Source organism: Lissotriton helveticus, chromosome 1_1, assembly GCF_964261635.1.
Source record: "Lissotriton helveticus chromosome 1_1, aLisHel1.1, whole genome shotgun sequence".
Taxonomy (NCBI): Eukaryota; Metazoa; Chordata; class Amphibia; order Caudata; family Salamandridae; genus Lissotriton; species Lissotriton helveticus.
The window spans coordinates 1,015,268,113-1,015,412,291 of NC_136057.1; positions in this window are offsets into that span (position 1 = coordinate 1,015,268,113).

Consider the following 144,179-nt stretch of genomic DNA (forward strand, 5'->3'; position numbering starts at 1 on the left):
ACCATCACAACACCATCCCTGAGGTATGAACTGAATCAAACTGAACTCGTTGCAGTACTCTCTCGTTTCATCATCTCTAGAGCCCTCAGACTCCTGTACTGATTATCCTGCATCGCAGCTAATCTCCTCTCCTGCTCTCTCATGGATCTTTGCAACCTATTTGATCTATACCATTGGTACAGCCGCACCAATCCCCACAAAGTGATTATACAAATCACTATTATGATGATAGGTTTCAGTATGTACCAAATGAAACCCTTTCCTAGGTTGGCAAACCAACCTCCAACTTTACCCATTCCATGACCTACTTTTTCCCACACATTTACCTGTGTCAAATCCTCAATCTCATGATGAATTTCAGTGATGTTCCGTATATACTTTTCTAGAGGTTTTGAATCGTCTGGAATGTAAGTACAACATTCCTGAACCTTCAAAGCCTTACAGACTCCTCCCTCTTTGGCTAACAGAACGTCTAGAGCAAGTCGGTTCTGAAGAACCATTGCCCTTATCGATTGCATCTCTCCCTCCACCAGCATTAATGATCTAGCAGTACTGGCGGACAACCTATCTACAACTGTTGCCAATCTTCTAAACTTGACATCATTCAGTACTATCCCTAAAAGAGGAAACATAGCACCAAATACGTCTCCAACTACCTCCTCATTGCTTACATCCCTTCTTTCTCTAGCTTGAGTTCCTCCCTCTATAATTTCTAGATCCTTAGCATGGTATATTTAGGGGAAGACAATTTTTAAATAACATGATCCATACCAATTATCCGGTAGTTTCACGTATGCATTTCTTCCACAAACAAAATATAGATTCGGGATCACCTGCATTCCCTTCAAGAAATCCTTGGTATAATATTCTAATTGGAAAGCATGTTCACAATTTACTTCTCCCACAAACACATTCTCATAATAGGTATTACCCCTATATATACACAGTTTCTCTTTTTGCTCTCGATCTAAAGCTATTGGACCATTACTACCCTTTCTTTTGTGTAACCTTTCTTCCTCGGTCCAATCTGTTTTCCATTGGCCTGAAGCTTTTAAGATCTTCTGTCTCCTATACCGATCATCCACTTGTCCTATAAACCTTTTCTCAATTTCTGACACTTTACAAGTCAAATTATTTCTTCGGGCATGTGAAGTATCCAACGTTTTCCAAGGAATGAAACATTTCTTTAATCTATCTTCACTCTTATAATAATCCCACTTGTACATGTGCTTATAGTTTGGAACTTCTGGTAAAACAGCATCAAAATTTGAAAAATAATACTCAAAACCATCACGTTCATAAAATATACTAAGCAACAAACTACATGTGATTCCATAAGTCAATGGAAGATGATGATATCTAATACCTTCGTCTACAGAGGCTGGCAATTGCATGCACACATAGCAATCTTTTGCCTCCATGGCATCAATATATTCATAAAGCAATTTAGCATATGCATTTGATTTGAAATTTCCCTGTGATTTATCCACATGCAACCTACGAGTCTCTGCTGCTAGTAAAGCTTTATCTTTCTCTGTATTGTCCCCCCTTTGACCAGCAGTCGTAGGTTTCTGCATCGATACAATTTTTGCTTCCTTTGTTGCCTTCTCTTCATTTTCATGTCCCACTACATATGATATAGTAACTACTAAAACTATAAGAAAAATTACTCCCACTAAAGTGTGCCTACTATGCTTGTTTGAATAACTTTTATTCGATTATCAATTGTATAATCATAAAAAGTACATAGAAAAGTTTTCAACACACGCATAAATTTGAAGAAAAAACATGGTTAAAAAGAGATACTTGAAAGAAAGTTACAATTTAAAATGTTTGTGATTAGTTTAACAATTTTCGGCGTAGTGCAATGGTCGCTTTGAGGAAAGTCACTATGAATTTAGCTTCGTGTGGTGTGTTCAAGGACTGCAGAAAAAGAAATGCAGAGTAGCACTGTCTATGACCACTGGATCGAAGGAGTGGAATGATCCAAGTTTTACATGGAGATTTATAGTATTTACAGAACAGAGTGACGTGGATCGTTGTCTGTAAAGAAGTTCCGTCGCATGGACAATTCGTCAGCTTGCGGGACCAGTTTTGAGTTTCCGGAAAAGAAACTAAACGAAAAAACGTATTAAAACGAAATCTTGTTAATAAGAATTTCTCGTGGTTTGACAAATAGTAGGACAAGTATGGTTGGATGCCTTTAACAGATTGTATTGCACAGATTTGTTCATTTGAAGATTTTATAATCTCAGCTTGGTTTCGGAGCTCTCTCAGGTGTGCCAAGCACATTGTTTTTAGGTGTTTCCTGGAGATAACTTTCGATCGTTACAGGGTCTTCAAAATAGGACTTACAACCAAGATCATTAAAAAAGTTCCATACATAAGTCAGCCATGGGATCTTGTGCCAGTTACACAAAGCTAGACAGTCTGTGATAAGGGAGCGGGTTAAGTGACACTCAGGTTTGGTCCATATGCGTTGCCATAGTAAGATGGGTTGAGAGCGAATAGTGTCAGTGATATATTCCATGCCGAGCTCACAATGCGAAGCAAGGACCGGGGAGCTTTGCGGGAGGGCTAAAACATATTTGATGAAGCCATTCTCTGTTACTTGTAGGTGGTCTGTATGTCCGTAACCCCATACGCCTGCACCATAAGTAGCCACACTGTGGCACTTGGCGTAGTATATTTTCAAAAGTTCAGGTGGCGCGGGTTTCCCCATTTTCCTTGAAAAGGAGATCAGGGCCGATGTTGCGCGACGAAAATGAAGGTTTCTGGCGGCGATGGCTTGACGCCAATTTAACGCGTCATCCACCAGAATTCCTAGATAGGGATAAACTGAGGTTTTTTCCAGCTTCATGTTGTCCACCATTATCGGTCTATGGTTTTTAACCCTGGGGCCAATGTGCATTGTAAAGGTTTTCTTTATATTAATTTTGAGGCCAAGTGTGTCCATAAAGCTGCCGTATTTGTTAATTTGGTTCTGGAGTTGGTTCAGAGTACGGGCTAGAATGACTGAATCGTCGGCGTATAGCAGTGTGGGTATCGGGCGATGGTTTATCTGGGGTAGATCCTGGCTCCCCTCCAGCATGGCCTGCTCTAGTCCATTGGTATAAAGGTTGAACAGGAAGGGAGCCAGTACACACCCCTGCCTTACTCCCCTTGTTATTGGAAATGAGCGAGACAGCTCACCGTTCGTACCAAATCTTACTCGCCCTGAGGCATTTGAATAGAGTTCACGTAAGAAAACTAGTATTGGGGGGTCCACTCCAAGGTCACTGAGTATTTCCCAGAGTTTTGCATGTTGGACGCAGTCAAATGCCGCACTGAGGTCGACATAGACGAGGAAGATGTTACCTCCTTTGGCGCCGACATATTTCCCGGTCAAGAGGGCGAGGTTGAGGGCCTGTTCCACAGTCCCAAGCCCCTTCTGGAAACCGTATTGCAGGTCAGTGATGATGTTGTTTTCCTGGGCCCAAGATTGTAAACGGTCCAGGAGCACACGACCTGCAATTTTGCCCATGGAATCCAGAAGGGAGATTGGCCTGTAACAGGCTGGGTCGTTGCGGTCGCCTTTTTTGAAGATGGGTAAAAGGGTTGATGTCGACCATGACTGAAAGAGCCCTACCGAGGTTACTGCTGCCATAACCTGGGTGATTATCGGTGACCAAAGTTCTATATTGTGGAGGAAGATGTCCATTGGAACTCCATCGGGGCCCGGAGCCTTGCCTGGTTTCGATGCATTGATTGCTCTGATGACTTCGCTAAGATGGAAATGAGTGATTATCGGGTAGGTGTTGTTCTTTGATTTGTGGACTTCACTTGCTTCTGGACCGATATCTGCTGCAAGTTCGGTAGATGGACCGAAAATTTTAGAAAAGTGCGTAACCCAGTCTTCTTCGGTTACTGCCACGTCTAGGTGTTGAGCTTCATTACTGTCAGCCAAAAAAGGAGATCTTATAACTTGCCAGAATAGGACACTATCCTTCCTTTGGCTGCTATCATGCAGTTGTGTCCATAAATCTTGTTTGATTTGTTTTTTTCGTTCCCTTCGGGCTAAGTTATATAGCTTTCTTAAATTAGAAATTTCCACAAGGTCTCTTATAGGTCTATGTAGGGCTTCTTTTAGGTTTGAAAGAGCCTTCCGACAGGCTACATCGAACCATCTCGTAGTAGAGGACTTTTTGTTCTTTTGCTTGACAAAGAGTTCATTGCTAATTGTTTCTTGGATATTGATGCATTTTGTCTTGCGGTTTGGGTTGCCGGCCTCCATGATCTCAAGACAGTGTAGTTCTGATTTTCTTTCACAACTCAAAGTCTCTTTTCTTTGCTTATTCAGCCTTTCCGAACCACACCTGGAAGCTGATAATCCCTTCTGCAAGATCAGTCTTTGAGTTCTATAGCAACAGACAACCCTAGCCCTTCTCCGTCCACTAAATGAGAAGTCCCTAAATTTCTTCTTCTTCCACTTGGCGCTAGGTTATCTTTCAATCTGCTTATTTACAAAGTCTTTAGCAATCTGGAATCATACGTGTTCCAGCGGCTCTAATCACGTATTCTAATATTTCTAAACGAAGAATGATCTCCTCGAGTGTTGGCATCGTTGAACAAAAAGTCGGAAATTCTATTCTGTTTAAAACCAGTTCTCTTATCCTGCTCAGATAAGGAGGATTGGGGATAGTGAGTGTCAGCAACCCTTCGACCTCCACTCCTGGTACCAACAACACTACTTCCAATGTTATGATTGGGTCAGTACTGGTCACTGTCACTTCCCTCACCCTCCCGGATCTCCGTGCACTGGACATCTGCTGCTAGGTAGGTCCACTCAGGAGTAGCGTATCTTCTGCAGGGCACTCGCACCCTCCTCGATCTTCTCGGACCTTCCTGTTCCTGTCTTTGTGCACCTTCAACCAAATCTGAGTCTTCAGATATAGGAGCAAGAGTTCTCTCTGGAGTTGGCTTCAAGCTCGGCCTCTTCTTTCTTTCAGGCCAACTAGCTTCTCCACGCCTTGTTCTCCTATTTCTTGTCCTCACACTCGGTTCTTGATCACTTTTGTCTTGATCCGCGTCTGAGCCGTATTCACAGCAACTTTCTCCTTCGGTGGCAACTTCAGTTTCACTGCCGTCCTGTCTTTCTTCTGCTGAATCTGTAGCACTCCCAACTTCTTTCGACACCCCCACAGCTTGACTGATCCCCTCTAGTGGTTTGCCGTCCACAGCTGGATTTTCATCTGTGAGAGGAGCCGTTTCTTCTAAGGGTGCCGGAACTCTTCGAGTATGGGAAGCATGAATCCAGTTTGGCAGCCCTCCACACTTTACAGCAGTATTCGTTGTCAGAATTATTTGGTAGGGCCCCTTCCAGCGCACGTCTAGGCAGTTCTTCCGGACGTTTTTTTTCACCAGCACCCAATCCCCAGGGCACAAGTCGTGACACAGGTCTCTTGAAGATGGAACTTCAGCAGCCTGCACCTGAAGAGAGACAGAATGAATGACATCAGAAAGTCCCTTGCAGTAATCCAGGATCAGGTCATCTGTAATATTCAACAAAGCTGTAGTTGGAACAGACGGAAGTCTCTTTGCCCTCCCCATTAAAACCTCATGTGGAGAGAGACCTGTCCTCCTGTCTGGTGTGCTACGCATACTCATGAGTACCAAGGGCAGAGCATCAGGCCAGCTTAAGGACGTTGATGAACATACTTTGGCTATTCGGGACTTTAGAGTTCCGTTTATCTGCTCCACGATACCTGAAGCCTCTGGTCGATAGCTACAGTGCAACTTCTGATCAATGTTTAATGCAGAGCAAAGCATCTTCACAACTTCACTGTTGAAATGAGTTCCTCTGTCTGATTCCAAAGAGGTCGGCACCCCAAAGCGCGGGATCAAGTCTCTAAGCAACAACTTTGCTACTGTGAGTGTGTTGAACCTGCGTGTAGGGTATGCTTCGACCCATCTGGAAAATATGCATACAACCACCAGAACATACCTGAGGCGGTTGATTTTTGGCATCTCAATGAAATCTAATTGCATTCGGTTGAAAGGCCCCCCAGACCTCCCAATGTGACTCATTGTAACTGGTGTTCTTTTCCCTACGTTCAATTGCTGACATGTGACACATCTCTGACACACTGCTTCTGCTGCAATCCTAAACTTTGGGTTATACCAAGTCTGCCTAAATAACCTCAGCATGGCATCTCTTCCTAAGTGTACTGGACCATGTATCTGTCGTGCCATTGGACTCACTAACTCATCAGGTAATACTGCCCTTCCATCTGCTGAAACCCACAAATCCATTTCACTTTTCACACAACCTGCTGTTTCCCATGCCTTTTTCTCAGAATCAGGTGCGTTCTCTTGCATGTCTTTTAAATCCTCCCAAGTATCAACTGTTTCTAGCATCATGTTTAACTCTGTCTTTTCCTGAGTTCCACCTACTTCCACTTCCGTGAAAGAATATCCTTGCTCCGCGCAATATCGAGCAACTTCGTCTGCATATCTATTACCTTGCGACACAAAATCTGTATTTTTGGTGTGGGCTACACATTTAACAACCGCAATTGCTGCTGGACCTTGTAATGCTTCTAACAACAGTCGCACAAATTCCCCATTTCGAATAGGCGAACCAGAGGAGGTCATGTAACCTCTCTGAGACCACAATTGCCCAAAATCATGAACTACACCGAAACCATATTGGCTATCGGTATAAATGGTGACTCTAATTTTGCTACCTGCTAAACAGGCACGTGTCAATGCAATGATTTCTGCTACCTGAGCGGAGTGTACTCCTTCCAGGCAAGCGGCTTCCACAATTCCAGTAATGGTGCAAACAGCATAAGCTGCTCTCAACCGACCAGTATCGTCTCTTAAACATGAGCCATCAACAAAGAAAATTTCATCAGGGTCAGTCAACGGCTCATCCACAATATCTGGTCTTGGCTTGGTGCATAGTTCAGACACATCAAGGCAATCGTGATCTTCACATTCTTCGCCTTCTATATCATTAGGAAGTGGCATCAATGTAGCAGGATTCAAAACAGAGCATCTCTTAAGGGTCACGTTCTCCGCAGCAAGAATAACTTGCTCGTAGCGCGTGAGCCTATTATTGGTTAAGTGCTGTGTCTTGGTACTGGTCATTAACAGTTCTACAGAATGAGGTACATACACCACTAATTGGTGTCCCATTACTATATTTTCACACCTTTCAATGCTGACACCTGTTGCAGCAACGGATTTGAGACATCCGGGCAACGCTGCGGCTACCGGATCTAAAGTAGCCGAAAATTATGCAACTGGTCTACGGGCATTTCCATGAGTTTGTACTAAAACTGACAAAGCACAACCCTCTCTTTCGCAGCAGTAAAGTGAAAATGGTTTTTCGTAATCAGGCATCCCCAAAGCTGGAGCACGGCACAAGTCCTCTCTCAGCTGTAGGAACGACATCAAACAATCCTTGTCCCATGGTACCGGATCACTCACCTCCTTGTGCGTCAGTTTTTGTAAGGGTTTTGCCTTCAGGGAAAAGTTAGCTATCCACTGTCGGCAATAACCGACCATTCCTAGGAACATCCTGACTTCTCTCTGTGTCGTAGGCGAGTTCATCTTCGTTATCGCCTCTATCCTATCTGGTGACACCTTGCGCTTTCCTTTTTCTATCCGGTGACCCAAGTACTGTACTTCTGTCAGACAGTACTGCAATTTGCTCGGAGATACCTTATGCCCATTTTCAGCTAAATGGTTCAGCAAGGCGATGGTATCTATCTTACAAGCTTCTTCCGTTCCTGACGCAACAAGTAGGTCGTCTATGTACTGGACCAGAACCGAGTTCTGTGGCAGTACTAGACTTTCAAGATTTTTCTTCAATAGCTGGTTGAAAATTGATGGGCTTTCTGTATACCCCTGTGGGATACGACACCATGTTAGGACACGATTTTCCAGCTTAAAAGCGAAAAGAAACTGGCTCTCCTCATCTAATGGAATTGAGAAGAAAGCCTGACAAAGATCTATCACTGTGAACCACTCAGCTTGGAATGGTATCTGAAACAATATCACTGATGGATTCGGTACCACTGGACAACATGAAACAACTATGTTATTAATCCTTCGAAGATCTTGTACTATTCTAAATTTCCCACTAGGTTTCGGCAAACCCATAATCGGGGAGTTGCATGGACTACCCACGATTTCCTTCAGTATTCCCTGTTGAATCATAGAGTCGATTACGGGTTTTATTCCTGCAATCGTCTCCGGGGTCAATTTGTATTGAGGCGTTCTTGGATATTCAACATTTGGTTTTACCATGATCTTCACTGGTTCTACTCCTTTGATCAATCCTATCTCTTCTCCAGTATAATCCCATACCTCTGATGACACTGTATCTCGTAAGTCCCAAGGAAGCTCCTCCACAGTCAGGGTAGGATACAGTTCTACGCATACTCTCGAATTTGCAACTTTAAAGGTAGTATCATCGTCTGTAGTCTGTACCTCCACTCCCTGAGGTGTGCAGTTCAGTTTGCACAATAAGTCTCTTCCTAACAGACACACAGGACTAGAATCACATACTACAAACTGATGTTCATCGGTGTAGTTTCCTATTCTCACTGGCACTGGTTCCGTCAAAGGGTTAGTCATTCTCCTATTTGCGACTCCTACCACTTGAATCGTTTCCCCCGACATTGGTAGATCTGGAGCCACTGCCGATCTCAAAGTTGATCGAGTAGCTCCGGTATCTACTAAGAATGTTGTAGGACACCCTGCCACTTCAGCCTCAACAAACGGTCCTCTTTGATCCACCTCTAGAACTGCCCCGAGGGTACAGTCCTCCTCTCTACTTACACGTCGTCCCGTCAATGGATCAACGTAGTAACACTCTTCTTCGTCTATAAAAAGAGGCATTTGTCTATAGGTCTTTCCCCCTGTCGTAATCTTTGGTGCCTGCGGGAACTGAGCTCGTGGAGCCGAAGTCCCCCCTTTGGCCACCTTACTCTTTGGCACTGTCACCCCTTGAACTGGAACTTCTTGAACTTCCTCCTCCCCTACTTCTAGTTCTCCGTTTTCAGGGTTATAGGGACACTCGCGTTTCCAATGTCCCACCTGGTGACACTGGTGACACCTTGTCGTTTTTTTTCAACGTAGCAACGTCTATTCTAGGTCTCGGGTTTTCCTCGTTGTCCTTATTCTGACTATTTGGTTTCCGTACCATCTTCCCTGTTCCCTGTTGCTGCTGTCCACCCTTTCCAGCCGACTGCATCTGCACCATCATCAGTTTCTCCTGTAGTTTCTTTGCTTTGGAATCTATTTCATCACTGCAATACCTTGCGTATCTCAAAATTTCATCCAATGGTTTGTTTTGCCAACAAATTAAATGTTGCTGAATCATCAAACAAATATCAGGCCTCAACCCCAAAACGAACTTCGATACAAACTGTCCTATATCTTTGGGATCCATTACATCTAATCCACTGTATTGTTTGAACGTTTTCAGCAATCGCTCATAAAACTCATGAACTGTCTCCTTGGGTTCCTGTCTTGTTCGGTCTATTTTTACCCAATCTATATCTTGTGGTGGCACTTTCTCCTTCAGCCATGTCATCACCTTTTCATATTTTAACATTACTCTTTCTGACGGTCCATTTGTACGAGCATCCCTTTCTGGTTCTGCAGTTGGCCATTCGACACTAACCTTGCATGCTATCCACAAGTCTCCTGGGACCACAATGTCGAATAAGGTGTTCAAATCAATCCACAATACTTTTGAAATCTTGACAAACCTCTCTACCTGCTTGTACCACTCTACGGGACTTTCCCTTAATTTCGGAAATGGGGTGGTAAATGCAGCCAAATATCCCCTACTCCAGGGCACGTGTACATAACTCCCATTCGCTATTTCTCGCAAAGGGAATGCCTCCATCTGCAGTAGCCTTCCCTCCGGAGACATCACATTCGCGCTCCGCCTAACAGTTCCCTTTTTGGACCACCTCTCTTCCCATTTGTCCAGATCTCGCCATGCTCTTATTCCTGTGATCAGTTCCCTTATGTGTGTTTTTAACCCAGTCGTCCTCCTCTCTTCTAAGTCCTGATCTGAATAATGCAACCTATGGTTACCCATCAATGCCTTGGTTCTGGACAAATCTACCATATACTTGTCTGGTAGTTCAGACAGTTTCTCATGAGTTGCTCTTGCCTTTCGAGTAATATCCTTTGCTATAAACAGCAGCTCATCTTGTTCGTACATGTCAATCCTTTCTAAAGGCAACGCACCATCTATTATCTCGTCCAGGTCAGATTTTAAGCTGGTCACATCGAGTCTTTTGGCTTTTATCACAGCTTTCAGTATGCTATCTCTAGAGAGTCCATTTACAACTCTTCCATCACAGCTCTGAGTCCTACGTCTGGGCTCAGGCGTGTTATGGGGAGTCCTCCCATGCTCCCATATCTCCAGGTCCCATGCAGTTCCATCCTCTCTGGGTGTATAGTGAAACACTTCTCTATCTCCCTTAGTCCAACATTTCCCGTTCTGCCTGGTTTCTCTAGGTGCATGGTAAGACATTCCATAATTCCCCATGCCTTCGCAATTTGCCTGTGATTTCTGATCACTCGACGCATGGCAAGATCCTTCGCGGTTCCCCATGTTCCCACGATTCCAGTGCTGTACGTTATCATCAGGTGCGTGGAGAGTGCACTTAAACCTATCCCTGTACTCTTGTGTCCTTTGGTCTCCCTCACTTTGAATGAGACGAGACGTCTCTCCACACTCCGTACTTCTACCTTTTCGCTCCTGCCCATTTCCACCGTCAATATGACGTGTAACTCCTCTACTCTCCTGACTTTTACCGTCCCACTCCTGACTGCTTTCGCTAGCCCCGCAGTGAGGTAATGTCCCGTTGCCTCGACTTCCCCATTCAGCTTCTGCTCTTGACCTGTTGCTCGGTGCTTCTGTGGACCTATCCCATTCCTTCAAGTCAGCCCTCAACTCTTTATAGGATTTCGGCCGTGGTCCCCTCAGGTCCATCGGTCCTCTCTGACCCCCCTGTTCTGTTAAGGGATCCACTGCTGAATCCAATGGGGTGCTCCACGTTATTGATCCTGGCAATTGCCTCCAGGCATTTGTCGTGTTATTCCTTCTTTCCATCTCAACTCTTTCTCTGTCTAGCCGTACCTGTTCTTCCTCGCTCCCTTTCTCTGGGTGATAAACCGACACTATAGGACCTATGGTAACGGGTACTTGAAGAGCATCTGGCAATCCATAGGACTCAACCCTCTCTGTCGCTGGCATCTTCTGCACCACAACCCTTCCGACTACTCTCTGTACAGGACTATGTTGAGGTGTCTCCTCACCCTTGGTAGGTACCCAATTCGTTATAGGGAGTGACCTATTCCCTTCTATGTCAACCCTATCTTCCCTTGGGAACTCAGTACCTTCTATCTCCCTATTGTCCGGAGGCGGTCTATCTATCAACAACCTATTTATTAGGCCATCCTCCGACTCGCTCTCGTCATCCTCTTCTATGGGTCTCTTTTCTCCTGTAACCTCTCTCACTGGGTACAACTTATCCACTTCAATCGTCTGTACCCTCCATTTCTTGGCTTCCTCATCCCATTTAGCATCTTGCACTGCCCTTACTGATCGCCTTACCCTTTCTTGGCGCCTGTTCTGATTCCTGTCGTGCGCCGCCCTAATCCACGCATTAAGGGCCTCAAACTGTGTTGGTCTAGGCAAAGGTCTCAATGAGGACATAACTGCTTTCAGCTGATGCAACACTTCTAGTCTAAATGTTCCGTATTTCGGAAAAGTCAGTTCCTCATTCCCTTCTGTAATCTTACTCCAAGTATCAAGCCACAGTATAGTATGCAACCCAACATTTGTTGCCATATAGTGAGCTGGTGTACCCTCTGGCGGTGCCTCTTCCCCGTAATAAGATTCTCTTCTCTTTCTCTTAAAGATCGCTCTCAAACATTTAAAACACTTCATGTTCAAAATCTACAAAATTTCTATTTTCTCCGCGTTCGTTTACTTCCTGATGACAATCCACCAATCCCAGCGCGGTTCTCGCTAACCGGCCTATCACAGCGCGGCTTCACACCAACCGGCCTATCACAGCGCGGCTCTCGCTGACGTCACACCAACCGGCCTATCACAGCGCGGCTCTCGCTGACGTCACTCGTCTCCCCTTCGCAGCAGTTCCCCTCCTTTCTCAGCTCGTCTCCCGGTCATGCATGCGTCCCATTCATACTCTGAAAAATTATTACTTCCGACCAAGCGATCACTTTCCTTGACTGTACGCCCACAGTCTAACTGTAATTGTCACCTTAACTGACGAAATGTCTTTCCGTGTACGTCCAGACAATCGCCTTAACTGATAGGTTACTTACACACGGTAACTTTCGACCTGCGTCCGTTACCCACACACTCACTCTTGCGTTCCCCCTATCTCGGTCCTGCGGGCGATCAATGGTACCTCATGACCCCCTTTACTCCGGTCGACAACTACTCTGGATGTTCGATACACCCGAACCACTTAGGCTCTTCTCCGAACTTAAGATTTTCACCCAGGTTGCGCGCGCTCACAACCCTCTCACATTCACACTACAGTCCTTCAACTCCGCATGACATTACAATACAGATACAACACAAAACACCGCAATCTGTCAACGCATGACCCTTGTTATACTCACTCTCGTCCGACCCTGCTGCTTTTCTCTCGCACCGTCAGCACCTTCTTCGGCAGGCGATTCTTCCGCTGCTCATCTCTCGATCTCTAGGGACCTTGGGGTAATCTTAACCTAGTCTAGATCACCTTCCTCTAGAAGGTAACCATCCGTCTCTGCTACCAACTGTTACGGCGGGATTTCTGATCTATTGCTATAGGTCTAGATCCCAACTCAGGTCGACTAACCGTTGATACCTGTCATAGAGTAAAAGGCAATCCACTACTAGGTCAATCGGTTAAGGACTTACACCACTCTAAAGAACCACTTACTACAAATAAGTTTTAAAAGTTTATTATAAAGCCAAAGTTAACTGGAGATACAAACATCTCAAAATAAGGTTCAAAAGATATACTGGTATCAATACAAACATACATTTTCGAAATGCTCTTAGTCGGCAAAAGAATATCACCAAAACCAATTCAAAAATCATCAGAGTTGCAAGAATAGACACAAGCTGTAACTTGTGAGTCATTTACAGAAAGGAAGAAAATCCAGATTAGACTGTCCCTACACTAGACTAAGTGACATCCCTACTTAGTAAAATCTTAACCTAAAAAGGTGTCAGCCGTGGTGACTTCCAAAGAAGATCACTCACTTCCCTTAGTCTTCGTTGTGAATCGGTGTCTCGCAGTTACCCTATCTGCCTACCCATCCGCTCTCTTAGGTTCCTCAGACCATCTGCCCTAACTCCACCCAGGGGTGCTGTCCCTAATACAAAAATCACATTTACAATAGAAACGCCCTTTAGAGACGCCCCTCACGTGGTGTCGGTTCTGGCATTTTCCATGCTGATACTCCTCTGGGCCCATCGTTAGCGTTGACCTTGCTTCTCAGGCTCTTCTCCGGCAGGACGGTACCCCCCAGGAAATTCCTGAAGCCTCCTCCAGGCCTGTGCCTGACTCCCTGAACAAAACTCTATTCATCACTCTCTTGATTGGAACCTCCTCGCACCTGCAAACAGACACTTGTACAGTGGGCCCCAAATTCCGGCCTCCACCGTATCTTCTAAGTCGTAAACCTTCGAGCAGGCTCTGCAATTTATGCTTAACATGACATTCCTCTAACACATGCAGATCAAAAGAAATGACCTTCTCTATTCAGGCCTATTAGAATTACATGAAACAGGCCTGTGCACTCTGTAAACCTTTAATTTCTTAGTCTAACAGTATTCTAACTTATTACACACAATGGTTATATGAAACACTTCTATAAAACATATATTTCAGTTCTATGATCAATAATACTTTGAACTACAACAACATTAAAAACCATATCATGTGAGAGTGTAACAGCACCTTTCATTCTCTGTGAACTGCCATGTGGCCTACACATTTCTACGTTTAGCAGTATTACATTCTCCTCTACATCAGCCACATAACATGGGATTTCAACATCATTCTAACATCTCTACTCACTTCTACATTAGCTTTTCACACTGATATATGCATTCTATTTTAATTAAACACTCTTATGTATTTTCACTCTATAAATTCGACACTCTTATGTAATCTTTACTAAACTGATGCAACGTGCTTGTAAATATGGTGCACTTCTATTTTTTCTCAATTTGCGCTCTCTCACCTGTATGAGTGCAGGGTGAGTAGTGTGCCTGTATGAGAGCAGGGTTGTTAATGTGCCTATTGTGCAGGGTGAGCAGTGTGCCTGTATGAGTGCAGGGTGAGCAGTGTGCCTGTATGAGTGCAGGGTGAGCAGTGTGCCTGTATGAATGCAGAGTGAGTAATGTGTCTTTATGAGTGCAGAGTGAGTGAGGATGCCGTATGAGTGCAGGGTGAGCTGTGTGCCTGTCTGAGTGCAGGGTGAGTAATGTGCCTATATGTGTGCAGAGTGGGTGGGACGCTGAATGAGTGCAGGGTGAGAAGTGCGTCTGTATGAGTGCAGGGTGAGTAATGTGCCTATATGTGTGCAGAGTGAGGAGAGACACTGTATGAGTTCAGGGTGAGCTGTGTGCCTGTCTGAGTGCAGGGTGAGTAATGTGCCTATATGTGTGCAGAGTGGGTGGGACGCTGAATGAGTGCAGGGTGAGCAGTGCGTCTGTATGAGTGCAGGGTGAGTAATGTGCCTATATGTGTGCAGAGTGAGGAGAGACACTGTATGAGTTCAGGGTGAGCTGTGTGCCTGTCTGAGTGCAGGGTGAGTAATGTGCCTATATGTGTGCAGAGTGGGTGGGACGCTGAATGAGTGCAGGGTGAGCAGTGTGTCTGTATGAGTGCAGGGTGAGTAATGTGCCTATATGTGTGCAGAGTGAGGAGAGACACTGTATGAGTTCAAGGTGAGCAGTGTACCTTTATGAGTGCAGGGTGAGCAGTGTGTCTGTATGAGTGCAGGGTGAGTAATGTGCCTATATGTGTGCAGAGTGAGGAGAGACACTGTATGAGTTCAGGGTGAGCAGTGTACCTTTATGAGTGCAGGGTGAGCAGTGTGCCTGTATGAGTGCAGGGTGAGTAGTGTGCCTGTATGAGTGCAGGGTGAGTAGTGTGTCTGTACGAGAGCAGGGTTGTTAATGTGCCTATTGTGAAGGGTGAGCAGTGTGCCTGTATGAGTGCAGGGTGAGCAGTGTGCCTGTATGAGTGCAGGCTGAGTAATGTGCCTATTGTGCAGAGTGAGCCGGATGCTGCATGAGTGCAGGGTGAGCAGTGTCCCTGTATGAGTGCAGAGTGAGTAATGCGCCTTTATGAGTGCAGAGTGAGTGAGGATGCCATATGAGTGCAGAGTGAGCTGTGTGCCTGTCTGAGTGCAGGGTGAGTAATGTGCCTATATGTGTGCAGAGTGGGTGGGACGCTGAATGAGTGCAGGGTGAGAAGTGTGTCTGTATGAGTGCAGGGTGAGTAATGTGCCTATATGAGTGCAGAGTGAGGAGAGACACTGTATGAGTTCAGGGTGAGCAGTGTACCTTAATGAGTGCAGGGTGAGCAGTGTACCTGCATGAGTGCTGGGTGAGCGGTTTGCCTGTATGAGTGCAGGGTGAGTAATGTGCCTATATGTGTGCAGAGTGAGCGGGACGCTGAATAAGTGCAGGGTGAGCAGTGTGTCTGTATGAGTGCAGGATGAGTACTGTGCCTTTCTGAGTGCAGGCTGGGTTGTGTCTTTATGTGTGCAGAGTGAGTGGGAATGCTGCATGAGTGCTGGGTGAGCAGTGTGCCTCCATGAGTGCAGGGTGGGCAGTGTGTCTGTATGAGTGCAGGGTGAGCAGTGTGCCTGTATGAGTGCAGGGTGAGCAGTGTGCCTATATGAGTGCAGGGTGAGCAGTGTGCCTGTATGAGTGCAGGGTGAGCAGTGTGCCTGTATGAGTGCAGGGTGAGCAGTGTGCCTGTATGGGAAACACCCATTACTTCGATGTAAATACATCGCGGTGCTATCGCGCCGCGACTTTTACATCGCATTGTCGTTGGCATCGCAGCCTTTTAGTGCGCATGCTACAACGGCGCCATGGCATTAACATCGCATGCAATTACAATGCATGCGATGTTAACATGCCATTACAACGCAAGAAAATGCGACTTATATAAAAACAGAACTTTTAAGGATGCAAACGGAAACGGGCTAACATTTATGTTGCAAGTACAATAATTAACAACTATACAAAACGGAAACAGTAACAAACGGGCTAATAAATATTACATATACAAAACGGAAAAGGGGTGACACAAAACGGAAAAGGGGTGACACAAAACCTTTCAATTACAATAATTTACAATTATACTAAACGGAAACAGTAACAATACATAGACAAACGGGCTAATAAATATTATATATACAAAACGGAAAAGGGGTGACACAAAACTTTTAAAAAAAGGAGAACAGAAGCAAATGGCCTTTTACTAAAAATGGGCTAACGTATATCTTCGAATGACTGCGTCGGATGACAGCGAGAGGATGTGGCCTGACGGATAGCTCTGCCGACTTTGGTGTTGTCAACTACGGTTCGAGCCTCCTATCAACTCCCCAAAAGTAAAAGTGCAGCGCTACATTACATTTTTATTACTGGATGCATGGATGGGTGTATGGGTGGATGGATGCATGTATAGGCGGATGGATGGCTGTATGGATGGATGCATGGATGGGTGTATGGGTGGATGGATGCATGGATAGGTGCTGGATGGTTGCGGAAAAGCCACACAGCGCTACATATGTTATAATGGCGCAGATGTCAGATTTAATGAATGGGTGGCGGATGGCAGGGTGGATGGATGCATGAATGAAGGCTGGGTGGAAGGATGTGTGTGTGGTGAGTGGGTGGGTGGATGGATGAATGGATGGCGGATGGATGAATGGATGGCAGATGGGTGGGTGATTGAATGGATGGCTGTATGGATGGATGCATGGATGAAGGCTGGGTGGAAGGATGTGTGTGCTATCCGTCTGGCGACATCCTCTTCATTGTACATGGTGTTCCCCGGGTTTACAGAGCTTAATTGGTAAAGAACTGCACCAGCAGTATCTGGTGTTAGAAAGTGCAAACGTAGTGCAGGCCTGCACTCCTCACTAGCCACCTTTTTCACTGAAAACTGTGGATTTAAATTTGCTCAACTGCAGTGCAGGGAGGTTATCAGTCACTGTCCAGGGTTCACCTGCTGGATCTAGAGCAGCGAAGCGGAGGTAGGTGTGAAGAGTTACTCATTTTGTATGAACTAAAGTAATACATTGGATGTTTTGAAGTGGTGGAAGGAAGATTAGGCAGCTCGGTTAATATGCTATGCAGAAGGGGCCCTTAGAGGTGGCGTTAGTCACGTCAAGCTGCGAACAGCATCAGCAAAGTAGTGATTTCAGGTGCCTTGCTGTCTACGATCATCGATGGAGTTAGCAATAGCCTGTTACATCGGGAGTGAGGCCATGTTGGGGAGAGGGGATATCCTGCTATACATTATATGGCACATCTTTGCTTTAAACATACTTGAGTGCCGTTCTCAGCTTGGGCCTAACTGACATCACACTTGTAGAACCAACGTAACCCGCTCAGGAACAGCACAACCCCCTACCCCAAACCGGGCTTCATATTCACTGCGTTATTAACAGAAACACATACATAATAAATTTAAAGGCCTGCCTCGGAAAGGCAACTTCTCACCCTTGTCTGGCCATGGTGTAAAGGCTGTAATTACGGGAATATCGGAGCAATTACTTCGGGTGACTTACTTTTAATGGCGGAGGTCGGTGCGCAGGAACGTTGCTCCCACGTCTGGCCAGCTGGACTAGAGACGGCGAAATGGATGGAGGGGGGGGGGGGGGGGGGCGACACCTTTTATACACCCCCCACCCCATTTACTGTTAAAAAGATTAAAATGTAAGATTTATAAAAACACAGGCTTTCATTGTAAGCCATTTAGAAAATGAATACACACCCCCCCCCCAAAAAGAAATAAAAATAGAAGATTTTGTGTTGGGGGAAGGGGGGGGGGGTGGGGGGTCAGGGGTAGGGGCGGGTTCAGGCGGCAAATAACAAAAACCGCGTTGTTTTCCACTGCGACATAATGTTCTGCGGGGTGATGTTCGGGCCAATAGGAATGAATGTAATCGCGTTGCCAAGGTCAGCGATGTGTTGACTCACGATGTAATGGTCGGGCCGATGTGATAGCCGCGATGTAAATGCACGCGATGAGTGTTGCCGCGATGTAGCGTCATACATCCGCCTGTATGAGTGCAGGGTGAGCAGTGTGCCTGTAGGAGTGCAGCGTGAGCAGTGTGCCTATATGAGTGCAGGGTGAGCAGTGTGCCTGTGTGAGTGCAGGGTGAGCAGTGTGCCTGTAGGAGTGCAGAGTGAGCGGAGACACTGTATGAGTGCAGGGTGAGCAGTGTGCCTGCATGAGTGCATGGTGAGTAATATGCCTATATGTGTGCAGAGTGAGGAGAGACACTGTATGAGTGCAGGGTGAGCAGTGTTCCTTCATGAGAGCAGGGTGAGCGGTTTGCCTGTGTGAGTGCTGGGTGAGTGGTGTACCAGTATGAGTGCAGGGTGAGCAGTGTTCCTGTATGAGTGCAGGGTGAGCAGTGTTCCTGTATGAGTGCTGGGTGAGCGGTGTACCAGTATGAGTGCTGGGTGAGTGGTGTACCAGTATGAGTGCTGGGTGAGTGGTGTACCAGTATGAGTGCTGGGTGAGTGGTGTACCAGTATGAGTGCTGGGTGAGTGGTGTACCAGTATGAGTGCTGGGTGAGTGGTGTACCAGTATGAGTGCTGGGTGAGTGGTGTACCAGTATGAGTGCTGGGTGAGTGGTGTACCAGTATGAGTGCTGGGTGAGTGGTGTACCAGTATGAGTGCTGGGTGAGTGGTGTACCAGTATGAGTGCTGGGTGAGTGGTGTACCAGTATGAGTGCTGGGTGAGTGGTGTACCAGTATGAGTGCTGGGTGAGTGGTGTACCAGTATGAGTGCTGGGTGAGTGGTGTACCAGTATGAGTGCTGGGTGAGTGGTGTACCAGTATGAGTGCTGGGTGAGTGGTGTACCAGTATGAGTGCTGGGTGAGCAGTCTACCTGTATGAGTGCTGGGTGAGTAATCAGAGTCCACTGGGTGTGTGTGGACACTGTATGAGTGCAGGATGAAAGGGTTGTTTGTGTGAGTGCTGGTGAGAAATATGCATGCGTGAGTGTAGGGTGAGCAAAGCGATGTGCATATGTAACTCTAGGGTGAGAGGGGTGACATGTCTGTGAGTATAGGATGAGTAATGTGTCTGTGTGAGAGCTGGGAGAGTGGCAAACTGTGAGTCTATTTACTGAAAGATATATTGAAAAACGTATTTTACAACCCTTATTTCTCAAATTCTCTAGCGAGGGATGATCCCCATGCATCCAAAAACTATATTTGATTCTATAAAATGCACTGCTACTTGGGACTCCAGATTACAAGTCATAAGACATAAACAGCAGGTATGGTACCACGCTGTGCAAGAGATAATTCAGGAAGTTTGATCTCCTAGTTCAGCAGGTAGTCCAGTTCAGGACAGCTCTTTTTATTTATTTTCCACAGATCCGAAATTATTTGTCTTCAAAAACTGCTGCAGTATTGGTGGACACAACCTGTCATCTTATATGAAAGTACTTGGCGTGATACACTTTCCACGCATACAAAGGATCTAATCCTAGCCAAACAAGATCTGGTTCACATCCCCTTTTCCAGCAGTGTGCCATTTCCAAATCCTGAGAGGTCTGGTTTGGGTCTTTGCTGGTCTCAGGCTCCATATTCGTCCTCTCAGTTCTGACATGGTGGGAGCTATTGCTACCCATGAAAGTTCGCGTTTTCCTATTTCATGGTGTATTACTGAGCTCAGCTTGCTGGGAGTGAGATGAAGGCCTCTCATCGGGCTGGTGTCTAGGTGGGCAAGCCCCTGAAAGCTTCAGCCAGGCTCGAGACACATGCTCTACCTCAGCGCGAGGTCCTCTTAGACCCTCAAGTCCAAAATGAGCCGAGTTGTCATGTGGCTTCTGCCTGCCACCCAGGGGCCTCATTTATGAGGCCCTGCGTCACTTTTAGGCCGCCGGTGCGTCACTTTTTGTGACGCACCAGCAGCGTAATTAATGTGCCTTGTTGCACCATATTTACAAAGTGACGCATCTAGGTAGATGCGTCACTTTGTAAACCCCTGGGCCACATTATAACTGCGCCAGGTATAATGTATGCAAGGGGGGCGTATTGACGCAAGGAAGGGTCATAGAAGTGACGCAGTGAAATCTATGAGATTTCACTGCGTCACTTTTAGGACGCCGTTGCGTCAAAATCTTGCGCCTGCCTCACAGACTGACGCAGGCCCTTTCACATGGGGCTTGCCCCATGTGAAAGGGCGCATTGCTTGAGTTGCGTCACTTTAGTGACACACTCCAGCAATGCGTCACTTTTGCGCTTACAGATACGTCAGAAATATTGACGTATCTGTAACTCCTTGCAACATGATGCGTCATACATTAAATATGACGCATCAATGGTGTCGCAAGGAGTGCGCAGTGAAAAGTGACGCATCGCTGTTTTCACGCAGCGATGCGTCACTTTTCATAAATGAGGCCCCAGGCTCTTACCTAATGTGCCAAGAATTAAAGAAAAACATCAAAATTTGATGCAAAACAGGAGAGAAAGAGATATCCACCCAGTGTCTGAATGACACAAAGAGAAAACCTGGGAGTTCTCAAGACCTCTCCCTCTTACCTAAATCTGTGATTCTAGGCAAACAAGTCATTTCACCGTGATTCCTTTCTCGTTATTCCTTTTAGAGCTCTTTGAAATATGTGAGAGCAGGGTGCGTCACGTGCCATACCAGCACCTCTCTTCTGTCTGATTTAAATAGAATATAACGTTGCTCCATGCAAATCTCTAGGATCCATATAGGATGCACTCAGCCTATTCACTGATGGCGTTGTTGTCATGGCGAGGGTAAGGGAGCATGAACATTTTTCTGTCTATAAACTGACAATTTTAATAACTGCCTCTCAATGCAGTGATATCTGATGTACTAAGTCGAAAATGCTTCTGCATGTTAAGAAACAAAAGAAATTGGGACTTGAAGAGTCGTCTTTATCATATTTTTGTATGGTGTTCGTTGCACAGTTTACATGGTAAATATTCTCAGGGCTTGGCTCGAGCACCGACTCTGGAGCCCAGTCAGTCCCTTGGCTCTCCCTGTTAATTTGTTGGCTAGACCACTTCCATCAATGTGGAGCCACTTCAAAGTGTAGTTCCTGAAAAAGATGCCCTAAGTGCCAATTTCATTTTTGTGGTTTAATACAAACATCTACTTGAAGCAAATGTAGCAATCGGATCTACCTCCAAAATGTAATAAAGTGATGCTTTGGAGGCGAAATGCTTATTGAGTCTGCAGGCCACGGTGTGGAGTGTGCTGTGTGAAGCAGCACAGAAATGGCTGAGACAATGGTGAGGGATGAGAACACATCTCCCAGCACTCAGTGGAGGACAAAATGGGTGTAGAGACAAACAAAGTCTGGGGATTCCTTCTCTGCAAAGGAGGGCGCTTATAGCCTGTTATTCTACCCCTGGGTTACGGGTATCATTGTAGTAATGTTCCTCTTTTACACCTTCTTTTGGACTGTATTTTTCACTGTACCTCCTGTGGGTGGCTTTGTAACTTGACCTGTGTGGCTCTAGTGATTTGCTGTTCCTGTTATCTGTATCACACAGCACATCATGTATGGTAGTGCAGGCCCATGTGGTCCTCTGAAGGTCTGGGCAATGGATGCTTTAGCTCCTTATGTCTCCATTTCTGCAGTACTTGTCTGCATCCCTTCACTAGATGATGCTACCAATGCAAACCTTTCCATTCGGTTTGATGAGGTTGGAAATCACACACCTTGGGGCCTCTTCACAAAGGATGTATGATGTTACAACGCGATCAAAATGATCACGGTATATCACAACGCATCTTTTACAACGCAAGTCGTTACCACGACTTGCGCTGTAGGGTGCTGAACTTAGGAATAGTAAGATTTACTATTCCAACTCCAGCCTACGTACAGTAGGGAAGGTGTTGGAATAGTAAATCTACTATTCCTTAGTCTAGAGAGCCCTCCAGCGCAAGTCGTGGTAACGATTGCGTTGTAAAAGACGCGTCGTAATGGCACCGCAGTGTTTTGACCGCTTTGTGATGTTTACCCTTCACAAAGGCATTTTGGAGTACACAAAGTAGTACTCCTGTAGTATTCTTTTACATACTCTTATTAACCTTAGTGAATAGGCCCAAAACAGATAAAATGGCAATAAAATGGAAAGATTCATGTTGATTAGTACCAATAGTAAGAGCTGTGCCGTCCTTGCACCTTTACTAATAGGAGTCTGGGCATTACAAAGCCGAGCCACAAATGCACACAAGGGTACATGGGTAGACAGGGCCCTGAAAATGTTACACCCCGAAATATTACCTCAACAAACGATCACTGGTTGATGAATCGGAGACAGTGTTAAACTTCAATTTTCGTGAGGAAATGTGTCCCTGATGTAGTGTACCTCCCAAAACATCTAAAGTACAGTCAATTGAGGGCCAAATCACTAATTGAGTCCTGGATCAGAAGAGTAAATATATGGAATTTAGTTTAAAAAAAATCATAAGATGCGGTACCGATTTGGTAAAGACACATGCATATAGTGATTGCCATGAAGGCTCTCAAATAGAACTTTAAGGAGTAGTGCAAAATCAGAATTTTTCAAATTCCCCAGTGAACAGCAACATCAAAAGAGAAACGGACAGCAACCCTAGCAGCATTGGAAAGACTTCAGAAAACTTCTGGCTCACCTTCAAAGCTGAGGGTTTATAGACACTATTTTTATATAGTAAACCACTTAAACTGCTAAATCACTGTAGTATAATCAAAAGAGTTAGTTACATTCTCTGAAAATCAGAGCACAGTTTTATTAAACGTCACATTGCCTTAGCACCTAAGCACTATTCCAGTATGTACATTTTGATTCTGCCCACGCTATGCATATGTCTTCGGAGATGGAAGGACAAAGTAGTTACATGAACAGCAGTAAACTATTATGAATGAATGCAGCACAGTGGGTAGCCGAAGGTCCTTGAAAAAGATACAATATTGTGACTAAGCTAGGGAAATTTCTTCAAGAACAGCAAGAACAACTTCAGTGGAAAAAACAAATGGGACTCTGCTTAAATTTGTGCTGCAAACATAATGAACAGTTAACTTTGCAGGGGGAGACCTCCATTTTGAAAAAGAAGACTTCCAGGCCAAATTAAGACCTTGTTAATAAGGGTCTGGAAAACAAACTTCCACGTGTCAAAGCAAATTAGTTCTCAATGTATACATTTAAAATCAAGAGTAAAGCTAGATTCTGCACATTGTTAAAAATGCACAAAATTATAAATGCACAAAAACTCTGCACGCCTGTAAAATAGTACACCTGTGATTCTACCATCAGTATTCATAAATGCTTTTGTGAATCAGCCCCTTGATGTTTATGGCATGCGAGCAGATGCTAATGGTTGTTTGTTGTGATTTGGCACTGGCTCAAAGAGAGCACAGCTAAAAATGCCAGAGGCAAAGGGATGTTTCAATTAGTAAGCTGTAACCTTCATTAATAACCTAATCGCAGAGCTGACTCCCTCCCTCCTATACATTTTAGTCTCCTGTCCTTTGACCAGGGACTGCCACAATAGCACAGACAGGGAGGTACAGGGGGAAGTTCAGGTATTTATGCCCTCAGAAGTTCTTGAGGAACAGGTTAATTTAGTGAGTTTAGCGTTTAACTTTGCAGGTTAATGTTAGTATTTTTTTGGGTGAGCAGCCGCCCACCCCAAACAATAATCCTCTTTCTTACATGGACCTTCCGCCAGTCCATTTAAAATATTAGCCCAACAAGGGTCACAAGGGAAACCTGATTTCTTGGTAAACAAGGGCACAGCTTCAGAAGGGGATGTTTAGGGTGATACACCCCCCTAATAAATGTATTTTCTGCTAAATTGTTGGGTACAGTTGCTTTCAGTCAATATGGTGAGGTATCTGTCAGATTTCAGCAGGAATATTTACGTACTTACAGCCAAAAACGCAAAATCACGTTTCCCTCTCTGTTTTTAATGTCTACAGCAATGCTGGTTATTTTACAAAATACTGTGTTTTCTGTCACTTAGTACCCCTACCAATCTGCATTTGTCTGCCTTTACATTGCCCCTTTAGCCCCTCCCATGCAACCTGCTTGTCATATAATTTATTTTAACATTAAATGCCAGCGCCATTGTTAGAAAATCCAAAGCTCACCCACCCAGTCCTACTGAGCAAGCAACACCCCTGTCGGCAGATAGTGAGTAAGGTATGTGTTCAGGACAGGTGTAGATCAAAAAGACTAATCCAGGTAGTACAGGGTAGCGTCTGATGTTAAATCCCTACACAAGGGCATTGATTCTCAGATGTTAGCTAGGTGTTCTACTAGTTCTCAAAAGCTGCACACTGTAGGTGTGGTTGTTTCTGGGTGGGAGACTTCGTTCACAATTTTTCAAATATTGTTCAATTTCTTAGAGACTCCTTCAATGCATAAGGATGTATTATTTGCCTCCTGCATAGGTTGTTTGTATTTCCTCTGCTTTTCACTGAAGCGCTCATGATAAGCAGAGTACAGACTAATCTCCCTTTATGCTCTAATCGATTTTGCAGGATTTTAAAATGGGCCTCTTTGGAGACAAACCAGGTAACTGGTTTATTTTCACTTGTTTCATATTTTAGTCTAACCAGAGCAAGATCTTCTGAAGCTTTACTGAGATAGGTGGTTACAGTATCCCAAAAATAAGTTTATATTTGCCTCGCATAAGTCCAGCATTGTGTCTGAAAGGTCTAACTCTAAGCCCAACTTTAGGTACTATGAATGCACACGGGTCCAATCTGCATGTTCTCAGTCATAAATCAGAATTTTTGTAGCTTGTTTTTAGATTAGGGTGCATAACAGGGGAATCTACCGTACAAAAGATGGTGTAACAGTAGTCCATAATTTGGTATAATTTGAAGTATTTGGAAAGAATGTGCTTTTCATTCACTTATCTGTCAAATCATCAGCCTATTCGCTCTAGTCTATCAATTCACCTCTTCATGTGCACACCTCTCGGGCCATCTATCCATTTTGCTATCCACTGATCTGTCCATCAACACCTCTGTGACTATACTTATCTGTTCACCCATTTCTTCCTTGGTTTAAAGGCCTATAAACCTATCTGTCTGTCTCCCTTCTGTCCATCTACCTAGTCTCTACATTGACCCACCCATTTGTCTGCCCAAGCATTTAAGTATCCAAATATATGTCTGTCTGACACACAACTACCTGTCAACCGCTATCCAACTATAAATTGCCACATCTCTCAATCAGTTCACCGCTCCATCACTCTGTTCATCACGTTTCAATCCAGGCATCTTTTGTCAACCTCTCTTTCTACCCACCCATCAACCTATCCATCAAGTCACCCAGCCACAAACCTGTTTTAACTCCTTCCATGCTGCTGTCGGCCATTGGCCGACGGCTGCACTACCTCGCTGGTGCTGCCGTCGGCCAATGGCTGACGCGGCCCCAGCCGTTTTGGGAAGTGCCGCACTTCCGCAAAACGGGCGGTGCAGCCGAGGGCTTAACATCATTCCAACCATCTGTTTCTCCATCCACATCCCAATTTATCCATTCACCCTTCAAACCATCCATCCATCTGCTCACAGATGAATCAGTCAATGAATGCCTCCCTGAGGTCACCTATCCAGGTATCCCACAACGCGCACATCTGTTCTCCTTCCCTCCATGCATCCACTCACCTGTGCAGCTGGACACCACTCCACCCATCTGTGCATCAAACTGCTTGACCATCCATTCTGTTCTTCCCACCTAAGTTAAATGGTGCCCTGCTGCCTCCTGTCCTCAAATGCCCCACACCCTGGTTTAGCACAGCGGGCCACCCTTGCATCATCATTCTTTTCTGTACTTCAGTTCTATGTGACCATTCATGGACCCCGCATTCTGTAACAGTAGTCTTGCTTTGTCTCCCTTCTCCCACCTCTACAGCCAATCAGGACAATGAAGGCAATGAAGTATTGCTGCCTGTGTGTTTCATGGCAGCTTCATTGCACCTGGGAACTCTGCAATTCACTAACCAGAAAAACACATGGGAGCACTTGCTTGGCAATGACCGCCATCTTTCTCTCTCAGTACCAGGAGCGGCTCCTCCAATGAAGCGGAGGAGCGTCACCCCACTTAAGTTACCCCAAAGATGAAAAATAAAATGGCAATACATTACTTTTTATTTTTCGTCCTCCCGTCCATAAACCGAGCATCAGGACTGGTTTGGGCCGCTGCTGAATGACATCAGCAGGGAGGAGGGTGGGCTGCTTGTGCACTATTCACAGTGCTCATGTCACTTTGGCCGGCCATCTTGTGACGGCCAGCCACACATGCGCACTTTGCAAACCTCCAACCCAGCTGTTTTAAGACAACCATGTTAGAGTAAGTGCAGGCTTCCAGGGCACCGGGGAGCGCCGAGTGAGGCTGCTCTGACCAATCAGGGCACTGCTCCCACAGCAAGAGAGCAGTGGCAAGATTGGTACCTGCACTGCAGCATCCGGTTCAGAAGAGGTCTGGAGCAGAGGGTGTCTGTTCAGGTAATTTTTTTTAGATTTGTGCGTAACCGCTCCTCACCCTGTAGATGCCAGCCAGCCGCCACTGCTCAGTACTCTTGTGGGAAGCAGCAGAGATGGTATTGTTAACCAAGGTAGTCTCCTTTCATGTAACAACAGAAGTATTTAGTCCAAACTAAACTGGGCCTTAGAGACGGAGGGCGTTTTAGAATTTGGACAGTGGGATGCTCTGTCTCAAACAGGACAAACAGTTCAGCTTTATGAAAAGTCCATTATTGCCTCTTGCACTTGTCATAGGTTGGACCGGATATCCGCGTACTGTTTAATCAACGGTTTCCTTCATCCCACCATCCACCTCTTCTTTTTATGTTTTGTCTGCTCCTCTTCTCAGATGCAGACGGCGACGGATGCTGGGAGACCGTGAATGCGTAAAACTCAGTGCAGACTGCTCTTCAAAGGAGACAGATCTTCCTTAGAGCTCCCGGCTGTGAAGAATCCAATTTGTCTCACCTTCATTCATCCCCACCTTAATCTAATTAAATCTAATTAGATTATTTTTAAATTGAACACATTCATACCTTGACTTAATCAGGTTAATATTTCATGTTCTTTGATTTTACGCTCCTGTTTTTTAGAAATCCCAGTTGAAATAATTTGACACCATTTTTTTGAAACTTTACGCATTTGTACCAGCTTTTACTACACATCCAAGTGTCCTGCTTTGTTTACCTTGAGAAACAAAAAGCAACCCACACTTCACATTTAGCACCATACAGTTTTGGTGGAAAAGAAGATAAACAAAATTTAATATGTTTATCCTGGCAATTAATTACCTCGTTTTTATTCAATAAAAATTTTTGGTTGTTATTCATAAAGTCCAGAGAAATGACATTGCCTTTCATGTACTAGCCATAAATGTCGCGATGTTCACTTGGTACAACACAACACAGAAAATTAAATCAAAATTCAATATACAATGTGCAAAAAATTTTTGAATCAAAATTACATATACAATGTGCAAACATATAAATATTGTGCAAAAAAAGTGATACCATATCTCACAACAAGAAGAGAAGAAAAATATTTCAATCAAAACATGATGAATGCTTATTCACAATTATTTGACCATCAAACAGACTATCACTGTGTCTGTTTACGCGTTTCGAGTTTGGGAGGGTTCTTCACAAACTCTCATCAGGGCCAAATGAATTCCTTCCTTCGTTTCTCAAACCTAATAGTGAAAACATAAACCAAATTGTGGACATTTAATATAAATTGCTCCACTCAACCTTCCCGGTCCTTCTCATATCTACAACTGTAAAAATGGAACATACCTCAGGGGACTTGAGGTAAGTTCTGGTCTTCCATAGCAACATTCATGAATTCATGGAGTCTGTGGGTATTTCTAGAAAAACGTATTTTCACGTAAGGTGCTGATATTATGCAGTTCTGACCATTTGAAATGCTAATAAAACAGAGAGAGAGACAAATGACTGGATGTCTCTTACCTGAATTAAAATGGGGAGAGTGCCTGTTGGATTCCTGCTATTTCCTATTTTCTAATTCTGGAATTTATCGCCACTCGTTTTTAGGAAGCACTGTAACACATGTTTTAAAATTGCCCATTACTCGCTTATATTGCTCTGTATCACATTGTGACCCAACATTGCAGGCTGGGGGTTCGGGCAACTTACTGCGTTTGTTTCCCGCTTTCGTGATGGGGGTGGCTCACGAGCCTCTCACGAACGTCTTCATTTACTGAATTCCAAGAGTCTATCCAGTTACTCTTGCCGCTCAACCCAGGTGCAGAGATCCTGTATAGATAGACATGGGCACCCCTTATTCACCCTGAAATGTTACATATGTTCACTAAACACTAGAAGCCGGCCACCGTGTTTAGGCTTGAAGTCGTTTTTGTGGAAGACGCGCGCGGCGTTGTTTACAAGCGGCGCGTTTCCACTGCGGGCTTCTGAAGTTGACGTGCTGTTACTTGAGAGACAAGCGGTAATGCTTTGGCAACCCGCTTCTTAGTTTGAATGTGAGATAAACGAGGGCGCTTCCTATTTGCAAATGTTAAAAATAAATAAAGGCTTTAAATCATTATGATGGAGGCGCGCGCGGGGATGTTTACATGCGTCGCGTTTATACTTTCAGCTTTTAAAGTTGAATGTGTGCATGCGCACGTACTGTTGCTTAGGAGCAGCGCGGAATTGCTTTAACGAACAGCTTCCAAGGATGATTATAAGGAAAACGTGGGCGCTTGTTACTAGAAAATTTTAAGATTAAAAGTGTCTTCATTACCGAGGCGCAGGAACTATGTCTTCTCCTGTCGACTCTAAGTCAGTCAAGCTGCACATACCTGAGGATTTGGCATCGCCTTTCACTTCCTCATTCCATGACACAGAGAGAGGGGGAGATTCACTTGCAATGGCCTATCTAAAAGGTTCACTATTTTCTCCACCAATCGCTAGTGGCGCGAATTAGTTAACCGGACCAGTGCATTATGGGATTTGGAGTGTAGACTTGCATTCGACACTCAAAGTCTGGTGATTTCACTAATTGAGTTCAGACCAGTGTTTATGGTGTCAAAGCGAAGTATCAGATAGGCCTCTTTGCGCAACAACGCCTTCTCCACATTAGGCGATTTGTGCTGTGGGTCCATCCCAGCTAAAACTGTCCATTTGAAATCCGTCTCTTTGTGGTCGGCTGCCAAAAAATGATCAACCATTGGGGCATTTTGCACTTTTCTCTTTAGTCGTGAACGATGTTGTGTTATCCTTACATTTACTTGCTGGCATGTTTTTCCTATATACAGTTTGTTGCATGCACACAGAATCCCATAAATGACATTTTTGCTTTTGCAATTTGTATGTAAGCTATGTCTCCATTTCCTACCATTATGGCAAAATTTATCTCCCTCTACAACATTATTGCAGGCCACACAAGTGCCACATTTGTGGTGGCCTGTGATGGGTTTAAGATTCCATTTTGTCATCAGGTCACTTTTTGGTTTCGGTATGTAACTGTCGGCTCGAATGATTTGTTGACCAACACTCTGATTTTTCTTCATTGCGAAGATTGGCCTTTGTAGTGGGAATTCCAATCCCTCCAACAAGTGCCAATTGCGCAGTATAATTTGGCGAAATTTGTTCGTGTGAACCCCATAGGTGGTAACACAAACGAGTTTCTCCAACTCCTTCTTGGCTTTTACTTTCAACAATTCTTCCCGTGGTGTGAAGCGTGCCCTTTTCTTCGAATGCTTCAAAAGCTTTTTAGGATAACCTCTTTTTGCTAGTTCCTCACAAAAACTGTCTGCATGTGTATTGAACTCATCGAGTTCAGAACAATTGCGTCTAATCCTGAGGAGTTGACCATAGGGAAGGTTCTCTTTTAAACACTGCGGATGAGCGCTTTTATAGTGTAAGATGGTATTTTTGTCTGTTGCTTTCTTGAAAAGGGTGGTGGTGAATTTCCCCCCTTCCGTGCCAACAGCCACATCGAGAAATGTCATTCTTTGATTGCTGCAATCAATGGAAAATTTAATATCGGGGTGTCTCAGATTGAGCCATTCATAAAAGGACATGAGCTCGGTCTGGCTCCCCTGCCACAGGAGCCAGACGTCGTCAATGTACCTCATCCATTGCTTGATGTTTGTGCTGTAAGGATTGTCATTATAAATGAATTTCTCCTCATATTGTGACATGTACAGCACCGCCATTTCAGGAGCATAGGGACAACCCATGGCCGTACCCTTGACCTGGACAAAGAACTCGTTTTCAAATTTGAAGTAATTACTTTTCAGTGTAATTTGGGCCAAAGATAGAATAAATGCATTTGGAACTCTATGTGGTCTTACACGTTGTTCTAAATAGATTTCCATGACCTCGAGGGCCTCCCCTTGGGGAATCTGAGTATAGAGAGAGGCAACGTCTAGCGTTACCATCAATTGTGTTTCTGAGTCAAAAGTCATTTCATTGAGTTTATTAATGAAATCGATGGTATCCCTTAGGTACGATTTGACCTCAGGTAAAAAAGGCTTCAGAAAAAAATCAATGTATTTTGATGCCGGCTCCAGGACTGAATCACAACCGGAGACGATTGGTCTGCCTGGGGGTGTAGTGTCGTCCTTATGAATTTTTGGAAGAAAGTAAAGAACAGGTGTTCTTGGTGACTTTTTATTTAAGAATTCCAATTCCTTTGGGCCTAAAAAGCCACTTTCAAATGCCTCCTTGGTAACGCATGCGATTTTGTTTTGGATTTCTACCACTGGGTCATCCTTTACCGCTCGGTACCATTCCGAATTATCAACATGTTTCCTACCTTCAAGTAGATACATCGTGCGTGGCCAGACAACCACCGCACCGCCCTTATCGGCCTGTTTAATGATAATTGTTGGATCCGATTTCAAATCTTTGATGGCTTTAAGTTGACCCTTACTAATATTGCTTTGTTTACCAACACACGTTTAGTCAGTCATTCATGCAAGATGCGGGGCTCCCAGGCGTGGCAGCATCTGAAAGGGACCCTCACAAGGGTTCAATGCCACAAATCTGGAATAGAACGCATCTCGTTTTCACCACAGTCAAACTTGACTTACACAGGGTGGGTCTGGAGTGTGTACAGTGTTAAGACCTTTCTCCCTACCTTACAGATTTATACCGTGAGCCTCTGCGGTCACTCTGATATCCACCTGCTGTCTTATCTGCAGTGTGTCTGGCATGAATCACTGGTTCTGTTTTGACGTGTATTGTATAACTAGTTGTAATTGTGGTAATGGTTGATTCTATCGTGTGCATGCTGATGGCTGCATAAATGGCATATATATATATATATATATATAACAGGAAACGTAAACAGAACAGCGCATATGGAAGCCTTATACGAAAATTACAAAATGACAACAATGTAATAATAAGACAATCGGACAAAGGTGGTAACATTGTTCTGTGGCCTAAAAACATGTACATTGAGGAGGCCATGAAACATCTTAATGACAGACAATGTTATGGTAGGAGTGACTGGCCCAAGGTAAACACAACTTGGAACAACTCTAATTCCAAATTACTATCTTGGAAGAGTGCGGGATTGATCAGTGGGGACGAATTCAAGTTTTTAAAGACAAATTACCCGGTAATTCCGGTCTTTTATTTGATCCCAAAAGTGCACAAAGACCCTGTAAAGCCCCCGGGGAGACCGATTATTTCGGCTAAACGCAGTATTTTTGAGACTACTTCTCGATATATTGACTACTTCCTTCAAGAACATGTAAGAGGCCTGCCGTCGTATCTGCGGGACACGGGGGATTTTTTGGAAAAAAATCGACCAATAGTATGGCAGCAGGACTTCCTGCTGATCACGCTTGATGTGACTGCCCTATACACAAGTATTAATTATCTGGACGGGGTACGGGCGGTGGAATACTTCCTGAGAACTAAACCTGCCATTATGTTAAATCATAATAGAATGATCAGTGATATGATTCCAGTATGCCTCAACAATAATTACTTTCTCTTCCAGAATCAGATTTTCCAGCAATTGAGGGGGGTGGCGATGGGGGCCTGCTTCTCTCCCAGCAATGCGTGCTTGCACATGGGGCTGTGGGAGGAGCAGGTCCTCAGAACCACATTTGAAGAAACCATGTCCAATAATATCATAGCATGGTATAGGTTCATAGATGACCTCTTTATAATCTGGAAGGGTTCAGAATTGAGTGTGGAAACATTTATTGAAAATATCAATGTAAACAGTTTAAATCTAAAGTTCACTGGTCATGTAAGTAGGTCCTCAGTTAACTTCCTCGATGTGGAGGTTTATATTGAGAATGACAGGTTGGAGACCAGGCTATATCGCAAAGACACAGCGGGGAACACAGTCCTGCATGCCACGAGTCACCACCCGGGTCATCTGGTCCGCAGCATCCCCTACGGTGAGATGCTGAGAATCAGACGAATCTGCAGTACGGATAAAGAGTGCAGACAGGCCCAAATGAGAAGTAGAGAGAGATTTCTAACTAGAGGGTATTTAGGGGCAGTGGTAGACAAAGCTATAGTTAAAGCTAATCAAAGCCAAGATCATTTGCCCCAGAGGGAAGACATACCGACAAGACCTACCATTGTCAAATCGGTTTTAGATCAACCGAGACTTATCACCTCATACAGTAGGCAGCACAAACAATTACATGCCATCATCCGTAAGAACTGGGTGATTGTTCGGGGAGACCCGATCATTGGTAGGACCCTTTCCAAAGCTCCAGCAATAACATTCAGCCGAGCATGTTCAATGAGTGACATGCTCTTAAAGAGCAGTCACGAAGTGTCCAGCAATAACTCCTGATTACAAACCACCAAAGGCTTTATCAAATGTGCCACATGTAAAGCTTGTAAACTGGGGAAGAATAGAACGTCTTACACCACCCCATTTAGTGATGTGCCAGTGCCCATCTCTAAAAAATTAACTTGTAAATCTGACTTTGTTGTATATGTGCTGGAGTGTGCATGTGGCCTGCAATTTGTGGGCAGTACCAAGTTGCAGGTCCACAAACGCATACTCCAGCACATGCGAGCCATCAACAATAGAGATGAGGCATACCCTGTGGCCAGGCACATTAATTCTTGCCATGGTAATGATTTGAGCTGTCTTAGCTATTTTACTATAGACATGGTCCCTCAGTTGCGTAGAGGGGGTGACCCGGAGGCGCAGTTGAGGCTGTTAGAAACACAGTATATACTCGAGCTAGACTCCAAGACACCCAACGGGTTAAATGCGAGCGAAGATATGTACACGTGTCTCTAGGGGTTCAGGCACACCATACGTCACTGTGACGACAAGAATAGGAGATTGCTATAGGGATGTGCTTAAACTAAGGGAATGAATCATTAAACTGCATATAAAAGAAGGATTTCAATATTTAAATATTATTTACACACTAGGGTTGGTCCATTGACCCACACATTGATTTTTTGTCTTCTTTTTCTTTCACTTAGAGGGGTGCACAGTATTAAGAGATCAAATTAGAAGGGCAGTTGGGACGCAGTAATTCCAGAAATATGAGTGGAGCCCACTGGGGCAGGATCTTGTCACCAATAGTTCATTCAAGAAAACATATTAAAATTACTGTACTTGGAGGGTGCCAAAAATAGGAAATAATAAAATGGTGACAGCCCAAGTGCAGTGTATGATCAGGAGTATGTAGGTCAGATAGCCAATTGCTTGAGATCGAAGATACCTGTAATTTTTGCGGATTTTGCAACACGTCAGCATTATTTTGCACATTGACAAGCAGATTTGCACAGAACCATGAAAAATTTAAATTTAGGAATTGGTATGTTTGGATTTAGAATGATGTGTACATAGATGCCTATTTGTACAGATTCATTTACTTATTTATCTATTTATTTATTTATCTGCGGAATGTTGCACATACTGTAAGGTGGCATAGCTTAATTAACGCAATGGAATTCATGAATAGATTGAAACAGTGATTTTAAGGATGGGATCTTATTAAAAGTATTTTAAACTGTAATTAACATAAACCATTCTGAAAAGTTATGCTGGAATTAGGCGGAAGTCTGTTGTTTATGTCCTTAGGCCCTATGATCAGATGACCTGTATTTGCACTTTTAAAGGGGTGGGGCTTGTCTAACAACGTTATGTGATCAAGGGCTCACAGGGCCCGAAACGCGTCATGGCGGAGATTGTGTAGCGCACATTAAAGATTCTACAAATTACCTGCATTGGGTCCGTGTTCCTTTTTCTGTAAACTTCAGACTAGAAAGGAAACGGAGTTCTTTGAATATAGGTGGAGATACACCGAAACGCGTAGATCAATATACGCGCTGTCAGCCCTTTGTATGCCTAAATACAAATAAATATATGATTAAGCACTGCTTTGGGTGTGCGACCCATTTTTTCCTAAACGGAGAAGTTTGCGAATATATATATATATATATATATATATATATATATATATATATATATATATATATATATATATATATATATATATATTTTCAAAGAACTCCGTTTCCTTTCTAGTCTGAAGTTTACAGAAAAAGGAACACGGACCCAATGCAGGTAATTTGTAGTCTAGTATATATATATATCGCGCTCCAAATCCTCTCAATTTTGCAAAGAAGACAACAGCACTCGGGGCTACTTTTTCAACACTGCAGGTTTATTTTGCGCAGGCACTCTCCACAAACGCGTTTCGGCGTGTCGCCTTCGTCAGTGTGGTAACAGTGGTCTTTTTTTAGTATATATATATATATATATATATATATATATATAGGGGCAGATTTATGAGGCACTTACGCCACGTTTACGCCGCTGTTGCGTCACGCAAGGTGGCGTAAACGTGGCGCATCCCTACGAACGATTTACAACGTGACGCATCTAGGCAGATGCGTCACGTTGTAAAGCCCTGCGCCGCTTGTGGGCGTTCCGGCGCAGGGTGGGCGTTCCGGGGCAGGTGCGCCTCGCAAAAGTGGCTGAGTGAAATCTATAAGATTTCACTCAGTCACTTTCAGGCCAATGCTGCGTCAAAAGCCTGCGCCTGCTTGAAGCAGGCGTAGGTCTTGACGCAGCATTGTGGAGATGGGGCACCCCCGAGCCTTGCTGGAGCTGCGTCGCGCTTGCGACGCAACTCCAGCAATGCGTCACCTTTACGGCACAGATGCGTCACGCATCTGTGCCGTTTTTGCCCCATGGTGCGCCGCATCATAAATGCGGCGCACCATGGGTGGCGGAGCTGTGGCGCACTGTTGCGCCAGTTAACATAAATCTGCCCCAAATTACCTACTGGCGGTCGCCAGTAGGTATATATAGTTAGGATTTTTTCCCTATGGGATTTTTGAAAATTCTATGTCTAATAACTTTGGCGTTTGTGGACGGAATTGGCTGAAATTTTCAGGAAAATGGCACATTTTGTTTCTGAGCAGCCGCTGAAAATTTTGGGGGGGTTCGTCAAGGGGGGGCCGAGAAAAAAGGGGGGTCCCAAAACACGTTTTTCCCATGTTAATTTCCATAGGGCGGTTGGCCTCACTTTTAGCCCGAACGGCTGAATGGATTTGCACGAAACTTGGCAAAATTGTAGGGACTGGTAGCCCGATGTGCCTTTTGTAGGTCTCAATATATGTGCTCCAGTGGATTTTGAGAAATTAACGTTTAAAAAAAGATATATATCTGTAACAGCGGACCGGGCAGCGGCCCAGGACGCGTACTTGTCGCGCAACGGAGCTTTGTGAAGCGAAGCTGATTGGTTCTCCGGCGTCTGTCAACATTCCAAACAGTCCGTAGCGGCCGCCATCTTGTCTCTCGGTAGGATCGAGAGACAAGAGGAGGTCAAAACAAAGGGGGAAATAACTATAAGGGGGCATAGTAGATCCTCGCTGACCCCCTAGGTTTGATGTGGAGGTTTTAAAAGGGCCCCGCGGGGCAAAAAAAAATAATAATAATAATAATCGAACGGCTGAATGGATTTGCACGAAACTTGGCAAAATATTAGGGACTGGTAGCCCGATGTGCCTTTGCTAGGTCTCAATATATGTGCTCCAGTGGATTTTAAGAAATTAACGTTCAAAAAAAGATATATATCTGTAACAGCGCTCCGCTTCGCGTAACGGAGGTTTGCGAAGCTGATTGGTCATTCTGTCACTGGGCTATAGTTGGGCTACATCTGGCTGATATTTGGGCTACATTTGTTTTTTTGTGTGTCTGGCGGCCATCTTTGGGCTACATTGGGCTACATTGGGCTACATTTGGGCTCCAACATATATATAGGCCAATGTAGCCCAATATATATTTTTCAAAGTTAATTTTCGTAAAAACCACTGGAGCATATATCTTGAGACATAGCAAAGGCACATCGGGCTACCAGTCCCTACAATTTTGCCAAGTTTCGTGGAAATCCATTCAGCCGTGCGAGCTAAAAGTGAGTCCAACCGCCCTATGGAAATGAAGGAAATGAATGGGTAATTTGTAATTAGCAAATAGCTCATCGCAAACTAGGAATGGTAAAGAATCGCTATTTATTCCTTAAAGTTCGCTATTTAGGAAATGCAAAAAACTTTGATGATACATATGGCGGTTCATCTCTAACAAGATAAGAAGCATAGGGATACATTTATGATGACTGGCGCATCACCAGGGATGTGTTAGTCATTCTGTGCCGCTGTTCCGTCACCTATGGTGTGCTGCATTTACAATGCGGCGCATCATGGGGCAAAAACAGCACAGATGCGTGATGTATCTGTGCCGTAAAGGTGGCGCATTGCTGGAGTTGTATCGCAAGTGTGATGAAGCTCCAGCAAGGGTCGGGGGTGCCCCTGTCGCAGGGTTTCTGTTCTCACACAGAACTGTGGACAGAGGATTGGAACCTCGGCGAATTAGGGTGTCCCAAAACTCACGTTAGTAATCAAAAACTCCTTAGCAAGCTAGGTACAGTGTCACATTGGATATAACAAACTCTCAATGTTTAGACAATCCAGAATATGAACTTATAGTACCTCAGGATACGTGGAACTCATGAACAGTCGGTCGTTATATATTTCTTAGAAACCAGAACATGGAGTTAAGAAGAACACATGTGTATTTGAAATGTTTATTTACTAATGCCGTCTTCACAGGCGTAGTATCTTAGATAATACAAGTACACATATTATCAGTATCAAAATTACCAGCATAGTTACTAGTACATAAAAAGCGAATGGTGATAGTATGTTAACATGCTGTAAATGAATAAGAGTTAGCAACACTTATAAGCAGCCGCGGGCCGTGGAGGGAGTTACGGTGGGGCAGGGAGGCGGGGAGGGGGAGGGGCAAGGTAGAGAGGGCTCCACCCTGCTTCTCCCCCTCCCCACCTCCCTGCCTCACCGTAACTCCCTCCACGGCCCGCGGCTGCTTATATCTCACCCTCCCTAATACACATATTATATTATTTGCTAAGAAGGTCTCTTTGTGTTGGTTTAGGGCGTGCCCATACTTTAGTGTCTTAGATTTGAAGGAATCACATCAGCATACACCAGCTCTCTCTTCATGTGAGCCGCATCAACTGTTGTGTATGTGTGTTCGGCAAAGCAATATAAAACCCGCCTCATGCCCAGAATTGGCAGAAGTTGCACTTATGTTATGAGTATGAAGTCGTGGAGATCAGACCTCATAACAATTCTGTATCGTGTTGTTCTTGAAACTTTAGCACTCGCTGTACAGATATAGTTTAACAAGCAAAGCAGATAGTAGAGCAATAACATATTATTCTCATGTAAACCACGATGAACTACTAGGTGGAAAGCTAAAGCAACAACTAAGTGTCGTGTGCAGAAGTTGCAAAAAAGGAAAAATGGCGTTTAAACCGGTAATGAGCCCATGCTAACTTAACACGGTGTAAAGATATCCAGGACCTAGATGACACCTCCCCATGATCCGGAAACGAACTGAATAAGATAATAGAAGTGCCATCTCATGAGAGCAGATTGCAAGTTTATATGTGGACGGTCCGCAAGGTAAAGCATTAAAAACTAGGAAAATTTAATGCTAAAGAAAAATAAAACAGCCAAGTACTTTATCGAGTCTTAAGCCAATAGGCAAGGTAAATAATAAAAACTTGACAAATAAGTCAATGAATTGTCAATGAAATGCTAGTACTCAGCATATCAAACATGAAAAAGGTCTATGACATAACTGTGTATGCAAAATAAGCTGCAACAGCCTCCAATAGGAAGTCACCGTCTTCATCCGAAAACAGTTCAGCCATCCAATTTAAAAGCGGAAAAGAACATACGTGCTCTCCCAGCACCGGATCCTCTATCACCATCAGAGGACAGCTCGGTGGGTTTTCAAGAAAGCTCTGTTCCAAGAAAGACTGTGCTGCCGCCAGTAAATTCCAGGGACCAAGTAGTCCATGCATCAATGCCACAGCCATAATCCTTTCGCCAGGACAAACCAACTCGTGAGTAATGATAGGAGTCATCAGCTGATTAAAGTCGACGTCAGGAGAAACCGGTCCGCAGAGACACAAATCAATGGCCCAATCGAAATCACAGGTCAGGCAGTGAAATACAGGCTGGACACAGGTGAAGTAGGAGAATCGAAAAGATAATCCATATGCCGTGCTTAATATCGCCAACGGCATTGTGCCATAATATTCTAGCATGCGATTGCGGAACAGTGTCAGCAGCTGCAGGGTGGGAGGTTGCATAGGAGGGACATCCATATTAAAAAATGTAAAAAAGCACAAGAGCGTCCGCTGGTAATGCAAGTAAAAATGCCAATCCACGAACCAGAGTGGAGAAAATAGAATGAAAGGAAGCAGGGATGAGTCCAAAGATTTTCTCAAATGAAGTCACGAGACCACTGGTAACAACTTTAAAAAAGTGCGCCAGGGACTTTGCGGAGGATGCGTTAAAGATAGTCGGAACCATCTTGCTGAATTTGAAAGGCAAATCTGAATTGAAAAGTGTGTGCACCTCTGTACGGGTGTTCGCTATGTGAAGCACGAAAGTTTCACGGGCCGAACTCAAGGCCACTTCTCTCTGAGACAAAAGAGCTCTTATTCTTGCCATGCCGTTGAAATCTGTCCCAAGGTTGGTATTTGAGGCCAGATTGAAAACTCCCTATGTTCATGTGTGGGAGGAAATAGAACATTTCTGCAGCAAATAACCCGTTCACTTACTGTTACGATAAAAGGAATACTTTTAATTAACTCAGAACAATCTTCATTATTGAGCATCAAATAACTACCATTTTCCAACAACTTGAACGTGGGGATGATAGCAGGAACTGGCGTGCCTTGCAACACGCAAGCCATATTTGGTCGGTGTTTGTTGCATGAACCGTGTAACTGTATGTGCCTACACATTAGTGAATGATCTGGCGTCTCAGTGCATTCCTCTCCATTCAGATAAACTTCTTGATCATCTTTGAAACATCTGTATGTGTATGGAAGCGACCAGACCTAAAGGTTCATAACGACCTATTGGTATATATTTCATACAATTTGAAAACTTATATAAAGCAAAAGGCAGCGTTATTAAACCGTGGATAAGGCACGTTGCCAAAAAACCCGCAATCCTCTGCTGATGATGTCACTGAGCATGTCATGAATGATGTAATATGTGACATCATCAGCAGTGGATTACGGGTAATAGTATCTCTAGTTTACTCCCCTATAGCTGTCTTTCTTTTAACATAAGTGTCTGTTTCCTTCCCTTATATTTACTGTTTTTGGTTCGCTTCCGGTTCGCGTACCGGGGAGCGAACTGGGAAGCGAACTAAGAGAAATAGAGGTTGGCACAGTTCCAAATATTGTACCAATTTTTTAATAACGGGGAGGTAGTTCTGAAAAGAACTTTTTTTTTTTTTTCAGAACATTTTTTTACTTTTTTTGAATTTTTCTGAACAGTTTTATATTTTTTTGGGTTTTTCTTGGAGGGGGCAATGAAAACGATTCATTGTAAAGGGCTCAACAGGAGCAACAAAACAAAAAAAAGAAGTATTTATTATTTTGGGCGTTTCGTACAAACTTGCATATGATAGTCAATAGCTCTGTTGATCAGAGTGATGCTTTTTTCTCCGTAGGAAATGAATCCATCGCAAAATACGCAGATGTGTTTTACATCACCAAATCTCATTTGTATATTTGGCACCATCTCCCTGCCCTCTGGTCCCGTTACTTCCGGTACAACAGATCTTCTGGCCATAATAGGGAGATTATCTAGGTCGTTCCGAAACTGTGCAGCACTGTAGTTGTTAGGATGCCACCTAGTCATATGGCGATGCATTGTGTAGTTTCCGAAACTGTATTTTTTGTCGGTCCCTCTGGACAGTCTATCTTGACATATAAGGCAAGTTACGTATCTTGCATTTACTTTTTTCTGACCTTTGGGAATTTAAAAAAATTGCCAAATGAAGTTTTCTTTCCGGTGAGACGTCCTGGGCTGCTCAGGCAAAAACTGCCTCTCTTCGTGCTCGTCCTCCTGTTCCTCTTCTTCCTCTCCTTGTTGAATTATAACTTGAGCAGGTGGTCCACTCTTCCTTGGATGTGGTGGAGGTGGTGGGGAAGCACCAGCTGAAGCTACTAAAGAAGCCATTGCTCAGTGATCACAAAGGGTCTTTCTCTCACAATGATGAAAGTCAGAGTGAGGAAAGAAGGAGGGATTTTCATCATTTGGGAAAAACAAGAGTTCTCAACCAATCAAAAGTGTTCATTTTAGATTATATGACCTAGTCTTACATCATTAGGAAACCAAAAGTGAAATGAACCAATGAAAAGTGTTATTACCAAGTCACATGACTTGCTGTGTTTACGTTAAGCGCTTTGCAGGGCCTCCCGGTTTGCTTCCAGAAACCTGCGCTTTGCGACTCGCTTCGCGTACCAGTTCGCTAACGTTGTACGTCATATGACGTATCACGCGACAACGTGAAACGTCATGCGGACGGGAGGCGTCACGATGTTGTTTTCTAACGCGGCACTTGCGGTAAAGAAACGTTTACCGGCTCGCGGTCTATTTCGCGGCATCAAGGTCAGCTAACGGGAAGCTTCCCGATTCGCGAAGCGGGAACAAAGAAAAAAAAATATTTAAAAAAAAAATTATTCATAAACATATAAAATATATTTTTGGATTTAAAGAAGAATACATTTTACAGCTACAGATATTAGCTGTTAAAAAACCAATGAAATTCACAGAAAAAACCATAGGTTATAGACCATATATAGTTAGGAATTAGCATTTACAAAACCTTGAAAATTCACTGAAAAAACCATAGGTTATAGACCATATATAGTTAGGAATTAGCATTTAGAAAACCTTATTTTACTCACACAAAACCATTGAAATTCCATATATAGTTAGTTGCACTAACTATATATCGCGCACCCGCAATCCACTGCTGATGATGTCACATATTACATCATTCATGACATGGTCAGTGACATCACTGATGACATCACTGATGACATCTCAAATGACATCACTGATGACATCACTGATGACATCTCAAATGACATCACTGATGACATCATGACACACCAATACCAGTTACTACATAAGCACTCACTGATTCCTACGTCTACACACACATTCACTCATTCACCCATACAATCACTCATACATACAGTCACTTATTATTACAACACTATCATATGCACTCATACACCTATGCAGACAGTCACACACTGCCACTCATCCATGGAGTTACTCACACACCAAGCCAGTCCTGTAAAGAATCAATCACACTTCCATTTCTTCATCTATACAGTTAAACACAGAACACCATACTTCAGTGACATCACTGATGACATCACTAATGACATCTGAAATGACATCACTGATGACATCTCAAATGACATCACTGATGACATCATGACACACCAATACCAGTTACTACATACACACTCACTGATTCGTACGTCTACACACACATTCACTCATTCACCCATACAATTACTCATACATACAGTCACTTATTATTAGAACACTATCATATGCACTCATACACCTAGTCAGTCCTGTGAAGAATCAATCACACTTCGATTTCCTCATCTATAGTTAAACACAGAACACCATACTTTTCACACATATACTAACACATACTTACTCTCTTATACAATCACTGATACAAGTACACATTGATATGCACAGAGTCACACACCTCCCAGCCAGCCACACACACACTCAGTCTTCCATACATCCAGTCATTCTTCAATATGTAAAACGTATTTAAACTTTACAAAAACACACAGACACTAGATGATGTCATCAGTGATGTCATTTGAGATGTCATCAGTGATGTCATCAGTGATGTCACTGACCATGTCATGAATGATGTAATATGTGACATCATCAGCAGTGGATTGCGGGTGCGCGATATATAGTTAGTGCAACTAACTATATATGGAATTTCAATGGTTTTGTGTGAGTAAAATAAGGTTTTCTAAATGCTAATTCCTAACTATATATGGTCTATAACCTATGGTTTTTTCAGTGAATTTTCAAGGTTTTGTAAATGCTAATTCCTAACTATATATGGTCTATAACCTATGGTTTTTTCTGTGAATATATATATATATATATATATATATATATATATATATACACACACACATACAGTGTTGTACGTTCCTGATGGCCGGTCTAATAATTTGCACCGGAAGTTGTTGTTGGTTGTTTTTAAAAGCAAGTGCTATTGGAAGCACATTGGCACCCACCCAAAAGGCATGTCTGTAATGTGTTGTATGTACAGAGTTCTGTCTAATGAGGTCTGGAGGAGATCGCTTTAGTATTGAGTGCTGTCGAGGCCTAGACAGCCATTTAACTCATATCTGAGCTTTGTTGCTTTTGTGGGCTCTGTTGTGTTGTCAATCTACTGCTATGTTCTATTGTCAATGTACTGTACTGTTATCACTAGAAAAGAAACTATCAAAGGGCAGTCATGTACTTTAGCGGGTGGCTTTGAATGACCAAGTCAATGAAACTGGACCAACAGCTCAGTACCAGGACCCCTCCCCTCAAGCAGTGCAGCTGTTCTGTAGCTCTTTGACTCCATCTCTGAAATGACCTCAGGTAGCATCCAGGATGGTTGAGAGACTGATACAAAAGTACCCCCTCCTCTGTACTATACTTTCTCCTTTCTTCTTGAGCCCCCTGCAGGGTACCACTAGAATGACTCGGTAGTGGTGCACCCTGGTACCAAGTTACTCGACCAAGCACATAACTCCAGAAACAAATGAAGGAGGTAATTTCACCTTACATGCCCACTCCATTCTCCAACATGCAGCCCATCGGCCAAGTCCCTTCGCCGCTTAACTGCGCTCTGCGATATCATTATTTGGCTGGGTATCCCCATAAGGTAAGTTACCTTTGTTCGGTTCAAGGAATGCAATCAGTGTGTTGCAAAGGGAGGGTGGTATGGTGTAAAGGGAATTTGTTAAAGATAAAGTAGAGGTGATTGGAAGTACATTGTGAGTTGGATCTTAGAAAGGGGATGGAAAGGGAATAGAGTGTCTTTGGAAATGATGTGTGTTGCTCTCTGGAGGTAGGTGCTGCCCCAGAGGGTCGAGGGGAGATGTTGGGTTGTCGCGATGTGTGAGGTAAAAAGCGATAGATTGAGATGTTCAGGTGTATCCAGAATTAAGAGCTGAACATGGTGGATGCAAATACATCTTTATGTTTGCATACTTATAACTCCTACCTCTTGTGTAAGTGTGAGCAAGATTCAACTTCTGTGGTACCAGTGTGCTTTCTAACCCAGGGAGAAGAAACAGAAAAAGTCCTGTTGGATACAACCCAATGCTAGAAATGTGAAAAATGAAACAAGAGTAGGTTGTATGGGGTAAACACAAATGTGAGGGGGAGCAATGAGGACAGGAAGTGGAGAGTACGATGGAAGAAGAGAAAACACCCTCTCCAGGGCAAATAAAATTGTTAGTGGTGTAATGCTCATTTAAATGTTTTCTAGGAGGTTTATAATTCAACCAGGAATTATTGATCATTGTATTTGTTGGGCTCAAATAGATCAATCATTTCGGATAAAAGTTTACATTTTGGATGTCCCCACTGACACATGTACATAGACCAAACTGTGAATTCCTTCATCGGCTCTTGTTTACTGTCTCATGCCTTTCCACACAGGACTCCATTCTTCTCCCAGCATTCTCTGGCAATGGTTGCTGTGGATATAAATGGGGCAAAGACTGCTTCCATTCACACCGCTTTGATTTAAAACCTGCTGCATCGGGTGCAAACAGCTCAGTGCCAAGCAAGTAGGATTTTGTTGAAGACCCATTGTCTTGCGTAAATTGCATTTGCTACCAATAAGGGTGCGCAGTGCTCTCAAAGTGCTGACACTAACTCGTCGTTCTGCACTTGGTTGTCTGAAGAGCAAGCTTAGATCACCATATCCTATGATCTCATGTGTGCCGACAGGGCACTAAGATCTACTCATGATTTAAAAAATGAGATATGTTAGAGCTGGCAGGAAAAATCTTTGGCCAGTCTAAAAGTCTTCCAGACAACGTGCCTCACTCAGTCCAAACTCTCTGCCTTCTAATCAGTAGAGCTGTGCTTGTTTCTTGACTGTTTGCAGCAGCTGGATGCCCTCTGAGCCTGCTAGAAGATAAGAAACAATAGGTTGAACTAGACCGGAAGCTCTTGCCTTGTAGTTTACACCACCTGGGGCAGATACACTAGAAGGGCAACGGAGCCTTTTGGTTCTGAGGGAGACATATAAAGTATTGGAAGTCACATGACCCATCATGAGGAGGGTCAAGGATTTGCTAGACTTTGCCTCATACTTGTTACCATACTGGCCCCCTCTTGGCTACAGGATATTTAAAGAGTTTTAAGGGAGGCCTTGTCAGTGAACTGAAGCAATAATTCCTACCCAAGTGAAGTTCTGCATGATAAAGGAAGAAAACCAACTCGCTTTTATTATTCACGGTGCTGTCTTTAACCTTTCCCAGTGGACATAGATACTTGTGTATCATCGCCGGCTCCATATCAGAATCCCTCATTCTAGAAATTATTTTCCACTGACACTATCCACACCTGTGCTGTTTTTCTGGTCTAAATTCAGATATTCGGAGGCTATCCTGCCCCACCTCCGGAGGGTAGTGTTTTCCCACTTGAGGCGTGCTTCATAGAACTGTATTGCGGCATTCTGTCCATTCCTGAAATATCTCCGTCTGCCCCTATGTTTCAACACAGGACAAAATATAAGTGCCATAAACCACATTGTTCATGGTGAAAATGTAGCTTCCTGTGGTTATTATTGCTCTACCTGATGATGTCAACAGTGGTTAAGCTTCCAGTGCTGCCTTCTTCTCTTGAGCCATTTTCGGGCCTTGTGATAACCCTGAAGGCCCGCTCCTCGTTGGAGGTCTTCAAAACCTTGCATAGGTACTGGTAGGTGGCTTTCTGCATGGTACTGGCAAGTGGACCATTTTTGTTTGTCACTAGTCTAGCAGATCTTCCAGTTCTTTTTAAACTCATCTTCAGTTCTTCCACACACCTGTGCCCGTACACCAATAAAGTATTCCTGAAACAGGCATGGTCTCTCTCCCACCTGTCTGCAATGTCAATTGTCAGCCGAAACAAAGAGCATTGAGCGCAGGGCCAACCCTTGATGTTTCATTCGTTGACACCTCCATTTGCCTGTAGTAACACTTTGTTGTCTTTCACTTGAGCCTCCTGTTTCACCAGCCTAACTGGGACACAATAACAGCCATACTTGGTTACCATTGGTATGATTGCCAGGACTTTATTGGTGTCCAGTTGTTTGAAGGCATGTGACTTTTGGACAAATTCTACAGGCACCCAGATCAGAAAACCACAATCCAGTTAAAGCGTCATGACCTACCATTGGTGACACTATTTTCATGCAATGAAGAGGTCTTGTGCTTCCCAGGGTCTGGTTACCTGCAATTATGCATTTTCAAAGCTTTTGTGATCATTTTCAGTGGCTACAGTCCAATGAGATATGCGAATTGGTTGAATACTGCTGCATAAATCTATGTGTAATCTCCAGGTCACAGATTAATCCCGAGAAGAGCCCCCTCCACCACTGAGCCCGTAGTTGTAGATCTTGTCCGGGAAACAACCTTTACAACGCAACTTTTACAACATACTACCATTACAACGAAACTTTTACAACGCAACATCCATTACATCGCATGCCATTACAACGCAACCATTACAATGCATGACACTACAGCGCATACCATTACAATGCATGTCATTACAACGCAGTCATTACAACGCATACCATTACAACGCATACCATTACCATCCAACACTTACCCTACTGTTGCACCCCCTGGAGTTAGAATAGTAATTTTTACCCCTACACTATCCAACACTTAGCCTACTGTTGCACCCCCTGGAGTTAGAATAGTAATTTTTACCCCTACACTATCCAATACTTACAATACATGCAATGTAATGTTATGCATTGTAACGGTATACGTTGTAAAGGTAGCATGCGTTGTAATTGAATGTGTTGTAAAAGTAGTTTTTAAAAATTCGTTGTAATGGCATGCGTTGTAATGGATGATGCGTTGTAAAAAATGCGTTGTAAAGGTATGCGTTGTAAAAGTACGCGTTGTAACGTCATACAACCTCTTGTCCATACTCCCATGCTTCAGCCAGGTCGGACAGGCCTTTTATTCCACCAGGCATTTCCCTGATGGGCTGGGGCTCATTGTGGATGGTGTGGAAAGCACCAGGCGGCCTCTGCTACCCCAGTTACTTTCCCCAGCTCCCTGGCATTAAGTGAAGCGGGCACAGGGAGGCTTCAAGGGAGAGAAAAATAGGAGGAAGGTGAAGGGAAAGTGATCAGAGAAGGAAAAGAGAGAGACTAGAGAAGAAGAGAGTGAGAATGGATGGATAGAAAGAGAACTAGCTCGAAGAGAGGAGACGGAGGGAGCGGGCTGGATTGAGCAGTTTTTTCCAGGGCTGCTTTTGGTTCTTTACTTACCCTGGCTTCATCCTCCAGAAAACCCCTGCCCTAACAAAGGAAAGTTCTAGAATCAGAACTCATAATATCCATAGGGATAAAGGCTTCTCTCCAGACTTTGGTGTATTGACTGTAAATCTCGCTGTCACTTGGCTGGGAAATGTTTACATTTCGTGCTGTCTTTAAAATCTATGGCTGTCTCAGCTTGTCAGTAGGCAGCGAGCGACAGGGCCTCAGAGGGAACCGCAAATTCTATGACAATTGACAGCCTGGCTGCTGAGGCAGGCAGGGGAGGATGTATGCTCGTTGCATTCAAACAGCAGTGCTCAGGACATTTAAATATCTTATTCACACAGGTACTCAGAAGCAACGGAAGAAACCATGTATTGTTGGAAGAACACTGCCTGATTAGAACCGAAAATGAGCATCTATTGACCCTTGCGATCCCTGTCTGCAGGGCCGGACTTGAAGCGGCCATCAGGCGTGTCCCCGGGAGGCTGGAAGGTGGGGGCCAGTTTTTTTTTTTCAGTGGTGGGAACTGGTTTTGTTACCAGGTCGGTTTTGCAGCTTATCAGCCCCAGGTAACAAAAGCAGCATTGCGCAATTGCTCACCCCCCCCCCCCCCCCCCCCCCCGCAACCCGGGGCTGGTCCAATAAAATTGCCAGGGCTGCTTTGGGTTCCCAATCCGGCCCTGTCTGTCTGTGAGGGACTCTGGCAGACGGTATTCAGATAGAGTCCGGTGCCTCAGTCTAAAGCACTGATTAATTGCAAGTGTGAAATCACTAAGATGTACCAAGCAGTAGCATTAAGAACAGCAACTAGATTTCTAAATCAGATTGTATTATTAGTGCATTTTCATAGCGCCTAGTACCCAATACGAGGTGTTGAAGTGCTTTACGCTGGGCAGCACGCTGCTCCGGACTCCCAGGTTAGTGGTCAGTTCAATGTTATTGGTTAATGGGATTATTAGTCTTGTGAGCTCAATCAACTAAAGCCATGCGTTTACTCCAGTTTTGTTTGTGATAAATATCATTTATGGGACTCAGCTGTGATCATTATTAGAGGGGAGGTGCATATGAGGTCATGCAGATGGTTGTTGGGGTTAATAGATGAGCTAGAGGAGATTGGGTATTGTTAGCTTGCAGAGGTATGACTTTCAAAGAAGGAGAGGTCGCAATGGGGTCTTTGAAAAGAGTTGTTGGTAATTAGAAATACAAAAACGGAGATAAAGGCACGTAAAAATGAGAAAGGAAAAGAGGAGAGGCAACAATCGGAAGCATTAAGTAAAGGCAGTGTTATATGATAGGTTTTGGCAAACAAATGATGCTTTTTGGGATAGCATGCGATAGGGAGAGGCAAAATAATACTATTTGCATGTGAGATAGAGCTATTTTGGGTACTTTTGATAGGCACTAGAAACAGACAGCCTGTCTGCTACCCACTAGACCACAGTCCCTGATAGAACAGCTGATGAGCTCAGGGGTTTGAAGCAAACAGTTATTGCTGGGAGCACAGATAGAGACATAATTCCAGCTTTAGTCTGTGCTCAAAGGAAGCAGTAACCTCAGTATCAGAGAAATGTGAGAAAATACATGGGCAAAAAAGGCAACCATTGGAAAGTAGATGCTGCAAACGCTGGTGTTTATGTCTTGTGATCTTCATCCTCAAGTATGGCTCATAGTACCTGCTACTAAAGCAAAATGGGATCCATTTCAATATCTCTGGTTTGACAAGGCAGAAGATGGGAGGTAAGTACAGCTCCCCCATACAGTGTAATGGATTTCCTGCATTTCTGTGGCTGGGGTGGGAGGCAGACACAAATGTTAGGAAGACTCTAAGGCGAAGAGGATAGTAAAGCGTGCATTTAAAATATAGTTTTAATAAATCAAAAGGTGATGGCTAACATCAGGCCTAAAAAGCAGTGGGGGTAGCGGAGCAGCAGAGGCGAGTCCTACATATGTGCTTTCTATTTATTTATTTACGATTTTATATAGCGCGAACATTACCCAAAAGTGTCAGAACGCTTTACATAAGAACTAGTTGCATTACATAAGGACATTGGATTACATGAGTTACATAAAAGGTACATACAGCAAAAGTTGCATATAAACAAGTTCCAAGTTCACTCAAGGAAGATAAAAGACAGTAAAATGCTAGGAGTAGTAGTAAGTACAAAGGTCTACTACAAACGCTAGTGGTTAGACAGAAAAACTCTACAATCACATAGGAGTAGTAGTAAGTACAAAGGTCTACTACAAACACTAGTGGTTAGACAGAAAAACTCTACAATCATATAGGAGTAGTAGTAAGTACAAAGGTCTACTACAAATGCTAGTGGTTAGAAATATATGTAAACAAGTTGCATATTCACTTAAGGTTACATTTTATAAAGCGCTTATATATTGCATATTTACAGAGCATGACATTTTGCCATCCTGGGTCTGGAGGAATCCCCGAGGTGGGGGATGGCCATATGGGTAAACGACCAGGCACTGGTATTGAGTCAGTTATATGTTAAACCGTTAAGAGGCAGCGACATGTTTGGACATCTTACTATAGACTAGCCACCCCCCAAGGTAGAAACCTTCCTCGCATGGCTGAGTACGAGGAGTTGGAAAGTTTCCCTCTATATGTGCCTTTCACTTTCTATATTTCTCTAACAATGCCACTCAAAAGAACAGTTCCATTAGGTTGTGCAATGAACATCCATGCACCCGGGTGGAACAAAATAAAGTGCTAAGCAGCTCAGCTCATGTACACCACACACAAAGAACTCCACAAAGACTCTTAACCATATCAAACACATTTTATTCTTCCCATGAACCACTCCAAAACATAGCCTAACAGTATACTAGACAGGGCTCCCTTGGGACCCTTTGGCGTAGCAAGGTCAGGTGGTACCGGGTGGCAAAAATATGTGTTTAAAACAAATATGTGTGCCATTTTGTAACCCCCCCCACAGTGATGACACTTGTCACCCCGGCTTGACAAAATGGCAAAAATATGTGTTTAAAACAAGTATTTGTGCCATTTTGTCACCCCCCTCAGTGATGACATCCGGTGTGCCATTTTGTCACCCCCCTCAGTGATGACATCCGGGGTGGCCCGCACCCACCGCACCCCCCTTACTACGCCACTGAGGACCCTCCAACCTAAAAAGTTCCCAGAGGCCCAAGCGCCCTTTCCCAAAAGTGTGACAGAGTGCAGCAGCTCCAAAAGGTGTGCACTACATGTCCATTGTCATCGTTGCAGCATAAGCAGTACCCAGCCAGAACTAATTTGTCCCATTCAGGAGAATCGGGTCTGGGTAAGATATGTGCAGCAGAATATTTTGAGTTGAATGAGGTGGAATTGTGGGACTATCACGGTCTCCCCTGGGGCTGCCACTGTCTCCCTCTAGTCCTCATCTTCCAGCTGGCTTAGGTCTCTCGACCAAGCCTCTCTCGCTGTCTCGCAACAGAATTTTTCTTTTATGAAATCTGTTTATTCAGTTTTTTAGAGCAATACAAAGCAAAACAGTGCAGAATTCCATTATTAAGTACATCACAGTAATAGAGTGGTAGGCATGGGGCCAGAAGCATCCCAGGTGAGGGCAGAGAAACAGGGGGAAGGGACCAAAATCAGGCATCCACATACATACACGCGCTACATGAGTGAATAACACAAATGGCTGAGCTATTTGTAGTTCTTAAATGGACCCACCAGCCGTAGAAGGGGTAGGTGAATGTGGGTGCGGGAGGGTCATCAGCTCAGCCAATCCAGTTCCAGTGTCATCTACCGCATTGGGGGCTGGGTCATCTCCCGCTGATGTGGCGGAGTCAGACCAGTCCCTCAGTAATGTGTCGTGGCCATCCAACTTGTCTAGCAAATCACCCCAGTCCTCGAGGTCTCTCTCTGCGTTACCCTCTCCGGACTCTCCGGACCCGGCATGCCTCTGCTGCTGCCCATTCCAGAAAGTCAGTCCAGCACTTAGACAGAGTTGGTGAGATTGGGCTCGCCCAGTTTATGGCTGTGCGTCGCCATGCAAGTACTAAACCCAGTTGAGCGAATCTATACCGCATTGTTTTCCTTTTCTTGGGAAGAGGCAGTAACCCAGCAGGCAGTGTTGGGGTATAAGTTCTACTTTGACCTTTGTCACTGCGCACTTCCTGCAGTACCTCACTGTAATGACGTTGATGCAAGTGCCCAGTGACCAAACTGGTCAGGCACTAGGACCGGCCCGAGTAAGGGACGAGGGCGGGCGGAAAGGGAGAAGCTGGGGGACCAAAGGCTCAGTTAGCCGTTAGCCTTGGCAGAGGAACGACCACGAATAAAGAAGGTCGTGAATCATTACCCTGTGTCTGTGTGAGTTACTGGGCCAGACACTACAACTGGCGACAAAGAGACTAGACCCCAAGCGTGTGGACGGTTACAGCGGCAACCAGGCGGTAAATACCCGGCCCGGAGCTTGCCTCACGTGTGGAGGCTCGAGCGCGCTGCATTAAAACGCCCAACCGGGAGCCCACACCGGCGGCGGAAAGAGCGGAGCTCGCCCCACGTCTGAAGGCTCGAGCGCGCCGTGCAAAGTGCCCACCGGAGCCCACCCGGCGGCAGAAGAAGCAAAGCTCGCCCCACGTGTGAGGCTCAAGCGGATCGCCCAAAAGTACCAACCGGGAGCCCGCTCCAGCGGTAAAAGACAAAGAAAACGAACCTCATCTGCAGCAGTGACTCTGGCAGTGGATCGCGGCTGAAAACGACAAGCGGTGAGTGTGGAGTGGAAGCGCCGAGTGATTAAGTGGCTCCGGCAGAAAGAACGAGCAAAACGACTGAAATCTCGCCGAAAACGAGATTCCCGGGCGGCCATTTTGGAGTCAGGCAGCATTGACCAATCCCCTGCGAGGGATCATTGGCGGACATTTTGAAGTCAGGCAAAGAGCCTGAAACAGCAAACAAGCACTGGCGAGTGACAAACAAGCATTGGCGAGTGCAACAAAATAACAAATAAGCACTGGCTAGTGCAACAGAGTAACAAACAAGCACTGGCGAGTGCAACAAAGACAGCAAACAAGCACTGGCGAGTGCAACAAAATAACAAACAAGCACTGGCGAGTGCAACACAATAACAAACAAGCACTGGCGAGTGCAACAGAGACAGCAAACAAGCACTGGCGAGTGCAACAAAACAACAAACAAGCCCTGGCGAGTGCAACTGAGTGACAAACAAGCACTGGCGAGTGCAACAAAATAACAAACAAGAACAGAGAGTGAACTAAGACAGAAACCACAGGTATACAATGCCCGACCCAGCCCCCACAAGCATGATGAGAGCCTCATTTCTACGCAGCCCCGAGCCCCTCTTTCTTGAATCCGGTGGGAGCATGGGTCCACGATGGCAAGAATGGATAGAAGATTTTGAAGACTTCATGAAAGCATCCAAAGTGACCGACCTCGAAGAGCAACTGTATGCTCTCAAGAATTTGATTGGCCGGGAAGCTGGACGAATCATAAAAGAACTGCCAGAAGAGTCCTCTGATTCCTACACTAAAGTACGTGAAGCGCTTGACCTCAAGTTCCTACACAAAAGGAACATCGACTTTGAACGGTATACATTCAACCTGGCCGCGCAAGAGAAAGGTGAACATATGGGGGCGTTCGTAACACGTCTGAGACGATTGTCAAAGTACTGCGAGTTTGACAAATTCTCAACGGAGGACGCCCTGCGACTAAGAGTCATAGAAGGTTGTCTCTCCGAGCCACTGAGACGCAAGCTGCTCAAGAGAAGCTACGCGTTGGAAGAGATCGTAGAGATGACGAGAGTAGATGAACAAGCCGACAAACACGCGAAGAAAATAGAAACCGGGAAAAGTGAGAGACGGGAACAAGTCTTCAGAATGCAGTCTCGACAAGAGCACAGACGGTCCCCGTCACAGGCTCGTTCCTCCAGATCCAAGAGACATCACCACCAGTCAAGCAAAGGACACAAAGACACAAGTCACACAAAGGGACGGTCAGACAAACAACTCAAATGCTACCGATGTGGATACAACTTCCCGCATGCAGATGCATGCCCAGCACTAGGACAACAATGCCGGAAATGTGGTAGAGACAACCATTTTGAAAGCATGTGTGGGGCAGTACCGAAGAGTGACCACGGGGGAAGACACCGACGACACCAACCTTCAAACAGTCGTCATCATGTCAGAGCAGTCCAGGATAGACGAGACTCATCCACTGGGTCGTCACAATCCAGCTGCCGTTCCTGCAGGACATGTCAATCTCGGCGGTCGTCATCAAGAGAATCTCGATCCCCATCGCCCAACCCCCGAGATCGAAAAGAATACCTTTACCGTGTAGCTGACCTTGATCATCTGAAAGAGTACCAGCGTCTAGACACCAGAGTTGGCTCCCACCCCACCCAGTTTGTGCTAGATAGTGGAGCAACCCTAAATTACTTACTAGTAACAGAGTACCAACGCATGAAACCACCGCCAAAGCTAGTTAATGCCCACGTACAAGTGTATACGTGGATGGCCAAGAAGCCACTTACATGTCTTGGGAAGTTCGAGACCGAACTGTCATATGAATATCGAACAATACCAGCCTACATCTATGTCATCGAGGGGCCTGAAGCAGACTGCCTCCTGAGCCTAGCCACTGCTGAGCGATTGAAATTGGTGGACATCTTATTCAGAGTCACTGACAAACCAGAACTCATCCAGAAGTTCCCCAAGCTCTTTCAAGGCCTGGGAAAAATGAAGAACTGCCAAATAAAATTGCATATAGATGAACAAATCACACCGGTGGCGCAACACCACCGAAAAATCCCGTTTCACCTGCAAGAAGCCGTGGAGAAGGAACTCCAAGACCTGCTGGAAGCCGACATCATCGAGAGAACAGATGGACCAACTCCATAGGTCTCCTCGGTCGTGGTGGTCCTAAAGAAAGGAGAAACCGGCCGAGTCCGTCTGTGTGTAGACATGAGGGCGCCCAACATGGCAATAGAGAGAGAGAGACATCCAGGCCCTCACATCAGTGACATGATCACTTCCCTCAATGGAGCCAAGATCTTTTCAAAACTGGACCTCAACAAAGGGTACCACCAACTAGAACTGCACGAAAGGTCAAGATACATCACAACATTCTCGACACACCTTAGATTATTCAGATACAAAAGACTAAGCTTCGGGGTGTCATCAGCAGCAGAGATATTCCAAGAGGCCATCAGGAGAACAATACACCACATTCAACAGGTCCTAAACTACAGCGATGACATCCTCGTTTATGGAGCAACGACTCAAGAACACAACAAAGCACTGGATCAGGTCTGTCAGGCACTGATGGAAGCGAACCTAACACTCAACCAAGATAAGTGTGAACTTCACAAACCCACACTAAAATTTTTCAGACACCTATTCTCTGGAAGCGGAATGAAACCAGAACCAGAAAAGGTAGCAGCGCTAAACGACACACCAAGACCGGAGGACGTAGGCGATGTGCGATCATTCCTAGGCATGGCCAGCTACTGCTCCAGGTATATACCTGACTATGCCACGCTAAGCTACCCGCTAAGGATGCTCACTAAACAAGGACAGCCCTTTCAGTGGTCCACTCAGTGTGGAGGGGCATTTCGAGAGATCAAGAGAACCGTAGAATCAGCAAAGAACCTAGCGTACTTCAATCCAAAAAAGAAGACAGAGATAACAGTGGATGCCAGTCCCGTAGGATTAGGAGCCATCCTTGCGCAATATGATAGAGAAGGAGACCAACGGCACATAGTAGCATATTCCAGCAGAAGCCTAACGGACACGGAGAGAGCATATTCACAGCCAGAAAAAGAAAGCGTGGCTGTTGTCTGGGCGTGTGAACACTTGCACATTTTCATTTTTGGAAAACATTTTACACTGATAACTGACCACCAAGCCTTGATCACAATATTTGGAAACCCGTGAGCAAAAATGCCACCGAGAATAGAGCGATGGGGCCTACGGCTCCAAGAGTACACCTACACCATAATTCACAAGCCTGGAAAAGATGCAAACCCTGCAGACTACATGTCCCGACACTCCATCAGATCCAACAAATCAGAACAATCAATCGCGGATGAATACATTCACTTCGTAGTAGACCAAGCGAGGCCTCCGGCCGTTCCACTGGAGGCCATTTGTGAAGCGACGCAAACGGATGCCACCCTGCAAGAGGTGAAACGCCTGATCCAAACTAACAGCTGGAGACACACGCAAAGCAATGAACAAAACAACCACGAGATGGCGGCATTCAAACATGCTCACAACACAAGGAGGGAGGTACCCTTGGGACCGTTTAAGGGACCGGGTAGAAAGTATACAGAAACAAGCAAAAGTCCCTACTTGGTGGGGATATACCCTGGGGCGTAGAATAACCTGGCCAAAAGGCTATGAGGGTTATCTATGCTCACACAACTAGAAATATATCAACATACCATCAATTTATCATACTAATAGCGGCCAATAGTCAGTGTAGGGACCCTATCTATATAAACACACAACAGTTAAAAGACTGTAATCATTACCAGTGAAAAAGACTGTAATCATTACCAGTGAAAAATCAACAATTTATTAAAAGGTCATACATAATCATTTGCATCACAAAAACATTGCACTATAAAATACACAAATAAAAAAAAATTAAAAAAAATTAAAAAAAATAAAAAAAATAAAAAAAAAAAAAAATTTTTTTTTGTGTATTTTATAGTGCAATGTTTTTGTGATGCAAATGATTATGTATGACCTTTTAATAAATTGTTGATTTTTCACTGGTAATGATTACAGTCTTTTAACTGTTGTGTGTTTATATAGATAGGGTCCCTACACTGACTATTGGCCGCTATTAGTATGATAAATTGATGGTATGTTGATATATTTCTAGTTGTGTGAGCATAGATAACCCTCATAGCCTTTTGGCCAGGTTATTCTACGCCCCAGGGTATATCCCCACCAAGTAGGGACTTTTGCTTGTTTCTGTAGGCATGCAAACATGTCCACGAAGAACTGTCGATAGCAGCAAATGGTCTCATCTTACGAGACACCAGAATAGTGATCCCACGACAACTCAGACAAGGGGTCATCAACCTAGCACATGAGGGACACCGGGGCATAGTAGCCACAAAAAGAGCACTCCGTGAAAGAGTCTGGTTCCCAACACTAGACCTGATGGTGGAGATGACCCTGAAGGACTGTCCGCAATGTCAACTGGTAAGTCGTCCGGATCCCCCTGCACCACTACAAATGTCTCCACTACCGGAGGGTGTCTGGCAACACATTGCCATTGACTTCTTTGGGCCAATCAAATCGGGCCAATACGTCCTGGTCACCATGGACGAATACTCCAGATTCCCCATCGCACAACTGTGCTCATCCACGAAAGCATTGAGTGCCATACCGATCCTCTAGGAGGTCTTTGCCGCATGGGGCATTCCCCTAGTGGTGAAGTCAGACAATGGGCCTCCATTCAACAGCCATGACTTTGCTGATTTTGCTCAGCACCTCAACTTCACACACAGCAAGATCACACCACTATGGCCACAGGCCAACGGAATGATTGAACGTTTCATGGCCACGATCAAGAAGACCATCCAGCAAGCAGAACTCACCGGAAAGAGCCTTCAGACAGCACTCGACGAGGTATTGCGAGCGTACCGAAATACGCCTCATTCCACCACAGGCAAATGTCCTGCCACCCTCATGCTAGGATGCCCAGTGCGCACCAGAATACCAATGATGAATATGGCAGCGCACAAACTGTATCTCGACTCTGATCATGAGGAGATCGCGGCCAGAGACAAGATACAGAAGGAAAGGATGAAGGACTATGCCGATAAGCGACGTCATGCTACTCCCCCTCAAATCCAAGAGGGAGACTGGGTGCTGGCACGACAAGAGCAGCACAGAAAGACTGATTGCCGATACCATGAGGTTCCACTCAAAGTGATACAACAAAAAGGAACCATGATCACTGCAGAGACCGATGGAAAAAGACTTACTAGGAATGTGACATACTTCAAAAAATGCGGACCCAATGTCAAGGAGCTACTGACCGAACCGAAACTGGAAGAGAGAGACCCAGAGACACTGCCAACTCACAGTCAGTTATTGATGGAGATTGCCGAGGAGAATGAGCGCGACAGTCCCAACCTCCAGTCACGCCCCAGACGTGTAATCACGAAACCGTCTCGCTTTATCGAAGAATTCTAAAGAAAAATAGTTTGCTGTTTTGCTGTGGTATATATTATTTTGTTTTCGTTTATTCACAGAGGGGGGAGATGTAATGACGTTGATGCAAGTGCCCAGTGACCAAACTGGTCAGGCACTAGGACCGGCCCGAGTGAGGGACGAGGGCGGGCGGAAAGGGAGGAGCTGGGGGACCAAAGGCTCAGTTAGCCGTTAGCCTTGGCAGAGGAAGGACCACGAATAAAGAAGGTCGTGAATCATTACCCTGTGTCTGTGTGAGTTACTGGGCCAGACACTACACTCACCTCAAAATGTTTGTAGCTATACACAGATCCATGCTATATGTCCAAAGTATGCTTGGATTGCACCACATCTGGCACAACCCGCTGATCGTGTCGGATAAGCCCTATGTAAGTGCTGTGATGTCAAATATACTCTATGGAGAAAGTAAAATTGTACTAGCTTAAATTGGGCATTACTGGCTACTGTTCGCTCCTGTGCCAGAGCTCTCTTCCATCACCCATCCAAAAGTGGGTTCTCCAATTCTCCATCCCAGGATGGGAGGCTTCAGAGTACTATTCATCTGCCTAACATATTTTAGGGAGAGAAAGCAAAAGACACACAATTGATGGACAGAATGCAGAACAAATCAAAACATTCACCCCCAGTCAAGGGATCTGGGTTAAACCCATCATTCTTTTGCTCACCCTGCCACCCCAGTTTAGACCTGGCCATATGCAAATCAGTCTTGACCCTTCACCCCTCTTCAGCCAGGATAGCTTGATTGCAGAGGTACAGTGAGCCCGGGACCCACGTCTGGGCATACCTGGCGCACATAGGGAGAGAAAGCAAAAGACACACAATTGATGGACGGAATGAGGACCAAATCAAAACATTCACCCCCAGTCAAGAGATCTGGGTTAAATCCATTATTCTTTTGCTCACCCTGCCACCCCAGTTTAGACCTGGCCATATGCAAATCAGACTTGCCCCTGTGCCTCATGGGAACAGTCCAGCCCGAACAGCCAAGCCAGTTCCTTCCTGGACCGGAAACAAGAATCCTAGGACCGGTTTCGGGGTTTCACCCCTCTTCAGCCAGGAAGCTTGATTCCAGTGGGAGAGAAAGCAAAAGACACACAATTGATAGAAGAAATGCAGAACAAATCAAAACATTCACCTCATAATTTTTTAGGCCTGCATTTAGCCAGGAAATAATACCTTTGGAGAAACCTGAATCTAGAATCACCTGTAGAACTTGGGATTGCTCCAGTTCCTCCGGGAATGATGTCCAGATCTCACAACTCATGTGCAATACGCTTGCATGTTGCAAACACTGTCTCTGATCTAAACCGTAGTGGGTTTCAACCTCCTCGACGGACATAAAGTTGCCATTCAGGAATAGGTCTCCTGCTCTTTGGCAACCACCCTCCGGCCATTTAGTAACCTCCATGGAAATCTGTATATGCAGGAAGAGATGCAACTACCAAATCAGGAGGAGCTCGGCATAGGGCACCTGCTTTAGTACCTTCATGACAGCTGTTTCTCATGCTTGGAACAGCTGGGCGACAATAAACAGAGTCCCTGCCTGAAGCCTACTATCACTCATGAGCAGCTTGGGAAACTCAGAAATCTCAGTGGAGCCCGAGAGTAATTCCTTCTCCCAATTCTCCCATAGTGCAACGTATTGCAACATGCCCACCAGATAGTATAGTTGGAGATCCAATTTAAGAATCTACAGGCGGACCCTGCTCCTCTTACCCGCCCACACCAGATTCACCAACAGTGTGTCGATCTGCCGGAGCAGCGTGGATGGCATCACACAGATCAAATTCTGCATGGCATAAAAGCAGCAGGGTAATACTGCCATTTTGCTTAAGGATACCCTACCTATCACCGCCAGGGGCAGTGTAATCCAGAATCAAACTGAAGCTGCCTGGCCTTCCATTACTCTGCCTATATTCAGCTGGTATTGGAGGTGACGGTCATGCATTATCTGCAGACCCACATATTGGAAACTCCGAGTGTCCCATGGCAAACCAACCTCTTAGGATCAGATGCCTCCAAGTTAGCCAAGGCTGCCAGGGGTTATAGCACCATTTTGTGATGATTAACGTGGAGCCCTGATACTGCCCTAAAGTTTGCCATCAGTTGCTTGAGATGGGGAACAGAGCGTATCATCAGCATACATGGCTACGACGTATCTTGTCACACACCTAGGGCCGGACTGGGAACAGCAACCAGCCATGGCAGTGGGGGGTTGGTGGTAGCAAAATGCACCTCTCCCGCTTTTGTGACAGTGGGCCGATATTGCAGCATTGCTGCAAAACCGGCTGCCTGTCATAAAAGTGGCCACAAAATCGGACCCTGCCCCTACTGCCCACCGGGGAAATTCCCATTGCCCTCTACGGCCAGTCTGACCCTGCTCCCACCCGTATTCTCAAATCTCTCATCTGATCTCGAGATACATCGCCAGTGGCTCAATAGCGAAGGTCAACAGAAGCGTTGACAATGGGCAGCCCTGTTGTCTTGCTCTCTCAATACTGAGACACCTCATTACCCATGCGGACTCACACACTAGGCATGTTAGTTTCTCCACAGAATTAGTAGGCTGCAAAACTAGTATAGGGCCTTGGCCTGGTTACATTCAAAACGTGGCTTCTAAAAGTTACACTGTGTCCATGATTTCTTTTATTCAATGTTTTTTCTATATTTCATTAAATAAAAGTTCTGTGAAGATTATTAGTTTAGTTGAACAATTTATGATCCCCTGCCTGCTGCAAGAGGAAGACACATGCAGTGTTTAAGCATTCAAGGTTGATGTCTTCACTAGTAGAACTGTAGTTTATTCATATTTTCTAGTAGCCATTGTTTGGTAATGCAATGTTGTTTCCCCTTTGTATGTAGGCTAAACATCTTAATTGGTTATTACGTTTGGGAGTGTTTCTACAGTGAGCTTGTTTATGCAGTGTAACTTCCAAATGATGATTGGCTTGTATTGTTGCAATTGTAGGTGTACAACCCATGGTGCCACTTAAGACCATGGTTAAGGATTAGAGCTTTGGTGCTAAAATGTTATAAAGCCATTGTGGTTGGGATGTGAGCCACTACTCTTTCCCTTTGTCATAGAGACAGGCTCTATGTTAGACTGTCATTTGATTAAACTTGATACTCCAGAGTCTTTCCCTTGCTCTCCTTAGATTCCATGTCAGTCTTTTTATTGTTCATATACTTAAACTTTTTTTTTCATGATTTTTTTCATGATTCTTTCCTGCCTATAAACTGACCAGTCCCTGTGAGTATTTGCTCTTTGATGTATTATTTACCTTGTGCTGGACTGCATTTAGAGCCAGATGTGTAGGGCCGTTTGTGAATACAAGAAGGTATTTCCTAATTTATCAAACCCAACTTGCGATTGGGTAACACATTACCAAATAGCAATTTGGGTTTGCAACCTAGTACTGGTCCAATATTTGAAAGGGGCGTATTTAGGACATCCCTTCCAAATACAGAAAGGTAGTGGTATGTATTAATGTTTTGTGACAGAATTATGGTTACAAAACACTACTATTTTACCAACACCCCAGAGGAGGTGGTAATCCATTAGCAAACTGAAAGGGGTTCCCAACGGACCCCTTCCCATTTATGAATATTGAAAAAAATGGACCACTGACTACTCTTAAAAAAAATTGCACTTTTCATTTTTTTTTGTTTAAACACATCCAATTTTCCTTTAACCCCTTCCACGTTGATGACGAGCTGGGCTCGTCATCAGGTAGCCTCCTCGCACGCTGATGACGAGCCCAGCTCGTCACGTAACATGCGCTTTGAAAAATCTCAGCGTACGGGCGGAATTCCGCCCGCACGCATGCGGTTAAGGAAACTGTGCTGCATTTAAAGAAAAAAAGGCTTTATCTAAAAGCAATCGCATACATAATGGTTTGATGACCTACCTCATTAATATTCAAGAGGTAGGTCGAATTTCTGCACGCTACGAATTAGTAATTTGCAAATCAACCTATTAGTACATGGAGCGCTACGCCAATTACCACACTGTTTGTAAACATATTGGTAGCAAATTGCGGCCAGTATTTAGCGACCAGTTGCATGTTATCTGGCCCTTGGTTCTGGCTATTGACCCGATTAGGGCTTAGGTTCCACTGGCTCTGCTGATTCACATTTATTTGCATTATGAGCATTTTGAAGTGAATTTAATATTCAGTGCCTTCTGTAATGATTTCTAAATTTGAATAATGGCTTGAACCTTGCCTGAGGTTGAATTTCCAGTGTAGAGGTCCAATGTGGATTTCCCTCTGTGGTTCTCTGAGGCTTCTTGTAATTTATGCCTATGGCTCTCATCCTAGAGCTCACACATAGTCCTGATCTAGCCGATTAACCCTTTTAATGACAAAGGGAGCAAACAGGTCCCAGTACATGGAAGTCACAATGGAGACCGTCACTCCCTTACAAATGGACTTTTTTTGCACAGGATATAGAAGACAGCCACCCATCAGGCTCTCATAAAGATTCTTGCCCAGACTGGTTTATGAAATCATTCCTCCTGGCTAGTATTGAAATACCTCTAACCATCTTTAAGGCATCTATGTCAAGTACTGTTCTAGAGAATTGGAATTTAGATGTGGTGAAACTCGTACTACCAGAGGCGACACTTAATCTACTAGAACTAAAATACTTTCTCACTATCTCTTTGCTTCCGTGCATGGGCAAAATGTTGGCGAAGATTGTGCTAACCCAACAAAGAGGCCTATATCTTGCTTGGTGGACCTTAAGTAGGCTTCAGGTTGGGTAAGAGCACAGAAGTGGTGGTTCTATCAGCCCTCGATGATCTGAGATGAATCACTGATGAAGATCATGCTACAATGCTGATTCTTTTAGGTCTGTCGGCTGCTTTCAATTGCCTATACTATTTTGTTTAATACAATGAAAGATTCCAGCTTTACTGTTGCCGTCCTTAATTAGGTCAAGCCCTCTCTTTCAGGGAGAACATGGGGGCATATTACCAAGGCAGGCGATATGTGATTATTGCCGCTTTAGCGGCTGGTTTCGGCCGCTAAGGGGAGATAATTCTATCGCCCTATTAGCAAGCTGTCGCTAACAGAAGTTAGCGACAGCTTTTAGGCAATAGCGAGCGGTTTGGGGCCCGCTTAGCATTTATCGCTAATGACATGCGAAGTAGGCGTACCCCACCTGTTAGCGACTGAAAGCAGTCGCTAACGTCGTTATCGCCTATTAGAAAGGCAGGCGTAGCGATGGATATCTCCAAAAACTAACGCCTGCTCAGACCAGTTCTTAGCCATTATATCCAATGGGAGTTGGATATTATGGCTAAGTCCTCATTAGCGATAATGCGTGAATATCGCTGGATTACCAGTGATATTCACGCATTTCGCCGCTAACGCCGGATATTTTATCGCTTTAGAGATAAACGTTGCTAATAGCACATTATCTCTGCGATAATATCCGGCGATGCTTGGCGTTAAAAAAATACGCGCTAAGCCCATTTAGCGATAAATATCGCTAGTTGTTGATAATATGCCCCATAGTGTCTTATTCTCTCCCCTTTTACATCCATTGAATACCCATAAACGGTGGTGTCTTTCAAGGGTCCATACTTTCATACTTCCTGTTCAGTCTTTACATGCATTCTCAAACAGCCTCCCGCCATCAAGTTAGGACCCACTTTTTCATACAAGCTGATGACACTTATCTCGTCTTCAGCCTCTTACCTGAAAGGATTGGTAATCAATATAATCCTGGCATTTGCACCCTCATCAAAAAGATCGCAACTTCCTTGTGGTGGAAGGCCAACAATTTTCACAGGAGTATTTCTTCCAAAACCGAGATTTTGCTCACCTCCTCAGGAAAGGAAGGATGATGTCAGTCCCTTTGGTTAGAAACAATGGATTTTCCACCCACATTTTTCTAAGTAGTTTGTAACTTATAAGTTTTACTGGTTCAGACTGTCCCTGGAGGACCAAGTCACGAGAGTTGCCCGTTCAAGTTTTACCGAACACCTCATCCTTAAAAGACCTTCCAGTTTCTGGTCATACTATACACATTGTGGCCGCAAATGACTGTATTTTAAGTAAGATTGGATTTTGCCAATTACATCTACTTTCTTCACAAAATACTGTTTTCATCATCTGCAGGTGGCTCAGAATGCCGCATCCAGAGTTGTGCTGGGCACACTGAGAAGTTTACATATGACTCCTGCGCTCTGATCCCTTCCTTGGCTTCCCAAATACTCCAGATTTTTCTTCAAAGCACTGATCACCATTCTAAGAGGCTTACATGAAAAGTGTCCCCTTTTACTGGCCAGCAAAATCTCTCTCTACCAGCTGGCCCACTGTTAAAGGTCTCCAAACCTAAATGTGCTCTCAATTCCTAGAACTAAAACTATTATTTTCCGGGACCGTTTCCATAGCAGCTGCAGAGATATGGCACGGTTTATCACTTACCGCTTGAGGGGCACAATTGTTCCTCGTTTTAGGTGGCTTATAAAGCCTGGATTTTTTGTAAGTAAATGCCTTTGGTTATTTTACATAGGTCGACTTATAATATGTGTTCTGTTGAGCCTAAGAAGCTTTTCCATAAAATAACATATCAGTAACGTGAACAGTGACGTGTATCCTGGATGCCTTCATCTTATGCATTCTTGGCCTAGCTGACCTTCTCGTGTTTTAATTTACTAGCCTCAAAGCCACACTCCAGGATGTACCCATGTATTTATAGGGCCACTCGACACAGCACTAACACTGTAAGGACCTCTCTGTTAACACTGAGAACCACACACAGCAACATCTTGCCTGTTTAGCTGACTATCAAGGCTGAACTGGCTAGCCAGACATCTAGGCACATCACCGGGTAGGTGGGTTGGCTGCCTAATGGCCACTTGATGTTTTCCCCCACATTGGCCCTTAACACCCCCCCCCTCTCTGTCCTCGTGACCTTGCACGCTCCAGCATGCAAGCTACCATCGTGCCATTATTGTATCAGATACTTGGTGAACGGGGCTGTGTGAATACTGTGGTCAACAACAAACACGCACAAGCCATGATGCACAATTTAAAAAGTTGTTTTTCTTGAATGGTACAGCTGTAGCTTATATCCCACTTCTAGCAGATGTAACTCGCCACCCTCTATGCGAGCCTTATCTATAGGGCATGGCAGTGCTCGGCGTTAATGCACTGGGAGCTAGGCTGCTGGAGTGAAAGAGACAGATTTCGAATTATGTCCTTTCTTATGCAGCAGCCGGAATATTAAGATAAAAAGAGTTCATTTGTACACGGCTCTAATTTGCAGAGGCAGACGAGGCATTAAAATCCTCTTCGATAACGTGTTCCGTTACAGTCTAGTAGCCTTAAAGATTTGAAAAGTCTTTTTAGGTTCGTAAAAATGTTTCATTTTATGTTTATCTAAACTCCACTATGTTGCTCGTTTTTCCATATTAAATATTGTAGCATGTAAACGTAAACCCCATTAGCAATACACAAGTAGCCTTTCTGCGAATGTTCAGGACAATTTTACTATTTACAAGCTGTGTTTTTACACACGTGAAAAGATGTGCTCATGTTTGGGATTACCTACAAATGTTCTTGTTTGAAGGCACTTGTTTATGGATAGTCCCAATATGTTCTTGGCCCATTTTCACCACAAAGAGGGTCACAGATTTACATCTGTCTGTTTCTGGGTTTGGAATGTACCACTCCCAAAATTGGTCGGGGGCAGAGGCTTCTCCATAGGAAAAAATGTTATTTTATTTTTTAATTACAATTTTTAATTTTGGATTATTGCAGCATATAAGGCAATACAGCACAAACGATCACACAAAATAAGGAGACTGAAAAGCTACTTAATACATACATTTTCTGTAAAGTATTATCTAAAGCGCTGACCGTGCAGTTTGCAAGGATCAGAGTGCAAAGTGCTAGGCAGGAAGTGCAGATATATTTCACAGTAGCACTCAAGTCAAATTCCAGAATATTTGATTGCACTAGGGGACAACTAAAATTCTTAATACATACAATTCCTGAAGCATAATCTCCTCAATGCCAAGTATGCAATTTCAAAGTGCCAGGTACAAAGTGCACATTTATCTCACAATACAATTATAAACAAGCATTTGCAATGCAATAGGTCTCGCATTAGGAAAGTGTGAGCTATTGGTATTGTAAATGACATTTTTTTAAAATATGTGTTGGCTTTGAAAATATATAAATAATAGCATTGTTATTCACAAAGCCAATAGCTTACATTTTCTTAATGCGAGTCCTATTGGCTACGGCAATGCTTGTTGGTAGCAAGCAAGGACAGAGCGTTGTGGTACTGAGTGATGGTGTTTTGGTGCTGAGTGATGATGTGGTTGGGCTGAGTGATGTGGTGGTGTATTAGAGTGATGTGGTGGTGTCACAGAGTGATGTGGTGGTGTCCCTGAGTGATGTGGTGGTGTTCCTGAGTGATGTGGTGGTGTCTGTGAGTGATGTGGCGATGTCTGTGAGTGATGTGGTGGTGCCCCTGAGTGATGTGGTGGTGACCCTGAGTGATGTGGTGGTGCCCCTGAGTGATGTGGTGGTGCTCCTGAGTGATGTGGTGGTGCTCCTGAGTGATTTGGTGGTGTCCCTGAGTGATGTGGTGGTGTCCTAGAGTGATGTGGTGGTGTCCTAGAGTGATGTGGTGGTGTCCTAGAGTGATATGGTGCTGTCCCTGAGTGATGTGGTGGTGTTGTGTGGCGTTCAGCAGTGTGAGGCATGCAGCAGTGTGAGGCGTGCAGCAGTGTGAGGCATGCAGCTGTGTGTGGCGTGCAGCAGTGTGTGGCGTGCAGCAGTGTGTGGCGTGCAGCAGTGTGAGGCATGCAGCAGTGTGAGGCGTACAGCAGTGTGAGGTGTACAGCAGTGTGAGGCGTGCAGCAGTGTTTGGTGTGCAGTAGTGTGTGGCATGCAGCGGTATGTGGCATGCAGCAGTGTGTTGTGCAGCAGTGTGCAGCATGCAGCAGTGTTAGACGTGCAGCAGTGTGAGGCGTGCAGGATTGTGAGGTGTGCAGCAGTGTGAGGTGTGCAGCAGTGTGTGGCGTGCACCAGTGTGTGGCGTGCAGGAGTGTGTGGCATGCAGCAGTGTGTCGTGCAGCAGTGTGCAGCATGCAGCAGTGTGAGGCGTGCAGCAGTGTGAGGCGTGCGGCAGTGTGCAGCATGCAGCAGTGTGAGTAATGCAGCAGTGTGCAGCAGTGTGAGGCGTGCAGAAGTGTGAGGCATGCAGCAGTGTGAGGCGTGCAGCAGTGTGATGGGTGCAGCAGTGTGCAGCATGCAGCAGTGTGAGTAATGCAGCAGTGTGCAGCGTGCAACAGTGTGAGGCATGCAGCAGTGTGAGGCGTGCAGCTTTGTGAGGCGTGCAGCAGTGTGAGGCGTGCAGCAGTGTGAGGCGTGCAGCAGTGTCAGGCGTGCAGCAGTGTGTGGCGTGCAGCAGTGTGTGGCGTGCAGCAGTGTGCAGCATGCAGCAGTGTGAGTAATGCAGCAGTGTGCAGTAGTGTGAGGCGTGCAGCAGTGTGAGGCGTGCAGCAGTGTGAGACATGCGGCAGTGTGCAGCATGCAGCAGTGTGAGTAATGCAGCAGTGTGAGGCGTGCAGCAGTGTGAGGCATGCAGCAGTGTGAGGCGTGAGGCGTGCAGCAGTGTGTGGAGTGCAGTAGTGTGTGGCGTGCAACAGTATGTGGCATGCAGCAGTGTGTCGTGCAGCAGTGTGCAGCATGCAGCAGTGTGAGATGTGCAGCAGTGTGAGGCATGCAGGAGTGTGAGACGTGCAGCAGTGTGAGGCGTGCAGCAGTTTGTGGCATGCAACAGTGTGTGGCGTGCAGAAGTGTGTGGCATGCATCAGTGTGTCGTGCAGCAGTGTGCAGCATGCAGCAGTGTGAGGCGTGCAGCAGTGTGAGGCGTGCGGCAGTGTTCAGCATGCAGCAATGTGAGTAATGCAGCAGTGTGCAGCAGTGTGAGGCGTGCAGCAGTGTGAGGCGTGCAGCAGTGAGGCGTGCAGCAGTGTGAGGCATGCAGCAGTGTGAGGCATACAGCAGTGTGAGGCGTGCAGCAGTGTGAGGCGTGCAGCAGTGTGCAGCATGCAGCAGTGTGAGTAATGCAGCAGTGTGCAGCGTGCAGCAGTGTGTGGCGTGCAGCAGTGTGCAGCATGCAGCCATGTGCAGCATGCAGCAGTGTGAGACGTGCAGCAGTGTGAGGCGTGAAGCAGTGTGTGGCGTGCAGCAGTGTGTGGCGTGCATCAGCGTGTGGCGTGCAGCAGCGTGAGGCGTGCAGCAGTGTGAGGCATGCGGCAGTGTGCAGCGTGCAGCAGTGTGAGTAATGCAGCAGTTTGCAGCAGTGTGAGGCGTGCAGCAGTGTGCAGCAGTGTGAGGCGTGCAGCAGTGTGAGGCGTGCAGCAGTGTGGCATGCAGCAGTGTGAGGCGTGCAGCAGTGTGAGGCGTACAGCAGTGTGAGGTGTGCAGCCGGGTGAGGCATGCAGCAGTGTGCAGCATGCAGCAGTGTGAGTAATGCAGCAGTTTGCAGCATGCAGCAGTGTGAGGCATGCAGCAGTGTGAGGCGTCCAGCAGTGTGAGGCGTGCAGCAGTGTCAGGTGTGCAGCAGTGTCAGGCGTGCAGCAGTGTGTGGCATGCAGCAGTGTGTGGCGTGCACCAGTGTGCAGCATGCAGCAGTGTGAGTAATGCAGCGATGTGCAGCAGTGTGAGGCGTGCAGCAGTGTGAGGCGTGCAGCAGTGTGAGGCGTGCAGCAGTGTGCAGCATGCAGCAGTGTGAGTAATGCAGCAGTGTGAGTAATGCAGCAGTGTGAGGCATGCAGCAGTGTGAGGCGTGAGGCGTGCAGCAGTGTGTGGCATGCAGCAGTGTGCAGTGTGAGTAATGCAGCAGTGTGCAGCAGTGTGAGGCGTGCAGAAGTGTGAGCCGTGCAGCAGTGTGCAGCATGCAGTAGTGTGAGTAATGCAGCAGTGTGAGGCGTGCAGCAGTGTGAGGCATGCAGCAGTGTGAGGCGTGAGGCGTGCAGCTGTGTGTGGCGTGCAGTAGTGTGTGGCGTGCAGCAGTGTGTGGCGTGCAGCAGTGTGTCGTGCAGCAGTGTGCAGCATGCAGCAGTGTGAGGCGTGCAGCAGTGTGAGGTGTGCAGCAGTGTGTGGCGGCAGCAGTGTGTGGCGTGCAGCAGTGTGTGGCCTGCAGCAGTGTGTGGCCTGCAGCAGTGTAGTGTGCAGCATGCAGCAGTGTGAGGCGTGCAGCAGTGTGAGGCATGCGGTAGTGTGCAGCATGCAGCAGTGTGAGCAATGCAGCAGTTTGCAGCAGTGCGAGGCGTACAGCAGTGTGAGGCATGCAGCAGTGTGAGGCGTGCAGCAGTGTGGCGTGCAGCAGTGTGAGGCATGCAGCAGTGTGAGGCTACACCTGTGTGAGGCGTGCAGCAGTGTAAGTTGTGCAGCAGTGTAAATGCTTTGATACTAGAGTATGCATGCTCTCGTATCAGTGCGCGCACGCTCTGCTGCAACAGAGTGCGTGTTCCATTCTCAGGGTGAGTGCGTTCTGGGTTCTTAGTCACAAACAGTATGAATGAATGATGAAAACAGGAAGAAGGGCAGTCATGCGGGGCGTGCGTGTTTTCTAATCGGAAATTGTGAGCGAGTGAACCAACGCAGTTGAACAACATAAGCGGACATCAAAGGAAGGATGGGAGGGAACGAGCATATGGGGTGTGAGGGATATCGAAAGTTAATTGTTGTAAGAGGGGGAGCAGGAAGTGAGGCCGAGCGCGGCTGGCGGAAGCAGTCTGCTGCTTTCAAGTCCGATGCCAGATGTCAGATGCCAGATGCCAGCTTTGCGCTTGAATACCTCACATGCACTGGCCATAAACCGCATTCCAAAGGTCTTTGGGAGCATTTTCTGGTGCCCCATACTAAATCTCTTGCATAGCGATCGCTTACGCGATAGCTAGTCGTGACCTAAAAAATACGTAGTTACACAGGCAGTCTACACTTGCTACCTGCAACCATATTAAGTACATTCCTAACTAAACTTCATATTAGCCACATTCGAAAGAGCCAGCAATGTAAATAAACATTGCTAAGATACATTTTTTCTATAAAGTACAACTGAGATCTACCTGAATCAGTCCAGTCTCAACCTCCAAAATCTCATTTACGCACTAGTAGAGTACTTACAAATAAAAAAAAAACATATTCCTTTCCCCACTCGTTTTACATACACCAACTCCTTAGAGTGTACATTATTATTTTTCTCTAACCACACTTGCAGCCTAGGTGGTTCAGCTGATTTCCAAAGTGCACTAATTATTGACCTTGCCATTGTCATTGCAATGAACTACCAGCAGCGTGCTAAAACTGGACTGGTCCATAAATGCCTTGAGCAACCTAATAATACTACTAAATAAGTTTTACCCAAGGAGACTCACAAACACCTCAGAACCCCCGCCCACAAAGTTTTCACTCTGTTGCAGTTCCAGACAATATTGATCCAGCTACCAGGTTCCGAGCATCTAGGACATTGCTCAGATACACTTGTGCTCTCCTTATGTAGTAGTTCAGGGGTGTAGTATACCATCCATTGAGCATTCAATTGCATTTTCCAAAAGTTAGTGCCATGTATATCTTTAGAACTAAAAATAGAAACCTCCAGCCATTGCTCCTGAGTTAAATGCACCGTGTTCTCTTGTATCCATTTTGATTATATGGCTCGAAACTGATCTTGAAAATTAAACCCTACTTAATTCAACCACTTTACCCATTGTCTCTGTCTTGTATAGCCATGCATAGATTGAAAAAGTGCCCGGACTATCTCCCAGGTTATTTCCATTTGCAAAGTTTGGTATTTCCTCAAAATGGATGTACTTTGAAGATATACCAACCTATTTTGCAGCCAAGAAAGAGAAAGAGCTGAGCTGCTTCTCAGGGAATCAGAGCTTTATTGACTATCCAATCCACACCTTTACTCAAGTTACACTTATCCAGTCCAGTAGCAATGCCTAGCAATTTATCAGGGCACACACTCATAACAAGTGTCTCTGCATGAATGCTGGGGATTCTTAGCCATTGAAATAATTATTTCTCCTTAGTTTTAAAAGCCAGAAGCGTGAAATATCTCACCTTTTTTGGGTAATTTTCTTCGGGGAGATTAGGATCTAAGTGAAATAAAACTCCTTCAAGCATGGCCCAGAGAAAATAGTTATCAAACGTCTTAAACTTAGCCAGGTCGGCGTACCCGGTACAATTTATTAAATTGGCTGTAAAATAATACACTCCCTAATTTGGGAGGGATGAGACTCCTTGTTGAATAGGTAGGGGCCGCTTCTTCATGCTAATTCTTGGCCTCCTATTTTTTCAAATAAAAACACTAATCAGAGCATTCAACTGTTGAAAAACATTTTATAACAAACAAAGAGTTGATGTTAACCCCTTGCATGCTGATGACGGCCCCCAGCCGTCATGCACTACAGTGCTCGTGTGCTGATGACGGCTGGGGGCCGTCATGACCTCACCCGCGCTGAAATCTTCAGCACGGGAGCGGAATCGGCCCAGCATGGAAGGGGTTAAAAAAAAGTTTGGCAGAGGCAGAATATGCTTTTTAACTACTGCCACCTTATCCGCTATAGAGATTGGCACCTTCCCCAACCAATCCAACAAGTTCTAAATCTTTGTACCTTTCGGAGACTCTTATACTCAAATGCCTAGCTGGCTTTCGCTGATAAATACTCTGCACATCTTAGGGTGGAGCTGTAGCATTGGCATTGAAAAGAAGAATCTCTGTTTTGGATGTGTTGACTTGATACCCGTGAACCATGGAAATTTGGAGAAAATACCAAACAGTTTTTGAAACACCTCCTTCTTAGGTGTCAGATATAACTCAAGGTCAACCCCATATAGTTAAGTTTCGATATCCCGGGGGCTGCCGCTTTCACTTCCTCTGCTCTGGTATAAGATATCCCTCTAATCATTTCACAGATCCTCTCCCTGCTACCCACTTAAAGACCTTCATGCCACAGCTAGTACCCCTATGGACCAGGATTATAAACACCTCTCTTGTTCAAGGAACTATCCCCAATATCCTCAAAGCAGGTCAGGTAACCCCCATCCTAAAGAAAATTTCAGCTGACCCGTCAGACTTGAACAACTATCGCCTCATATCCAACATTTCGACACTGGCGAAACTGCTTGAAAAATGTGTCCACGTGCAGCTTAGCAACCATATCGACCACTTCAATCTGTTAGATCAATTCCAATCAGGCTTTCGATCTGGGCATAGTACCGAATCAGCCATGACCCACATTATAGATGACGCCCTACAAATACTGGATCCAAATAAAGCCTGTTTGCTAATCCTACTTGACTTATCCTCAGCCTTCGATACAGTCAAACACAGCAACCTACTAGAACTCTTAAAATATAGAATGGGTTTATCTGGAACAGTGTTAAACTGGTTCACTTCCTCCAAGACAGAACGCAAAGATTCAAGATCAACCAATCTTTATTTAACCACACCCCAGTAACCTTGGGAGTACCCCACGGATCTTCCCTCTCCCCTACACTCTTCAGTCTGTTTATGGAACCACTCACTGAGCTTCTCAACTCCTCAAACATCCAATACCACATGTACGCTGACGACACACAGCTCTACATTAAGGTCGACTCTCTTGAAGACATCAAGTCCTTTAACTCAACCATCCAAAAAACACAGATCTGACTGGCAAATAACCATCTAAAACTTAACACACTAAAAACAGAATTCCTCCTCATCGCTACCCCCAAACAAACAGACACGATCCGAGAATGGATGCAGCACCTAACTGCACTCGATGGTCAACCTTGCATTATTGACTCTGTGAAATCCCTAGGAATAACTCTGGACAATAATCTAAACATGCAGAAACACATAAGCGCTGCAACTAAAGGAGCCCATTTCCAGATGAACACTCTGAGAAGACTAAAACCATTCATACCCCCTAATGACTTTAAACAGGCAGTCCAAGCCCTAGTAGTTCCCAGAGTGGATTATGGGAGTGTCGCTCTCTGCGGCCTTCCCAGATCAACAACCGTTCCGCTAAGAGCCTCAATCAATACTGCTGCTAGAGTCATCACTGGCTCCAGAAGAAACTGACACATTTACCCCGACCTTCGTGCCCTCAACTGGTTACCTTTTGAGGCCAGAATTCATTTGAAAATCACCTGTAGGACTCAAGGCATTGCACCAAAAAACACCAAGATACCTTGTGGAGAAACTAGTACTATCGGGTGGTAGCAGAACAACTAGGAGTTCTGATAATCTAATTACTTGTTTTTTTGTTTAAATTTGTTTATTATCTTTTTTTTATATTGTTTTTATTGTTGCATTAACACAATCATATTCACAGGAGTATACATTCGTCGGTGCAGCGTCAACATTCCGCTACCACCAACCGCTAAGGCAACTTTTCCATTTTTTAGTCTAATAAAACTTCCAACATTACCGGTCATTGATTGGACATTTAGCAGCACTCAATTTAAACATTGCCTTGCTAATTAGTAACAGTATAGCAGTTAAAGCCTTGTACCCCACAGTTTTCATACCTATTGTCCCAGCCAGGCGAGCACGGGAAATCTTGGATCCTACCCAGCTGTAGCACACCCCCACCTCCCTTCCCACCCCTACTCTATTTCATCTTCCTCCCCTGAACTGTCTAAGTCTTCCTCCTCTGGCAGTGGTTCACACAGCTCCCCCCTATATGCGTTCCAAGGTGACCATATTTTGTTCCATTTACGTGGGTTGGCTCTCTGTTGATACACCGCCCTCTCCACCATCATGAGCATATCCATGTTCCTGCACCACTGTGCTAGGGTCGGTGCTTCCGATGCCCCCCATTTTTGCGCTATGTCTCGCTTTGCCAACATCATTCCGATTACCACCCATTGCCGTCCGTGCGGCGTCAAGTTGTTTGGGCCCCACATATTCAACAAACAAACCCTAGGGTCAGGCGTGACTGGGGTTTGTAAAGTGTGGGCGACAGTGCGTGTCACACGCCGCCAGTAATCTATCATGCTGGGGCAAGACCACAGGGTATGGAACAATGTGCCTTCTTCTCCGCAGTTTCTCAAGCAGTACGGGTGGTCTGCCCTTTGGATTTTATGTAGGGTAGTGCGCGTGTAGTATACTCGGTGTAGTATTTTAAATTGCACTAGCCGAAATCTCGCCAAGATACCGGCTTCTTTAGGTGGCGCCATGGCAGCATTCCAATTCGTCTCATCTATCTCCCCTACCTCGTCCTCCCATTTCTCTTTCAGTTTCTGCAACGGGTCGGGTAGATTGTTTGCGATAAGTGAGGGAGGTAGCGCTGGCCTCCATGTAATCTGTGAGTAGTCGGTCTTCCAACGGAGCCGACTCCGGGACAGTAGTACCTGGCTCTATTGCTGTCATCAATGCGTGTCGAATCTGTATGTATCGGTATGGCTCATTAATGCCCAGATCGTATTGCTCCCTCAGAGTCTCAAATGGAACCACCCCTTCCTTCGTCCACATATCCCCCACAGTGGAAATCCCGATGTTGTCCCATTGAGTAAAGCCTTTACTGTGCCTCAGATTACCCAGGGTTTTGGAGTCCCACAAGGGTGTAATCACACCCTCCCACTTCAGTCGCGTTTGGGCTTTATGCCATAGCGTCACAGTGTGTTTAGTTGGGCCGCTCAGTTTTGCCGTCAGTCCTTTGTTGTATAGTGGGGCCAGAAGGGTGTTAGTACCTAGCTGTCGTCTGTGTGCTAAATATGCCGGGTCATCCTGTGGTCCATGTATCCACTGGTTGATCACCTTGAGGTGAGCCGCCCAGTAGTAGAGTTCCAAATTTGGGAGCGCTATCCCCCCCACTGTACCAGTCTCTAATCAGTTTCATATGTGCGACCCTAGCTGGTCTATTCCCCCATAATAGGCCTGACAGTTGACTCGATATCAGTCGGAAGAACGACGATGGGACCATCGCTGGCGTGTTTTCCAAGACATATAGGAAACGGGGCAGCGCCATCATCTTGAATAGTGCCGCTCTGCCTAATAATGTTAATGGGAGGGTCTTCCAGTGTCGCACATCCGTTTTCAACCTTTCGAGCAGCGGCCTTAGATTCAGGTCTTGAAAGGTCGTGTGATCTCGTGTGATTTGGATCCCTAAGTACCTGAAAGAGACGGTCTCCAATAAAAATGGGCAGTCCTCACTTAGGATCGGCGGTGGTCCGTGCAGCATGTGAAGCACCGATTTCGTTCAGTTAATTTTGTACCCGGAGGCTATCCCGTGCCTCTCACACAACGCCAGCAACACTGGAATACCCACTGTCAGGTCCGTTAGGTATATTAACATATCGTCGGCATATAGGGACACCCTGTCCTCCCAGCCGTCTCCCCAATTTATACCCCGCAGTAGCCGGGTGGTCCTAATGATAGTGGCCAAAGGTTCCAGCACTAAGGCGAACAGTAGCGGTGAGAGCGGGCAGCCCTATCTCGTACCCCTCGCTAATGGTATTTCTCTCGAGATATGACCATTTACCGTCACTCGCGCCACAGGGTTTATATACAATAACCTAATCCATGATATGAATTTCGGGCCGAAACCAATATGTTCCAGGACCGCGAAGAGGTAGCGCCATTCTACCAGGTCAAACACTATTTTGGCGTCAAGCGAAAGGACTACTACGGGTACTGACAAGAAAGGGGCACGTGCAATCACCCCATGCAATCGTCTGAGATTCATCGCCGTACTCCTGTGCGGCATAAATCCCGACTGATCTGGATGTATTAGGTGCACCAGATGAGGCAACAATCTGTTGGCCAGTAGTTTTGCCAAGATTTTGCTTTCGGCGTTAAGGAGGGATATTGGATGGTATGAGCCGCATTCTTCAGGTGGTTTGCCGGGTTTCGGGATCGTTATTATGGTCGCCTCACGTTGGTCAGGCGGCAATTGTCCCTGTTCCAGACTGTCCTTAAACATGTTGAGTAGGGGTGTAGAAAGCGTCTCCGACATGGTTTTGTACCACTCAATCGGTATCCCATTGGGACCTAACGCTTTCCCCGAGTGTAGTGCTGCGATAGCTATCTGTATCTCTTCAGCGGTCAGGTCCGTATCCAGCTCTTCCACTATGTCCTGCGACAAGGTGCGAGTGGGTACTCCCATGAGAGATGTCTTCACCATCTCCCGTGTAACATCTAATTCAGGAGAATACACTGTTTGAAAATGGTCTGCCAGGATCTCAACTATCAGTGATGGGCGGGTTTGTAGCATACCTGCAGGATCCTTCAATTGTAGTATATTCCTCTGTCCACCCCGTTTCCTCTCCAACCAGGCTAGGAGCCTACCAGCTTTATCACCTACATCGTATATACTGTGCGCTGTGGTCGCTATGTTGTCTACTACTCTGTGGCGTATATGATCGGTATGACGCTGCTGACACAGCCGGAGCGTGTGCAGCGTGTCCCTCGTCGGGTCAGCCTCATGGTCTTCGTTAGCCCTGGCGAGTTTGTCTTCTAAGTCTAATAGTTCCTGTTTCCGGGTGCGCTTATATCTCGTGATAGTGGAGATAGCCTGCCCTCTAAGAACCGTTTGTAGGCCTCCAATAGGACAGAGGGAGACGCCACTGAACCCTCGTTCTCAGCGAGGTAAGACCTTGTTTCTGTTTTCAGTGTTTTAGCCACTTGTGGCACCTTAAGGTACCCTGGGTAGATCGGGTAGATGCGCTTTCAGATCCGCCCCGAGTTGGAAAGAACCAGCGTCAACGGGGAATGATCCGAGACACCCCTCGGCTTAATTTGTACGTCGTCGACAGCGAGGAGTCCGTGTCCCAGTGTTAGGAAGTAGTCGATCCGTGATAGACTATCATGGACCGCTGAGTGGTATGTGTACTGTTGGTCGTTCGGGTGGAACCCCCTCCAGAGGTCTACCAAACCTTGTGCTTCCAGGAAGCCATTCAGCCGGGAGGGCCCGGGGGTCTGTGTTCGTACCGGGAATTTGTCATGTGTGTTGTGTGCCACCGCGTTAAAGTCCCCTCCTAAGATGAGATCCCCCTCCGGGAGTTCCAACAGAAATCTCCCCAAGTCTGGGAGAGCGACTGCGTGCAGTGCTGGCAGAATATACACCGAGACCACATTTAGTGGCCTCCCTTCCCACTGGCCATGTGTCGCTGCAAAGCGTCCCTGCGTGTCTATTTTCGTGGACTGGACTATGAACCTAGAAGAGCGGTGCATTAGAATCCCTGTACCACGGGACCCCCTAGTGAATTCTGAGTGAACAATCATACGGTAGCCTTTCAATGTCTAGGGCTTGTGTTGCTGTGCCGGTTAAGTGCGTTTCCTGTAGTAGGACCAGGGCTGGACTCACTCTTCTTATACTTTGCAATACTAATCCTCGTTTGACCTTGTCCCCCAGTCCCCTCACAGTCCAAGACATGAGTTGCAATGGTGTCACCTGCCCCAGTGTAGATTCCCCCCTCCCTGCGTCAGCTCGTGTGGTGTGTGCCATAGCGTCTGTGGTTGAAAGTGCCTGCTTGCCGTATGAACTGAATTTGATTGAGTAGCCAGGTTCTAGCTATACTACGTGTATGTGCCATGTAATTCCAATCTCGACCAGTGGAACAGTCTAAAAATTGCAAAACCTCCCAACCCCCAACTCCCCCCCTCCCTGCCCCCCTGCTAAACGGACTTAGAACTGCCCACCCCCCCAATTCAGCAGAGTGCCTGACCCAAACCCAAAACACAGTACTTGCTCGCTGGGGTGAAGGACTCTCCGGAGTCGGCGGCCCCCCTCCTTGGCCACGGAGGACCTCAGCCCAGTGTCCTTGGCGGCTCGCCTGGTCAGCGTTGCATTTGGCCTACAAAGGCAACATCGGGAAGTCATTGTTCTTCGTTATCTTCCGTTTCAGGTAGTTCGTTCAGAGGTGAGTGCAGTTCCGCTTCTCCTCCGGATGCCTGGGAGCCTGGACGGGATCCCTTGGCGCGGTGCCTGTTCGGTCTGTTGGAACGACGAGGTTGTCCCGTCGGTCTCCAGCCTTCCAGCCAGTCCTGTGCTGCCTCCGGTGTGTCGAAGAACCATGTTTTATTGTCGGCCACTATCCTCAGTTTGGCTGGGAAGAGCATTGAGTAAGGAATCTCTCTCGCCCTAAGTTCTTTCTTCACTTCAAAGAATGTCCTCCTTCTACGTGCTACCTCCACCGTATAATCCGGAAAGAATGCCAATGTGGAGTTCTGGAGTTTAATGGGGGGTGAGTTTCTTGCTGCTTGTAGGATCGCATCCCTGTCTCTGAAATTGAAGAGCCGAGCAATGATCGGCCTTGGGGTAGCGCCCGTTTTCGGGCGTCCCCCCGGGACTCGGTGCGCCCTTTCCACTGTGAAAAAATCGGAGAGACCCTTAGGCTTAAGTTTTTGTTTGATCAGCTCTTCGACATACAGGTCCATCGCTCTTGTGTCTTCCGATTCCGGAACCCCTATTATGCGGAAGTTATTCCGTCTCGAGCGCCCCTCCTGATCATCCAGCTTGTCACGCAGTTCCTTGTTTTCCTTCGAGATCCGTTCCATACTTATCTGCAGTTCTGAGACATCTTCCACTAAGGATTTGGTCACTACCTCCATTGTATTCACTTTTTCCGACATTTTATGGAAGTCTGCTCTTATTAGTGTTATTTCCGCTGAGATCGATCCCACTGTTGCCTGCACCTGAGTTAGGGCCCGCATCACATCATCCAATGTCGCTTTCTTACCCCCCGCCGTATCCGCGGTTTTCCCGGCCTGTATTTTAGCGTCCGTTGGGGAGGAAGTTGTTTTATCGTAAGCGTATCTTTCCAGACGGGATTGTGCGGTCCCTCCCTTCGGCCCTTTACCGGTCATCTTGGTGATCACTTCCGTGGTGTCCTGCAGAAGACTGCCCATTGTGGGTAGTGTCTCTAGTGGAGCTGAGTCTGTAGGGATGCAACCCCGGTGGAGGCCTTCAGCGTCCCCCGAGACCCCCGGATTTGTTTGGGTCGACCAACACAATGTCCACTAGTCGACGGACTTTCCTCTCCGTGCTACCAAGCCACTGGTGGGTGCGACCACTGTTTTGGCCGCGCTCAGAATGCAGACTGTTTGCGGTCCATATAGAGTGTTTATGTCGCCTGATGCTCCGCTGCTCACCCCTACTTATGATTTCCTGGTGCACGTTGTCTGTGGCATTGGTGTCTGGTGTGGAGCAGCCCCCGGACGCCTTCTTCGCCGTGCTCCCCTTCTGCAATTAATGGCAGGCGCCGCCTGCGGTCGCTTCAGGTCTACGGCCGGTCTCACTTCGGCCACAGCAGGGAGGCGTCAACGTGTTTGCCGCTGTAAAGGCGTATGCGGCGTTGCTCAAATGCCGCGCTCAGGGGCACCGCTGTCTGTAATGTAAACCGCCCTGCAGTAGGGCAGAAGAGCTGGGTTGCTTGCACCTTTGCCCCGGTATGGAAGTCCGTGGCACCGCTGCACACGATGGGGTGCGGGGCCCTGAGAGGCTGAGTCCGAGTTCGGGATACAGCGTCTCTTTAATGGTGACTGTGTCGGGGTTATGTGCCGGTGCGCCACCACCTGCAATTGCGCCACCGTCCGATGGAAGCCCCGGGGTCAGTGTCCCTTCTTACCGGGGATATTGTGGACTGTGCGATGACACCCCACGATCTCTGCCGTTCTCACCGGGTCTCGTGCAGGCTGGTGCGGCTCTCTCACAGTCCTACGCCCCGGGCTTAACAGCGCTCGGCGTCCAAGATGGCGGCTGCAGCCCTAGAGTCGGCCGGGCTGTCCGCCTCCGTCTGCTGGCCGGGTGCGCTCCCGCTACTTGCCGAGCCGCCGGCAGCGATGCTTGTCTTCCCGATCCCGGGCACCTCCAGTCCGGTGTCGGCGTTGTTTCGCCGTTCCCTCCGTCGGCCCGAGCTCATCCACGAGCCGGCGCTTCCGTTGCTTCCTCGCTCCGCCTGCTGCACTTCCTGTCCGATCTTCGCGCCAGGCAGCTCCCCGGCTTCAGTTCTCCTTAGCGGCCTGAGCGGGTTACACTTTAAACCTCACTTCCCTCCGTCGGATTTGCGTTCCGCTTGTCTCCGTTTGTGCCGCCCGGTCCTGGGCTTCGGTACCTTCCCGCAGGGAATTATTTTCCGCCGGATCAGTAGTCGGATCTTCAAGGAGGCCGCTTCAACCGCGGAGCTCGCCTTCTATGCTGCCGCCATCTCCGGCTGCTAGCCACGCCCCTGTTTATTATCTTTTTGATTTAATAACAGTTAGTACAAACGTGCTAACCTGGGCATTTTGGTTCGAGATAGATTTGAGCGGTAATATGTATCATAATCTTCAGTAATGTCTGGTTTCAGTGTTGTCAAGGAGTCTACCGCCAAGTAGCATGACCAAAAAGAATGATGCTTTGCCTACTGTGCAGTCAGTTCCCATGTCTGCGACCAACATGTGGGGTGCAAGCAAGGAAGGATAGCTGGAGGGGAGGCAGGGAACAAGGAGGGGATGAGGTGGGGTCCGGGTATGAATAGCATTAACTGATGCCCAACTTAGCTCTCTATCGCTCCCCAGCACTTGTACTCCACCCAAAAATTGAACCAGCTTTAAATTCCTCCTTTCCCGTCAAGTATTGTGTGTCTTGGATATGTGTGAGGCATTAGGGTATTAGATCATAGGATAGTCCACCTATTGGGCCTCATATTTGTCCCTATTAAGCTTCATAGCTTGCCATTGCTTGTGTTTCATCAGTGCTCATGGCAGACGCATGGGGCTATTCTTTTGCTTGCCAGGCAATGCATAGGTCCAGGAGAACTGTATCTCATGCTACTGCCATCTGCAGATTGCAAAGTTCTAAGGTATCTTCATGGTGCAGAGCGACGCTCTCGGCCTGCACCCAGGTCGTCAATGAGGGGAACCAAGTTATCTTGGGTAGGGGCTCTAGATGCTTCCAGCGTCTGCTAATCAAGCGCTTAGCTGCAAGTAGCCCTAGGTCTATAGACCTGCGTGTTACTTTGTGTTTTTGGGATCTGCGGGAGAGCATACTTCCAAGGTGCTTTCTACTATGCGACCACTGCATATCGACAGATAAGTAACAACAGCCTCCCAGTAAGGGGTGAGAGCAGTGCAGCTCCACAGCATATGTAGTAGATCTGCATCTACTCGGTTACACCTGGGGCAATGAGCATCTGCACACCTGAAGTATTTATTACTTTAGCTGCCGAATGTATTATAAAATATTGTATGAGGCAAAATCTGGCATTTCAAGGGAGGTGCGTGAGCCTTCCTAGCGTGGCCGCCCACTCTCAGTCTGTACACGGAAGATCAGTGTCCCCGTGTTGTATGAGGGATGTCAGCAGTTGCGCCGCATGAGTTCTCAGCGAGTCAGCAAAATATTTTGTTAGGTGTCTCCCCATGCCCTTCACGTGGATATATTGGATGATAAGGTGTGTTGCAGGTTCTTGTGATACATACGCCTACAGTGCTTGCTGCTCTGATATCAGTGAGGTATGTAGTAGAAATTAGCTCTGCGGTAGGCCATCCTCATCGGCTAGGACGTCAAAGGGCACCAACTGTCCATCACGATATAGGTCTCCTAGGGTCTTTAATACTGCCTCCCCCCAGGCAGAAAATATTGGCCCGGTAATGATGTGCTGCCCTCTAGGTGTGCCCTGTGTAGGCAAGGAAGGCCCATATGGAATTGTGTTTCTCATGAGGTGTAAACTGCATTGGAAGTAGCTGTAAGCCACTTCCAGCATCAGTTCGGTAGGGATTGCCCCCTTCCTCCAGGGATGAAATAATCTTACGGTAGATGAGTGTGTCCTTCCTGGCAGTTGCGTAGCGGTGTCTGCCAAGTATAGCCCACTAACGCATCTGGCTATCGATTGGAGTTGTGCCGCTAGGTAGTAATGTTCCATGTTGGGTACTGCAAGCCCCATCTGATCGGTTGGTACGACTAGCTTAGATAATACAACCCTGCATCATAAGCCATACCACATACATTCTCACATGGTGCGCTCAAATGAGACTGGGGGCTGAATATAGAGTGACAGATTAGTGAAGAAATATAATAGCTGTGGGAGGCCCACCATCTAAGGAGCGCTACGCGACCCATAACTGTGAGGGGGAGGGTGTGCCAGAAGGCCATCTGTAACTTAATTGCGCAAATCACCTCAGCAAAGTACCTGTTGATGATCTCAGATTTTATCTATCACATTTTTAGCTCCTCATGGCTCTAACTTGCCAGGCTAACACATTCTCACTTACTTCTTCTTCCTCATATAATTGTTGCCATAAGTTCTGTTATTTATAAGTTGCTTGTCCATCAACAACTGCTGTAGGTTATGCTTCACCAACTCTCTCTCCATAAAATGTAGAGAGTTAGCTACATGGGAAAGATTTACCTCAGCCACATGGAGTCCTCAGACAGCTCCTTAAATTTCATTTTTGCGAACTTATTAGAATGGACTTGCAATGCGAAACTCCCTCCTCTCATAGTTACCTTAATGCTTCCCAGATATAATCTAAAGAGGAAGAGTAGCGATTTTCCTTACTAAAAACAGTGACCTGAGCCTTTATTTGTGCAATAAAAGATTCATCAGCGAATAATGCTCCATTTAAAGACCAGCTTTTGGGCAAGGCAGCATTGTTGGAGAAGCACACACCTAGACTAATAGCTTATTGCTCTGATAGAGAATTAAATATAATTGTGGAGGCAACAATTGGAATATCCTTTGAAGAAAGACAATAGTCTATCCTTATGGCTGAGCAATAATGAAGTAGAAGAAAGTATATTGCCTTGACATCTCACCAGAGATCAACCGGGAAAAGCTCCCCTACTTATATCAACAACTGAAGTTTGAACAAAATTAAAATTGCCACCTATTGTTATATATTTGGGCCGGTTGGACAATTGAAGATACAGTTCATATAATGACTGGGGTTAATCTATAGTTGAACTATCAAACAAAATTAAGGAATTTCTCTCAGTATTAATGTGAATTTTCCACCACCCTTCTACCAAATCTATACGATGCCACTGGTCCCACCGACACTCAGACTCTTGTTGACAAGAACCACCACCCCTGTAAGAGAGGCTGATGCCGACAAATGATATAATAATTGGAAAGGTGACCAGTCAAATGAAGATATTCTGGATTCCCTAACATGCATCTCCTGAAGTAAGACCACAGACGCCTTTTGCTCGACAAGCCAGTCCATAACCTCCTGGAGCTTGTGCGGATTGTTTAGGCTATTTACATTTAACTACCCTACATTTTCAGCCTGTGGTCCCAGCTACCATCATTCACTTCTTTTTATTGTCTTAAATATAATGATTCTCAAATGTACTATTGAAAGCTATTGATTTTGTTTTTAATAATTGTTGTGATCATTAAAATGTATAATTTTTTATATATTTTTTGTGTGAACTCCTTGCTCTACATTGCCTATGTTCCACAGTGCCTGGGAATGTTGGTTTTTCATTGTATGTCCCAGTTGGCATATACATTTCTGAAAAGCTTCAGCGAGAGCCCACCATGCACCCAATCCATGCTCCCTACTTAATTCACTTGGCCCAGTAGGCATACTTCCCAGGTGCTTTCTACTGTGCGACACCTGCAGTTTGACAGATAAGTGACAACAGCTTCCCAGTAAGAGGTGAGAGCAGTGCAGCTCCACAGCATAAGTAGTAGATCTGCATCTACTTGGTTACACCTGGGGCAATGAGCGTTGGGACACCTGAAATATTTTATTTACTTTAGCTGATGTTAGGTGTGCCGTATGTTTTATAAAATATTGTATGAGGCAAAATCTGGCATTTCTAGGGAGGTGCGTGAGCTTTCCTAGTATTGCCGCCCACTCTCAGTCTGTACATGGAAGATCAGTGTCCCACTGTTGCATGAGGAATGGCAGCAGTTGCGCTGCATGAGTTCTCAGCGAGTCAGAGAAACATTTTGGGGTCGATTATGATTGCGGTGAATCCGCATCCTCCGGGCCGGTGGAAGCCACCGCCGGCCCGGAGGATGCGGATTCACCGCCGCGTTCCGAGAAAACACACACCGCCAGATTAAGATGGCGGTGGGAACAGCGGCGGATGGCAGGTCCGTCCCCCGCTGATCCGCGGGGTGTTGACCGCAATTTGGTGGCGGTGTCTGCAAGACACCGTCAGCCAAATTAGGCTGTATGTGTAAACATGCTTTTCCACGGCGGCTTTTCCGCCGTGGAAAAGCATGTGGACCTTTGCTTCTGGCGGCCCCTTGCGGGCCTCCAGGGTGAAGGGGGCATGGGGGTGCACATGGGGGGTACCTATGGTACCCCCCTGCATTTGCATGCACAAAGCGGCAGGCACCGTGCGGTGCCTGACGCTTTGTGCATGCAAATGCAAAGCATGCACTTTTTAACCTTGCGGCTGGTGCTGCTTGAAGCAGCACCCACCGAAATGTTAAAGATACGGGATGTGACCGCCAGGGTGGCGGTCACATCCTAATTGGTATGGAGGGAACGCCCCTGCACCTGCGGATGGTCCCTCCACTTTGGGGGTGGCGGACAGACGCAGGTCCGTCTGCCATCATAATCGACGTCTTTGTTAGGTGTCTCCCCATGCCCATCACATGGATATATTGGATGATAAGGTGTGTTGCAGGTTCTGGTGATGCTTACTTCTTCTTCCTCATATAATTGTTGCCATAAGTTCTGTTATTTATAAGTTGCTTGTCCATCAACAACTGCTATAGGTTATGCTTAACCAATTCTCTCTCCATAAAATGTAGAGAGTTAGCTACATGGGAAAGATTTACCTCAGCCACATGGAGTCCTCAGACAGCTCCTTAAATTTCATTTTTGCTAACTTATTGGAATGGACTTGCAATGCGATACTCTCCCCTCTCATAGTTACCTTAATGCTTCCCAGATATTATCTAAAGAGGAAGAGTATCGATTTTCCTCACAAAAAACAGTGACCCGAGCCTTCATTTGTGCAATAAAAGATTCATCAGCGAATAATGCTCTATTGAAAGACCAGCGTTTGGCAAGGCAGCATTGTTGGAGAAGCACACACCTAGACTAATAGCTTAATGCTCTGATAGAGAATTAAATATAATTGTGGAGGCAACAATTGGAATATCCTTTCAAGAAAGACAATAGACTATTCTTATGGCAGAGCAATAATGAGAGGAGAAGAAAGTATATTGCCTTGACATCTCACCAGAGATCAACCAGGATAGATCCCCTACTTTTATCAACAACTGAAGTTTGAACATAATTAAAATTGCCACATAGGCCGACAAATGATATAATAATTAGAAAGGTGGCAAGTCAAATGAAGATATTCTGGATTTCCTAATATGCATCTCCTGAAGTAAGACCACAGACGCCTTTTGCTCTACAAGCCAGTCCATAACCTCCTGGAGCTTGTGCGGATTGTTTGGGCTGTTTACATTTACTGAGACTACCCTACATTTCCAGCCAGTGGTCCCAGTTTACATATACATTTCTGAAAAGCTTCAGCGAGAGCCCCCATGCACCCCATCCATGCTCCCTACTTAATTCACGAGGGTTAACCCATTGCTGCAAGAAACCATTTATTCCCCCCTGCAAATACTCACCCAGGCACCACTTCAGGATTAACGGAGCCCCACAGTTCCCCAAATCCACAAGCTTGTGCCAATTACTCATTACAACACCCAAACAATCATTCGTCCACTCCCCTTTGCCCCAAACCCCTTTGTAGAAACCATGTCCCCCTCTCATAACCTTACCCATTCCCTGCAACCGGTACGCTGCTTGCTCCTTGCTTCGGACCCTGATAGCCCGAACCCCCCCCCCCCACTCTTTATACTAAGCAAAGCAAATATTATAGTTCAATTTTGCTTTAAGAAGTGTAGTTCCAGTAAAAAAAAATGTAACCAGTAATCCATCATTTTTCTTTGGTCTGAATTTCATGCAAACAATTTTGTGCTGAGGGAATATCATTAAACAGCTTGATTCTCCCTTAAACAAAGTTCTGAGTCTGGTGGGTTGCAAAATCTTTGATTGACCACCTGCAGCTTGAAATAAAGATATAATCTGCCGCAATTCCCTTCAGCGCTTTGAGGTCTCGTATGACATGTCAGGGAAAACCTGAATTACAAGTCTATCTCTGATTTTCATACCTTTATGTTTCATAGTACTATTAAAACACCTTTTCTCACATTCTATAGTCTCAAAATTCACTAACAGTGCTGGGCGAGATATATATCTGGATACTCTTGAAATGGGAAATGATGTGTACGTGTTATCGTCATGTCCTCTGTGTTTCCCATCAAAAGATGAGTGCAACTCAAGTCATCCATTTATTCAATAGATGACTCAGCTTTCTGATCCTCCTTTTCAGGTATTCTGACAAATCTAAGGTTAGGCCTCCTCAAGCGATTTTCTTGGTCCTCCAGTTGTTGTTTGCCCAGAGGCAAGTTCCTTTTGTAGAATGCAGTTCTTTTTAGAGAGTGCGCCTTCGGTATCTTCAAGATCTGAGAAACTAGCTGTCATTCCTGCCAATTCTGCCCCAAAGTCTAAATTCGTTTTCAGTTTCTACCATCCGAACACCCAAAGAATGTACTAAAGTATTTTGACAAACTTTAACTTCCTATGCTTCAGCCAAGATAGTCATTAATAAGTACTTTTATGGTATCTTTTTATACCGAATAAGGTATTATGAATGAATGAATGAATGAATGACTCAATCTTAGTGTTGGCCAGACAGTTCTCAATATTCTCTATAACCAGCTAAGCCAGTGAGGATACATTTTTTTGAGAGATATTACCTTCTACCACCGTTATTGATTCAAAGCTGATTGCTGCGTTCTTCGAATTTAATGGAGTTTGAGGTGCGCCATAATCACTTAAGTGAATAATCTGTTGGGTCCCCACCACTAAGAGGTTGCCTTCTTAGGCGAGAGTTTTCACCCTGGAGTAGCTGACAGAATTAGGGATTGTGTGAAGCTATGACTGGCTTATTAAAGACTGGAAAAACCTTTTCAGCACCGGCTGGAATATGATTTTGCTGAGAAAGGGCAGGGATAGAGGTTGTTGCTTTTGGAAAAGCAGTGCTCTTTTCCTTACTAGCAGGCTCTGTCGCCCCAGCACAACCCTGAAATCCTTGTTACAGCCTTTTTCTTCGACCACCGCCCTTCTGTACTCACTGTAACCACTTCTCTTGGGGGGGGGGGGGCTGTCTCTTATTTGGTTCTAAACTGCTGCAACTGATTATTTAATCTATTCTGTACAGGTCCCCCTTCTTTGTTAGCCCCCATACTGTTAATGGACAAGAGTGCTAAGTCCTGGCTAATCAAGGAAGGGTCAGGGAGGTCAAGGCCCAAAAAAGAGGAGGAGGTTCCTAATGTTTCCGTACGGTTGACATAGGCTTCCATTTCAAGACTGCTTTCTCCTTTTGCTGTAGACAAATTTAATTTACTCTAAGGTGGGAAGGGTAAAAGTACTTTTTTTCGGGTGGCACACTCCGGACCTTTTCCTTGATGCGACAGTTTGAGCTGACCCCCGGCTTATATCTCGGCATACTTAAAGCTCGGGGTTATAGAATGGTACATTAAATTGGTTCGAACAAAATCCAATGGAAGCCTTGCCTTTGCCTTACCTGAGGTACTCCAACAGCGTCTTCCAGCTCCCCGGGGGCTGCTGCTGTTTGTCCAAGGCAGGGGGGGGGCGAATTCTTTAGGCACCCCAAGAAACTCAGCTTCCCCCAAGGCAACTTCTCCCTGGACTCGTTAGATTCAATACCAGTGCCTTTTCCTCCACTCTTGATCCCGTCTGGGCTACAAGTGTCAGTGAGCTGCTGCCTCTATCCTTCCGCGGGGAATTCAGTTTACAGTTCCCTGGCTTTGTCTTCTGCGGGTCTGTTAAGCATCCCTTGTTGCTGCAAACTGCAGAATGTAAAATGTGGGACACCATGTTGCAGCAAGGTGGGCAGCGTGCCTGGCATAAGCGCATGTCAGATGACTAGACCGCTCATGGCCTCCAACCGCTCACACCATGGGAGGGAGAAATATTCTCCATGGAAGACAATGAAAGCTTTGAGGTGTGGTTGCAGTAATATGAGACATTCTCACACGTACAGTTATACTCTAGGTATAATTACATATGTGGAATGGCTTTACAGTAGAATTACATGAATGCTGTAAACTCCTTGAGGACCTCTCCTAGAAACCTGTACGGCCGTACCTTCTTTGGTGTCCACTTGACAATCTTTGTAAATTCCCTCAAAAATCTGAATTATACTCCAAATGTAAGTGGAATCGTGCAAGAGAACATTTCTGACATTTTTCGTCTGAATTGACCCTAAAGCATGGCAGAGCACATGGCGGTGTGGGCATATAATTAAGCAGACCAGAGAGACCTGGAAATATTTGTCAATATGTATCACTTTATATGTATCAGTGCACAGTGGACGGGCGTTTCCCACCTTTGTCTTACAATGCCACTGAAGAATCTAGAAATGCAAATAAAACTCCTCTCTGAATTTCCAAACAATGTCTGTGTGAATATCCACTGGCCAGAACTGGTTCTAGAGTTAAGCAAAGGATCTGTGCACACGCCTGCTTATCACAGTATAAATGCTGTAAGTGATTGTACAAATAAAACAGAAAATGATGAAAGGATAAAATCTTGGGTTGGTGAGTACCACGTCAACCAAAAAAGGCACCGTCACTTGTGATTTTCCGCATACACACGCGGATGCAGTAGATGGCAGCGGTACTCGGACTGCTTATCAGAGGAGCACACTGACGGTGCCTTTTTTGGTTGAAGTGGTACTCACCAACCCAAGATTTTATCCGTGCAAGCAACATTGCCCATACTACACGACATCCGGGACGGAAGTAAAACCGGCGGAGAGCATTTAGCCACTGTGCTACAACCTTGAATAATTGCCCATTAGAGCCCTGAGGAAGTTTTGGGTAAACCCCCTGACGAAACACGTGTTGGCTGGGCATCTGGAATAAACCTAATTTGAAAGAACACATCTATCAACATCCTTTCATCATTTTCTGTTTTATTTGTACAATCACTTACAGCATTTATACTGTGATAAGTAGGCGTGTGCACAGATCCTTTGCTTAACTTATTTGTGGATTTTGGTCCATGTGGGACGTTGTGGGTTTCTCCTCCTTTCTGTGGCACCGCCCGACAAAGCTTTTCCATTAAGAATTACATTACACACTGCAGGCGCCATTACTGATTGACAAAAAAAATAACCCGTCCTTGTGTCCACTGTTTCTAGAGTTAGGCAAGATTAACCCACCACTGGTCGGGGGAGAGGCGGGGGGGTTGGAGAGGTAGGACATACCTGCGATGAGCTGGTGACAGACACCTGCCCATATCACATTGAAGAGAAAATGTAACTGCATGGATTCGAGTAGATCCGAAGAAAAAATACTCAATGGTCATCATTCTGAAGTGCAAATGAGCTAATTTTTTATTACATATGTTTGGTTTAGATTCCCACCCCCTAATTATGCCATGGAATGGTGATACAATGTGAGTCAAGATTAATGAGCGAAATAACTAGATGCCACTACGTGCATGTGACCTACATTTCCACCTACTTGTCAACAATGCAGACCCAGATTCAGAATGCCAACACAGTTACACATATAGGTTCATCTCAAAGATACCATATACTGCAACTAATATATCTGTTGATCTAATGAGTTATTCCTAACACTTTCTAAATGTCTTGAAGTAAGACAAATTATATGTTTTTATGTTTTTAGTTTAAAAATCATTTGAAGCAGTTTTGGATTGAACAAAAATGCTTCAGCATGAATACACTTCACATAAATCCATTTTTGAAGGGCCAGGAAAAAGGCCTCTAATAAAGATGTTAATTTTCTGTTTCCGAAATGTTTATAGTTAAGCTTGAGAAAAGTAGAATTAGGAGCAACCGGGCCATGCAAATGAGAAAAGGTTGTCGCTACGTCTTGAACACTAATACAGTAAAAACTGATGACAACTCACATTATTAAAAGTAAGAAAAGAACATTTGTTTCAAAATAAACCTTACAAAGCCAGCACATTAAAACGTAGCTCTTTAGACATAGGCTGGTAAGTAAAATGGCTAAGTATATATAAAGCGCATAAAAAACCATCTTCACACACCAATGATTAGACAATTTAAAATTGCGGTTTATGTCACTACAATCCAAAGATGAGAGGATGAAACAAGTTTATTGGCTAAAATAAGCATATGAATCTTTCCACTGTCTCGGTTGTTCACAGTGTAACTAACACCATTATGAAATCTGACAGTTTATCATCCTCATACTGGTAAAAAGGATAATTAAGGAACTAGAAATGATGTGACTTTAAATTGTGTATGTGTTTATTCAAATATCCATGTGGATTGGATTATAAAGCCAAGACCTTTAGAAAAGCGAAAATCAGGAAGAGGGAGTACAGCATTTATATAAGATCTAATAACTAGAAATCGCATATAAGAGAAAAGCAATACAATATCAATCAAACAATGGTAACGAATTTGGAAAGTGTGGTGGAGTTATCAAGAGAAGAGCCATGAGAAATAACTACTACAAAAAGGGGTGGGTGGTGAGGATTACTTAACACTGTCCAGTGAAAGGTCTGAATGAGTGGCAGGAGTTCACATGTTTCCTGATGTAGTTACTAAAAGGAGTAAAGCATTTCTAGCATTTAGGGGAGATGCACAATCTCATAAAAAGGTAACAACAAAGCATTAGTAGTTACTGAGGGTTTAGGAAGGTTTACAAGGATCTCTGAAGAAGGTGGAAGAAAGTCTTAATGTCGCATGGCAGAATGTAGATGGTACATCAAAATGGATAACCAACAGGTGGCTACAGATGGAAGTCACTCAAGCGTTCAGGAGAGTAAGCCCATTGAAGTGCTAGTTTAGGTGATATTGTACATCGGTTTTGCTTAAATTACTTGCACGTGAATGTAATGCTTTACATTTGTGGAAGTTTGATTCATATTATCAGGAAGTATGTCTTTATGTGTGCAAGGTATTTGAGTAAGACAGTGTTAACACTCCAGAAGAAGAGTTATGATGGATTTGAAATGTTTAGTGCTAGGATTGTATTACTGAACACAACCAAAGCATAAAGATAAAAAATGAACAATTGTTTAAGTAATCACCAATGAATGAATCTATCTATAATCTATACTCCACTATTCTTATACACTATTTCTGCCACACCTATGCTTATCCCATTATCAGAAGTGGTCTGAAATTTCAACTCTGTCACGTAGGAATAAAGTAACATTCCCCCTCTCGACCATCCTGCTGTTCAGGTATTTGTTTTTAAGTCTTCCTAAATCATATACATTGTAACTTTACATAGCGTCTAAGTTGCCAAGATAAGTATACCTATCATTCTGCTTATTTCAGTCGTTGTTAATCTGATAGATGCAGTGCTCTCATCCTCCGAGGATGTGTGATTTTCCTGCAGTCTCTGTTCAGATATGAGACGACCTGTAGGTAAGTTGAAAGAATAAAATGTTTTCCTTTAAATAAATGTCTGGATGATCTCTCCATTCCAATGATGTCTCAAATATTATCGTACAAGGTGTTGGGTGTGGGAGTCGCCACTATTTTCCAATTGTGAGCTTTGACTATTTTTGCAGTAACCAAGATTTGACAAATAACGGGCTATTCTTTATCTTGCCAAGATTCCCAATCCTCTGATCAAAAGCGGGGTCTTCAGGAATTGGGGTGCCCACCATGCGCTTCAGGGATGCCAATATATTTTTCCAAAAGTAGTGAGTTTTGGGTATTCTAATTAAATGTGGATTGGGCTACCTTTTTCAACACATTGGGGGCCATTAGGATGACGGGCGGACTTTGTCCGCCCGCCATCCTATCGGATAAGGGGACCGCCCGCCATAAGGGCGGGGGTCCCATGGGGGGGGGATTAGGATGCGCCCGCCACAGTGGCGGGCGCATCTTGCATTTTTAACATTGTGGCGGATGGTGCTCTTAGCACCGCCCACCACAATGCTAAAAATGCATGTCGTGCATGTGCATGCACAACGTGGCAGGCACCGCGCGGTGCCTGCCATGTTGTGCTGCCCCGGTCGCCAGGCGACCGTTGCAGAAAAGCGGTGGACGGTGTTTCCGTCCGCCGCGGTCCCCTCCGCCATAGTAATATGGCGGGGGAAATGGGTGGCGGGCGGGCAAGGATGTCGGGCAGATCGCCACCGCTCGCATGGCGGTGGCGATCTGCCTGACATCCTAATAGGCCCCATAGTGTCCAACAATGATCTTTGAAACGTGTGAACATTTTTTCCAGTTTTTCGGGAGTGAGATACCAACCTGTCAATACTTTAAAAGATGATTTCCTGTGTCTCATTTGGCAACTACTTGCTTATATAAAGAGCACAAATTAGGGTCCCCTCTGATGTGGGTAGGACTACCACATCTGCTTCACTCATGGATTCAGTTATCTGTTTCTTGCCTTGTTTGTATTTGTATTTGTATTTGTTTTTGTATCGCGCATAGTTCACCCGTTAGGTCTCGTAGCGCTGACAGATGGATAAAGACAAAACAGAACCAGTATGTATGGGAAGTGGATGACTAAGGTTTGAAGAGCAGAGTTTTTAGGTTCTTACGAAAAAGGATCAGGTTAGGTTCTGCTCTCAGATCTAAGGGAAGTGAGTTCCAGAAAGAGGGACCGATTTTTGAGAAGCATCTGTCCCCGTTCCTCACTGTGCGGACTCTAGGCATCTTTAGCAGTAGTTGGTTGGAGGAGCGAAGATTTCTCATTGGGCTGTATCGGTGCAGTTTGTCTCTGATATATGCTGGACCATGTCCGTTTAAGGATTTGTGGACTAGGCAGCAGACCTTGAATTTTATGCGTCTGTTGACTGGTAGCCAGTGTAATTGATTCAGACAGGGGGCAGACGGGGTTCTTGGTGGGAGATCCAATGCTAGCCTGGCTGCACTGTTCTGGATGGTCTGTAATTTGGCTATGTTAGAGGCATTTATGTCTGCAAACAATGCATTGCCATAATCCAGCCGGCTGGTTATTAAGCTTTGGATTAGTGGTCTTCTGCTGGTTAAAGGAAGCCATTTAAATATTTTTCTAAGGCTTTTCATAAGGCCTATACAGGTATGTACCACTTTGTTAACGTGTGGTTTGTGATAAATTGATGCTCATGCATCTGGGATCAATGTGAAATAAGTTGCAATGGTTTTACCAACTCATCCATAAAGACACCCTGGTTGGGTGATTTGAAGGATTTCATTGATCCAATGGCCAACAAGATCTCATCACCTGGAATCGGTTCAAAAAGGTTTTCTTTTTGGTCTGTTCACAATCAAGTAAAGTGTAGTCCTTCTAGTATGCATGTCTGTTACTCCCATGACTCATTACCATCCTCATAAATTGTCTGTAAAAGTCCCCAAAAATAAGCCCTTCACTCAATCTCCAAAGACCAGCTCCCCAACCTGTCTCATAACGCCTAGAATGGCCCCCCCATTCCTTCTCACTTGTAGTGTTCTTGCCAGCAAAATTTGGACCTTTCTGCCATGTTAAGAAGTTTTTCTTCATAAAGAAAATAGCACCTTTTTGAATGTATTGATCAAGAGAGCAGCAGACTAAGGAATGTGGTCTATCTCTAGTCTGATGCATCTCCTGTCCTTTTGTCTTCAGCTCATCTAAGGTCTTTCTCTAGTTGTATTATACCAAGATTATATTTCTCTTGTCGGCTGCCACAAGGGCTTAGCTTTAGAGCCTCACATAATATGCACCAGTAAATCTCTGGTGTGGCATTAGTTTTCAAATATTAATGCATAGTTTTTGCTGTTTCTGCTCAACTTGATGCATTTTGGAAAAGATATGTTCCCCTATCTCTATCTTATATTTTTTTGGTCTTATCTATGGTTTTCAGTACTACTTTGAGAGGGGCGTGGTCTGACACAACAATGAGAACAACGTCTGCTCTTATTCCAATCCTATCTGTCCGACACAGTATGTAGCATGTCTATTCGGGAATAAATGTGGCATACATGTAAGTAGAATGTGAATCCCTGGTCATGTGGGGGTAAGTGGTGACAAGCATCCACTAAATCCATATCTTGTAAAGTTTCTCTGAAATCTAAGGATATCTCTTTGGCGGACCTACTGAATCTTCCATACCAGTTCACATTCCCATCCATCCTCCGGTTGAAGACTCGTTGCATAGTTACCACCCTGTCTATGTGAACTCTGTGTTGTCTCTAAATGGGTTCATAAATGGAGGCAACCATTATGATTCCAGCCCCGAAACTGAATTTGACCATAATATGTTCTCTATCAGTCTGTTGTCACTCTAATCGTGTTACAGAAAAGGATTGCTGCTTTGCCTGTTTTCTTTTTCCTTCATGTATGCACTTGAATGATGTAGTGTTTCATTTTGAATCATACTAAATCGCCCTAACTTCAAGTGTGTCTCCTGTAGAAGCACTATATCTTCCCTGTATTTCTCGAGTTTGGAGTACACCCGTGAACTTTGTTTTGGAGAGTTCAATGACCTGACATTAAACTTTTGACCCTTAATTGTGGTATATCAGTGTTGCTGGTTTCATTATTGTCCCGGCAGTTGTGGACATTCCTCTGCCATTGAATAAAAGCTTGCCTCTCCTCTTCTTCATCACCCCCTCTCAAAACCCCCACCCTAACTCACAACAATAGCACTAATTAAAGTGTACTGCAAAGTTGAACACAAAGATCCCACCTCAGGAGCTCCTCTCACAAGTTAGCCCTGACTTACTTTGTTCCCTGTTTCTGGCCTGGACCCACCAAGTCTTATGGTATTCCACTGGGGGAGGATTCTGCAGTACCATGTTCACATAGAAAATTGAGTCTTGCCCTTGTATATGATATATTTCAGAGATTTGAGATATTCAAACTTGACCTGTACTCACTGTTTTCATTAATCAGTACTAGCTTGCTCGCTCCATCTTCCGGATCTGTACCATGGAGATATCAACATCCCGTTTGTCTAGACTGGGACCTTGTTGTCAGTTTAAACATGATGATGCTTCTGTTTCCAATGGTCCTGCCTCCAGCATTAATGTGGAAATCTCATCTTTCATATTGGAAATTTCATGTTTTTCTCCTTCTAACTGGAATCGCAGTCCCCAAGTGACGGGCTTTCAGAAGTGTATATTTTGCTTCTCTGTTTCGATGTCAGTGGTCAGAAGTATCACATTTGAGCCAGTACGACTTGGGCCAGGACTTGCTGTGATATTCCTTTATCACCTTGAAAGTGGAATGGGCTTTTTCCTGGCTTCTTTGATAATCTGCTCCTTTTCTTGGAAGGATCTTCTTTTCGTGACTTTGACCCTGTGTCAATTATTCGTACACTGCTTTTGGAGACCCAATCTGCAGGTTCTTTCAACATGATTTCCCTTCCGTTCTTAAGGTCTAACACCTGCATACACAGGCCCTTCTTGTGCTCCTGATATTAGTACCTTCTGCGTCGTCTGACATGTTCTGTGCTATGACAGTGAACTCTTTTACAGGTTCTCAAAGACATCAGACTTCCCTTGGAGACATTCTATAATATTTTCAGTTTATTCTTCATTTCGGACTCCAGTGTGAGGGCCAACATTGTTCTTTCCTCCAGTTCTAATACTCATTGAACCACCTGGTCTACATCACACCTCACAGTGGTTAGTGCTGTTTCATTGTGGATCACCACCCACAACTGCTGTTTCAGATCAGCCTTCCACTCTTTTTGTACGCCTTGAAGAAGAAAGTTGAGGTTGTCTTTGGTTTGATGGCTGTCATCTTTCTTCCCTGATATAGTGAACTTCTTTTGCTGGTGTGCATACAAGGTATGCACCAATCTCTTCTTGTTTTTTTGCTACCTATTTTTTGGCTCATTAAGGGACTGGTGTACCACCTCAGTGTCCCAGCAGTTTAGTGCCAAGGTGTCGGTGGTCTGACTGTCATGCAAGCTTCCTCTCCAGAGTTGTGCAACTGGTCTCTAGTGGACACTGATTTCTGTTCTCAGTATATGGTACAATGAGGACACGTCAGCCTTCTTCGTGATTTATCCACGACCTGCAGGAACTGTTTTTGAAGTCGTCATGATAGAAGTTGTAAACGGTATCATGACCTGATAACGTTGTTTGGTTTGGGGTATAATCACACGGATAGGATTAGTTTGCTGAGAGTTGAAGATGGGAAAGTTTGGAAGGCAACACCACAGCAAGGAAGCAGTAACTAAAAGAATCAAGATTGTGACCACAAATGTTTATGTTGATAAACTTTTTACTTCTGTGCCAGATGTTGATTCTATCCGCATTTTTACTTCTACGTTTTATATTCATGTTTTAATAGGGTCAGATGGCTTAGTGGACTAATGTGTCCACTGTAGGGACCAGAGTTCGACCTCATGGTCACAAGTTCAAATCCTGGCAGGTCCACTCAGCCTTTCATCCTTCTGAGGTCGATAAAAGTAGTACCATTGAGTTGGGTAACAATAAATATATGTTATTCAGCCACAAGAGGCCTACGGTTGAACATGCACTTTACAAATACACATGTTATATTATGTCATAGTGTAGTGTAGTTCCTATATCCCTAATAGGCTCTGCACATTGGAATAACACACACTGTAGATTTGACATAGGACTGAGGTCAGTATGTCTCTATCGAGTATATTAAACTTAATTGTGTGTGTGCCAGCTAACTCAGAGGTCACTAGAAACTTTCTCGAATAAACAAGAAAGGATTAGTCTCTGACAACTGCATAAACATGACAACTTCGTTTCCCCTAGAATCGAAACAATATCTTCAGAGTCGTGGAAACAATAAATAACTAGTTCACTCAGTCAATCGTGCATGCATCGTTTCTACATAGTTGCACAGAAATAGTGAGACGGGCGTTTCAATAAAAAGGGTTTATTGAACAGTCTTATTTCTCATGCAAGAGATATGAACTGCTACAATCACTAGACAGAATGCAAAGTATAATGCGTACAGCGTAAACAGTAATATAAAATAATACTGTAATAGCATTGTCTGTTGCTATGACATATATTAAAATACGTACATAAATAACACAGGCTAAAATACTCAACTGGTGCTTCTAAACTATGCCTACCCCGGTGTACCTAACCTAGGTCTAGTACGAGGGAAGAAGTAGGTGCTGTTTTAGCTAAGTTTAGTTTTTCCAAGAATTGCCAAAGGTTTCTCTAGGTTCTAATTAGATCCATACCTTAGAATGAGAGAGGTTGGTATCTCTTACCCGGGACTCGATTTCCCAATACCCGCAAGGGGAGTCAGAAACACTGGAGCTGGATTCTCGGCAGGAGGATGACAGTGTCTAGTCAGTGCGTCAGCTAGAGAGTTGGCTTCCTTCGGGACTTGCTGTGGCGATCTGCGTCGTGCAAGTAGATAGTTGAACTGCACCAAACCACACAGTGCTTTGCCATAGCAAGTGAAGGTATATTTATGCCTTGAGGGTGTTTAGGAATGCCAGTATTTATGTAAAATCAGGCATATGAATGTCATGAATGAACCCCTAAGGAATAGATGTTTGTGCATAATAAATGAGTTCTTGGAGAAATCAATATCCAAGCAAGCGGAAGTCCCTAACGGCTTAAGAGTCTGGTTATACAAGAACTCGTTGTGACGTAAATGAACAAATGGAAGTAGCCATGCCTGTATATGGGTAGCATGGACTATGCTTAAATAAGGACTGGATATCTATGCCTATATAAGGGCAATGTGAAATGTACCTATATAAGGGCATGAATCGGGAAATGCATACGGAATCTAAATCGATTCACAACAATAGGGTGGAGCAGGCAGGTTAGTGAGTTCCTGGAGTCCAGCCTTTCATTTGTGGCGTGTAGTCTCAGCTGGGAGGAAGAGCTCCTCGGCTTATTTTCTCACCCTCGTCAATTGTGAATTAGGTCCTGGCTATTTCAAATATTGGAATTAAAACACCAAATCTAATGATGATCCGAATAGGCACTTGAATGGGAAGAGACACCCAAGCAAAAAGTTGTTTTTTCTGTCTTTGTTAGTAGGACTAGGTGTGCTTTAACTCTGCGGGATGGCCTGCTTTCGAGATCTTGCTCATGTTTATGGTAATATTTGAGAAAAAATGCATTCGGTAAAGTCCCAGATATCAGGGGCAGCGACAGTTTGCCGCTTTAAAAAAGATGTCACGGAAACAGGCGCCTGACTAGAATTATATTTTTGTTCTGTTTGTGTTTGAACAGCTTCCATATGTTTGTTCCTGCTAACATGGTGTGTAAATTGCATTTACATGTGTCGCAAAAATATTTCCCCACAATAGACTCGTTGGCATGTTTTTTTCGCCGCGCCTGGAGGTGCCAGATTAACGCTGAGAAGTCATTAATTTGCTGCCAGTTTGTAACACTTGCTAGTACACTGAGGCACACTTAACCCAAAATAATTCAAGCTCTGAAGCTATGCTCTCCCAATTACCACCAAACGCAAAGCGTCGAATCAGGTCTTTCAGCTTGGCCGCAGTTTGCAGAAAATATAGAAAACCTATCAATCCTCTTCTAAATAACATGTAAATCAAGCTATCGCAATAGCAACGTTGTCGGACAGAAAGATCATTTGTCTGGAATATCTTTAAAATGAACTTTATTAAATTCGGAGAGTCATAAATGCCATTTCATGGTTATGTCATGTGAAATACTTGTATTTCGTCTCCTTTAAGTTTTGTTGGTAAATGACCAGTTAGTTCTTTGCTAGCTCTTGTAACTGAGATTTGCATGCTTTTAGGTTCTCTCGATTTTGGCAGATAGGGTCAGCAAATGAGGTACTAGAATATAAAGCGACCTGCCTAGGATCACACTGCTTGGTCAAGCAAGAAAGGTCCAATAAGGATTCTGGTATTCTGTTTTTTTCATAGCAGATAATTTAGGCACTAAGGTGCAGTGCTTTCTAAAATTGTACAATGACATTGGCTCATTAAAGTGCAAAAGGTGCCACGTATCCCTTTACTGAGATGATATCACAGTTTTCACCCATTATCCTGTCTACAACTTATATGCTGCTCGGGGGCTAGTAAAAAGGCAAATAAGAGAAACTACATGATGAAAACCAGGCTTGTAGAGCTGTGTTTACTTTTTGTTTCTGCTAACTTTTTTCTCACCAGGCTGGCAATGGGAGTGGTACCAAAGGTCAACAGGATCAGCAGCTACTATGATTAGCATTCACAATTGATGACAGAGAGACTTTATTCATCTTAAGCATTCCTGCAGCAGGACTGGGATTTCCTTTTGTTGTCTGATAATCAAGCATTGGGTTACATCTTAAAGGTGAAGAAGAACTTGGTAGGGTGTAGTTACCTGGTTTGTGTTGGACCCTTGTTAGGTTTCTCCTGCTAGACAGCTTTTAGTTGTCTAGTTGCGAAACACCTTTTGTTGACCATATCAAAAACTTACAGTGGGCTTAGAGCTCGCCTATTGCTCACCATTGATTGGCTTTATTGCCATTCACATTTGCTTCCTTCTTATTTGATCGATTGCCTTCATCCATAATCTATACTACTATTATAAAGAGAGAACTTGCACCTTTTGGCCAGGTAAACTCGGGAACCACAGCGCCAATCTACACACCCGATACATCTATGAAAATGTCAGGGTGTGTAGATGGACATAGGCTATATAAATTAAAAAAATTAAGTTTCAAAACAAAGTAGTGCCCTGGAAGTAGCGCCGGCCGTGACGCTGCTCTGGCCGTGACGTAGCGCTGGCCGCGACTTGCGTGATGAGAACGTGCGTGATGACGAGGAGGAGAGACATGGAGCTGCGGTGTGAAGTGAGGAGCGCGGGTACGTCATGGCGAAGAGGAGGGGCGGTGAAGTGAAGATCGCAGCTCAGGTAATTTATTGAAATCGAGGCGGGAGGCGGGCGGGCGGGCGGCGGGAGCGGGTGTGCACAGAGGGACAGGCGGGAGGTGGGGGCGGGAGGGAGTCGGGACGGGAGGGGGTCGGCGGCAGGAGGCGGGAGCGGGTGTGCACAGAGGGACAGGCGGGAGGAGTGGGGGCGGGAGGGAGCCGGGACGGGAGGGGGTCGGGCGGGAGCGGGTGTACTGCCCCCAGCCCCTTTCTGCCCCAGGCAACGCTGGGGCGGGCTGCTAGTAATATTATAAAGAGAGAGCCCAAACCTTTGAGGCGGGTAATCTCAGTAACCACAGCACCAATCACAACACCCAATACAGCGTTGGAAAGGGCAGCTGCAGCAGAAGGACATAGGCTATGCAGACGGCCACCATATACATTTAAAAGGTAAAAGAACCGTGCCAGCAAAGTAGTCCCTTTTGGGCGTGTCTGGGTTGTGCTGTGGGCGTGGGCTGGGGGCGTGACTAACGCTGGGGACGTGTGGTACGGACATCATATCGTGGGCTGTGAGCGTGTGCTGGGGGCGTGACAACTGCTGGGGGCGTGACAAACGCTGGGCGTGTGTCCGCCCTTCATGCCATGTGAGTCGTACATACAAGCGCCAATTACGTTGCTGCGCAGCATCAAGGGGCACGCTGGGGGCATGACACGCTGGGGGCGTGTGTCCGGCCTTCATGCCATCTGAACGCAATTGCGCCGCATCAAGGGGCATGCTGGGGGCGTGTGCTACTTTACGCCCTTCATGCCATGTCGGTCGTACATTAATCAGAACATCGTCTGCTTTGGCCGTGACAAACGCGTTCAGCTGGAGGCGTGGTAAGTAACGTTACTGCAGCCTCTCCTGCGCACTGTTACTGAATTCTCTCATTCAACGAAATTACACGCGCCCGCTACCATCAACCAGGGCTCTAGCCGGGCTCAGGCGGCGGATCAGTACACTAATTACACACGCCTGATAACATCAACCAGGGCTGCAGCTGGGCCTCAAGCAGGGGAACACGTGCCTGCTGACATCAAACAGGCCTGTATCTAGGCCTCAAGCGGGGGAACATAAAATGAGCGTGTCTGAGGGGACAATTACTGCAGCCTCTCCTACTCGCTGTCACTCAACTCTCTCATTAAACGGATTTACCCGCGGCTGATAACTCTCTCATTCAACGACATTACACGCGCCTGCTAACAGCAACCAGGGCTGTAGCCGGGTTCAGGCGGCGGATCACTACACCAATTACACGCGCCTGCTAACATCAACCAGGGCTGCAGCTGGGCCTTCTCCGTCCCGATTCTAATGAAACAAAAAATGTTGTCTACCGCAAGATTTTGAAATAAATTGCCCTTGCCAAATACACACATTACACACATTCTATTTCATACCCGGACAACGTCGGGATGGGCTGCTAGTCTATTATATTTGTCCGCCACTTGGAGCATTTCCTCTTTACCATGCTCTTTATTATCCTCACTTGTATCCTTCCAATACTCCCGTTTAGGTAGCTGCTTTTTTTTGTTTCACTAAGAACTCCATGAGAGTGCATTTATTTTCTTGCTGTCTTGCATGTGCTGCTTGTCCCCAACCCCTCACATACCCACTCTTCTATTGCTTCTCGTTCAACCACTTCTGTATTGTCTACAACCCCTCACAGACCTTAAAATACATGTTTTAATTAATTTACGTTTGATTTTTGGAGGGCCCTGCAGCTGCTATTTGCTGCTGGCCCACTCCCCATTCTAAAAAACTTTTTCAGTCTCTATTGTTCCCTCGTCTGGGGTCCACTGCACATTGCCCCCCCCCCCCCACCAATAAGCCCCCACACACTCCCTGGCCAGCAAAGCTTGTCTGAGGTTGCTGGGACCTTATATGGTCTGCTAGTGGTTGGTACATTTATGCACTGATTGGTGGTTGTATCTGATGTTTCTATTGGATTAGGTTTAGTGTCCTCGTTTGTTGGGTTTTTGAGTGTTTTGATTGGTTTCTGGATCTGTGATTCAATCAATGTAGGGTTGGGACTGGGGCTAGAGTTAGTATTTCTATTGGAAGTAGGGACTAGGGTTAACTGTGTTATTGGTTGTTGGGACTAGGGTGGGACTAGGGCTAGGGTTAGACCTTTAATTGGAAGTAGCGATTAGGGCTTCTGGTGTGAATGGTTGCTGGACTAGTTGTGGGACTGCGAGTAGGGTTAGGCTTTCTATTGGAAGTAGGGACTAGCCCCCAGATTCATCAAAAACACATTTTGCTATTCCTTCATAGCGAAAAATACCGAGTCGCTATTAAGGAATAGCAAAATGCTATGCATCAAGAAATCACTACAAAAATAGCGATTTCTAATAATTCCTTAATTGCGACTCCCAAATTGCGAGTCGCAGTTAAGGAATATCTCCCCATTCATTCCTTTGGGCCTAGAGGCCCATAGAAATGAATGGGAAGACAATCTCAATTTGCTAATCGCAATTAGCGATTCGCAAATTGAGATTGTGGTTTCAAGGGTGCAGGGGTGTCCAAAGGACACCCTGTTGCACCCCTGATATTGATGTGTGCACATATGTTGCGCACACACATGCCCTTAGGGCATGTGTGTGCGCAACATGAAACTTTGAAAAATGCACTTTAGTGCATTTTTCAAAGTTTTTGCAAATTACCACGAAGATGCACTTCATGGTAATTTGCGTGCCCTAATAGCGAATTCGCTATTTTTTTCACTTTCAAGCATTGCATTTAAGGAATCTCAATTTGAGATTCCTTAAATGCAAAGAATCGGAATTTAGCGAATTCTTAATTAGCGATTTTTGCTTTTGGGATGATGCATCCCAAATGCAAAAATACCGCTCGCAAAGGGCCAGATTCTCAGACTCTGGCCCTTTGCGAGCGGATTTAAGCTTGATGAATCTGGCCCTAGGGCTTCCTGTGCCATTGGTTGCCTGAACTTGGGTTGGGACTACTGGTAGGGCTAGGACCTCTATTGTACGTAGAGATCAGGGTTTTTGAACTGATTGGGTGCTTGGACTAGGGCTAAGATTTGCTGTAAGGTCCTGGTCTCCTATTGGTTCTAGATTTTTAGGGCTAGTGTTGTGAATGGATAGTGTTAGGGTTCCCATTGGCTGACAGGGTCACCTATTTACTAGGGCTATAAAAGGCCAGGGTGAGGGCATCTCCTCCCGGGCGTTGAGGCTAAGGGCGAAGAGGACAAGGGCAGTTGCCTATTTGAGCCTGTTTAAGACTGACCAGGGCCAGAAATGCTGCCCAAAATACATACCTCCTTTATGCATCTATATACTTTCAATGTACTTATGGATCTATATATTTATCACTTTCTTCTAATATAGCATTTCCAATGCACTTCCCTATTCTCGCTCACTATATCTTCTAGCCCAACCTTCTGACTCATCTCAAACTTCTTTCTACTACTCTTTCCAATGCACTACCCTATCTCTCGTCTATCAATATATCCTCTACATCCACTCTCTCATTTATCTCAAACCCCATACCACTACTATGATCCCCCAAAAAACCCTTTCTAGACTCTCTCCTACTCTTCCCCTCCTTGCATCATCTGACACCTCTTTTACTATACCGATCCCCCAAAACAAACCTTTCTAAACTCTTCCCTCTTTTCTACCGCTCCCCAACCCTTCTCAATCCAAATAACAGACTAACATATCCACCACTAAAATTACTTTCATGTTTCACCATACTAATTCAACACTAATCCTACTGGGTTCCAAAGTAGCTTGCTACTTGCGCTTCAAAATCCCAAAGGGGTAGCAAGCACTATATAAATACAAACTTCTTTCCCTTCACTATCCCGACACCTACCCTTCTCCACCCAAATAACTGAATAACATATCCACTACTCAAATTACTTCATATTTTGCTGTACTAATTTTCAACATTAATCCTTTATGGGTTCCGGAGTGGTGTGCTACTCGCCAGAAAAGTGCTTCAACATCCATCAGGGGTAACAAGTGCTAAATGAATGCAAACCTTTCTTCCCCTTTTATACCTCCGCTATCCTTCTCACTCCAAATAACTGACTAATATCCACCACTGAAATAACTTATATATTTCACCATATTAATTCACCACTAATCCTTTCGGGTTTCCTGAATAGCGTGCTTCAACACCCCATCAGGGGTAACAAGTACAAACCTTTTTTCCTCCTCTATCCTTCTGCTATCAGTCCAAATCCAAACTGACTAACCTATCCACCTCTTGAAATGTACTTGCATGTTTCACTATACTAATTCAACACTAATCCTCTATGGGTCCCGGATTAGCATGCTACTGGCCGAAAAAGCGATTCGACGCCTCGTCAGGGGTAGTAACTGCAAACACAACAATGATGGGCAGAATGTGGATCAATGTCACACATTCACCCCAGACCAAAGATCTGGGCCCAAATCCATCGTTTTTCCACTCCACACCACCCTGGGTTAGACAATGGCGATATGCAAATCAGCGCTGACCCTGTGCCCCATGGGAACAGTCCAGTCCGAACTACAAAAGCCATGTCCTTCCCAGAACGGAAACAAGCATCCGAGGACCGGCCCGGTTTCGAGGTAACACCTCTCTTCAGCCCGGCTAGCTTGATTCCAGTGGTGTGGAGTGCCTGGGACTCACGTCTGAGCATCCCCAGTACACTTAGAGCGGTAACTGCAAACACAACAATGATGGACAGAATGTGGATCAATGTCACACATTCACCCCAGTCCAAAGATCTGGGCCCAAATCCATCGTTTTTCCACTCCACACCACCCTGGGTTAGACAATGGCGATATGCAAATCAGCGCTGACCCTGTGCCCCATGGTAACAGTCCAGTCCGAACTACAAAAGCCATGTCCTTCCCAGAACGGAAACAAGCATCCGAGGACCGGCCCGGTTTCGAGGTAACACCTCTCTTCAGCCCCGCTAGCTTGATTCCAGTGGTGTGGAGTGCCTGGGACTCACGTCTGAGCATCCCCAGTACACTTAGAGCGGTAACTGCAAACACAACAATGATGGACAGAATGTGGATCAATGTCACACATTCACCCCAGTCCAAAGATCTGGGCCCAAATCCATCGTTTTTCCACTCCACACCACCCTGGGTTAGACAATGGCGATATGCAAATCAGCGCTGACCCTGTGCCCCATGGGAACAGTCCAGTCCGAACTACAAAAGCCATGTCCTTCCCAGAACGGAAACAAGCATCCGAGGACCGGCCCGGTTTCGAGGTAACACCTCTCTTCAGCCCGGCTAGCTTGATTCCAGTGGTGTGGAGTGCCTGGGACTCACGTCTGAGCATCCCCAGTACACTTAGAGCGGTAACTGCAAACACAACAATGATGGACAGAATGTGGATCAATGTCACACATTCACCCCAGTCCAAAGATCTGGGCCCAAATCCATCGTTTTTCCACTCCACACCACCCTGGGTTAGACAATGGCGATATGCAAATCAGCGCTGACCCTGTGCCCCATGGGAACAGTCCAGTCCGAACTACAAAAGCCATGTCCTTCCCAGAACGGAAACAAGCATCCGAGGACCGGCCCGGTTTCGAGGTAACACCTCTCTTCAGCCCGGCTAGCTTGATTCCAGTGGTGTGGAGTGCCTGGGACTCACGTCTGAGCATCCCCAGTACACTTAGAGCGGTAACTGCAAACACAACAATGATGGACAGAATGTGGATCAATGTCACACATTCACCCCAGTCCAAAGATCTGGGCCCAAATCCATCGTTTTTCCACTCCACACCACCCTGGGTTAGACAATGGCGATATGCAAATCAGCGCTGACCCTGTGCCCCATGGGAACAGTCCAGTCCGAACTACAAAAGCCATGTCCTTCCCAGAACGGAAACAAGCATCCGAGGACCGGCCCGGTTTCGAGGTAACACCTCTCTTTAGCCCGGCTAGCTTGATTCCAGTGGTGTGGAGTGCCTGGGACTCACGTCTGAGCATCCCCAGTACACTTAGAGCGGTAACTGCAAACACAACAATGATGGACAGAATGTGGATCAATGTCACACATTCACCCCAGTCCAAAGATCTGGGCCCAAATCCATCGTTTTTCCACTCCACACCACCCTGGGTTAGACAATGGCGATATGCAAATCAGCGCTGACCCTTTGCCCCATGGGAACAGTCCAGTCCGAACTACAAAAGCCATGTCCTTCCCAGAACGGAAACAAGCATCCGAGGACCGGCCCGGTTTCGAGGTAACACCTCTCTTCAGCCCGGCTAGCTTGATTCCAGTGGTGTGGAGTGCCTGGGACTCACGTCTGAGCACCCCCAGTACACTTAGAGCGGTAACTGCAAACACAACAATGATGGACAGAATGTGGATCAATGTCACACATTCACCCCAGTCCAAAGATCTGGGCCCAAATCCATCGTTTTTCCACTCCACACCACCATGGGTTAGACAATGGCGATATGCAAATCAGCGCTGACCCTGTGCCCCATGGGAACAGTCCAGTCCGAACTACAAAAGCCATGTCCTTCCCAGAACGGAAACAAGCATCCGAGGACCGGCCCGGTTTTGAGGTAACACCTCTCTTCAGCCCGGCTAGCTTGATTCCAGTGGTGTGGAGTGCCTGGGACTCACGTCTGAGCATCCCCAGTACACTTAGAGCGGTAACTGCAAACACAACAATGATGGATAGAATGTGGATCAATGTCACACATTCACCCCAGTCCAAAGATCTGGGCCCAAATCCATTGTTTTTCCACTCCACACCACCCTGGGTTAGACAATGGCGATATGCAAATCAGCGCTGACCCTGTGCCCCATGGGAACAGTCCAGTCCGAACTACAAAAGCCATGTCCTTCCCAGAACGGAAACAAGCATCCGAGGACCGGCCCGGTTTCGAGGTAACACCTCTCTTCAGCCCGGCTAGCTTGATTCCAGTGGTGTGGAGTGCCTGGGACTCACGTCTGAGCATCCCCAGTACACTTAGAGCGGTAACTGCAAACACAACAATGATGGACAGAATGTGGATCAATGTCACACATTCACCCCAGTCCAAAGATCTGGGCCCAAATCCATCGTTTTTCCACTCCACACCACCCTGGGTTAGACAATGGCGATATGCAAATCAGCGCTGACCCTGTGCCCCATGGGAACAGTCCAGTCCGAACTACAAAAGCCATGTCCTTCCCAGAACGGAAACAAGCATCCGAGGACCGGCCCGGTTTCGAGGTAACACCTCTCTTCAGCCCGGCTAGCTTGATTCCAGTGGTGTGGAGTGCCTGGGACTCACGTCTGAGCATCCCCAGTACACTTAGAGCGGGAACTGCAAACACAACAATGATGGACAGAATGTGGATCAATGTCACACATTCACCCCAGTCCAAAGATCTGGGCCCAAATCCATCGTTTTTCCACTCCACACCACCCTGGGTTAGACAATGGCGATATGCAAATCAGCGCTGACCCTGTGCCCCATGGGAACAGTCCAGTCCGAACTACAAAAGCCATGTCCTTCCCAGAACGGAAACAAGCATCCGAGGACCGGCCCGGTTTCGAGGTAACACCAGTCTTCAGCCCGGCTAGCTTGATTCCAGTGGTGTGGAGTGCCTGGGACTCACGTCTGAGCATCCCCAGTACACTTAGAGCGGTAACTGCAAACACAACAATGATGGACAGAATGTGGATCAATGTCACACATTCACCCCAGTCCAAAGATCTGGGCCCAAATCCATCGTTTTTCCACTCCACACCACCCTGGGTTAGACAATGGCGATATGCAAATCAGCGCTGACCCTGTGCCCCATGGGAACAGTCCAGTCCAGTCCGAACTACAAAAGCCATGTCCTTCCCAGAACAGAAACAAGCATCCGAGGACCGGCCCGGTTTCGAGGTAACACCTCTCTTCAGCCCGGCTAGCTTGATTCCAGTGGTGTGGAGTGCCTGGGACTCACGTCTGAGCATCCCCAGTACACTTAGAGCGGTAACTGCAAACACAACAATGATGGACAGAATGTGGATCAATGTCACACATTCACCCCAGTCCAAAGATCTGGGCCCAAATCCATCGTTTTTCCACTCCACACCACCCTGGGTTAGACAATGGCGATATGCAAATCAGCGCTGACCCTGTGCCCCATGGGAACAGTCCAGTCCGAACTACAAAAGCCATGTCCTTCCCAGAACGGAAACAAGCATCCGAGGACCGGCCCGGTTTCGAGGTAACACCTCTCTTCAGCCCGGCTAGCTTGATTCCAGTGGTGTGGAGTGCCTGGGACTCACGTCTGAGCATCCCCAGTACACTTAGAGCGGTAACTGCAAACACAACAATGATGGACAGAATGTGGATCAATGTCACACATTCACCCCAGTCCAAAGATCTGGGCCCAAATCCATCGTTTTTCCACTCCACACCACCCTGGGTTAGACAATGGCGATATATAAATGCAATTACAATACAATACAATACAATATTTTTGGTATTTTACTTTTGGAGGGCCCAGCAGCTGCCATTTGTGTTAGTAAAATAATTTTTATTTATTTATCAATGTTAAGCTGTGTTTGCCATTTTAGACTCGTACTCTCTTTGAGAGAGGTATATCTGTTAGCATTTGTGCACTCTTCATATCATATAGATCAACTCTTCATTCGTTAAGAAAGCCCCTTTCGTATATTGCATTACAGAACACTTAGGTCAGACTTCATTTGTCCTTATGAGACGCTTAGAATGATAATTGGCCTAATTATCAATGCATATCTCTGATGTAATTTGACTTAAGAAGATCAAGATTACTGCCAGTTGATTTTGAGAGTCTCACTCTGATATTGAATGAACACCAGGTGATTAATATGTGATTATATGTCAATGTATAAACACCACACCATGAACACCACTACAACAATAACATTGTCAATTAAAAAACACTAACGCACTCCTTCACATCTAATAAGGGGATAATTTGATAAAGTGCTGGTGTAAATGAAAGTGCAATACAACACCTGCACATTATATTGACCAGTGTGTCTCGACGCCTGTGTATATTGCAGGTGTGTTGTAATATTTTAATGGACCAACCAAAGCACACACGACATTGTGCATCAGCTTGCAAGAACATACAGTTCTGAGTGTAAACTATTTATTACCAACACTTTCTTCTGGCACTGGTCGCTGACGTACTATACCATTGTGCGGTTTTTGTTGGTCCAGCGTCACTCTATGGCCTAGAACAGGGGGCCGCGTTGACCCTGAGGCCCCGCACTGCGGCCGCCCGCTCTTCTCCACCCTCGCGGGGCTCTGGAGGAAGTGCTACCGCACCGGCGTCGATCCGGACATCGACAACCTCATCGGCAAGGGTAAGGAGGGGCTCCGCACTGATGCGCAGTCTAGAGGCGCTGCATGCTTGGACACTAACCTGCCACCAGAAGATGGCACAACGTGCATACTGGGCCCTGCGATTTAATCCTGAACATGTCTACCCTCCAGTCCGGACCTATATTGCTTGGCACACTGCAGCCCCTTCCGGAATATACCCACCCCAGGACCCCAGAGAACACTCTTTGTTGGAGCGGCCTGTCCCGCCAGGGACTCTCATGGACTTCTTTACTTTTTCTTTTGTCCTGGCCGCCATTTTGTTGCTGTTCTCGGCCGCTTTTCTCTGGACCCCGACTCGCCATCTTGTCCATTCCCTCGTCCTTTACCCTTTTCTCTCGTTTCCCCCTTGACGATCCTCAAATGTTTCTTACCTTTTCTGATTTGCCTTTTCTCCATACCCTTGTATCCCTCCCCCCCTCCCTTGGTGCTGTGACTACGTCCCCCCTCCGACCCCACTTAATGGAACTCTGCTCTCCTGTTTTTTTTTTTTTTTTGGGTCTTGACCTGAGAAAATCTACTAGGTGTAAATATATGTATATAGAGATAACTCTTATCCCTAGTATATGCAGTAGACCTTTGTACTCTCTACCATTCCTATGTGACTCTTAGAGTATATCCATTTGTATCTCTTCCTTGAGTGACTTTACTACTTGTACATTTGCAATTTTTCTTTCTGTTTGTATCTCCTCCTTGTGTGACTTTACATCTTGTACATTTGCAATTTTTTCTGTTTGTATCTTTTATGTAGTGCATGTAATCCTAAGTCCTTGTGTTTTGCAACTGGTTCTTATGTAAAGCGCTCTGACACATTCGGGTAAAGTTTGCGCTATAGAAAATCGCATTTAATAAAATAAAATAAAAATAAATAAATAAAGAGGACTGAACCTTCTCCATTCTGTTTATTGATCTAATGTATAATACAGTGAATTTGCACGCATCAGAGCAGGCTTTTGTTTTGTTCATTCCTAATTGTGACATTTAAAAAAAAAAATGTTATCTTAATTTCTCTTACTCACTTCCATCTGACCACCTAGATCTCCATCTGCCAAAGTGATCTGGCCTCGAGGAGTACTAGGATTCTCAGTTGGGAAAAAGGTTCCAACTTTTAAGAGCTAAAAAGTACCCGACCCCACGTCCGGAGACCCAATTGGCTTAAATCATTGGACAAAATGGAGAGCCAGAAAAACTCCTGAGCCACTTAGGTTAATACTTTGGGACTACCCCCCTATTTGCTCCTGCCAACCATGTGGTCAAGGAGGCCCATACTTTAGTTCTGTTTACATGGAGGCGACTGAAGTCCATCATGCAAGCATATATGGCTGAGTTCAACCATTCCACTTTAGCAGGACATGAGGAGGATATCCACTGCTTGCAAATTTATCTTATTCCCAGCAGATATAGGTAGAACAAAAGTTTGAGGCAAATACCCTGGGAAAGCCCTGATTCAAGCAACCACCCAAAGATAATTAATGTGTGGCTTACCTCCATGTGGGTTTTGAAGATGCCACTCAAAACCTTACCAACCTCTCCCCACAACTCCTGAATACTGGGACAGACCACGAACATGTGAAAGTCATCGGAGTCACACCCACCATACTTATTGCAAGAAGCCTCTTCTGACCTTCGCAGCTTGGCTAGTAGTCTCTTGGGTGACCAAATACTCTATTGAGGGAGAACAAATGGTTTCTTCTTAGAAAGGCGGGTTTTACCAGGCTATGCAGAGTACAAAAAGATACTTGCCATATCTGACTAATCCTTGCTATTGCAATAGTTCTTCCCATAACATAACAGGAAAGCCAACATTTTCATCCAAGATATCCAACATTAACCCATACCATACTTCCTCTTCCTTCTTTCGTCGAGGCCCCTTGATCAAATGTACCTCCAATTAATTTGTGCTGCTGTTCTTCTCTCCCAAAGCCCGAGCCCAGCTATACAACGGATAAAATTTAAATTTTAGGATTGCTTCCTTTGTTATTTTCTGAAACTCCTCCCACAAACAAAGTTTCCCAGCCTGAAGGAACTGGCCCTAGTCTACAATTCCAGCTTCTCTTAATTCAACTGCCAGTCTGTCTTCCAAGCACACAAGGGTGCCCGGAGAGTCCCACATTGGGGTATACCTCCTAAAATACGAAAGTCTTGTTGCTCGTCTGATCTGTGCCCGCAGTACGGCAGTCGCCTGAAGAACTTTTAGCCTCACCTTCTCGAAACCTCGTGTAGCCAAATGTATACATAAACTTGGTCGTTCCTCCGTTCACCCCATTTAACAGCGCTTTACTTATTGGTGACCCCCAGAGCCACTCAAGTCAGTAAATAATGACCTCAAGTTTTTAATTTGGGATGGCCCAGGCAGAGTTGAAAATCTGGCAGCGTGATACCACCCTGATCATATTTCCTGTGAAAGTTTTTCCTTGCAATTCTTGAACCCTTAGAGGTCAATATAAATGAACTTATTCTTCCATGTAATTTTTATAGCTAGACACTCTTAAAATGCAAGGAAATGACATTAAAAAGAAAACTGCATTTTTGAAGGATGGACATCTTTATTAAATTTGCTTTCCCATATAATATTAATGGTATATGTAACCACCTCAATAATAGCCTTTTCGTTTGCACCATTGCCCTATTGAAATGTAGCTCTGCAATTTTCCCAAAGAACGACTAATTCTGATACCCAGATGTTTTAGTTCTCTTTTTATCAGGCTATTTCCCTCTTCCATATTCCACGCCATAATTTCTGTCTTTGACAGATTTGCCAAGTCAAAATAACATGAGACCATAAACTATCACATGAATACAAGGTGCACTTTTCACAGGCCTAATAATGGCGTTATGTACTTTCAATAATTATTATACCAAATATTAAGTTGACACATAGACTCTTCAATTGAAATCTATTGTGCAAATTTTCAAGAGCACATTTAAAATTGGCTCCCACAATCAACGACTACACAACATTTCACAAAATTAGCGATCCACAAGCATCATGTTTTATTGTGCGATGAATCTGTATGAACATTCAATCTTCAGATCTCAAATTCCGTGTTGTGTTATATATCCCAATGCATTTCGGGAAGACCCTTCGTCAGGGGCAGGGGAACACTATCCTGGTATAAAGCAACAAATACTAAACTTTGTAAAGGAGAGACGATCCCACTTCCTGGTATTGCCAATTTTCCTGATACCACTCCTACCACCGAGGCGTAGACTTAATAGCACCGATCAAGTTTACACAGAAGCTCAAAGAATTCCTTTCCTATGCCGCACTCAGCAAGGCTTCATAACCGTTACGGAGGAGGCAGGAGGCGGTTCATATACACTTGTAACAAGAATCAATTGGGAGTCAGTTATGAAGCTTAGGTATTTATTTATTTATTTATAAAGTTTTATATAGCGTGAACAAGATCCCGAGGGATATCAGAGTGCTTTAGAATAGAAAGGAAGGAAGGACAACAAATACACAAATGTCATTATTATTATTATTATTATTAAGCGTTCTTATATAGCGCTCGATTACCCGTAGGCATCTCGGCGCTTGCCTTGGGAACCCGTCCTGGTTTTTCCCTGTGAGATACCCGTACTGGGCATCCCCAAGGTGAAAGCCAGGCATTCCGCCCCGGGGGGGCCATAGTGGAGATTAAGCAAGCTAATGCTCAGAGCTGCAGAGTGTGAACCTGTGACTCGAGTAGGCACCGAAACGAGAATTATCGAGTCAGGGGATATTTTGGGCTCAAGACCCTGCCGCGTCGGTAATTGAACCCTGGTCCCGGGTCTGACCTCTGCTTCAGGGTCTGCCGCCTCTAACCAGTGAGCCACACTTCTCATCAAGTAGGGGTATGGAGATACTCACACCATACTACTACACAAATGCCATATATGATGTATAAAAAAAGGGAAACATATAGTTTCACATTCATTTTGACAACAGTGTTGTATATGTTGCCTTACATGATTTTTGGATTTGGATTTGGATATGGATTTATACAGCGCGTAGCTACCCTGAGGCATCCCAGCGCTAACAGTAGACCTATGTTCCAGGGGGGGGAAAGGGTACTACGGGAAGAGCCAAGTTTTTAATTGCCTACGAAAGGCCAGAAGGTTGTGTTCTTTTCGGATAGAAATTGGGAGGGAATTCCACAACTTTGGGGCATTATAGGAGAACAGGCGCCCTCCCGAACGGGCCTTTTGTATTCTGGGGACGCTGGCCAGTGAGAGGGAGTCCGATCTGAGCTGCCTGTTCGAATGATGGGGTTTGACCAGGGAACTCAGGATCGGCGGACCTTTCCCGTGCATTATTTTATGAGAAATGCATAGGGTCTTGAAATTGATCCTTTCTTTGACCGGTAGCCAGTGTAGGCTTTTGAGCGCTGGTTTGGCTGAGCATCTGGATTTGGTCCCTGTTAAGAGTCTTGCGGCAGCATTTTGTGCGCATTGTAGCTTATGGATGACCGCGGCAGGGGACCCTAGATATAGGGCGTTTCCATAATCCAGTCTGGAATTCACTAAACCCTGCATGAGCAGTTTCCTGGATTGGAAGGGGACTAGGTGAAGGACCTTCCGTGCTGTTTTAATGAGGCCAAGGCAGGTGCCAGTGGTTTTTCTGGCCTGGGTTTTGAAATTAAGATCTTGGTCTAACCAAATGCCAAGGCTTTTGACTTCTTCTTTGGGAGTGGGGGGTGGGCCCATGCAGCTTGGCCATAGGAGGGATGGGGGGAGTTTGCGGGGATTTCCTAAGAGAAAGATTTCAGACTTTTCGCCGTTTAATTTCAGCCGTGATTCACTCATCCATTTACAGATGCTCTCGAGACAGGCTGCCAGGTTGTCTAGGCTTTTCCTCGACTGGCTAATTGACACCACTAGTTGTGTGTCATCGGCATACATAACTGTTTTTATGCCGAACAGGGATATAATGTCTTCCAGGGGGGACATATAGACGTTAAACAGTGTGGGGCTCAGGGAGGAGCCCTGGGGGACCCCACACTGCAACGGGAGAGCTTTGGACGTGCCCGTGTCATCGGCCACCTGGAAGGTTCTCCCTTCCAAGAAGGATTTAATCCAGGACAGGGCGGTACCGGATATCCCTACCACGCTAAGCCGATGGATGAGGATAGCGTGGTCAACCGTGTAGAAGGCGGCGCTCAGATCAAGGAGGATCACTGCCACTGATCCTCCTGTGTCTATGATGGATCTTGCCTCCTCGACCACGGCTAGTAATGCGGTGTCTGTACCCTGTCCTGGTCTGAACCCAGTCTGGGATTGACGCAGAAGTTTATTGGTTTCTAGGAAGAGAGAGAGTTGGTGGTTGACGATTCGCTCGGCCACTTTGCTGATTGCCGGAAGGAGAGAGATGGGTCGGAAGTTGGATAAATCCGTGGGGTCGAGGTGTTTTTTTTTTTTAGAAGCGCCCTAACTGTGGCCTTTTTCCAGTTGGTTGGGACTGTACCTATTGTCAGGGACGCGTTGATGAGGTCGGTGAAGGAGGGAGCCACCGTGGTGGCAACCAATTGTAGTTTGCTCGTCGGCGCTGGGTCCGATGGAGCCCCGCTCTTCACTGATTGTAGGGTGGTTAGGGAGAGATCCATGGTCACCTGCGAGTAAGTTTGGAGGCATGGAGCTTCCATGCAGGATGGAACGATGACAGAGGGAAGAGGGGTGGTAGGAGGAGGGAGGGTTTTGAGGATGGTGTGGATTTTAGATGAAATAAACTCCACTAGCTGGTTGCATCTGGTGCCCGATGGGTCTAGTGAGGGCAGGGGGTCAGGGGCTTTGGTGAGAAGTCGTATTATACGATACGTTTCTCGAGCTGAGTTGGCTGCGGCTTGAATTTTTGACCGTAAAAGATTGCCTGGGTATTTTTTATGCATGTTTTGTATTGCTTTAAGGCGGCCCTGTATTCGTTTTTATTTTCCGTGGCCCAGTCCTTTCTCCACAAGCGCTCGAGCTTTTCGCATTTTTTTCTAAGTTCACGTAGTTCCTGCGTGTACCAGGGAGACTTGAGAGTTCTCTTTTTGCTGGGGAGGGGTATGACCGGGAGGATGGCGTCAAGGGATTGATCAATCCAGCCACGAAGTTGCGTGTCAGCTCTGGAGGGGTCTGGGTCGAGCACCGGAGTGGAGGTGATAAGGGTTTGAGCCCATAAGGCTGTGTTCAGTTTCTGCCACGGGCGGGATGGTGCTTGAGGAGGGGCTCTCACCGGGGTTTCGGACAACAGTTGGAGTTTAAAAGGAATAAGAAAGTGGTCTGACCAAGGGAGGGGAAGAGGGTTGCTCACTACTAAGTTAGTGAGGTTAGTGAAGATGGGGTCCAGCAGGTGGCCCTTGGAATGAGTGGGTTGGTTGCCTTTCAGGTGGAGGTTGAGGGAGGCTAGATCCTTTTTTAGGTCTTCGGCGATGTTGTTTGTAAGGTCGTCGAAATGGAGATTTAAATCTCCTAAGACCGTGAAGTTGGGGGACAAGCAGGAGAGCGAGGAGGTGGTTTCCACAAGAGAGTTGCAGAAAGATCGCTGCTGTCCTGGGGGACGGTACACTAGTATCCCTGAGAGAGTAGTGGATGGGGGTAAGTGGATAGAGAACAAGACATTTTCACAGTCCTGAATAGGGCTGTCCTTGAAGTGACAAACCAGGTAGTCTCTATAAATGATCGCTATTCCACCTCCCGTCCCAGAGGGTCTGTCCTGATGCTTGATAAGATAGCCCGGGGGTAGAGTTTGAACTATATCCGGGTCTGAGTTGAGGTTGATCCATGTTTCTGTTAGAAAGAGAATCTCAATCACGGAGTCTTGTAGAAGAGTATTAATTTCAATTTGATGTTTCGGGAGGGATCTGCAATTAAGCAGGGCCATCCCGATTGAACGTGGTTTCGAGGGGAGACGTGGTGTTAGTCTGAATGGGCAGTTTGAGCAGCAGGAAAGTCCATCCGATACAGAGATGATGTTGTGACAGGGAGTGGGGGAAGCGTTCCTGAGATTAAGGAGGGTTTCCTGGGTATATCTAATAGGTGAAGAGGTGGCTGAGGCAGGGGTTCTGGGCCTCGGGCTTGGTCTGGCGTGGACGGCGCAGACGGGCGCGCCTTCGGCGCGTAAACGGCGCTCCCGCTGCGCTCGTCCGCTGCGCTTCCGGCCGAGGCACATGTTTATGCTGGAGGGAGGGGGAAGTGGGCGTGGGCTAAAAAGGGGCGTGGCCTCTGTCCTCGCCGGTAATGGCGTCAGAGGGTGTGTTGGGGCGGCTTCGCGGCAGCGCTAAGATCCGCTGTGCGGGCCGGTCAGGGTCGAGCAAGTGCCCTGAGATAGTCTCACGAGCAGGTAAGTTAAAACACAAGTTATAAGTGACAATCAATATTTTTTTTAAAGTACACAGATAGCACTCCCGGCTTCCGCCTCAGAAGATAGATCGAACTGAACGCGGCGCTTTTAATCAGCGTCTTTTATACCTGGCGGCAGTGGGCGTGGCCTAAAAAGGGGCGTGGCCTCTGTCCTCGCCGGTAATGGCGTCAGAGGGTGTGTTGGGGCGGCTTCGCGGCAGCGCTAAGATCCGCTGTGCAGGCCGGTCAGGGTCGAGCAAGTGCCCTGAGATAGTCTCACGAGCACTAACTGATTAGTAGAGGTCCTCTATATCGGACATTTGCTTATTTGCTCATTTACTCAATAACAACAAGAGAGGAAGGGCTTGAAAGGACACTCCTATACCCCGAATGAGTAATTAATTAACAACAAAGGAGTGACTGAGATAAAAGTGATATTGTCCCGCTTGGTGTCGCAAGTGTGGTCAAGACTCACACATACATCCTAGTATCCAGCAGGAAAAAAACAGACTGTCTCCCCTTAGTGTGCCCAAGTGACTCCTGTATCACAGGAGAGAAACAAAAGAAGGCCTGAAACTCACCTTATGTTCCAAACAAAACGAAAACAAAAAAGTCGCCTTGTTTGTTAAGAAGGACCCTCACTCACCACTAGTTGGTGACATACTTCATCATCGGGTCCCCGCTGGGGTGACCGAATGTCCCCCCAGCGTGCTACAACGCCTGATTACAGCGGAGCAGGATGTGGTGAATGTAACAGTGCCGAAATTAAGAGGTGACTATTTGTGAGGTTGTGAGTGTATTAAAAAATGCGAGATTGTGACTTTTCCCAAAAATTTTAATATAGACCAATCTGCATTGTATAAAAACAGAGTGAGCGGATTCCACTGGTTCTGAATTACGGAACCGGGATCCTGGTCAATAAACAATGGTCAACATGTTTCTGCTGTAAATTGCGTTTTGCTCAGCATTCATCAGGACCTACTACAAAGTCCTCCGGTGGTGTGCACGCGCTAAGGTGCACCCTCCCGAGAGGCTCAAAATGTGAAAAAATATATATTTACAGTGATCAAGAAATTGTCTTGATATAATCACTACAAATTTAGTAGTGAGAAAAACCTGTAAATAAAATGGACAGACAGGAGACAAACAAACACAAAACATTAACAGAGATTAGCCAATGCTTTTGTTTAGTCTGAAGTACTTCTGATCACTGTTAATTACAGTTAGTGGCCTCGAAACTAATTGGTATCGTGCCAGAACGCAGGGTGTGGCCCCGAGTCAAGAGATTGTCTGCACCGAAATGTGAAGGCTTCCCGTCCCAAAAATGACGAGTATATGTCACTACCATCATTGTGTGAATCATAACAAGTAGTGCGTGTTACCACTATCGAACGATGTGGTTTGTTACATTACAGTGCTTAGAATCGCATTTGTTTTTTATCAGGCTCATGGGTGGTGGTCGGAATACCCTGGACAGACGAGGTGACCCCCCCAAACACAATGTTGAAGAAATGAGAATGCACCTACCGCATCAAAGACGGAATCATGCCCCGTCGGAAAAAGTCAGCGCGGGACATTTTCACGCGATGGCAATCTATCACGAAATAAAAGCCATTGAGGATTTTAGCCGGGACCAAGCCCTGTTCAAATTGCGGACTCGCGCTGGTCCCTTTTTGTTGGAAACGGTAAAAAATACCCCCAGGAGAACTTACTTTCAACACCGCGACTCCCCGTGAGGCACCTACCTGCTCAGCTGCTGACTTCCGGGAGTGCCGGGGGTGGGGCGCGTGATAGTTTTAAAGAAAGTCCAATGTGATTGGTTTGGCGGCGCACGTGGGTAGATTAGTGGCGCGCCCTGACTCAGTTTTAAAGGGGAAGTGCCCTGAGCCTGTAGACACAGACCGGGGTTCGAGTCCCATGGCTGGTGTTTGGATATCATTACCATAAACAACTTGAACCAATGAAATGCATCATTATTTTAAATTTCAAGAGGACATTATATTACACCAGCAATTTTCAAAGAGGGAAAAGGAAAACTTTGAATAGACAAGATTGTTTACTAACAAACCATCAAGGCACAGTGAAGATTTTAAACACTGGCGTGTTTGAATATTATTACCATCAACAACTTGTACCAATGGCAGGCATCATTCTTTTAAAAGGACATTATGTGGCACCAGCAATTTTCGAAGGGAGGGGAAAGACATACATAGACAAGAGGGTTTTCTAGCAAACCATCAGGGCACAGTGAAGATCTTAAATACTGGCGTCATGGGTTGCTGTGGATCAGGTATGTGATTTCCTAAGGGTGTCTATGATGAAGGAGGGAGTACACAGTTATCCCTACGGCCAGGTAGGGAAAATTGGGCAAACGAAATTTATTTCTGCTGTGATTAGAACATGACCATGTTATCTCCTGAGGACCCTGGCCCATGGTATATCGTCGTTGAGGCCGGTTTTATTAGTGCCCAAGCGATACACCCACCGTTGCTCTTTTTCAAACAACGTGGATTCAGTGGCACTGGCCAGGTGCTCCAGGATAGTCCAATTCAGGTCATTGGTTGTGTGGTTAGATTGTACAAAATGAGCAGTCAATTTAGTTGATGATTTTTTGCAATGAATATTGCTGCGATGCTCACAGATTCTGATTTTGATACGTCTGGAGGTCATTCCCACATATAATAGACTGCACCTGCAGGTGATTAAATACACCACATTTGAGGTATTGCAATTTGTGTGGCAACGCTGCTCCCAGCGTGTGCCGTCCGCCAGATCCAGAAACTTCGTGTGGGAGGTGAGGTGGCAAATGTTGCAATTCCCACATGGATGGTGACCAATGACCGGGGGTAGGCCCCATGCATTGAGGACACTCGATGTTTGGTCATTGGTTATTTTGTCCCTCGGTCTGGTATGCACAAGAGAGTCCTTGAGACTGGAAGCTCTCTTATATGAAAAAAGAGGTTTCTGCCAATCCTTTTTGTTACTGGTGATGATCCTCCAATTCTTTGAAATACACTTGCTCACTGCATTTGATAGTGAGTTGTAGGTAGTTACACATGTTAGTGGTATTTCGCCGTTAGCTCGTTGGGGCTTATCTTCCAGAAGTGCCTCCCTGTGTTGGTGTCTGGCCCTCTTCTGACTCTTGTTGATTATTCCCTTCGGATACCCTCTGTGTTCTAGTTTGGTAGTTAGTGCGGTAGCTTGTTGTTTGTAGGTGGACAGGTTGCTACAATTGCGCCTAAGCCTTAAATACTGGCCGTACGGAAGGTTCTCCCGCAGTGCCCGTGAATGGTAGCTGGTAAAATGCAACAAATTATTTTTTGCAGTTGGTTTGTAAAAAGTGCTGGTTTCCAAATGTGCCCCTGTCTTCCTAATAGCAACATCCAGAAAGGTAAGTTCATCATGGGAATATTCATGGGTGAATCGCAGATGGTTATCACAGGTGTTAACCCAGGAAAAGAACTCTGTGAGAGTAGTTTCGTCGCCATGCCAAATCATAAACACGTCATCTATGTAACGTTTCCATACGGCGATGTTATTGCCGTATGGATTGATGGGGTTCAGTATGTGTTTTGATTCAAAATCAAAAACGTACAGCCCTGCCACCGAAGGGGCAAAAGTACTGCCCATTGAAGTCCATGTTGCTTGTAGATAAATCTGACCATCGTACTCAAAGAAGTTGCGTTTCAGGGCAAGGGTGGCACAGTCAACAACAAATTCTCGTGTAGTATTGAAATTCCAAACCTCTCGGTCTAGTGCTTCTTTTACTACCTTGATGGTCTCATCCTGTGGGATACAGGTGTACAGACTCTCGATGTCCATTGAGACCAAGAAACAGGAATCACTAGGCAGGGTAACTGTGCTGAGCAAATGAAGGTAACTCTTAGTATCCTTGAGATAAGTAGAGGTGGATTGAACTATTGGTCTTAAAAAGAAGTCGCAGTACTGGGAGAGTGGTTCCAGGAGTGAGCCCAGACCGGAAACAATAGGCCTCCCAGGGGGTGGTAACACGTTCTTGTGTGTTTTTGGTAATATATAGAAATACGGGACTCGCCCCTCTGATTTTGTCAAGAAGTCCGCCTCCTTCTGGGTAATGCAACCATCTCTCTCTGCTGTTGACACAAGCTCAATGATTTCATCTCTCAAGTCGTCTGTAGGGTCGACCCCAAGCGGAATATAGTTGACAGCATTGTTCAAAAGGCGTCGGCACTCAGTTGTATAATCATTTTTATTCAGGATTACAATTCCTCCCCCTTTATCTGCACTCTTAATGATGACCTCCTTATTCATTTTTAGGGATTGGATGGCCCTAAATTCCTCAGCAGTCAGATTCTTGAAAGGGGTCGGTTCTTGGAGTTCTTCCACTTCCTTGGAAACAGCCTGCTCAAATGCCAGGATATCTGGTGTAACAGTGTGTGGAGGGGGGGTGAAGTTGGACTTGAGTTTGAAATCAGTATCACCCTCCATCCCTTGAACTTGATCATGGCTAGAGGTTTCAAAAAAGTTCTTCAGCCGGAGCTTTCTAAAAAATTGGTTCAGCTCACAGTGAAGTTTGAAACGGTCGAGTCTAGGGGTGGGTATGAACCCTAGTCCTTTCTCCAGTACATCTGTTTCTGATTGTGAAAGGATGTGGGAAGATAGATTAACCACTAGGGTTTCACGTTGCTGGGCCCTGGCCTCTGGTCCGCTGTTAAGGTGGTTGTGAGGTCCCTTGTTCCCTCCTGTATGTCCCAGTGTACCTGATTGGAGCCTTTCTGCCTCCCCCGGTTGCCCCGCCTGCCTCTGTCCTGAAAAGGATGCGGGTACCCTTGGGGATTGAAATTGGGATATGGCATAAAATTCGGATTCCAGCCCATCATGGGTGGAAAAGGTACCTGAAAAGGATTCTGATGGTATGGACCCATAGTTTGTTGGGGGAATGATGCTTGCCAGTTAGAAGAATGATAGTCCTGCGAGAACGGTTGTTGTCCCCGCCGGTCAGGGTCGAGCAAGTGCCCTGAGATAGTCTCACGAGCAGGTGAGTTAAAACACAAGTTATAAGTGACAATCAATATTTTTAAAAAAGTACACAGATAGCACTCCCGGCTTCCGCCTCAGGAGATAGATCGAACTGAACGCGGCGCTTTTAATCAGCGTCTTTTATACCTGGCGGCAGTGGGCGTGGCCTAAAAGGGGCGTGGCCTCTGTCCTCGCCGGTAAGGGCGTCAGAGGGTGTGTTGGGGCAGCTTCGCGGCAGCGCTAAGATCCGCTGTGCAGGCCGGTCAGGGTCGAGCAAGTGCCCTGAGATAGTCTCACGAGCACTAACTGATTAGTAGAGGCCCTCTATATCGGACATTTGCTTATTTGCTCATTTAGCATCAGAAGTCATTACTTGTTTGAAATAGTTGATGCATCTTTGTTGTATATAGTGCAACAATGTCATGGAATATTTCCAACCCGTCATCAAAACTATATTTTTCATAATAATGTATTTGGTGGTGCACATTAGCTCTCTTCCGCCCGCTGAGAGAGCGCAGGACTTTAATTCCAGCCGCGGCCCGTGGAGGGAGTTGCGGTGGGGCAGGCAGGCGGGGCGGGGGAGGGCGCGCTACGAAATTCGTTTTATTAATTTAATTGTTTACTTACCTGCAATCATCCAGATTCCGTTGTTTATCACCCCCCACCCTGCCCCTCCCCCGCCCCGCCTGCCTGCCCCACCGCAACTCCCTCCACGGGCCGCGGCTGTTTAATTCATTCTAGGACAACAGAGAGCAGAGCCTTTGCTTGTGGGACTGCCTCAAGGCTTTTGTCTCATAACAATTCTTACCCAGTGTGTACTTCTTGAGTGCAGCACCAGGGACAAAATGTTACCAGAACTCATATCAATAAATCAAACTGCCTGACAGTCTGTGACAAGGTTGTTACGTGCTCAATACACATTTTCTCCAGGCAAGTTTGAGAGAGATGGTGGATCACGGACTATCTTTTCCTTAAGTTCGAACTGTTATGCTACATATCTGTGTTTTCCAAAGGAACATCAGCAAACTATCCAGGTAGTGTTCATAAAAAATTGTGAAACTATAACAAGAACAGCATTCGAAAGTCTTACAAACGAAACTAAAAAATGCGTAGACTCATGTGGCAACAAGTTTCTTTCAATTGAAAAATGCCTGATTGATTCTTGGCAGAATACTTCTACTCTAAAGGTTTAAGGTTTTGTGCGCTGATCATGGGACATTTACATTGTACTGACAAGATGAGCTCTGCCTAGCACACTCAGGCCTGTAGCCAGAAGTATTTACGCTGCCATTGTGTCACTTCTGTGACGCAGCGGCAGCGTAAATCATGTGCTATGTTGCGCCTTATTTACAACGTGATGCATTTAGGGAGATGCATCGTGTTGTAAAGCCCTGAGCCACATGAAACCTGCATTCGTTTTCATGTGGGCATTCCGGCGCAGGGTGGGCGTTACATCGCAGGAACGCCTCGTAAAAGTGACACAGTGAAATCTACAAGATTTCACTGAGTCACTTTTACATCCATGCTCCGTCAAACCCTGCGCCTGCTTGAAGCAGGCGTAAGGAGTGACTCAGCATGTTAGGCATAGGGTGCCCCTGAGCATTGCTGGAGCTGAGTCATGCTTGCGACACGACTCCAGCAATGTGCCACCCTTACGCCACAAGATGCGACACGCATTGCCCTATCCTTGCGCCACATTTGTGGTGGGGCAGGGAGGGAATTGCATGTCGCATCTTTTCTGGCGCATCCCTGCTGATTTGCAGAGATGCGCAGGAACTCGTAAATCTGCCCACAAAATGTAAAAGTGGGACTTGCAGATACCTTTCCCCAGAGAACTGTTTTAGAAAAAAATATGTTAACTGATAGTGAATGGCATACAAATGTAATAATGGATTGCTTCTTCTTTGGTGTTGTAGATTATTGTTAACATTCTATCAATAGGAATGATTGGAAGATTATTAGAAAATTGCACTGTCTAAGGTTGAGTGGAAAAGAGCAATGACCAAAATTGGATTGTTGCTGGTAGCAGTTAATTTCTCCCTAGGAATTGTTACCACGTTTGTTGCAAATGGTACATTTTAAAGCACTCAGGGTGAGTAACGCTTTCACAACCTGATGGATCTAAGTGCAAATGTATATATTTGTGGCTGTCACCCCTAGGCAGCCTTCGGTAAACACAGCTGGAAAGTGTTATTTAAAGGATATTTGGTGAAAACTAGGTATAATGGAAACACCTTTTTAAAAGAGCCTGCGTCTGTTCGCTATCGATTTTTAGGTTATACTAATGGCAAAAGAGGTTCTTCAATCTACATTGGCAGGATCATTGGTCAAAACAAACGAGACTGCCAAAATAAGCTTACCCAGGCTTTGAGGACTTTGCCCTTAAGGAAATGTAGTGAAAATGTGTTTAAATGAGTGCCCTTACATGCACCTTTTGTTGAAAGCCAGTGGCTCAACACAGTGCCCCACCCCCACAGCCTCCTCGGTGTTGGGGGCGGGCTATACCTTGCAGAGTGCCTCCCTCACGTATTGTTACCTCACTGTTGAAAGCACGAGTGAAAATGAGGTGAGTGGATGTTGATGGAAAACGGTTTTATGAGAGCATTTTTTAACCATAACCTTCGTACGAGAATTCATGTGTTTACATGATTTTTTGATGACCTTTCTTCCATAAACGTTATTTTTGTTTGTGTTTCTAATTTTGCAGTTGTGTGAAGAGTTGAGAAGAGTAAAACGAATCTACAACAATTGTGTATTGAAACCTTTGTAAATTACACTTACACTTCTGTATAGCTAAGATTTTCTGAAAGCTATTGAACATTCCCTTACAAAAATGTCTGAATCACCACGAGGCTAAGACTGAGTGTGGATGCTGAAACACAGATATAACTTATGCTGAGATAAATGACTGCACCTGTGCAATCATGCATTTACACTTGCTTCATGCTATGTGACTCGATTATAATTTTTACAGGCATGAGTTACACTATTTTCATTGGGCTCAGGGCTGTAATAAGCATAGGGGACATGGGGATATCCCCATGTAGGATGGGACATGAGGCTGCTTTCAGCAATAGATGGGCTGATGGCGGCTTAGTACATATATCCCTGAACGCCAGTCACAAACCATGTCCTACTAAACACACAGCTGCTGCAGACAACTAGTGTGCCTGGGTACTGGGCCGAACTGTGAATTAGTGGAATATTTCACAAGCTGTAGTGTAAAACCTTCAGTCTGTTTAGCCCATATGGCATGAAAGCCGGGCTATAAAATGAATTGTTTGGTGACATTTTTAAACACCTTTCTTGGAGCAGAACCTCCTAAATTCTCCGAGAGAATGTCATGTGGGATCACCATGCTTGATTAACTGGTGAAGTATGGAGCTGCTAATAAAACATTTTCCAGTGCTACCTTTAGCTATCCGACCTGCCCTCTAGACACCATATATTGAAGGGATGCGAGTTTTACATTATGCGGCATTGACATTTTACAGTGCTTAGATGTTGATCTCATCATTATTGAGCAGATATCTTTGACTATACAAATATGGTCGATTTTCTAAAAGAAAGACCAAAAGACTGTTCCCCCTGTAAATTTTATTTAACAATGCAAAACATGTCTTTCAATTTCGCATGTGTGCTGTACTTGCGTATTTCGACATGAATGAAGTTTGGATATGATCAGAGAAGTTCCATTAAAGTATTACCCTGAAAGCTCTGCCTGCTGTCAGTACAATTTATGGAGGATAACAAAAATATAAACTCAGCCCTCGTCACCACCCGCCACCCCCACCCCCGAAGCTACTGCCATGAGGAAATTATTTGCACCTTAAAATAATTTTGCACCTCCACGTTCAGGAACATGTTTATATGCACGAGGATAGAACTGGACAGGTGTGCTTGGAGTCAATAATTCCCTGGTACATTTGGAGAACCATTTAACCCACAGAAGCCGCCTTTCAATGTGCTGAGATCTGCAGTTTGAACACAAAATGAAATGCTTGGATTACTTATAGGTAAGCGTCGTTACTCGGAGACATAGTCTTCCGCATCACGATCCTTACAGCATGAGCTTCAGCCTTATCGAGGTACAGAATTCACTTAGGTATGCCCCATCTCTGGCAATGCATAAAGAGAGTAGGCGTGGAGGGAACGTGCTGTTGGATACTCACAGGCAACCCTTGAGTAATACTTTACCTTTGTATGTGGTGATTCCCTCTCCAATAGCTCTCCTCATCATCTTGGGCCATATGTATCAAGCAAATTCGCATTCGCAAATGCCGAAATTCGCAGAATTTTGGCGTTTGCGAATGCAAATGTACCAAATGTTATGTATTAAGGAAAATCTGGAGCGAATCAAGGAATCGCAAATTTAGCGATTCCTTAAATGCAATGTATGAAGCAAAAAAAATACAAATTGTCCTTAAGGAATCGCAAATTACCACCAACTTCAATTTGGTGGTAATTTGCGAATTCCTTTAAAAAATGCAAATGTTGGCGTTTTTCTAAGTACCATGTGACGCACATACATGCTCTTAGGGCATGTGTGTGCGCCACATGTGCACCCATGCTTATTTCAGGGGTGCAACAGGGTGTCCTTTGGACACCCCTACGCCCTTGAAATTATTCTCAATTTGCGATTCTCAATTTGCGAATCGCAAATTGCGAATAACTTCCCATTCATCCTATGGGCCTCCTGGCCCATAGAAATGAATGGTAACGTATTCCTTAATTGCGAGTCGTAATTTGCTAATCGCAATTAAGGAATACTAAGAATTCACACAAAATTGCGAATTTGTACATACATCCCTATTTGCGATTCTGAAATAGCGATTTCTAAAAAATCGCTATTTCAGAATCGCAAATCAGGTTGATGATACATATGGCCCTAAAAGACTTCAGGCCAACCGGCTAGTCCAAACTAAAGTTAATCAGAGTGACACCCACATCCACAGGGGACCCAATTAATCCTTCTTCCATAGCCTTTACGCTTCCAAATCAGTTGAGGCTCAATCCTTTTAGCAGTAAATCACCCCCTCCCCCACTTAGTGCATCTGCTTTCCCCAGTCCTTGCATAGGTAGAGGTGTGAGGGAAGAGTCCAGTTTTGAAGTTGCATCATCCTGAACAAGTCCAGCCCCTTCTTCCAAACTGCTCTCCTGGAATGCTCTTGGACTAACTTCTAAGCTGCATTGCCCTATTTGAGGTCAGTTTATTGACTTACACAATCTCTGCCCATTTCAGGAGACTTGGTGCACCAAGGTGGTGCATCGGATGGGATATGTCAACTTTAGCAAAACAGCTCTATCCACTGGTAGGGATAGACAGTTGGGGGAACTAACAACCTGGGTTTGTGCAGTCCTCACCTGCAAAGTGGAGGAACCTTTAATTCCCTCCCTGGATATCCTGAGTATTTCCATGCTTCCCCGCAATTCATTTTGTATATTTACAATGCATATCTTAGACCTGGGGCACATAATAGGATATTATTGTCCTTAGAGTTGTTGTGCATGCACTTGGCATCTGCTCCAGCTGGAGTCAGGAAATTAGTGGCTGGGGATTTTAATTGCCAATTTGAACCTCTATTAGGCAACCTAGTGTCCTTGACCCAGGAGTAAGATAGTGCTTGGTCCATCTCCAAGTTAGCTATTCTCCCAATTAAAAAATGGCCCTCCCTTGTATTACAAATCAATGCTCTAACGCCGAACCAGGATCTGCGTGCCTGCAACGGCAGAACCACATCTGACAGGGAAGGCAAACAGACTTTTAATCATCTCCCTGGGACTAGCCTCATTGGTTGCATTCTGGTGGACGTGCAGGTTTGGCCTTATTTAATTGACATGGCAGCCCTCTCAAGACAAGATAGTGACCACAATGCACTCACCAGTGACAGAGCTCTCCCCCTCTGTAGTATGGCAGCTTGCTCCATTGAACCTTTTGACAGGAGGCTGAGCCGTACTAATAATATGCGTACTGTGAAATGGTGTCACATGGTCCTCTCTCAAGAGCTGTTGGGGGAAGTCTACAAAATTGTAGTTCGAATATTTAGAAGGCATTCTGCCCCTGGCCAGGACTGATGATTCTAGTGAGAATAAGAAGATCGGTGTAGTACATGTAAGACTGCTTGATAAGCTCTGTATGCTTTTTCTTGTGGAAACCAACAAGTTGTCGGTAGGCAGACCCCTCCAACGTGGATTAATCCCTCTTACCGCCAGGCAAGGGTGGCTTTGTTGTAAGACATCAAGCAACATGGCAGGAATGATATTACAACCGGGAGGGCTGCATACAAAAGAGCCATTCATCTGGCTAAAAGGGAGTGGGAGGCAGAGAAGTGGGAAGGACTTTAGACGCTGTGAGAAAGGGAGATCAGTGATCCTTTTGGAATCTGGCATCGACGGGTTCTCTAGAGGGTTCTTGCACAGGGGAAACAAACGTCCCTGCTGATGATTGGGTCACACATTTCTCTTCTTTATACTGTGTAAAGGGAGAACCCAGTTCCCCTCCAACAGACCCCGAATGCAATCTACCACTGGACCTGAGAAAGGTGTTTGTCAGTGAGGAGTTTTCCCGTATTTATGCCCCAAGAAATTAGATCAGCGATCTCTAAGATCATCCCTATCAAAACAAACGGCCCTGATAAAATCCCGGTAGACCTCTTCCATAGTGAGATGCATGTTTGGGGTTCCTACTTCGCTATTCTTTTCAACGCTATACTGAAATCCCATTTATTCCATTCTGCTTTCTTGGTTGGGGGCTGAAATTTTTCCCATATATAAAAAAGGCTCCCCATCCCTCCCATCCAATTACAAGCTCATAAGCCTCATTGACTCCTCTCAGAAACAATTCAGAGGAATCCTTCTGGAAAGGCAAAATTAATGGTTGGCCGCCAAAGAAGTGCTCCCTGAACGTACCAGCACATTGGAGCAAACATTCCACCTCCAACTGCTTTTTTGGAAGACAGTGGCCCTGGGGGTGGGAGGGTGTACGTTGTGTTCGTGGACCTTCATTCAGCATTTGATTTAGTCCCATGACCCACTCTTTGGCAGGTGCTGGCTGATATGGGTGTCCCTAAATACTTACTGGCCAACATTATACGGCTCCACGAGCACTACTATGCCCAAGTAAGGTGTGGCAAACTAGGTGAGCTGACAGATTGCTTCCCTGTCACAAAAGTAGTCAGACAAGTTTGCGTTTAAGCACCCACCTTTTTCACAATCTATGTAATTGATTTGGTCGACCATTTGAATGGCTGTGAGAGAGAAGCCCCAAGTCTGGCAGGCATCAGGGTTCCTGCCCTGGTGATTGTGGATGACACTTTACTTACATCCAAATAACCTATGGGGTTGCAGCAGATTTTAGACAGTTTCGATACCCTTTGTACTAAGAGGGGACTGGAAATCAATGTTGCAAAGACAAAATACATAGGGCCTCATTTATGAAAAGTGACGCATCGCTGCGTGAAAACAGCGATGCGTCACTTTTCATTGCGCCCTCCTTGCGACACCAATGATGCATCATATTTACAGTATGACGCATCATGTCGCAAGGAGTTACAGGTACGTCAGTATTTCTGATGTATCTGTAGGCGCAAAAGTGATGCAACTCCAGCAATGTGTCCTTTCACATGGGGCAAGCCCCATGTGAAAGGGCATGCGTCAGTCTTACGTCTGCTGTGAGGCAGACGTAAGATTTTGACGCATTTGAGTCCTAGAAGTGGCGCAGTGAAATCTCATAGATTTCACTGCGTCACTTCCATGACCCTTTCTTGCGTCAATACGCCCCCCTTTCATACATTATACCTGGCCCAGGTATAATATGGCGCAGGGGTTTACAAAGTGACGCATCTACCTAGATGCGTCACTTTGTACATATGACGCAACAAGGCGCATTTTTTACGCCACTGGTGCGTCACAAAAAGTGATGCACCGGCGGCGTAAAAGTGACGCACAGCCTCATAAATGAGGCCCATAGTTCTCAATCCCTGCTGCACCACCAGACCCAACCCGTGGCTCAAAGGCTCCTTATTGGAGCGTGTGCATACCTTTGAGCATTTACGGTTGACCCTCACAGAACAGCTGGATTGGAGAAATTACATCGCTAGAGCAACACACCGGGGGGGCGGGGTTGATTAAAGTGCAGCTTGGCTCCCAATTCTGTCCAATTTCGCCAGCGCTGCAAATTTATAAGCAGCAGGCCATGGGGGCAACCCTTTATGGTGTTGACTTTTGGGGTCATAAGGACACATCGGCTCTCACTATAGTTGAAAATAGATAACTGCAGCAGCTGACGGGCTTACCTATTAGCACCCCTTTGCTTCCTCTCAGGCCTGACATGGGCCTCAGGCCCATCTCAGAAGTGATAGGACTGAGACCACTCCTATATTGGAGGAGGCTCTGGGCAACCCCAGCGCTACTACTATTATATCGCCTGGGGTTGGAATAGATTTTGGGTCTGCCTGGCGCTGGCAAAATCCCTTGGATAAAGTACATTAAAGAAACCCTAGTAAAGGCGTGCAATGGGATTTTGTGGAAGGAGCGGACGACAGCTGGGTCTTTTAGAAAGACTACCATAAAAGCCAGCTATGACCATCACATAATAAGTTTAAGGCAGACACAACCCTCCTTTGGTCCCCTGTCCGGCGCGTTCCTTTTTGTGAAGGATGAGTTTAGGATGAAGCGGTACCTCAATGATATTGAACCCATGGATGCATGGAAGCTCTATCTCTAGTTTTTCTATGGTAACCTTCTCCTGCTCTCCTTCACTTCAGGTTGGGGTCAGCCACATGAGCAGGACAGACGTGCGTATCCTTCCTGTGGTGATGATAAGGAAACAGTGGAGCACGCATTGCTGTTCTGTCCTGCCTGCGTGAAGGGTAGGAAAAAATTAATACTCCCAGTATGCCGGAATCTAGGTGTTAGGAAACATGCAGAGGCCTTAGGTATATTGAGATACAACACAAGACAAATTATTGTCTTTTCTGTCTCCTACTATTTGCTAATGATGGAGAGGGCCAGGGGTATGATGTGCCAGCCTAATGTGGGCCCAGGCATAACAGAAACACAGGCTGTCCGCACGACCACCTTCATTCACCAGCACTTAGGTAAAATTGCTGCATAATATTGTTTATCTCCCTTTTTCTGGCCTAACTTGTTGAGACTATGAAATGTTTTATATGCAGTGACTTTATCTAATAATTTGATTATGATGTTTGCATGTTATTACCATGTACTATTGCTCCTGTGAGTGTACGCTTGCTCAAATTTTAATGTACAATGTTTTACTTTGTAATTTTATGGTTTATTGGTTGTTTTCTTGTTTCTGTGTCCTTTTTGGAGGCTTTGTTGCCCATTCTGAATCTATTTCTTTCCTCTACAAAAGAGGACGAGTTGGTTTATTGTGCTTCTATCATGCCCTCTTTGAAGGATTTACTCACAGTACTGGACAAATCTGATTCACTGGCAGAGGGTGTATGTGATGGTGTTATGACTGTCAATGACTTTTTCTTATTGTTGACTGCATCAGTATCATATTTCCTCACATAAATAAATATGCCACCACATGTATATTCATAATCATCTCTAGTGATCTATTTTATTTTTTCATCCCCAAGATAGAATTGGTGGGAATCAAACATTTCCTTGGGAATTATTTCCTCTTTGCACATGCTCCTAGTAAATGTAGTCTCATGCTCCAACGTTTGTGTCTCTAATATGATTTTCCATCTTTTCCGTCTGTGTGTCTACTGCGGATATTCATCATACCATATAAAGTAGGTTGAAGTAAACTTTTCCACTCAATAAAAAGATCTGGATTTAAGTCTGCAAAAGAAGGAAATGTTAGAATTCTGAGTCCCTGGTGACCACTTCCATTCAATGTATTTTTTAAGAGTCACAGCATCCCACCAATGGGAGAGGTCTTGCTCCTCAAGTCCTTCTAACTTTAGATATATCTGTTTCAGACCTTCTTTGTTGGTCGTTTTAGTATGAGTTGTAATATTACTAGTAAACCTAGTCCCTTGCTAGGGAGTTTACATTCTTCTTTGGTGAGAAGTCTATTAACTAGTGTATTCGTGGCAACCTGCATTTCAGAAGGAGATTATTGGGTTGACACTAATGTGGACTCTATGTCAGCTTTGTCCCTTATCTGGTAACCTCACCCCCTCCCTTTTGGTTTTCTGGAACATTTTCTACTGTAGCAAGAGGGTTGTTTTCTTGTTTGTGAGTCCTTTTTGGAACTAGTTGGTTTAATGTTCGGGCAATAGCTCCACGTTTTATCCAGGGGAAAGGGAGTGCAGTTTACCACAATTACATATCCTATTACAATGGTAACAGTGGTTCCAGTTTACTGCACATCACAGGGTTACAGTGGCTATCGTAGATCACAAGTTGTAGTGTACAAAATTCATTTTGTGACCGAAAGGCAGGTCCAGCTAATGCAACAAGAGACTCCCCTTTTGCCACTCAAACATGCAGTAATTGTGATGGCAAAAGCACTATTAACATGAAATAACATTGCTTGTTTGGAGCAATATAAATATTTTATAATGTACTGCTTTACAGAGTGATTTGAAAATGCTAAAATGAAATGTTATTAAAGGTTATATTTACTGTACAGTATATAAAATGTTAAATCATTTTTAAGTGAGCCTTAAAACTTTTTTCATATGGTCAAATACTTTTTTCATTGGACTAAAATTTCGCTGAAAATTACTCGTGTCCTTGTGGATATTCTGACATTTGTTTGACTTTGTTCGTTTTTAATGGTTTTATTTGGCTTTCCTTTATAGCAGGCTTTATTGGAGTTTACTTCCTATAGTTATTCTCTTTAGTGCATGTTTTTCAAGCACTAAATACACCAAAAAACGAGGGAACAATTGTTAGAAATATATTAATTTTACAATGACAAAACTGGGTGTTACAGTACTCTTGCCTGACCATTGACATGACCCCTCCCTCTAATATAATATCCATATACTATGAAGACAGGAGACCCAAGCCACAATACATTTGCGATACCTTTGGAAAAGTTACCAATAACTGACAATTTCTCTGTTACCCCAGTGACTCACTACTAGCTTTAGCTTGTCAGCCGTGACTCTTTGAGATGTAGCTCTATATCTGGGTTTTGAGTGGGATCTGCATTCTCCTTCCTATATGTACCCTAAAACCCCTCTATGCTGCCCAGGATTATTCCCTTAGAGAATGGGGCTGACGTTTCATCAACAGTGCATCACAAATAAATTAAAATGTGCAGATTTTACATAGGTGGGAACTTAGGTCTGAGTGTGGGTGTCTTGGGAGAGTGAAAGAAAGAAGGTGGCAAGATGTAGATTCATGTCCACTAGATCGTGGTAGAGTGAAAACGTGAAAGCGTTTAAGATGCCCTAAATCTGGATGCAGGAGTGACTTATAGATGGAAAGGTGAGGAAGGTTTAGGTCAGAGTTGGAATGCATCATGAGAGACTCTGGTGAGACTCTGTCATGTACAAAAATTGTGTACTATTCCAAAAGTAACTTAAAACAAAAGGAATGATGAATATATATAATTTTAAAAATGAACGGAGAACATGGTAAATTCCTTAAATCACTTTTGAATTTGTTCACAAATGTAATTGTCTGGAGAAGGGCTCTATATACTTTTTTACCATCTTAAAAACTGAGAAAAAAAGAATTGTAATTTCATGCTGTGGAAAAAAAATCCAAAGGCTTGGGGGTGCACCATTTGAGGTGACTAGCCCCAGGTGTGTGAGTGCAATAATGTACCAAAACAAATAAACGAAAAAGTTTGCAGCACTAAAATTGTGATTTAAATGAAAAACGAAATCCTGCAGCCACCATATTGTGACTTAAAAAAATGCAATATTTAGTGCTGCAAATCAAGATGTTTCTTAGACATTTTTAAAGAAAATGGGAAAATATGTGGAAAACATTTTCCTTAGAATAAAAATAGGGGAAAATCCCTGCTTTGCGCAGCCAAAGGACGTGATTAGAAGGGAATGGCTGTTCACTCCGACACCCTGCAAGGATTCAAATAGCATATTTTGGTGCTTTTATTGTACGAAATGCAGTAGTATCACACGGAACTTACAAATATAAAAAAAAATGTAATGGGTGCAAGTTAAATGTTGAGTTCCTCGTCATAATGACAGTCCGCAAATGACTCTGCAGAGCTATAACATTGTTAGGGCTACTAACTACGGATTATGTGGCATGAGGGACCAAATTATGGGGCAAGGTTTTTTGAACTATGGGGCAAAAATGCAATTTATGCAGCACATTCTCTGGCAATATCAGTTTCATCCGTTTGAGCCAGAAACATTGGGGCACATTTATGATAACTGGCGCATCCCCAGGGATGCGCCAGTTATTTTGCGCCGCTGCTCCGCCACCCATGGTGCGCCGCATTTACAATGTGGCGCACCATGGGGCAAAAACGGCACAGATGCGTGATGCATCTGTGCCGTAAAGGTGGTGCATTGCTGGAGTTGCTCCAGCAAGGCTCGGGGGTGCCCCATCTATACAATGCTGCGTCAAGACCCACGCCTGCTTCAAGCAGGCGCAGGGTTTTGACGCAGCATTGGCCTGAAAGTGACTGAGTGAAATTTTATAGATTTCACTCAGCCACTTTTGCGAGGCGCACCTGCCCCGGAACGCCCACCCTGCGCCGGAACGCCCACAAGTGGCGCAGGGCTTTACAACGTGACGCATCTGCCTAGATGCGTCACGTTGTAAATTGGTCGTAGGGATGCGCCACGTTTACGCCGCAGTTGCGTGACGCAAACGTGGCGCATTCCCATCATAAATCTGCCCCATTATTTTCAGTGAAATCTGAACATTTTGATAATCACGTGGCAAGGTATGTGGTACAGTAAACCCGTATTTGTGCCATAAATGCTCCAGCCACAGAACTGCATAAATCTGCTTACTTCACCACTGCTTATAGTGCTCCTTGTTAGCAGCATTTTGTCGAAAATAGCTTTTTCAAGCTAACTGCTCCAAAAGAAACATGTTATACAAAAAACAAATAACAGGTATCATAGGTAATGTGGTTCACTATTGCCATCACGGGGTTCGATATAGAAACATACATATATACCGATATAACAAGTGCCTGATATATACATTCATGAACAGAATGACTACAATATTTGTCACAAGAGGTATATGTTATTGTAGCTATCATCTTTAAGATGCTTGAAGGATATATACATTTTGTGGTCATCAGACGTTCCAAAATAGGATAAACATAAAATTGGCCAGCAGTTATGGTGTCTACCTAAGTCACTGGAAAGTCACATGAAAGGCAAATGTTATGGATGATTTATAAAAGAATCTCTTAGCTTGGGGTTGAACATTTGATGTGAAGGGACAAATCTTAGGTGAATGGGACAGTTATACCATATCCAGGTGGACATTTTGGTGGAGCAAAGTGTTTTGAGAACGAATGTGTACTTCCTTTTTAGAGTGCTGTTTCTGCTTTGGATAGCCCCTGTTTCTGTTTGCGGGAGTGTAGGTCTGTGGCTTTGTATGCGAGACAGTCTTTTATAAGTAGAGCAAGAGTCAAGTGTTAGACAGTTCAGGTAGTTCAAACTGGAATGACACTATTTAAATCTCATAGGTGAGTGATCAGCCTTACTGCAGATTGGAGGATAGTTGTAAGAGGGATTGGGCTGCGCTTAGGCAGTCTGGTTAGTAGTTCGGGGCTCACCGTGCAATAACATATATGAAAAAACATACAGGAAGCAGCGACCAAGAAAGAGAGAGAAACTAAAGAAGGAGCCTTGTGAATGTGATGATCGTCCACAAAATGGTGAGGGAGTTGCTAAGGTGACCTTAGGAGCCTCTCTGTTAAGGAAGAAGGAGAAGAAAATGACCAGCAGGACAGATCAGGAGATGACAGGAAGTACCAATCATGCAGGGGGAAAGCATGTGGAAGTCAGGCCTCACAGAGACTTAGAAATGGCAGACTGTTGGAAAGATGCCAAGGTACATCAGTAACAGCCAGATACCCAATTCTACAAATCAATCTGCATAAGCTCTTTATGATTTACATACACACGTGCACTTCTACACAACAATAATACGGGGAAGGAACACACTAATGGGTACTCATGAGGGCATTATTGGACGAAAAGTAGGAAGGACAGATTTATGTATGGAGGTTCCATGTCCAATTAATATTTAGACATTTCGATGCAAAATGAAATCAAAAATAGAATAAAAAGTGATGTCAATACCAATCACTTTTACTGTGTGATGGAACACGTTGTCTAGAGATCTATTCAATCGTTGCTCTCTTTGGAATGATCATTCGTCTGTAACACTGCAATGCTCTTTGCATGCTGAGCCCAGTCTTCCCCTCTCTTCTATAATCAAAGTCAAAGTCAAAAAGATCATTATTTTGGCAAAATGCCATAAAAGCACAAATAAAAACATACATAAGACACCAAATTACTGTTGCACATTGATTTGATCATGTTAAAACCAGTACAGTATGTTTAAGGAGACTGCAAGGCAAAACGAAAAGCGAATTTATAGTATACGTTCGAGCCCAAAAAGCAGATATATCACAATATTAAAGGACATTAAATGCCAAACAAAAATAGGGCAAATATACACATATTCAAAATCATTAAAAGCCATTGGAAATAAATAATGTTAAAACCACTAAAAACAGTTTAAAAGGCTAATAATATGAAGCAATTTTCCGTTCAGGTTTTCTCTTGAGAGATTGTGCAAATTTAAAGTAGCAGCAAACTCATTAGATGGGCACACTTGGATTAGTCCCGAGCTTTGGTTCTGTATGAAAGCTCTACGCATATGCCACATTGCAAGCAAGAATCTGGAAGTTGCAAAGACAAATAATGGGTGTAACTCATATTTTAGTAGCCTCCAGGCCTCAGTGTGATCTCTTATTCCCATGTTTCTACCCAACTGGAGCACCCATTTGGACCTTGGGTTTCTATAAGCAGGGCAGAAGAGAAGAACATGAAGTTCAGACTCTTCAGTCAACATACACAATGGGCAGTCCAATTTGAGGCTACCCTTCCATTTGTTTGTAAAGACCCTAAGGGGAAGCACCCCATGTCTAAATTGCAAGAACAATTTCTTAGCTAAAAGTGGTTGAATCATATCGAGTACAGGTTCAAGCTTATATTGTAGTTTGACATTCAGAAACCTGGAGGTCAAAGTGCAAGAATTAGTACTCTGTGAGAGCTGTGCTATTTTATGTTCTTTGAAGGCGAGCTGAAGGTTTTTTTGGGAATCGAGGCGCAAGTCTCCTCAGGCAATAGCCACATGTTTGTCCTCCCCATTGTTTAACATGTGTTGCGAATATAGGTCAACCATGGGATATTTCCTGCTCCCAAAATAGACATTACATCCTTCAGTTTCTCCCTATAGTATAATAGCTCGGGTGTGCTCCATAAGCGGCACCAAAATAGGAGCGGACAGGAAGCAATTATATCACTATTCGGGCCGATGCCAATGTCCATCCTCAGTGGTGTTAAGGGAGTACTTTTGGGTAGGTTTAAAAGTTGCCGTAGGAAGGTGTTCTCTGTTATGGATAGAGCGTTAGAGGGGGAAAAGCTCCAAAGCTCAACTCCATAGAGTGAGGCTCCCCTGGCCTGAGTTTTGTACATTTCTGCAGGTGGGCCTAACACTTTTTGGGTACAATTTTTGTATACTTTTAGAATGCCCCCAATGGATTGTGTGAGTTTTAGATTTGCTTTGTTTACTTGGGTCCTCCAATCCATCTTGTCATTTAGGGTAAGACCCAGGTAATCAAAAGTAGAAACCCTTTCTAACGGCTTACCTTCCATTTGTGGCTGTGGGCAGTTGCTGGTATTTGCAAGGAATACCATATATTTCGTTTTTTGGAGATTTATCTCCAAATCCCTCTTCTTACAAAATTTACTGGACTCCTCCAATACCCACTGCATACCCATTGGATCAAAAACAATGGTCCAAACCTAATAATCCAAGTTCAACTTAATGAATACTTGCAATCAATATTTGTACACTTTTTTTTATAAGCCTACAAACAATTTGGCTGTGGGGTTTCAATCCGTTCACTAGTAACTCTGGAAGAGAAGATGCTACAACCTGACAAGAGACATTAAGATGATCAGTAGGAGTTTTAATCAATCACTCCATCCTTAAATTCATGTATATATATTTTAATCATACATTTGCGGTACAAAAGGGTGTGGTGCTTCTAAGAAAGTGCAAAGAAGGAATGAGGTGAAAAGCTGGTAAAAACTCGTGACACAGAAGTGTAATGAAAATCCAATTTAAGCTGATTTTTGATAAAGCTTGTTTTAAGAGTTCCAGCCCTATGAGCGAATGGCCACTCCTTGCTAAATTCACACTTTAATTTTATTCATTTTCATTTATACAGTCCCAAAACATGACTTTCCAGGTCACATGTATAATGAGATTAGGTAGAGGGTGGTCCAATTCGCAATTTGAGAGGCGTCGACGTTTCGATACGACTAGGGGCTCAGGGGTGAGTAAGGGCCTCAGCCTGCGGGTCTTCTTCAGGACGAAAGGGGCAGCCTTAGTACCGTGGGTGTGACATACCCATGAGCGTTCGTGGGCTGAGTGGTGTCTTTGGCGGTAAAAGCTCACATGGGCGCGTGATCCTTATCCTTGAACAAGGGGTAGCGCGTGTCTACATCGTTTTCTAAGATAGTTATCGTTGTGTATGAATGGCCGCTGCTGCGGGGAAGTAGTGTCTGGATCGTCTTCCAAAACGTTTTCATTATGCTTGAAGTGCTGTTGCTCAGAAACAGTATCACCGCTGTCAGTAGATCGCGCGGTCTACTGGCAGCAGAGATACTGTTGTTCAAGGATAAGGATTTGGTAACCCCATTTTTCATAATGGCATACCCATTGGAGTCTTGGAGAGTAGCAGCGTATCATCTGCGAACATTAGTGGAGGAATGTTACGATTCGCTAACCTTGGTGAGTCTATGTCTTTTATCGCCAGCAGAGTCTCAATTAAGCCATTTAAAAAGAGGGAGAACAGGGTCAGCGCAAGTACACAGCCCTGTCTCACCCCTTTCTCTACTGGAAAGGGGGCTGTCAATTCCCCTTTCTTGCCATATCTAATTCTCACATACGTATCCTGGTGCAAACGCTTCAGCATGTGGCATAAGTACACTGGTACTCACATATCCTGGAGAATGCCCCATAGCTGATCACGCTGCACCACATCGAATGTGAATTTAAGATCCACAAAAGTTAGATATGAACTGCCACCCTCCAAGATCACTGTTTTCCAATGGATCAGTTGCAATCTGAAAATCTGGTCAATAGTTGAGATTTTACTTCTAAAACCAGCTTGTAAAGGTGTTAGGATGTTATTTTCATCAATCCAAGACTGGAAGCGACCCAGGAGAACATTAGCAAATAACTTTTGGGTCACATCAATTAAGCTTATTGGGCGATAGTTAGCCGGATTAGGTGGGGATCCCTTCTTGTAAATCGGGATGATTTCTGCGCCTGCCCAGGTCAAAGGTAAGACCATCCCTGAAATTCAGTACAATCCCTTTATACAAAATAAACATAGCTGTAAGAAAGGAGGTTACTGGTTGAGAGGGGTGAAACCCTACTCAAGCAGCAACCACAATCTCCATCAAAGTGAAGTCACAAGCAACCCCCAAATTAACCTGTGCTCAACCCTCTGGTAGGTTGGCACAGAGCAGTCAAGCTTAAGTTAGAGGCAATGTGTAAAGTATTTATGTAGCACTTCAAACAGTAACACAGTGAAAACACAACCCAATAAAAACTCCACACCATATTCGAAAAATAGCCCAGATGAGCAGGGAGACCATTGCGGATGGGTACCAAAGTAGCATTGAGGGTCGTCCGGGAGTTGCGGACAGTCGTTACTGTAGCATGAAGATCCTGTCGGCATCGTGGACGGTCGTGCCTGGAGTTTCACCTTGGCAGTGGTCAGTGCTGTAGCATGAAGTGTTGGTTTGCTGGAACTTCGTGTTGACGGTTGGCGTAGGCAGTGCAGTCTTGGCACGACCCGGCCCATTTGCATTTACGAAGAGCCCAGAGACTTGAGGGGAGCTCAACTGAAGCCACACCAAGGGGAATATATGACATTACAAAGCATGCGTTTACAACGCATGCGTTTACAGCGCAGTCAGTACAACGACCGTGTTGTTACCACGCATACCATTACAACGCCATTCTTTACAATGACTTGCTGTTGGGGGGGCTGGAGTTTGAAATAGTATAATTTACTATTCCAACTCCAGTCTGTGCAACAGTAGGGAAGGTGTTGGATTTAAAATCCAACACCTAAAGCCCCCTACAACAAGTCGTTGTAATGACTTGCGTTGTATTGTATGCGTTGTACCGACAAGGTTCTAAATCCTGTTTCCCCACCAAGGGTCCAGGACCTGGGGGGCACCACTTGGGATTCGGAAATTACTCCTGCAGAAACCAGCAGGAGGCAGGTAGGTCCAGTTGCAGATCCAAGCAGTAGATCAGCTGGGCAGTTTCTTGAGCTTGTTATGTTCCAGTAGTTCAGAACAGGAGGCCAGCAGGCTGACCCTGGGATGAAGGGTGCAGGTCCAATATTCCTTCTCATCAAGCAGGGCAGTAGAGTAGCAGGACAGCAGTCTGTTAGCCTTTACATAGCACAAGTTACGTTTTACATGAGGACACACACTTTAATTTTTAGGCACGGGGACATTAAGTGATTTGCCCAGAATCACAGGAGGTTTTGGCGTCGTTACCGAGACTCGAACCCAGATCCCCAGGTCCGAGGTCGAGCGCCTTAGCCGTTAGGCTAACTCCTCTCCCCACGATGACTTCATCCACATCGCACATCGTATTCTGCGACAGAATTTTCCTTTATAAATCCTTGTTATTAAATGTTTGTCTTATTGAAGCAAATGAAAACTACAACTTCTTCAGCAATCACAAAGAAATTCTACAAGCTAACACGCTGGTCCACCTTTGTTGTATATTGTATGCAATATTTTGCCATGAATGTGCAAGTGACATCACCTGGAACCCAATATTATGTGATCATTCTGGATTTTTAGAGATTCGGTGAAATTTCAGCTTCTGCTTTTACTAAACACACAGTACCACTTTCCGGATTCATTTCCCCAGACAAACTGGGACGATTTCCTGTCAAATCATGGGCGGGAAACGGCCACTACAACGCGGACGTTTTAACGAAAACCTTAACCACGCATGCATTACAACGCATGCGTGGTTACAACGAAAGCCTTTACCACACATACATTTACTACGAGGTACGTAGTAAAGGCATGTATGGTAAAGGGTACAATTAAAAAAGGGGAGTTAGGGGGGCTCTTCCCCCTCAAAAAAAAACAAAAACAAACCTGAAGTCGAGATGTGCAGGCAATCAGCGTCGTATAAGAGAAAACGGAAAGAAACTTCCGCTTCCTCTTTACGACGTATGACATCACCACGGAAGAATTCGTGGAGAAGGCTAAGCGTGGAAAAACCATTCCGTTGTAACGCATGCGTGGTAAAGACATGCGTTACAAAGGAGTTCGTTGTAAGAACATACAACCATCATGGGCCACTCCTCCTTTCATCCACCTGAGGTCGATAAAAGGAGAAACTCTGCAGTGACACTGGAGTGTGTGGTGTGCGCTGTATTACTGATGTACATCATCAGTACTCCCGGTTCTCTACCCTCCCACTTCTCATCCCACAGACCCCATGCCTGGCTTCCCTCCCAGGGACTGCTCCAGGCAGAGAGTGCTCATGTCTGCAGGGCCCCAGTGAACTTTAGAGCTGCGGTGAGCGGTAATGCTCTGGGAGTGGAGAGAGCTGGTAATAGAGATGAAGACGTTATTGGTTGTTGAACATCTGCCTTAAACACCAGCTGGGGACACATCAGAGAGAAAGACTTAGATATCCGCGTAATTAATTGTTTATGGTTTTTATCGACTGCTTTTGGATTTTCGCCACATCAAATAGTTTCCAGTTCAGGCTGTAATTTCTTTTTCTTAAATATGAAATATGGATAGCTGCCGAGCTTTATAGACTCTGCTAGGCAGCAATTCTATTATGGGATTTCACATTAATTTATGAAGAGATTGTCATTTCAGACCAGAGAGAATTATAATGGAGACATCACACCTGCCTCTAAAGCGATATCAACCGCGCTGCCTGCGCATGGGAAGGAAGATATGTGTGACGTCACAGTGTTACTTATGTGTCTTTAATAATATCACCCACCTCTCTGGTATCACCGGCGTCAGCTCTGCCCTCATCATGAAGTTAGTAATATCACATCTGCTTCTAAAATGTATTTGGTATAACACGTGTTGCCTAGATTATTTGGTGACCTAGACCTCCTTCTAAAATGATGTTAGCTATACCACATCTGTCCCTGAGATGTCCTATATGCTCCTAAAATACCTCACCGATGTCACACCTACCCACAAGACACAGACCCTCTTATGATATGAATGAGGTCACATCTGCCTCTATAATGGCATTAGTAATGTCATACTGACCCATAAACTTAGTGATGTAACACCTTTATCTAAAATCAAACATAACACCTGAGGCATAGGTTATATAGTTAATCCCTAAAAAAAAAAGGGGCCAATTTAGATAGTGGTGGAAGGCCCGTTTCTCCACCAGGGCGACTGAGTAAATTACTCCTTTGCACTGACGGAGACGGCCAAGCTGTAGATCATTTCTAAAGCACTGGCAGGAGTCGCCGTCATGGAAGTTTCTATCAATGCTTTACGCAGTTTGGTTCAGGTTTGGGTCATTTAGTGTATTTTACTGTCCCTCACCCCACGGTTTGCCTGGCTGTGATGGATGGTAAAAAACAGACATATAGCAAATTATCTGACGGCCTTTAATCGAGAGGTTTGGCTCCTGCTGTGATGGTTTAGTCACTGCCATAGCCAAACCTAAGGTCCACCCGCAATTAAGTCGGGCGGGTGAACTACAGTGTTGTGTCTTTCGGAGTTCCCTCACCGCCAACATCTAAATCAGCCCTAAAGTTATGCCATTTCATCTGCCACCAAGTTGAAAGTGGTGAATATAGCAAACTGTTGTCTGACAATGACATAATTTGTAACTAAAAGAGAAATCAATTTAGGCTTTTTATTGCTTTGGAAACTGATGGCTTTGCAAATGCTCCCACCAATCATGTGGCACCCAACTTTTGGGAACAGTATCTTATTTGTTTATTTTATTTTGCAAATTTAAATTAGTAATTCTTCAACCAGCACTTTGTGAGCACCCTTTTTAGTCAAAAAAAGCAAATTATTGACCTTGCATAGTTTTGCAATATTGTAAAAACACTAGGGTTCTCGGTTCAGGTAGGCTATCAGTTAGTTTCAAAGGAAATGTTGTCTACCTGGTCTGCAGGTGTTTGATCCATTAGTCAGAATTATTGCAATCATGTTGATAATACTAGATAGCTGGAAAGGTACCCTTTGAATGCATTTTTTTTAATTAGGAAAAGGCATACTTTAATCCCCAATTGCCACCCACCTACAGATTATTTAACCTTTTTGCCATGTCATCTAAACAGTTTCAAAAGCTTTGCTTTTTACCAATTGGAAAAGTGAATAAAGAAAAAAACGACAATGATCTGATTTACTCACTTACGCAACCTTGCTTAAGTGTTAATCTTCTTCAACTAAATCTTCTTCCATTTTGCATTTTTTGGCTTCGTGAGTTTTAATATTAAAGATCAAAGGTCAATCCCTTTTTTGCAGTTTTCCAGCTCACTGATAATCCTTTGATAGAGAAAAACCCTGGTGTCCAAATAGGCCCAGATCCAGGACGTATTTGAGGATAGCCACATATACATACAATCCATCTAAAGAGGACTAATTATCAGGTTGTGGACTCACTGCCATAATGCATGGGTTTGGTCATGCTGGACCTGTGGTGGACACCCAGGAGGTAAACAGTAACACTCTCTCGGTATGGTTACCGTTGTGGCAGACATCCAACAGCTACTAACATTGATTCTTTTACTGCAAACAGATTCTTGGGTGAAGTTCAAACCGAGGAATCCAAGGCAATGCACTCAATGCATATGCTTAAATAATGGCCTGGCATAGGGGTACATTTTAGTATTATTTTACTTAACCTCTAACCTTTAAACCTCTGTAACAGAATGTCCACTCTCTTTTTACTTTTCACATTGAATTTGGGTAGCAAGAGCTTTCTCACAAAACTGCATTTTTTCCAGTAATGTGCTAGTTGTCTCTAATTTCTACTGAAATTCTCTGCTAAGTTATGTGTAACAGGAATGTAACCCACCTGTAGTTACGGCTAAGCAGGCTTAACTTAGGATAATGTGTAAAGTATGTAGGTTTAAAATATCAAAACACAACACAATAAAAATACCACACCAATTCTGAAATATAGAGAAATATATAATGAGCAAAGTGACACCAAAATGACAAAAATCAAATAAGGGAGCAAAAGATAGTAATTTTAAAAGATTTAAGGCAAAAAGCTGCCAGAAAAAGTAAAGCACCAGTCCATAGTCATTGTTTGTGGTGATCAGGACCGAGGTAAGATTTCAGGCCGACGGCGATGGAGTACAGGCTGAATTCCCCAAACAGGTTGTCAAAGTAAAAGATTTTATCTTCTGACTAAGGTCCAGATGAACAACCGTTTTTAGCAGTCACAAACCGAACATCAGGCCATTTCGACCGCTAAAATGGGTTGTGGCATATACAAAACCTATTTTACGAGTCTGTAACCCATTACCGACTCGTAAAATAGGGTTTGGGAGTCACTATTAGGAAATGGTGTACCAGGGCCTCCCTTCCAAATAGCGAACTGGAGTGGAATGCACGATTATTTTGCAACTGCAAAACAATCGCAGTTACCACCAATTTCAAATTGGTGGTAAACCTGTTACAAACGGGTAGGGGTCCCTATGGGACCCCTTCCCTTTTGTGTTTGGCAGTGAAAATATGTTTTAAGAGCTGGCAGTGTTCCCACGGACCACTGCCTGTCCTTAAAAAATGGAAAGAAAACTTCTCTTTTTTTTCTTTTAACCGCATTCCGTTTTCCTTTAAGGAAAGCAGGCTGCATTTTTAAAGAAATTTGCTTTATTTAAATAGCCAACACAGACATGGTGGTCTATTGTCCCCAGCAGGCCACCATCCCTGTGGCTGTGCCTATTCTCAATGGGTTGCAAATTGCGACCTGCCTCATGAATATTTATTAGGCAAGTCATTTCTGATCCCATTGGGAATCGCTAAATGTGTCTGA